The following is a 144,179-nucleotide window of genomic DNA, read 5'->3' on the forward strand; positions in this document are numbered from 1 at the left end:
TGATTTTTTCTGTTCTTCAAGATATCTTATAGGAAAAAAGCAATCTTTTCTCTTTCTCAAAATTCTGATAGGAATTTTCTTTAAAACAATTATAATCACATTTTCTATTTTTAGTTTAAGTTTAGCATGGCAATCCAATGTAATTTCTCTTTTGTTGTTGTTGTTAAGCTCAAGAATTGTTTGCAGAAAAAAAAAATTGTCTCTTGGCTAATCTTCTAGGGGGGAACTTACTAGAAGGCAAGATGGCTAAATACTCTGGATTGCAACTCTGACTAGTTGATAACTGATTCCTGAATAAAGTATTGTGTGGTAAAGATGAACATATTATTTCTAAGGTTAATAAATTGTTATTGAAATTGAACTTGGAAAATGAGTATGTGAAGCAATATATGATTCAGGTAAGGTATTTTTCATATAATATATGAACAACAGGAAAAATTGTGGATGAAAGATTTAAAATTTACATTAAAAATTTTATAAGATGATGTACCATTGGTATCTAACACCAGATAAATGGTTAAGAATGTTATAAAGATACTTCAAATGAATTTGGAAATATAAATATAACAAAGGAACTTTTTACCATTTATGATGGACTTGGGATAAAGCAAAGAAATACTGGAGTAGCATTCACATCTTAATAAAGAAGATTTTAAAAGTGACTATAAAGATAAAACCAGAGACTTTCCTTTTGTTCTTAATGGATAAAGAACTTGAAAAAAAAATGGAACTTTGTTATATATGCTGACAGCAGCAAGGATTCTGCACAAAAATGGAAGGATACTTGATTCACACAATGGCTGCAAAAGCTGATGGACTTAGCAGAGATGGTGAAATTGACTGCTTTGATTAAAACAAAGAATACAATTAATTTTATTTCTACTTGGCAATGCTTTTTGACATTGTGATTGAGGTGGAAAAATGAAATGTTGATTTTGGGTTTTGTGATTAATAGGTTTGTTGTTATAGAAATGGTTAGTATATATTATTATGTAAAAGTAAAAAGTTGAGATTGTATATTATTTTATTGCACCAAAAAGATTTGTAAGACAATGTTTTTCTCTTTTTCTTTCCTCTATACATTTTCCTCTTCCTCTTCCCTATTTTCCTATTATTTTCATTTCTCTTTGTATTTCTGTATTTTGATAAACTAATAAAATTTGAACCGTTTAGGGCCAGGTGCTTCTGTTTGTTGAAGGAAAAGTCTTCATCATGATTCATCCAAGCTGGGAATAAACAACATGGTGACTGCTTGAGGAAGAAGGTTGCAGTTTATTGAAGAAAAAAGCCAGACAGGAAGAAGGGTCTGGAAGAAAGAGGGGAAAAAAAAGAGCTGAGCACATATAGTAAGTGGGTTTTTAGACCCTCTTGAACCTTTTGGTCGGAGTGAATTCCTGTTTGAGGCTATTTCCTGTGTCATGTATTCTGAATTGAGTCTGGGTTTGCCCTTTGTGGGTTAATCCTATTATGTCCTGTTTTAGAGTTTGGGTGGGGTATGTAGATTTTAGGTGTCTTTGTCTTCCTAAACTTCTAGCTCCAACCTTCCGGGATTTACATCTGCATCTCTATAGAGCTGGTCCCTGCTTGGAAGAGGGAGACCTGGGGCTATTAAGAAAACTGGGCATGCTTTCCTGCCTCTTCAAAATCCTTTGAGGAAATATATCCTTTTCTATAGAAATATAACCTATATCCTTTTAATATTTTCTTCTCTGGGTGGCTGACTTCCCACATGTTTTTAATCCAATTTTTGTCCACGTTGTCCATCTCTCTTTCTCCGCCCACTTCTTCAACGTCAAGGATTAAACTACTTTGTGCCAAACTATTGTATTAAAATGACGCCTCAGCATTGACGCGTCATAAAGCAGGAACTTTCGCCTTGGCAGACAAGGGCCTGTACGGACCAATCTTGGCGTAACACGCCTTCCCCTTTTTTCACGCGAGGAATCTCTGACAAAAGCAAGCGAAAGGGAATCGCGGAAGCATACGTCATTCTTTGCCACGGCGTGGATGAAAACTAGGGGGCGCTGTCGAGGAGTTTGGAAAACGACCAATGGAAGGGAGGAAGAGGCGAAGCTCAGCGCGCAAAGCAACAAGGCTGCCTCAAGTTAATGCTCGCGCCGCGGCGGCGGACCAGAAAGCCGAAAACCACGAGCCGGGAAGGGAGGGCGGGAACGAGCAGCTGCCTGGTATAAGCGGCGGCGCTGGCTGAGCGGCGCCGGATCCTATCTTGAGCGAGGAAGGCACCTATAAAGAGGTAGGCAGAAGCCGAAGCGTAAGTGCGATACTCGAGGTCCTTTTCGTTTCTTGGAATGCGAATAGTCGGTGCCCGCCATCCTTTGGCTCGGCTAGACATTTCATCGACGGCTTTTCCCTTCGCCCGTCCCACCGCAGCCACGAAGCAGAATAGCTTGGCCAATTCCGTTCCAGCTGAGCGCAAAGGCAGCCGCTCTGTTTGGGCTCCAGCGTGGCGGCAGTTCCTTCTTTCCCACGCCTCCGGAGGCAGCCGCTTTCTGTCCGCTGTGCCAAGTTGCGGCTACGCGTTCCCTTGCTTCCGATCTGTTTCATTGTTTTCTGACTAGGAGACTGGTATGCTCTATTATGCGAAATCCAAACCGCCTGTTTCTTTTCTGCAGATCCATCTTTCCCACGTAGCTCATCTTTATCTCTTACCCGGTGAGGATCTCCTTCCACAGGTACTACGGGTTGGGTGGAGAAAAAGCACCAAGAAAAGCGCATCCTTCCGCACTTCTAGTGATACTTCGTAGACTATCGGATCACTGCGGGTGGACTTTATCGTTGCCTGCACTGAACCCTCTTTGTCTGCCACCCTTTGCATATCCCAAATTGCCTTACTATGGTATAAAAGCCTTCATGAAATATATTCATATTTTACTACAATTGACTCAAGAAATGTAAGTTACATTCAGTTTGGGTATAGGTAACCCAAGTGAATATAAAATAATCAAATTAGTATTTAATTGACATACTCTGCAGCGGTGTCATGTCCAGGTTATTGTGAATTTCCTGATGTAGCATTAAGATTTGTATTAATTATTAAGTATTAAGATTTGCCAAGCGGGAAATTATGCAATGAGTATCTGATAGGGAGCAAATATTTATTCAGAATCCCATCAATGCCATGGTTGCAGGATACTTTGTCTCTTGCAGGAAAATCATTTAAGCTATAAACTATAGCGTAATAGTTTATTTTTAATGTTTATTTTTTAATAAATACTTCATTATTGATGGTATCCAAAAGCTTTTTGTTTTAACTGGGTTAAGTAATTTCATGATAAGGACTCATGTTCTATAGCTTAGTTGTGTTTTTATTCCTCAGTTTACTCATTGAGGTGATTGATATTCTTGGGTCTGAAGTTTCAGAATATAAGTAATTTCTATTACCATCTATCACACCTAAATTGTTTCTATATAAAAATGAGTTTTATTTAAATATATAAAAATATGTATGTCACCCATTCTGAATGGTTCTGGGCAGCTTATGAAGGATAGTAAAGGTATCACTCATATAAAATAAGAGATATAAAACAAGAAAACTGAAACAGTGGTATTGAAGTTATGGCAAAATTTGAATCTTTAAGGCTTCTTGCTTTAATTCCAGGGGTAATTTATTTCATGATATATCACTGGCACAGAGAAAATTATGTTTTTTAAAATATCAAATTATTCAAATCAACCTTCATTAATACCTGAGATATAGATTGATAGATAAAATAGAAAAAAAATGATGTGGAAAGAAAGATAACACAAATCACCCATTTCCTTATTAACAAAGAAATGTTTGGATGGATGGATTATTATTGTTATTTTGTTATTTTGAACCATACAAAGATTTCCTCAATCAGGATGACTGAGTTTCACTAAAGTCCAAAGTATAAACTCTCTAGAAGCCCAGACATGCATTTGGTAGTAGCTATGTTAAGACTCAGGGACAAAACTAGACTAGATACGAATCTAAAATTAGGAAATAAAGTTACTATAAGAGCTAGGAATTAAACTATATTTTTATCAGATCCAGAGATTTAAAGTCTTTTGGCCTTGTGCATTGAAGGCACATGTACAGTAGTTTGATCATGACACTGTCTGCCTAGGCTCCTTGCTTCCAAGCTACAGTCCTCAAGTTACAATCCATTACCAGTGACACCTTTCATATATATGTGGACTTGGTGCAAAAGTCCAAAAAAGCTGTTGGAAGTACTTAAAAGTGAGTGACACAGTTCAGGTTGTGCTACTCTTTCAAAAAGAGATTGTATGGCTCCTGCTTTTAGCTTTGCTTCATGTTTCAAAACCTTTATTGGTCTTAGAAGAAATCAATGGACTCAGTAGATGTAGTAATGAAAGTAAACAGCCTTGCAATTGATAAAAATTATTGTGCTGAACATATGACTAACACTTTCTGTCTGGCAGTGCTTCTAAGAACTATTATATATATTTATGCTGAACAAGAACGATGGGATTATGGATTGTGTTATTTTTTACTACAGGGAATGGTCTAGACCACGGGTGTCAAACTTGTGACGTCACATGACGTGTCGCAACATATCACGACTTTTTTCCCATTGCCAGCAATGGGGTTGGCGCAGTTTTGGCATGACGCATCCGGCCTATGGGCCGGCAGTTTGACACGCCTGGACTAGACTATATCTGTTCTGATTTAACATTTGTCTTTATGATATGGGCTCTATATAGAAGATGTTATATGGAATAGCATTCAGAAATAGTTTCCTCTCAAAACAGAATGTGCTGTTTTTTGTTTTTTAAAGATCCCTGGAAACATTTTTAAAAATATGATATCACTATGGTACTATAATTTGAAGTAATTCAGACCATATTATCATCTAATTTTCTTTCTTGTTCTGTTTCATGCCTACAAATTCATGTCTACAATAGAATTGATAAATGTCTTTATTCTGAATGTCTCATTCAGTAACAGAAAGGAGGATTAGGGTAAAAAGTAGGTAGGTTTTACTGGATAGCAAGTCAAGCCTTAATCATTATAATTTTTCAAAGCAGTTGGAAGCCACTACTGGAGAACATATTTCACATATTCTCTGTTTAAATAGTCTAATGTGATTTCCTATTTATTTACCTTTATTCATTGTGATACAGTGTGAATTCTGTAATAAATCACGTTTACCCGAGGAAATTACTTAATTATAACCAATTAAGACACTTATTGTTCAGTCACCCTTCTTTATTCCTTATTCATAGATATCAATATCAGTTTCAGGCAATGTCCCCCATTTATATTCTTTTCATATTTCCTCATGAAAGAAAAAACAGAATTTCTTCACAATGCTTTTTGAACAGTAATGCTAGAAGATTCTCCTGGAAGTATCCTAATACTCTCAAGGATATGTACAGTATGTATAACTATGCATAGTTATTAGACCTTTGAAGTTGTTGAGCATACTTGTGAATATATGCTTAAAATGATTTACAAAGCAGATTCTTAGAAATGCATTGCAATAGCAATTTAGCTGTGGTAATTCCTTTTACAAACTCTAAACATAGTTGTTTCATTTATTTGAGACTATCATTCAGCTAATTTTAAAATTTTTAATAATTTAAAATGCTTGTTTTTGTGCTATTTTCATGAAACATTTAAATGCCAGTCCTTTATTAAACACTGGAAAAGGGCCTAATGCTGGGAAAGATTGAGGGCAATAGAAGAAGGGGACAACAGAGAATGAGATGGCTGGATGGAGTCACTGAAGCAGTAGGTGTGAACTTAAATGGACTCCAGAAGATGGTACAGGAAGACCTGGAGGAACGTTGTCCATGGGGTCGCGATGGGTCGGACACGACTTCGCAATTAACAACAACCTTTATTAAAGCTGACTTTCTTAAATCAGCATCAAGTTATTTGGTATCTTACAATGCATATAACAAAAAAATAATAATACAGTATCATTTAGACGTTAACTACTACCTATACAATTCCTTTCCTTTAATCATGATAGCAGGTGCTTGTAGGAAATGAACTTCAAGAAACCTGAAAGGCACTGGATAGTAAACCAAGAACTAGATTTACATTTTTATTTCTTCATTTGGCTTTCCCTTTGTAAATAAAATGATTTTGGATCTTGGCTGATTGATTAATTTCCATGTTAGCTCTTTTTATTATTATAATTGTATTTATTGTTTTAGGAAGGAGCATTCTATGACAGCCTTGATTGGGCTTGTGTCAAGCGTAGGCCCAAAGACTACCTAGTGCAATCCATATGAGTCTAGTTATTTATTTGCTTATACCTAATGGATAGAATCTTGTTACAGTGCAGATATAACTTTCTAACCCAATAGGTAACCCCTGGGAGATGTATAGGATATGACTCCCTGAACTACTTCCTCCCTCCCCAATACACACTGCTCAGTTTTTTAATTTGGGCTTTTCTCTGGATTGTGCTGCCTCCCTGAAAAACCTTCATTGTCCTGCTGGAATCCCCCCCCCCCGGTGTATGTTCCATCACAATTTGTAAGGTAATCTGTGTTGAGATTGGTTGTTTCTTGGATGGGAAACCACTAGGAATTCCATTGGCTGTATTGGAAAGAAAATGGTAGAAAGCCATGGTAAATCTCTTCTGTATTGTTGCCAAGCAAATTACATGGATATGTCCATGAACTCACCAGGAATTAAAATTAAGAATTAAAATAAGAAAATGGTAAGAGAACACCTATCCAACCTTAACGAATATAAATCACCAGGACCTGACAGATTGCATCCCAGAAGGAGCTGGCAGATGTTATCTCAGAACCATTGCACCATATCTTTCAAAAATCCTGGAGCACCGGGGAAATACCCAAGGACTGGAAAAGGACTGATATGGTTCCCATCTTCAAGAAAGGAAAAAAACAGGACCCAGGAAACTACAGACCAATCCGTCTAACATCAATACCTGGAAAAGATAATAATAATAAAAAAACAGATCTGCAAACAGCTAGAAGCAAACAAAGTTATAACTAGTAGCCAGCACTGGCTTGTCAAAAACAGATCATGCCAATTCTTTGATAAAGTGATTAAACTAATAGACCAGTGAAATACTGTGGACGTAGTATACTTAGACTTCAGTAAGGCATTTGGTAAGGTAAACCACAACCTACTCCTTTGTAAGCTAGAAAAAGGTGGCATAGACAACATTACCACCAGATGGATCTGTAGCTGGCTGGCAAACCGTATTCAATGAATAGTCCTCAATGGTATTACATCCACATGGAGAGAAGTAAGCAGTGGAATACCACAAGGTTCCGTCTTAGGCCCAGTACTCTTCAATATCTTCATAAATGACTTAAGACGAGGGAGTTGAAGGGGAACTCATCAAATTTGCAGATGACACCAAACTGGCAGGAGTAGCCCATACCCCAGAAGACAAACTCAGGATCCAAAAAGATCTTGACAAATGTGAACAATGGGCCCTGTCCAAAATGAGTTTCAATGTGGAGAAAACCAAAGTTTTGCATTTAGACAGAAAAAATCAAAAGTTTAAGTACAGATTAGGTGAGACCTGGCTCAAAAACAATTGTGAGAGGGACCTTGGAGTCCTAGTGGACAATCACTTAACCCTGAGCCAGCAGTGTGCAGCAGCAGCCAAAAAAGCTAATATAATCCTGGGTTGTATAAACAGAGGCATAGAATCAAGATCACACAAAGTATCAGTATCACTTTATAAAACCCTAGTAAGACCATACCTGGAATATTCCAGCCAGTTTTGGTCACCATATCACAAAAAAGATGTTGAGAGTTTGGAAAAAATTCAGAGAAGAGTAACTAAGATTAAAGGCCTGGAGACAAAGATATGAAGAACGATTGCAGGAATTGGGTTTGGCTAGTCTAAAGAAAAGAAGAAACGGGCAACATGATAGCAGTATTCCAGTATTTGATTTATTTATTTGATTTATTTATTTTTATGAGACTTATATACCGCTTTAAGTGCAAGCACTCTCTAAGTGGTGTACACCAGTAAGCAATGTATATATATTTACATTGCCCCCAACAATCTGGGTCCTCATTTTACCTATCCCGGAAGGGTGGAAGGCTGAGTCAACCTTGAGCCGGTGAGATTTGAACCGCTGACCTGCTGAACACAGTCAGCTAAAGTGGCCTGCAGTACTACACTCTAACTGCTGCGCCACCTGGGCTGCCACAAAGAAGAGGGGGGTTATGTTACTCTCCAAAGCACCAGAGGGCAGAACAAGAAACAATGGTTGGAAACTGAAAAAAAGAGAAGCAACCTAGAATTAAGGAGAAACTTCCTGACAGTGAGGACAATTAACTAGTGGAACAGCTTGCCTCCAGAAATTGTGGGTGCTCCATCACTGGAGATTTTTAAGAAGTGGCTAGACCACAGGTCAGCAACCTGCGGTTCCGGAGCCGCATGCGGCTCTTTGAGCCTTCCCCTGTGGCTCCCAGCCTCTGCCATTTGCAAAGAGAGACAGAGACAGAGAGAGGCGCTTCCCTGCTTCTCTCTCTCTCTCTCTCTCTCTGTGTGTGTGTGTGTGGGGGGTTTGTGTGTGTATGTGTAAAAGAGAGTGCACTCACAGTGTTCTCCGAGGAGCTGAAAAGCTTATCGGGCGGAGCTCCTCCCTTTGCTGCGCCTCTGCAGGAAGCAGGAAGGGCAGGAGAGAGCTAGCTAGCCCAGCTAGGCTGACTCAAGAATTCTGGGATTTGAAGTCCATGAGTCATAAAAGAGCCAAGGTTGCCTACTCCTGAGCTTGTTGGAGAACAGCTTGAAGCCAGCTTGCCAGGTGAGAAGCAGATAGGAGAGGGGGGGGGAGAGAAAGAGAGAGAGAAAGAAAGAGAGTGGGGGAAGAGGAGTGACAGACCAAGGGCAGATACAGAGGGAGGGAGAGAGACACACACACACACACAGAGACCCTTTTGACATCTAAAATGAAGATAACACTGCATATATCCTTTTTTTATCTCTCTCTGTGTGTGTGTGTATATGTATGTAGGTAGGTAGGTAGGTAGGTCGGTCTTTGGTTATTCAGGTTTTCTCCCACGTAAAATTGGAAGTGTCTTGGCGACGTTTTGACGAAGTCCCATTCGTCTTCAGGCTGGTGTTTTCAGCTTCGTGCTCCTCAAAGCACGAAGCTGAAAACACCAGCCTAAAGACGACGAATGGGACTTCATCAAAACGTCGCCAAGATACTTCCAATTTTATGTGGGAGAAAACCCGAATAACCAAAGACCTACATGCAAACACCCGCGAAAACCTCAGAAAACACACACATATATATATATACACACGCACCCACACACACACAGACACACACACAGACACCTATAATAAAGGTAAAAAGGGATATACGCAGTGTTATCTTCATTTTAGATATTAAAAGGGTTTTGCGGCTCCTGGTGTTTTGTTTTTAGTGGGAAATGGGTCCAATTGGCTCTTTGAGTCTTTTGGGTTGCCTACCCCTGGGCTAGACAGTCTGATATGGTATAGGTTCTCCTGTTTAAGCAGGGGGCTGGACTAGAAGATCTCCAAGATCCCTTCCAGCTTCTATTCTATTCTATTCTATTCTATTCTATTCTATTCTATTCTATTCTATTCTATTCTATTCTATTCTATTCTATTCTATTCTATTCTATTCTATTCAGATCAACTTGAAGGAAGCTTTACTTTGAATTACTTAACTCTTTCTTACCAGTTTCACCTGAAGAGCAAAAACTAGACCCTTGATTAATACCTTGTTTCCTGAGATTGCGTTTGTCTTGGAAAAGAGACAAAGAAAAAAAACATTCTATCTCAGATATATTTTGAGTGATATTAACAGCTGCAATGGAAAATCGATCTTATGCTGTGCATTCTTTTTTCACAGACTGCTGCTTTGACGAACATTTAATTAGTATAAGGTTCCAAATCAAACATAGACTGACAAGTTGTTTTACTACAATTATAATGGACATAATTCTCTTTGCCATTTTATTGATCAATTTTTGCTTGATCTCTATCAAACTTTCCATTCTTTTCCTTCCCTCTTGGATTAATTTGTTCAGGCATTCTCCTTCAGTTTGGGTAATTTTTCAACCTTGAAGTGGGTCAGGTAATGCAGGTAGAATTTGTTAAATTTCTGTTGTGTGATATAAAATGATTTGCATTACTATACATTATTTTTGTTCAACAGTGATAGTGGATTATGTTAGTAACCTATTTGGAGGAAAAAAAATTCTGAAGTTACAGTTTACAATAGCATAACTGTTTTTCTCATTTTAATCATAAAAAGATGAAATGGTTTTTCAAAGCTTGAAAAAGGAATCACCTCATCATTTTCTGTGTCTCATTTCTTGGCTAATATGTTTATTATGTTTTATCAAAGTAGCAGAAAAAACATAGCGTGTTCTCATTTTTTATCTTTTTTCCTAATCATTTTCTTGATTCTGAAGCCTCTTATTACTGAATTATACAAAAACAAAATCTCTTAAATTTTATACTTGTGATCTCTTCAGGATTTAAAATAAAGCTGAATTACATTAACCTTTCACTTATTCTACTGTAGGCAAAAACTGCAAATATTTTTTATTACAGAAAATGGCCAACTCCCAACTTTTTTCCTTAATCGTCCAACTTTTTCCCCAATAATTTGCGCTCTCCATAGTGCAAATGAAACAATGGACTTTATTCAGTAGCTTATAAAACAAAGATGAAAGGAAATCACAGAGGAGCCTTTGGAAATGAACATTTAAAATATGTTTCACTAGATTTTAAAAGCAGCTTTTCAGGAGATTTATGATATGTTTATATTTCATATATAGGAATTCAGGATTCTGAATTTCAGGTATAGAATCATAAGATGAGAAGGCCAGCTTGAACAAGTTACTTGATCATAGACATGACTCTATTGTCAGCTGAAAAAAAAAAACAGAAATTCTTAGAAAAAGATTTAAAGCTTGGTATTTTCGGAATCCAGTTACTAAATAATACTTTCAAATTATTATATAATCCTTATGTTGCTTTGCCATTATAAGAAATATGGCTACTCTTCAGCTATATTAAAACACCACACATTTTACGTGTATTTACCATAAGAAATTTCCCTCTACTTGTGTATTGAATCTTTTCTCAAAATTGGAAATATAATTTGCATTAGGCTAATCTTCAAAGAACCCTGAAATTTTGATTCCAGAACTGTAGAGGATGTACTATGAAAAAATATAACATGGTCCTAAGAATGTTCTTTAGGTTGCTTTGTTATTGTTATTTTAGTCCTTTGTATCATAACTTTTGAATTTTTATCTGCAAAAAAAAAAAAAAAGCTTTTTGTCCTTTTGCAACTGGGTATTTTATTATTTTTCTTACACAAAGAGATAATCATAATAAACATAATATCTTATTATGATAAATCATTATATTCTTAATGACTCTAGATAGCTCACAACAAAGAAGAAAATATATTTAAAAAAGATACATTGTAAGCACAATGAAGTGCGATGTCTACCTTATATCCCATGGAAAGTCTGGATGAAAAGATTTCCACAGCACAATGGGCACTGCCTGGATCTCAGAGTGAACCTAATTTCAGAGGGGACTGCTACAGAGAAAGTGTTTTGGGGTCCAGAGAGATGATATTGTTTAATTGAAGGTGCCTGGTGCATACAAGGTATTTTATAGGGTTTTGAATCTATAGGAGATTTATTTATGGGACATCGTGACTAAAGATGAGAAATGCAAATACAGATAATAGTGTGAGAAAGGAAAATGGAATCATGAGGAAGAGGAATACCTTTAAATATATGAGTTTGTGCTGGAAGTGCTCTGAGATATTAAGGATACAAAACAACCTATAGTACATTACAGGTAGTCCTCAACTTACAACCATTCATTTAGTGACCATTTGAAGTTATAACGACACTGATAAAATTGACTTAAGAATATTTTTTCACACATATGACTGTTGCACCATCCCCATGGTCATGTGATTAGTGTCCCAGGGTCATGTTATCATCTTTTGTGACCATCTGACAACCAAAGTCAATGGGGAAGCCAGATTCACTTAACCATGTTTCTAACTTAAAACTGCAGTGATTCACTTAACAACTGCCCAGAAGAGTTGTAAAATGAGGTAGAACTCACTTAACAACTGTCTTGCATAGCAATAGAAATTTTGGGCTCAATTGTGGTTTTAAGTCAAGGACTATCTGTGCATGCAGCTTACTGATACTGACATTTCAGGTAGCTCAGAACTGAAATTTAGAATGTATAATCTGCATATGACAACTTCTAAATGGCATCTCTATAGTATTTAGCCATTAAAAAGAATGTGAAAGGAATGCGATTCTAGACTTAATCTTAAATGGCAATCTCACTTATTGTATGATATGAATATGCGAGAATTAATGAAAAATGTTGTTCAGATTGCTACAAAGTTACTTTATTATGAAAGTGGAAGATTGGTAACAAATTTGAAAATAATGATATTTTACTTCAAAGGAGGAACTTCTTCTTTCCATTTACATTGTTTGTGTTTCTTTTTCTCAAATCATACTAGAAACATGAATCCATATAATATGGTGCTTATTACCTTTTTTAATAACTCCACTTTCTTAGAACAAGCTTATAACTGTTTTTAAGTTGAATTTATTAACCTGAGATATTATTATAGTTTTGGAATATAATGTCTGATGTACTTGATTTAACTGTATTTATTCCCTGAGATATGCTTTTTTTCTTAATCATGTTGATGAATCATGAATATGAATTATAGAGTGATATTTATAAGGATCCTCCTTTGATAGTATGCATCAATAGAAACAACTGGAATGAAATACATTTTTGACTATAGGTGTCCTAAATTCTGTTTTAAGATGAGTATGCAATATTGGCATAGAACCAGAATGATGACATAGAACACAATGTCTAAGTTCTGTTGCAGTAGGAAAAAATTAAACTGTTAATGTCTAACTAGAAAAATTTGTAAATTTTCTTTTCTTTTTTGCCTGCAAATCAAACTCCTGGCAACTACAAGGATCATGTACTTTTCTAGGTAGCATTTTCAGAAATAGTCTACCATTGCTTTCTTCCTAAATGAAAAGTGGCAACTGGCCCAAAGTCCTGCAGTTGTTTTCATGGGACTAGAATTAGGGCTTTCCCCTTTCTAATTCAGTACCTTATTTACTGGACCAAACTGACTTTTATTTCCTTGATCTATAATCATTAATATTTTCTTCGCAATCAATTGGCCTTCTGTATGAATATAGAAATAATAATGATCTTATTTTGACTTGATTCATACATCTACAGTCATCTATGTACGACAATTATGTGGTCTGTCGGCAATTATAAGTAGGATGCCTTTAGTAGATTAATTGTCTCTCTCTAAATATGACTATTAAAAGAAAATAATATGGATGGATATAGTGTATTTCTGAAACAGTCAATGATACTCTGGGGAACAGTTCTAATAAATGCATTGGAACCAAAAGGATAGCCTTTAAAAGCAATAACAGTATACTGATGATATAGGACAAATTATTATGGGATATTAATATTTAAGAGTTAATCCTATCCAGATAAGTTTTTCCAGAAGCTAGTGAGTCTAAACTAAGCCTGCCTCCTGCGTGATGTAATTACTGCTGCAACTACCTATATTGATGAATAGTTCATCTAGCATTCCCCCCTAATCTTAGTTTATGAGAAATATACTGTAGGAATTCTACATTATATACTGGCTTTCTGGCAAATCAAGCATAAAACAGGAAAAATAATTTCTATAATGCAGTTCCAGTTCTTATAGTGTAAATATATGTGACTGGGCATTACCCCTACTTTGACAGTCAAAGTGGGAATAAAATAAAACTTTAATAAATAAATTCAAAATGTATATGAAGCCTATTATATAAGATATGTGCAGACTAAAAGATAATGATACTTTGTTATAATTAGCAACTTCGGAGAGATAGAACTTTTAAGTTATATATCATCTTCCCAAAAAAAGAAAAGTAAATCTTGAACTCAGCCTGAAATCACACAGAATGCCCTACATGTGCAAAAAAATCAGAATCAGAATAATGTTGCACACAGAGATGAAAAAATTAAAAAATGGATGCAACATGTAGCAATAACAATAGCAATAGCACTTAGACATATACTTATTCATAGAGCTTTATAGCGCTTTACAGTGTCAGCATATTGCCCCCAACAATCTGGGTCCTCAGAAGGATGGAAGATTAAGTCAACCTTGAGCTGGTCAATATCGAACTCCTGGCTGTGGCAGAGTTAGTCTCAATACTGTTTTTTAATCACTGTGCCATCTAAATTTTAAAGGTAGCCTAAATCCCAAATTAAAGTTCTCTGCTTCTTTGTCTCCTGACTCCTCTAGTTTCTTGGAATAATTATATTTATTCAATACAGCTGATGGAGAGATAGTACTCACATTTGCTTTCTCAAGTCAGGTACCAAAAGGCTCTTGCACTCTTTCTCCAGAATTTTGCTTTGGTCCTTTAAAGAAATAAATCTGTTTTTCTGTCTTTAAAAGGGTAAGGATTGAGGATATGTGCTAAAATCCATGCTTGAGACAAGACCTCTGTTCAAATTCAGATTCTGCGGGCATCTAGATTGGCAAGGAGGCTGCAGTTTATGTATCCTGACTATCGCTTCACATTTCACATTCTACTACATTTTCCCATTTAGTAATCAGGCTAGTACATATGAGAATATTCTGGAAAAAATGTTCTCTGGTCATCCTTCACATTTTTTCCCTAGCTCCACTACATAAGCTTATGAAATAAAACAGTCCTACTGTGTCAGCAAAAGATTACTACACAATGGTTATCATACTTGCTGTCCTGATGGTGGAGAATTCAGGAGCTGTCAGAATCTTTCCTAAAGTTTTTTAAAGATATTTTTAGATGCCGTGCATATACACTAAACTGTGTGTAGTTTCCAATAAGAGTTTCAGTATGGCTTCCGGTTCTGGGTTGCAGTGTGTGCAGTTGTACGGAGAGACTCTTCTCTTCGCTGGCTGCTTTTCTTCTGCCGGTAGACCCTTAATCGGGTTGAAAAGTCGCCCTGGAGGGGCGACTATTGATGAGGAGGACTCTTGTCAATCGCGGGGGGAGGCGGCAGCTCCTTCTCTGGTCCGAGGCAGCTCCTCAGGGCCGACGGAGAAAAGATCGGCCATTAACATGGCCGATCATTTAGCTACACCAGCCGAAAGTCAAAAGAACACCTAAGCATTAAGAAACCACTGTGGATGATCCAGGTGAGACTTTTCCCTCTCTCCTTTTGCCCTAATTACTCTCCTGTTAAAAGTCTTCTGGAACTATTTCCCTGCTTTGAAAGAGCTGCCTTTGTTTATCCGGGAAAGAGAGCTTTAGCAAAAGAACAAAAGAAAAAAAAAGTTAACTTCCTATTGACTATTTTTATTTTTGGTCACTGGAAAAAGCCCTATCAAAGAACTTTATTGTTATATCTATTGTCTAAGCTGGAGAATATTGTTTTCCTATTTCTTGGATTTATTTTTTTAAAGGGATAAATCTTTATTGTTTGAAAAAAAAAACTTTATTGGAAGCTGAAAAAGAGATTTCACAGCTTACTGAGGGCATCTTGTGGTGAAAACTATTACTGCAACTATATTTCCTCTTTGATTTTTGAGGTTGGGTTCGACCTTCAAATGATGATAAAAGCGAAAAGATAAATGATATGAAACAGCTGGGTGGTGAAGTTGCTCCACTAGTAATGTGGAGATGGATAAATCCTAACTGTTTGTATGTGTTGATTGTTAGTAAATATAGCCTCTTCTAAAAAAGTAAAAGACTATCTCACCACTGAAATGGAGAAATTTCATCCACAGCTTGATTTGAACTTAGAAGCAATTTTGGAAGCAACAGTATATATGAAATCTTGGAGAAACATTAAAGATGACATCTCTGAACCACAAATTGAATCTCAAATCCTAATGGATCAATCTACAGGTCAAGGAACTAGCTCTAGAGAGGCCTATATGCAGCAATATACACAACTTACAGAGACAGAGGAAAAAGTCACTGAGCAAATGGATGTTAATCTACACTTTATGGAGAATTTGAAGATCAAAGAATGACTCTAACTGAGACACTTGCAGTGTTAAAAGTATCAGGAACTGACTTTCAGATATGAATTACTGAGAATAGTGAAATTGTGGATAATCAACTTCTGACTATAACACGGAAACAAACTGTCTACACTACACTACAGATGATATTGGAAGAAGGGAAAGAGAACTTGGTCCAGATAGAAGTATTGATAAGTACCCTCACTCAAATATTGAGACTCGACGATATAGAAGCTCTATTACGGAAACTGGACTGACACAGAAAGAAAGCCAGAGTTAGATTTAAAAATGTGATTTAAAACTTTACTTGATGGGTAAATAAGGCTTTAGAGATCTTGATTGAATAAAGATTAATCAAATATGTGAACTTAGTAAGAATAAGAAGATGCTTTTCTGTATGAATATGCTTGTTGTGGATATAACAATTATTTGGATCGGATTTAAACTTTATTGAGTGGGTTAAAAGAATTTTTCATAGATATAGATTGATTGATAGATTGTAGATTTAAAATAGAGTAGAAATGTATTTTTTGAAGTAATATTCTTATTTCTAGGAAGGATAGCTATTTGGTAATGGAAGGAGAATAAGAGGGATTTCTGATAAAAGAAGAAATGGTATTAATAAATGAGTTACTAGATTAAAAAATAGAATACTTGTAGAAAATATAAGAATGATATGATTGAAATAGTATGTGTATTTTATAGATAAGGAGTATGCTAAGGAAAAAGGGAAAGGAGGGACACCTAAAGTGTTAATAATATGTTTATTTAAAAGCTAATTGGAATATGGTAATTGTAAATAGTGAAAAACAGGATTTGGATTTATACAGATGAAATGTTATTGATGATTGTTCTGATTGATTGCATTTTATTGAAAAATACATTAATTTGAATATATTGTATTATTTGAGGGAAATAGAGAGGGAATTTCTAATGATTTAACGAGTTATATATGTATGATTTTGTTTTTGGATGATTGATTACCCTATCACCACGTTTCTCAAGCACCTAGTTGTAAAAATAAAAAAATCAATAAAACTTGTTTTAATAAAAAAAAGTTTCAGTATATCCTAGTGGGCTACCATTATCTTTTTACATTCCAATAAAACTGGACAAACATTTTGAGCTCTCATCCCTGATAAGTACAATTATTTCAGAAGGTAGACTGAAAAAAGGATTATTTTGGAACTAAGCCAATATATTACAGTTATTGCAATGATTCATTGTAATAATACGTTTAACTTTTGTTTTGAGACCAGCAGTTGATTATAAAGTGGTTGTACAATGAATGGGCTCTTTGGAAATGTCAAATACTGTTTTTACATGAAGAGTGAAAGTGGGAGTTGTTACCTACTTCCTTAACATAGTAATTTTCCATGCCTGTGTGCTTCAGTCCAGGAGAACATAGTTATGACATCTTTGATATGATTAGATCAACCACAGATCTGGCAATTATTTAAATATACAAAGTTATGTGACTAAAATATTCTCCCTTCAATACAGAGTGCTCTATATCAGCGGTTCTCAACCTGTGGGTCGCGACCCCTTTGGAGGTTGAATGACCCTTTCACAGGGGTCGCCTAAGACCATTGGAAAATACATATTTCTGATGGTCTTAGGAACCGAGACAACACTCCGCATCCGTCTCCGCATGGCCTCCTCCACCATTTGCAGAGAGAGAGAGACAGAGAGGCACTTTTGCTTCCCTTCTCTCTCTCTTAGGTGGACTTACCTCCTGCAGGGCTCCTGATTGGCCCTGCGCCCGGGGGCCCCACCCCCTGGGAGAAGTGCGGCCAGGGCCTCGTGGCCTTGGAGCCGCCTGGGGAAGCAGCCATGCCACTGCTGCCGCCACAGGAGCCACTGCCTCCCATCCTGCTCCCCCTCCCCGCCTGTTCGGCTGAGGAGGCAGTGGAGGCCAGGCCGGGGGCGACGGAGACCCCCAATGATGCTGCCGTGAGAGAAAGAGAGAGAAGAAAGAGAGAGAGACAGAGGAAAGAAGAAAAGAAAGAGAGAAAGAGGGAGGAAACAGAAAGAGAAAGAAAGAGAGAAACAGGAAAAGAGAGAGGAAAGAGAAAGAAAGGTAGGAAACAGAAAGAGAGAGAAAGAGAGGAAAGAGAAAGAGAAAAAGGAAAGAAAGAAAGAGGAAAGAGAAAGAGGAAAGAAAAAGAAAGGGGAGAGGAAAGAGAAAAAGAAAAAAGGGAAAGAGGGAGAAAGAGAGGAAAGAAGAGAGGGAGGAAAGAAAAGAGGGAAGAAAGAGGAAAGAAATAGAGGAAAGAGAAACAGGAAAAGAGAAAGAGAAAGAGGGAGGAAAGAGAGAGAAAGAGGAAAGAGAGAGAAGAGAGAGAGAGGAAAGAGAAAGAGGGAGAGGAATGGCGCTTCTCCAACCAGGCTGGGAAGACCCGGCGGAGCGGCCTTCCTGCCCCCCTCCCCGCCAGCTGGATGGGGGGTTGGGGGTCACCACAACATGAGGAACTGTATTAAAGGGTCGCGGCATTAGGAAGGCTGAGAACCACTGCTCTATATGATCTAGGCCAGGGGTAGGCAACCTTGGCTCTTTTATGACTTGTGGACTTCAACTCCCAGAATTCCTGAGTCAGCAAGGCTGCTTCAGGAATTCTGGGTATTGAAGTCCACAAGTCATAAAAGAGCCAAGGTTGCCTACCCCTGATCTAGTCTGTTGTTTCAATTAAAAAGTGTTAAAAGTAGCAACTTGGGGACTTTGTAAAACAGATGAAGTATCTTTCATTAAAGCAGCCATGTATTCTAGAAGGCATTCCTGACTGTATTGAGGGAAGAAGTGTTTGCATGTGAGTTCAGTTTTCTTGTGGTATTAGCTGATGAGTAGTTTGTGCATACACATACATTTGAAAGCAGCAAAAGACAACCTTTGTTAGGGCCACCCACTTAGTTTCATGAGACCAGATCGCTTGAAGAAGTGTCTCCCTCCCTTATGAGTTCCTTTTTATACCTCCAGTTTACAATTGCTAGGCTGGGATAGAGGAAGCTTCTAATTACAAGTGATGGGGACAACGAGCATTCTGGTCTTGGCATATGTATCTAACAATCATAGAGCTGCATTCATAATATTCATATTTCCTCATTTTTTTCCACAATATGCTTGAAAAAATAACCACTCATCTTTATGTAATTTAGTGTTTTCCAAATTGTTGCTGTTAGTATGTATTAAATTTAAAAATCTATAGTATCAGTTAATATATATTAGAACAGGCATCCCCAAACCCTGGTCCACAGCATGCCAGAACCCAGGCTGTACAAACAAGCAACGCCCCATCTGCAGGATGCAGGTAGCACACAAAACCACGCCCCCTTCAGTTCGTGGAAAAAGCTCTTTTCATGGAACCAAACCCTGGTGCCCAAGATGTTGGGGGCACTGTATTAGAAGGTACCCAGTTGAAAAACGTGTGTATAAACTGTTCAATCATATAATTGAATTTCTCTAATAATCTGTTATATATCTACTTTAAATTTATACGTCTGAATAATTAGATAATCTGCTTTTGTATGTTTTTCTCTTCTGAAAAATTTCCTTATCATATATATAGATTCTTAAATAAGAGTTTCTCCTTCGTGTTTTAACATTATTTAACAAAAATGTATGTTTTGCACTCAGTTTATAGTTGTTAATGTTCAGGTTCATGTAGTTAGAATGCTTTGGAAAAATGTTGAATGAATTCATTAATAGTTCAATATTTATATTTGTAAATATTTATACTCCTACTTGCAGTTCTCATTGTGTTGTCTTTAAAATTTAGGCACCTGAGATTACCGCAGAACTGATAAAAAAAACAGTCCCTAAATTTGGAGACTTCAGGAAGCATAAGTCTTTACATAGGATACAGAAACAAACAATACATACATTCAATATATATGATATTATAACACCACCACCACCACCAACAACAACAACAACAACAATAATAATGTTGGAAGGGACCTTGTAGGTCATCTAGTACAAACCCATGCTGCTCAGGCAGGAAACTCTATACCATTTCAGACAAATGGCTGTCCAGTCTTTTCTTAAAAATTTCCAGTGTTGGAGAATTCACAGCTTCTGAAGGAAGGTTGTTCCATTGATTAATTGTTCTAACTGTCAGGAAATTTCTCTTTAGTTCTAGGTTGCTTCACTCTTTGGTGCTTTGGAGAATAGCTTGACTCCCTCTTCTTTGTGGCAACCCCTGAGAAATTGAAACACTACTATTATGTCGTCCTGATCCTTCTCTTCATTAAACTAGACATACCCAATTCCAGCAAACGTTCCTTATATGTTTTAGCCTCCAATCCCCTAATCATCTTTGTTGCTCTTCTCTGTACTCTTTCTAGAGTCTCAACATCTTTTTACATCCTGGTGACCAAAACTGGATGCAGTATTCCAAGTGTGGCCTTACCAAGGCGACTTGATTCTATCCCTCTGTTAATGCAGCCTAGCACTTGTGTTGGCGTTTTAGGCAGCTGCAGCACACTGCTGGCTCATATTTAAATGATTGTCCACTAGGACTCTGAGATCCCTCTTACATTTACTACTATTGAGCAATAATAATGATGATAAAGTTGGAAGGGACCTTGGATGTCATCTAGTCCAACCCCCTGCTCAGGCAGGAAACTCTTTATCATTTCGGACAAATGGCTGTCCAGTTTCTTCTTAAAAACATCCAGTGTTAGCACATTCACCGTTTCTGGAGGCAGATTGTTCCACTGGTTAATTGTTCTAACTGTCAGGAAGTTTCTCCTTAGTTCTAGGTTGCTTCTCTCTTTGGTTAGCTTACACCTGTTGCTCCTTGTCCTGCCTTCAGGCGTTTTAGAAAATAGCTTGACTCCCTCTTCTTTGTGGCAGCCCCTGAGATATTGGAACACTGCTATCATGTCCCCCCTCGTCCTTCTCTTTGTTAAATTAGACATACCCAATTACAGCAACTGTTCCTTATATGTTTTAGCCTCCAGTCCCCTAATCATCTTTGTTGCTCTTCTGTGTATTCTTTCTAGAGTCTCAACATCTTTTTTACATCGTGGTGACCAAAACTGGATGCAGTATTCCAAGTGTGGCCTTATCAAGGCATTGTAAAGTGGTATTAATACTTCACGTGATCTTAATTCTATCCCTCTGTTAATGCAGCCTAGCATTGTGTTGGCAGCTGCAGCACACTGCTGGCTCATATTTAAATGGTTGTCCACTAAGACTCCGAGATCCCTCTCACAGTTACTACTATTGAGCAAGGTACCCCCTATACTATACCTGTAGATTTGGTTTTTCTTGCCTAAATGTAGAACCTTACTTTTTTCACCATTGAATTTCATTTTTTTAGATAAGGTCCAGTTTTCAAGTCTGCCCAGATCCTCCTGTATCCTAACCCTGTCTTCTGGAGTGTTGGCTATTCCTGCCAGCTTGGTGTCATCTGCAAATTTGATGAGTTCCCCATCTATCCCCTCGTCCAAATCGTTGATAAAGATGTTGAAGAGCACTGGGCCCAGAACAGAGGCCTGTGGCACCCCACTACACACTTCCCTCCATGTAGATACGGTTCCATTGAGGACCACACGCTGAGTACGGCCGGTCAGCCAGCTACAGATCCATCTGGTGGTGATGCTATCTAATCACATTTTTCTATCTTCTCAAGTAGTAGGTTGTGGTCTACTTTATCAAATGCCTTACTGAAGTCCAAGTAAATTATATCCACAGCAGTCCTCTGGTCCACTAATTTTGTCACTTGGTCAGAGAATGCAATAAGAGTTGTCAGGCATGATCTGGTTTTGACAAACCCGTGTTGGCTTTTAGTAATGACTTTGTTTGCCTGTAGGTGTTCGCTGATTCATTGTTTGATTATCTTTTCCAGAATCTTCCCAGGAATTGAGGTCAGGCTGATAGGTCTGTAATTTCCTGGGTCCCCAGTGCTCCAGGATCTCTGAAAAATATAGTTCAGTGGTTCTGAGATCACGTTTGCCAGTTCCTTAAGAACCTTGGGGTGTAATCCATCTGGTCCTGGTGTTTTGAACTCGTCTAGGCTGGACAAGTGTTCACTTATCATTTTCTTGCCTATCTTAACTTGTATTTCTATTTTGTTTTTTATGGCACTATTTTTTTCCCTTTGTGTAAAGACAGATGCGAAAAACAAGTTAAATAGTTCTGCTTTCTCCCTGTTGCTTGTCACCTTGGCATTTTCACCCACTAATGTTTCCTTCACTTTTTTCTTGTTTTTTACATGTTGAAAAAAGCTTTTTTTTTGTTGTTTTTGACTTTGGTTGCAAGCCTTAGTTCATTTTGAGCCTTAGCTTTCCTCACTTCATCTTTGCAGGCTCAGGCTATTTGCTGATATTCTGACTTAGTTATGTGTCCCTTTTTCCACTTTTTATACTTGTCCTTTTTATCTTTCAATTTATCAGATAGTTCTTTATGCAGCCATGCTGGTTTCTTTTGAGAGCTGTTATTTTTCCTCTTTGTTGGTATTGTGCTAGACAGGGCCTTTATTATCTCACTTTTCAGAATTTCCCAAGCCTCTTGAGTTGTTTTCCCCTGGAGGATTCTCATCCATGGAATCCTTCCCAAACCCTCTCTAAGTTTATTGAAATTAGCTCTCTTGAAGTCCAAGACTCTAGTTTGACTGTGTTCTATTGCTTGTGCTTCCATAATGTTGAATTCCAATATTGCATGATCACTTCCTCCCAAGGTTCCTATGGCTTCAACATCTTCTATCATTTCATCTCTGTTAGTGAGAATTAGATCCAAAATGGCTAATCCCCTAGTTCCCTTCTCTACGTTTTGGGAGACAAAGTTGTCTGCTAGGTTTGCCAGGAACCTGCTTGATCTTCCACTTGGTGCGGAGTTTGTCTCCCAGTTGACGTCAGGGTAGTTAAAGTCCCCTGTTATAGTTAAAGTCATAGTATACTACCTATACTATACCTGTGCATTTGGTTTTTCTTGCCTAAATATAGAACCTTACTTTTTTCACCACTGAATTTCATTTTTTTAGATAGAGCCCAATGTTCAAATCTGTCAAGATCCCTCTGTATCTTAAGCATATCTTCTGGAGTGTTGGCTATTCCTGCCAGCTTGGTGTTGTCTGCAAATTTGATGAGTTGTCCATCTATCCCTTCATCCAAATCATTGATGAAGATGTTGAAGAGCACTGGGCCCAGAATAAGACCCCTATGGCACCCCACTACAAACTTCCCTCCATGTAGATGCAATTCCATTGAGGACCACACACTGAGTATGGCCGGTCAGCCAGCTACGAATCCATCTGGTGGTGATGCTGTCTAAGCCACATTTTTCTATCTTATCAAGTAGTAGGTTGTGATCTACTTTATCAAATGCCTTATTGAAGTCCAAGTAAATTATATCTACAATTTTGTCACTTGGTCAAAGAATACAATAAGATTTGTCTGGCATGATCTGTTTTTGACAAACCCATGTTGGCTTTTGGTAATAACTTTGTTTGCCTTTAGATATTCGCTGATTCATTGTTTGATTATCTTTTCCAGAATTTTCCAAGGTATTGAGGTCAGGCTGATAGGTCTGTAGTTTCCTGGATTCCCCCCCCCCTTTTGAAGATGGGAACTACATCAGCTCTTTTCCAGTCCTCTGGTAGTTCCCCTGTGTTCCAGGATCTTTGAAAGATATAGTTCAGTGGTTCTGAGATCACATCTGCCAGTTCCTTCAGAACCTTAAATAGTAGTAGTAGTAGTAGTAGTAGTAATGATGATAATAATAATAATAATAATAATAATAATAATAATAATAATAATAATAAGCAAAAGGGGCAACACCAGGGAACTACAGGCCAATTACCTGCTTACCAACAACTTTTAAATTACTAACTGGTGTGGTAGCTGATACAGTACAACAGCATCTAGTTGAAAACAATCTCTTTCCACCTGAGCAGAAAGGAAACCATCCCAATAGCAGAGGAACAAAAGATCAACTCCTAATAGACAAAATGAACTTGGAAAACTGCAAGAAAAGGAAGACCAACCTGAATGTGGCATGGATTGACTACAAAAGGCATTTGACTCTCTGCCACATGACTGGATAATCAAGTGCCTAGAAATAACAGGAGTCAGTAGAAACATCACAGAATTTGTGCAAAGATCGATGGCACAATGGAAGATACAGTTACAGATCAATGGTGAGAGACTGGGAGAGGTTAATATCAAGAGAGGAATATTTCAAGGAGATTCATTGTCACCATTACTATTTGTTATTGCACTGTTTCCTCTGTCAACAATACTGAATAACTCAGGACATGGCTATCAAACATCAAAAACATCACCAGACTATCCCATCCTCTACATGGATGATCTGAAGCTGTATGGAAATTCACTGAATAGAATCGCTGCTCAACACTGTCCATATATATAGCCAAGATCATTCACTGGAGTTTGGCTGGGAGAGGTTAATATCAAGAGACAAGGAGATGTGCCCACACTGTACTATCATCAACAAGGAATGCTGAAGCTGTATGGAAAAACATCATCTGAAAAATCACTGCTCAACAATAGCCAAGATATTGCCAAATGTGCCACGGAAAATAAAAACTGAAGGAATTGGAAAATAACATTAAGAGTCTGGATGAGGAAGATTACTACAAATACTTGGGTATCCTTCAAGCTGACAACATCAAGCACACTGAAGTCAAGAAAAAGATTAGAGGTGAATACATCAAGAGAGTGAAGAAGATCTTAAAGTCCAAACTCAATGGAGGAAATACCATAAAGGCAATCAACACCTGGGCAATCCCAGTCATTAGGTACACAGCTGGAATAGTGGACTGGACTCAAGCAGAACTAAAAGCAATGGATAGGCAGACCAGAAAAATAATGACAATGAATCATGCCCTTCATCCACGCAGTGACATTGATAGACTTTATCTACCAAGGCAAATAGGTGGGCGTGGAATGCTACAAGTACATCAGATGGTTGAAGAAGAAAAAATGGCTTTGGAAGAATATCTGAAGAACAATGATGAAGATGCACTGAAATTAGTATATCAGGAAGGCTTACTGACTACTGGAGAGACCAAACTGGCCTACAAGAAAGACCAAATGAAGAACAGAATAGAGGCATGGGAAGACAAAGCACTACATGGCCAATACATTAAAAAAATAGCTGGGAAAGCAGATAATAATAAAACCTGGCAATGGCTAAGAGCAGGAAAATTGAAGAAAGAGACCGAGGGACTAATTCTGGCTGCACAAGACCAAGCCTTAAGGACAAATGCATATAAAGTCAAAATTGAGAAGACAGCAACAGACAGTAAGTGCCGCCTATGCAAAGAAGCTGAAGAAACAGTGGACCACCTGGTAAGCTGTTGCAAGAAGATTGCACAGACTGACTACAAGCAGCGGCATGACAAAGTAGCAACAATGGTGCATTGGAAGATCTGCAAAAAATATCATTTGCCTGTAAGCAAAAACTGGTGGGATCATAAAATAGAGAAAGTCATAGAAAATGATAAAATTAAACTGCTCTGGGACTTCAGAATTCAAACAGACAAGCACCTGCAACATAACACCCCAGACTTAACAATTGTCGATAAGAAAGACAAAAAAGTCTGGATAGTGGATGTGGCAGTGCCTGGAGACAGCAGAATAGACGAGAAAGAATAGTACCGTATAAGTGGCCCTACAAATTAGAATAGACGGAATAGAAAAAAGCAGCAAGAAAAACCAATACAAATGGGTGCTCCTGTTGGTGCAATCAGACAACTTGGAGCATTGTCCACTATTGGACATTGCACCCATCGCTCGATTTCAACCACTGCCACACCTTACACACAACAATGCTTGTGTGCCTGTATTCACCAATGTCCGTATATATAGCCAAGATATTGTAATGGAGTTTGGCTTGGACAAATGTGCCACACTTACTATCAAACAAGCCTAACATCCTGGATGAGGAAGAGTACTACAAATACTTGGGTATCCTTCAAGCTGACAACATCAAGCACACTGAAGTCAAGAAAAAGATTAGAGGTGAATACATCAAGAGAGTGAAGAAGATCTTAAAGTCCAAACTCAATGGAGGAAATACCATAAAGGCAATCAACACCTGGGCAATCCCAGTCATTAGGTACACAGCTGGAATAGTGGACTGAACTCAAGCAGAACTAAAAGCAATGGATAGGAAGACCAGAAAAATAATGACAATGAATCATGCCCTTCATCCACGCAGTGACTTTATCTACAAGGCAAATAGGTGGGCGTGGAATGCTACAAGTACATCAGATGGTTGGCTTTGGAAGAATATCTGAAGAACAATGATGAAGATGCCAGGAAGGCTTACTGACTACTGGAGAGACCAAACTGGCCTACAAGAAAGACCAAATGAAGAACAGAATAGAGGCATGGGAAGACAAAGCACTACATGGCCAATACATTAAAAAAATAGCTGGGAAAGCAGATAATAACAAGACCTGGCAATGGCTAAGAGCAGGAAAATTGAAGAAAGAGACCGAGGGACTAATTCTGGCTGCACAAGACCAAGCCTTAAGGACAAATGCACAAAATTGAGAAGACAGCAACAGACAGTAAGTGCCGCCTATGCAAAGAAGCTGAAGAAACAGTGGACCACCTGGTAAGCTGTTGCAAGAAGATTGCACAGACTGACTACAAGCCAAAGTAGCAACAATGGTGCATTGGAAGATCTGCAAAAAATATTTGCCTGTAAGCAAAAACTGGTGGGATCATAAAATAGAGAAAGTCATAGAAAATGATAAAATTAAACTGCTCTGGGACTTCAGAATTCAAACAGACAAGCACCTGCAACATAACACCCAGACTTAACAATTGTCGATAAGAAAGACAAAAAAGTCTGGATAGTGGACGTGGCAGTGCTGGAGACAGCAGAATAGACGAGAAAGAACTGGAGAAGATAACAAAATACAAAGACCTACAAATAGAAATAGAAAGACTGTGGCAAAAGCAAGCAAGGGTAGTACCAATAGTATAGGCTCCTTGGGTGCAATCCCAAAACAACTGGAGCACCACTTGAACACCATTGGCATTGACAAATTCGCTATTAGTCAATTGCAAAAGGCGGCCTTACTAGGAACTGCTTCCATCCTGCGACGATACCTGTAATACCATCAAACATCCACATCTGCCTATCCCAGGTCCTGGGTAAGGACTCGATAGGTCAGTGGTTCTCAACCTTTCTAATGCCGCGACCCCATAATACAGTTCCCATGTTGTGGTGACCCCAACCACTTATACATCACCGGGTGCCAGGGGCGTGGCCAAAGAAAAGGGGGAAAAATGGCGGACAGCCTTGTTTGGCGACCCCCGTGAAATGGTCGTTCGACCCCAAATGGGGTCCCGACCCACAGGTTGAGAACCACTGCAATAGGTAGACAAAATGCCAAATCCAGTCTGAACATCTGGCTGACTGTGCAATGATCCATAATAATAATAACTCTCTTAAAGTCCAAGACTCTAGTTTGACTATGTTCTACTGCTTGTGCTTGCATAATGTTGAATTCCAATATTGCATGATCACTCCTCCCCCCCAAGGTTCCTGTGGCTTCAACACCTTCTATCGTTTCATCTCTGTTAGTGTGAATTAAGTCCAATATGGCTGATTCCCTAGTTCCCTTCTCTACGTTTTGGGAGACAAAGTTGTCTGCCATGTTTGTTAGGAATCTCTTGGTGCAGAGTTTGTGTCCCAGTTGATGTCAGGGTAATTAAAGTCTCCCATTACTATTGTGATGTGCTTCCTACATACCTTATTTAGCTGAAGCAAAACATTCATCTATTTCCTCTGGTTGGGTGGGTGGCCTATAATATACACTTATGGCAATGTCATTTTTTCCCCTTTTATATTGACCCAAATGCATTCAAGACAGTTTTCATCATTGTGCTCTTTTTGTAGAAAAGTAATAAATAAAGCAATTAGATGTTAAAAACTAATAAATAAAGCAATTAGATGTTAGAAGAAGACAATAGAAAACATTGATCCTCGATAATATTCCACAGATGGCAAATTTATGGGTTACATCATCCCCTTTTCCAGTTGAGTTTGCATCATTATATTTGCAACTGTTTTAAGTTCTTCCAGAATACAACCCTATTGTTTATTTTATGATTTAAGCTAGTTTTTGCAAGTAAAAAAGAAATATTTTTGCACAAAAAGAAAACTCAAGTGTCCCGAACTTCAAAAGAAAGCATGGATACCATACTAAAATGCTAACGTCACCTTTATTAAATTTTAATTTTTAATAATGCTTTAATTTTTAATGTGCTTTAATAAATCATTATATTTATTAATAATGAAGCATAACATTCCACATAACAATGATACCTTGCAAACATTCTTAAGAAAATTATCAACCATAGCAAGATGGACAGAGATAATGTACTATAAAATTTTCCTGAAGAATTCTTAAGTTTTTAATATATTTCTCGTAAGTATAAGTAGTATGTTAGAACTATTTTTAATTAATATTTTATATTTATGTTTGCAGGGAGTATGCTGGAGGTAAAACCATGAAGAAGTAGTGGAAAGAAGAATAATGTTTTTCCGAAATCGTTTTCTGTTTCTGTTGGCTTTAGCTGCCTTATTAGCATTTTTGAGCCTTAGCCTCCAATTCTGTAAGTATAATATTATGTCATAGCTGAGATTTGTAAATATCATGTTCTTTTTATTGTATTTTTAATGCATGTGTACGTAAAATCAAATTAATGTCAAAATGATTATGTGTACAACATGAGGAATCATTTTCTGCTTTATAATTTTGAACATATTCTAAACCAACCGATATTAATTATGATTGTGCGGGCTGAAAATGATTGATCTGTTTGACATGTTACGACAAACGGGGAAAGAGAATTCTTTCCCCCCCTCACTTTCTGCAAAATATTTGGTTTATTTCATATGTATAGATTTGAATAACAAATGCATATTAACTGTTACTTCTCTCATGTTAGAATTCTTGAATAATTATATAATTAAAGCATGAGCATCATACAAATTCTCAAATACATGAACATGAAGATGACTTTAAAAAAGTTAAGAGATAAGGCATAATTAGACTTGCAAGATTCTGCTACTATATCCAATCTTAATATACTTTTTGATGTAGAGTTGATTTCCTGGTCTGATCTACCTCTTGAGGCTAATATTGTTTTATGCTTTATCTACTCCTTTTCTTCTATTAACATGAAGGGGTTTGTATAAGTGTGTCTATCTATGATGTTTGCACATAACTTAATTCCTTTTTCATTGTTTGAGCTTAAGAAGTGTTTTTCTCCTCAATGCTTTGGTAACAGGTACCTCAATGCCATCCTCTTTATGTTCCACAAAATGTCACCACATCAGAATTAGTGATGGGAGATCACTACATATGACTAGCCCTCAATCACAGCCACTCAATTTTGTCAGAATCTATAGCCAAAACCTGTTCTTCCCCATCTAGACCCATACATCCTCCAAGCACTGGGAAAATATCTTGATGGCAACTCCTGGATAGTCTGAGGCAAAAATGTATACCTATCATAAGCATACTAGTAATACTTGACCCCATGCTGATAGATGATCTCACTAATGCTTTCATGTAGCTCTTAAATAGAAGTTTAAAGACAAAAAGTCTTGAAAACTATCCATACTTTTACAGGGAATGACTCTTGGCCACCCCACTAATATTTCCACCCATCCTCTTCACATAATAACACTATTTAACCTTTCTCCAACATAATAATCTTATAATATCAATAAACAACTGGAGTTCTAACACAAACATATGGTCTTGCTTTCAGGTTCAGGAAAAAAATGTATTGATGGGGTAGAAAGTTACATATCTAAAATCTGATCGTAGTACTTGTAGCTATAGTTCCTTCAGTCCATTCAGCATATTAATAGACAGTACCAGGAAAGCTTGCCTTTTCTATTAAGGTTGTGGTCTTTTCTTCATAAATTTTGATGTCAACTAATGAGGAACACTTCTGAGATAATGAATGTTGTTGTTGTTTAAAATTATTAATGCTAAATGATTGGTCAAATAAACTTTTGTTTATATTTCTATAATGTAAATAAATCAAGCAAATATTACAGTACTTTAACTGATTAGTCATTGTTCTTGATAAGACTTTTCTAGATTGAAATTTAAACCACAAACTTTTGAAGGATTAGGTTCCCACTTCCCTAATCTATGGAATAACAGTGAAATATTCTAAGTCTATTACAATTTTGCTAAATAGTATATGCAGATAGCCCTTGACTTATTACTGCAATTGGGACCAGAAATCTGATCATAAGTTGTTATGGTTATTAGTCGAGGCACACACATGACTGGAAGTGCTGTGGTTGTTAAACGAACATGGTGGTCATTAAACAAATATGATCATTAAGCAGATCCATTTATTTGAATGCCAGAAACTGGCAAAAAAAGTCTCAAACTGTAGCCACATGACTGCAGAATGTTGCAACCAGTCATAAAGGTGACCAGTTGAAAGTTCCCAACATGACAATGGGAGGGCTGCTGCAACCATTTATGGTGGCTGGAGGTGGTGGTGGTCGTGATGCTTTTCAGGCCCTAAGTTAAATTTGAGGACTTAAATACCAAAAGACAACTGTTGGAAAACCAACTCGGCCCACACTGCATGGTCCCAAACATTTCTCAGTGTTCTTTCAGACTATTTTATTTTCCTAATCCTAATCAATCTGGTGGACCATATTGAAGAGGTAAAACAGTTGGAAACTTAGGAAGAATCTCACATATTGTGCTTCAAAGTACATAAAATGGAAAATTGAAACCAAATCAAAATAGAGATCTAATTTCAATGTGCAAGGTACATACAAAATTCTACATATAAAAACTGATAGCCAGTATCTGTAGAAAGTTGGGAAAACCGAAGCTCAACAAAAGAAAATAAATGCAAAAAAAGAGTTTCTTTTGGCTATGCCATTAATAATGAGGGATGGGTGGGACAACTGATCTATTTCTGAGTACTTAAAGAGAGTGTTTGCTACTTGGAAAAGATGATAACATGGAAAAGGTCAGTTGATAGAAAGAGGGAATGGTGACCCAAAGGACAGTCTTACTACCATAATAAATGTAAGCATTCAGAAATAGATAAGTTATGTCTGAAAAACTTGAAGAACGTAGTAGATACCATTGTGGATTGATTTGAGAAACCATATAGTGCCAAATGGTTGGTGTAGGGTGCATGTTCCTATCTTCAAAAAGAGAAGAATAAAAAAGACCTGAATAAAAACTGGTTGTCAGCTTAATATCAGTCCTTTGCAAACTTTTGGTACAGGCTATTAAGTATTTAGAAAAAAATGCATTGTTTGGCAGAAGCCAGAATGAATTTATCAAGAAAAAGTTGTACAAAATATTTGGGTCTCCTTTTTTTTGATAAAGTGGTGATCAGCGGACCAAGTATATAGTGAAGATGGTAAAATGTGGATTGTATACACAATATGCAACTATTATATGGGTATCCTCCTGATTTTACCATTGTACCCAACAAATATACTTCAGTGGCTTGTATTAAACTGGATTAAAGTGTCAAGTGGCATATTGCAGAGCTCTGTTCAAGGCAAGAGAAAAATAGTGTTTCAGAATAACCAGCAATAACTATTACCCATAGCAAAATACTCTTATATAACATGGGCTATTCTTTTGGGAATGTGACTCTATGAATTAGTTTAGCAGATGAAACATTCTGCTTCCAAAGTCTTGTGTTTAAATGTCTGTTAATATTAATGTTAAGTAGCCCATATTAGATTAGATACCATGATTGAATTCTATTGTATATATGTGCTTTTTATTTAAGTTATTGTAGATGTATTTAAAATACACACCATCCTTGCAAACAGAAGAGTTATGCATAAAATAAGTATAAACTTGAGTTTATACTATGACTTCTATGACTTCTGTGTGTGTGTTCATCCGTGTGTGTTGTGTATGTGTGAAAGAGAGAGGGAATGGGAGAGGAAAAGAGAGAGTGAGAGAATGGTTGGATTTTTTAAATACCTATGTCGATTTTTTTTTGTCCACAAAGAATGGAATTATTTAACATGTGTACTTTTGAATAAATGTTTAGATTTCTTCATGTATACTATCATGCATTCCTCATAATATAAAGCATCTGTTCAGGACAAAATTAAGCTCTTGACAAAGGGCGACTTTTAAATGTTTTATAAAGAAAGGAGCTCTTTGTCATTATACAGACGATAGATTATATACTGTTTTAGGTTTGTAATCCTTCTAGGTGGTATATATGATGATTTTCATAGAGGAAAAAATAAATCTGAAGAAACATTATTGATACTGAAACAGACACTTTGTTACTATAAATTTTTTTTTGGATTTTCTGAAATAAACTTGGCTTTCACAGCATTGGGGTACTTTGATTATATAGAGAAAATTAATGCGGACAAATCTCAAAACCAATACATAAGAGTGAATAAGTCTAAACCAACCTAGAAAGTTGTGATTTGATAGATATTCAATCCTAAAAGAGAAAGGTGAGAATTTTAAAGAACACAAAGCAGTTTATGAAATATATGGGATGTAGAGGAAGTAAAGATTTTCAAGGCAAGAAAGTTATATTATAGAAAGATATTAATAGGGTGATTGTAAGCTAGATTTAGCTATGTTTCCTTTTCTTTGATTTACTATTTTTTATTTCTTTTTGTGCTCTACCTAACATTTCTTATTCTGGAAGGAGTGTGGAGTGTATGCACGTACAGTGTGCATATTCTCTTGAGGGGTACACAGTGACAAGCACCTCCCTTGAGGGGGAAAGATCACCCTAAGACAACATTGCAGCTGACAAGGTTGCAGGTATTGTTTCTTTGGAAACACTGCCAAATATGTTATAGTTGAAGGTCTTTAAAAATCAAACCTAATGCTGTTTACCTTAGGCCATTTCAGACACCTCTGTTCTCAGACAAAAATCAATATTATGAACTTACTGTTGTATTCATAAATGAAACACAGCTGTGGTCCAATAGGTAATAATTCACTCTTAAAAGCCAGTGTTTTGGAGGGTTTTTAAATCCAATTCAATCAAGAACTAGTACTCTTTTCTTGCACTAGGCTAGGGTAAGCAGGAAAATAATATTAGCTCTCAAAGTACAAAATATTACAATTTATAATGTTACAGTAGATTCATTATTCTTAAGTTTTTTCAAATATTTAATGAGAGTCTTAGACTTAGTTAAAGCTATATAATTATTTTTCCATCTTCTTACTGGTCAGTTTCATTTGTACATACATAAGATTATTGAAAAGGACAATTTGAAGTATGGAAACCCTGTGATTGTTAACTTGTGTCATTGTACAATGTACAATCAGTGTAGACCCTTGGACAAATATAGAGGTAATTAAAAGGAATAGCTGGAGTGGCAGTTTCCTGTTGTTGTTTTTCTTGTTACTACATGTTGAGGACTGAGATGCCTGCTTCTGGATTGTTATATTTTCATGAATAGACTTAATATGAAATATAACACTACCTGACTTTAATTTTGTGGAGAAGAACTCTTGTTCTTGAGTAACACCTCAAGAAACACATATTAAAATAAACAACAATAGATTTCCTGGATATTTACTGTAAGAAAAATCTGTGAAATTTGAGTGCAGATGTTAGAATGCATAAATCTACCATATATTTACCTGCCTCTGGTATATTTCCAAAGCTTTTTCTTCTCACTCCTATATCGTTGTTACATTGTTGTTCCTTATCTCTTCTGTTGTACTTAGCATATTCTTTCTGTGGAATATTTTCTTATTTATAGGACAATGCTAGTAACAGAAATTTGACATGTACTTTAAAAAACAACTCAGTAACAATTTAGGTAGTTTTTAAGATATTGTCCCCCTACTAGAAACAATGCTACTTTTCTCCAGCATGATGAGTGTAGAATTCAGCGGATGGGTAATTTCAGCCTTTCTGCTCAGAAGAGACTAGGTTAGAATTTTGGCCACGCCTCCCTCTGGGTGTGTCTTCCCAGTTTTGACTTAGTAGGGCGCAGAAATTTTGGCTCAACTAGTCTAGGTTAATTGACCATCTATTTTAATCTGATTGAGCTAGTCCTTTTTTAGTTATCTAAAGTGTAGTTTTTCTTTTTGTTTTTTTGCAATTGGAACTCGAATTGGCATAGAATTAGTTGGAAATTTGAAAAGGGCCTTCTGGCTTCGAGCCTAACAGGCTCCTGTGAAGAAGGCTGCAGGCTGTTCTTTCTCCGAGTGAGGGTTTTTCACCTCCAATCAAGCGAATCAGCGGAGCGCGGACCAGCTGACCAGCTGGCTTTTGGAGATTGGAGTCTTTCGAGACTCAGGCTGTTTGGAAGCTTCCGTTTCTGGCTTCGTCGCAATGAGGCTCCTCTGGCCGCAGGACTCGGATCGCAGCGGAGGCTACGCAACTAATAGCAAGTGCCTTTCTATAACAGGGGGAGAATACTTATTTAAATTGACTGTTCTTTAAAGTTATTGAGCTAGCAGGGAGGTTGCTTCCCTTCTATTCCCCTCCTTTAGCGTTTTTCGCTTTTCCTTGGAGGCACTGAACGGGCGCGGCCGCCATTTTGGAAGTATTATTGGGAGTGGCCACCATTTTGAGTGTGTCTTTAGGCGCGGAAGCCAATTTGTGGGGACCTCGGTTCCTCTTCAAGACATTGAGGCCTGCTTATTTACCACTGGCCTGCGTTGTCAGGCCTTTAACCAGGGGGAAGTTTATCAGCTTGTTTTCAGGAGAATCACAGATTGATTTCTTGTCTGTATTGGAGTTATTGTTCCAATTACTCATTGGTGGTTTTGTCAGATATACTTATTTCTGGTGTGAGTTGAGTGAAGGGGAAATTATTTTAGACCACCTGTTCCAATTAGAGAGTGGCATTTGTCACTGGCCTAGACAGGCAGTTCTAGGGACCTGTCTGGCTGTCCTTGCCATTGCTGTTGTGCAGAGCAAGGATTGTTTTTCATCTCTGTCAACTAGATCTGCGTGTTTGGGTTTTCCCCACTTCTGGATATCTCCTACCCCGATTATCTAGACTGCAATGGCAGACAATTCCTCGCCCCAGGCATCACAGGGCTCTGGTATTCCCCCCGCATAAACAAAGCGCTGATCTACTGATTTGGACGCAGAGGGAAAGAAAAAGGCCAAGACAAAACACATTTCTACCAAAGAGCCCTCCAAGTCAGCCGAGCAAGAGGCCTCGAGGAGACATCTGGCGCTGGAAAGGAAATTCTCCAAAGCCCAAAGGCTCATGTCCAGTGAAGCTGAAGTGGTTCTCCCCGTGCCATTGGACACTTCTCCATTTGAGCCTCCATTTGTACCTTCTCACAATGCCCCTAGGGCTTGGTCTCCTCAAGGGGAAACTGAGCAGGTTGGTCCCCCTCGCTCCTCATCTTCATCTACTCATCAAGGCCCTGAGGCCACGTTTATTCCAGCTGAGGCTGGTGCTAGTTCTATGGAACAAAGGGATATGTGGTCAGATCAGTTTCAGTCTTTCATGCATGATACGTTTATGCAATTCATGTCTTCTAGGGGACAACAACCCTTGCAACCACCACCACCTCTTTCTATACCTCCTTCTCGAGCGGGACGTACTACAATCCCCGGTTCAGGCGTTTCTGAGACTTCTTCCCAGCTAGGGGAGGAGGGATCTGTTAACCTGGAGATAACTGACATGCCCATGTCAGAGGATGAGAAGGCAGCGCCCGAATAGGCGCCAACTTCGGGGCTTTTTGAACTTTCTCTTTTCAGGTCTCTACTGATAAAGGCCATTACCACCGCCAACCTCACTTCGGTACAGGAGGAGAAACCTTCTACCTCCACCAGTCAGGAGTCTAACCCATTGTTCGCTGAACAGGTCGTGGAGGACAAGCAGATTCCTTGTCCACAGGTTTTCTGTACTACAGTGGAGAAACAGTGGTCATCCCTGGCTACTCTGCCTTCTCCTAATAGTACAGAGAAGAAATGTTTCTTCTTCATTTGCTTCCCTCTTGGAGGTGCCTTCTGTAGATACTCCCCTGATGTCTTTGTTTTCCACATCTGCTATTCCAGGGGATATGGCTGAGGCCCTGAAAGCGGAGGACAAGAAGTCTGAACTTTCTCTCCGCTGAGCACACCAGGTTTCAGCATGGGTGATCAAGGCCGCAACTTCATCCTCTTTCTTCGCCAGGGCATCAATCATGTAGCTTCGTGAACTGCAGGCAATTGTTCCACCGGATGAGGTTCGGACACATCAGACACTAGGGAAGCTAGTGGCCGCTTCAGAGTACGTGGCAGACGCTTCTCTTCATTCGACCAGGTACTCTGCCAGATCCATTGCAGCCACGATTGCCTCTCGTAGGTTACTATGGCTGAAACTGTGGAGAATGGACTTGAAGTCAAAGTGGCGTCTGTCCATATCCAAATATAGCGGTACACAGTTGTTCGGGTCAATCCTCGAACCGCACATTATTGAGAGCAAGCATAAACGCAAGATTCTGGCTCACCCCTCCAAACGGTCGGATAGGCGGCCCCAGCAGGAGTTCTGTAGGCAGGCCTCCCGTCCCAGTGGGTCCTGGGAGTGGAGGCAGCCCTTTCGGGCAGGGCAGTCCTGGGATTGATCAAGAGGCTCGTGATCTTTTCCCCCCAGGCAAGATTGTACACAGGACTGCCAAAACATGGGAGCCAAGGGCCAATTCCAATCCAAATGTCCCTTCCGGGGCTCGGGTGTCTGCCCATACAGGCGGTCCAAGTGATGCCAAGGAGGACTCTCCTATTGGGGGTTGCCTGGCGCTGTTCAGCGACATTTGGGAGGAGACCACCACTGACTCTTGGGTCAAGGAAACCGTCAAGTACGGTCTCACCCTAGAGTTCTACTCTCTTCCCCCAGACGGTTTCATACAGTGTCCGGTGTCACGAAATGCAACCAAGGCAAAATTGGTAGCCACGGTCATCTCCCATGTGACAGTAATCAAAGCCATAGAACCAGTACCACTGGATCAAGAAGGAAAGGGGTTTTACTCCATTCTGTTTGTGGTCCTCAAAGTGTCAGGAGGATGGAGGGTGATACTGGACTTAAAGGGTCTGAACTACTTCTTAACCTACAGAAGGTTCAAAAAGTCCTAAAGTCCATTCTCGCCAGTGTCAGGAAAGGGGATTTCCTCTCCTCCATAGATCTGACAGAGGCGTACTTACATATCCCGATACTTCTAGAACACCGCAGGTTCCTCCGGTTTTGTTATGCACATTGGCATTACCAATAAAGAGCCCTTCCCTTTGGTCTATCTTCAGCTCCAAGGGTTTTCACAAAAATTTTGGCAGTCTTGGCGGCTCACCTCAGGATGATGCCGGTGCACGTGCAATGCTATCTAGATGACATTCTAGTGCAGTCCAGCTCCTTTCAGTCGACCCAGTCAAACCTGGAAGTCACGATACATACCCTTCAGGTTCACGGGTTCTCAGTGAACTTCAAAAAGGGCCACACAATCCCCACAAAGCGCCTCCTACATCTTGGGGCGATCATAGATTCAGACCTTTGCAAGGTCTATCTTTCACAGGAATGTCAGGTCATCATCTGAAAGCTGGTCCATCAGGTTCGGAGGGACAAAGCAGTGCCCCTGGTACAGCTGTCTCAACTCTTGGGAAAGATGGTTTCTTGCATGGGGATCATTCCGTGAGCCAGGCTTCACTCAAGAAGCCTCCAATGGTTCCTCCTTCCCTTTCAGAAACAGAACCTCAGTTCTTCCAACAGAAAGGTCAGGGTTCCCCACCATACTTTGTTATCCCTCCTATGGTGGGCTTCATCCACAATGACCAAGGGGACCATCTTCAAGGAGCCCCTCAGGCTCACCTTGACTACAGACACCAGTCTGTTCAGTTGTGGTGCCCATCTTCAGACTCATCTGGCCCAGGGACAGTGGTCCCGGTCGGACCTAGTTTATAATATAAATTGGCTTGAACTCAGGGCCATACACTTAGCACTCCGGCAGTTTTCCTCCCTAGTGACGGGACAGCACATCCTGATTCTGATGGACAATGTGGTGGCCAAGGCTCACATCAACAAACAGGGAGGGACCCGGTCCTGGTCGCTCATGCAGGAGGCCTTGGATCTAGGTCTGTGGGCAGAGTCCAACCTGGGGTCCATCAGGGCGGAACACATTTCGGGGGAGGTGAATCGACAAGCAGATTCCCTGAGCAGGGTCACAGTGGACCACTTGGAGTGGCGACTGGACCAGGCACCGTTCAGGGACATCTTGATAAGTTTTGGTCATCCACATTTGGACCTCTTTGCCTCCCTGTCGAACACTCAACTTCGCAGGTTCTTCTCCAGGTTCCCGACATGGGGAGTGGAGGGAACGGGCCTGCTTTATGCCTTTCCTCCCCTTCCATTGTTACAGGCAACCATCCGCAAGCTGATTCAGGAAAGGGCAGAGATAATCTTGATTGCTCCACATTGGCCAAGGCGTCCGTGGTTTGCCAACTTTGTGGATCTATCGCTCTCACCGCCGTGGAGGAGTCCCCCGGAACGAGTGGGTCTCAGCCAAGGGAATCTTCAGCACCCAGATCCACAGTGGCTCCAGCTAGCCGCCTGGCACTTGAGTGGGAAGGTTTAGCTAGGCAATCCTATTTGTCTGGGGTGATCTCGATGATTCAGGCCTCAAGGTGCCCCTCGACTAATAGAATTTATGACGCCATGTGGAGGAACTTCTGCACATGGTGCACTAAGCAAAATCTCAGGCCGCTCTCGGTCACAATTCCCAATATTTTGGACTATCTGCTGGAAGGTATGAACAAGGGTTTATCACCTAGTACCATCCGCAGGCAGGTCGCGGCCCTGTCAACGATCCTTACTTGCGACAACTTGGTTTCTTTGTCGCAACATCCAGCAGTTAGTGCTTTCCTAAAGGGGCGGTTAACGCTAGACTGCCTGTGGTACATCGCTATCCATCTTGGGACCTACCTAGGATGTTACAGGCCCTGACCTCTCCTCCATTTGAACCTCTCAGTTCTTGTTCTCTTCATTTTCTGTCTTTGAAAGTGGCATTTCTAGTAGCCATAACATCAGCTACAAGGATTTTGGAATTGGCCGCACTTTCGGTTAGGAGTGATTTGTGCATCTTTTTTGAGGATAGGGTGGTCCTCAAATTGGGCCCTTCCTTCATTCCAAAGGTAAATACCTTGTTTCACAGGTCCCAAGACTTAGTTCTTCCAAATTTCTGTCCGAATCCTTCACATAGTCTAGAACGATATTGGCATAAATTGGATGTGCGCAGGACTCTGCATCATTATGTCAAGCGAACCTCGGCCTTTCGCAAGTTGGAGACCTTGTTCGTGTCCTTTCAACCCTCTGCCATGGGTCAGAAGGTTTCATCTTCGACCATTGGTAGGTGGATAAGGGCATGCACTGCTTGGGCCTATCTTTCTCAGTCACTTCCAGTTCCTGCACACATCATGGCTCACTCGATGCGCAGCGCAGCTGCGTCAGCAGCTTGGTCCACGCAAGCTTCAGTCAAGGAGATTTGTAGGGCAGCAATGTGGTCCTGCCCTTCAGTATTTTTCAGGCATTATAGGATAGATAGGTTTGCAGCGGCGGACGCCGCGTTTGGCAGACGGGTGCTACAACAGGTTTTTTCTTCTCAGGGGACACAAGACTAGACTTCCCCCCTCCCGTAGGGACATGAGCGGCTTTGGTATGTCCCATCCGGTGGATTCTACACTCATCATGCTGGAGAAAGGGGCGTTGTCTTACCTGAACGCCTTTTCTCAGCATGATGATGTAGAATCCATACCCTCCCATTAGGGTAGTCTAGGCAGGTGTCACGATGATTGGAGCCATTGCGCCAGACTTCGTCAGGGATGCTTTGCCTCGTCAAAACTGGGAAGACACACCCAGAGGGAGGCGTGGCCAAAGTTCTGACCTAGTCTCTTCTGAGCAGGAAGGCTGAAATAACCCATCCGGTGGATTCTACATCATCATGCTGAGAAAAGGCGTTCAGGTAAGACAAGGCCCCTTCTAAAAACCCATATTTCAGTTCTATCAGTTTTATGGAAAGAATATGAGCAATGATTCAGTGAGGTGAGTAGTCAATAAAGGGAGCGAAGCTTTTTTTAGCCCTCCGTTCCCCAACTTTACACCTTTCAAACATGAAAAGTACCAATTTGGGGAAAAGCTGATTTATTCCAATCAAATAAATCTAAATTATGATGCCAGATTGGCATACTTCCACAAAGTCCATTCCAGAAAATTTTCCTATTCTCTTTTATCATGTTCAGTATGACAGTCTCAATATGCCTTTCTGTGATATTACTCAGTTTCATAGATTAGTAAAAAAGGGAGTCTGGAATCAGAGCTCTTTTCTCTGAGAAATAATCTTGCTAGAAAATATTTTAGCATCACCTTTTCTAAATAATTATTGATGAATGAAGAGTTAAAATTTCCATCTCCATTCTTGGCAGAACTTTATGTCTATTTTATGTTTAAAGCCAATGAAAATTTACCAAGTTTGCTGTGTGGTTTCTCAAGTTTATAAAAGTGCTCTGAAATAGTTCGGTTGCACAAAACTGAAGGAACCTCCTGTGTTTAAGGCTAGTATTCAGAAAAAAAAATCTATTAAAAGTTTTAAAGTCGAAAGAAAAAAAGGAATGGATTTGCTTCTATGTCAGATATTTTTTGGTAAATATTAATGATTTTTCTTCTGTATCTTCCTTTTAGTTACTTTAGTATTAATTGTATTGTTTGCTATTCTAATAACCTTGTTCTTAATTAAAACAAAAAAAATTAGAGCCTTCTGAATGAATAAAAAAGAGATGGACACATATAGCACAACTCAAGAGATTCTACCTTTATTTTATATTGTTTCTTTTATTTTTCAGAAGTGATTATGCTGAAAGCAGTAGTGCATATATTGTATCCATAATGTAAGGTGGGGCAAAACTAGGATAAATATAAAATCTGTGACAAAATGCTGTTTTCAGTAGTAATAGTTTTAAAATTTAAAGAGAAATATTTATTATGCTAAACTGTAGTAGATAGGCATGTTTATTTTTTCTTGTCTCTTACTTCATATTATGTTGTATATAGAATACGCTGTATGTATTTAAAATAATCCTGGAAAAATATTTATTTCAAAGGAGTTTCTTTTGTAGGCAGAATGGAATTTAAACATATTTATAGAAGTTGAGATGCATTCTCATTGAAAACTATATTTTTTAAGAAAACAATTCACTATACATAAAATAGCAATGTTAGTGCCTTATAAATTATTTATTGATTATGCATTTAATTGAAATCTTGTGATTTTATTTTAGGGGTTCCTTTATCAATAGAATTTTGTTTAGGTACTATTTATCTTACATTGTCTGCACTTAAACCAAATCTGTTATGAAGATCAAAAGCAATGCATAATAAAAAGGAAGAAATTGTTTTGCTGATGAATACTACTCCATCAGCAAAATTATATCATTGTATTACATACCACTTACTTAGAAATCACTAATGAATGTGATGTAGAAATAGATTTTATACTATTTCCTGTTTCCATATTTATTTATGTATTTTGAATTATGCAAATAAATAATTTAGCCTTAGACTAATCAGTATCAACTCACAATGCATGTTGGTTATTTATATCGTATGTTTAGTACATTTGATTCCTGTTAAGCCAATTAAAGATGATGGTCTGCATTCCAAGAATCGAAAGAGAATAATGCCTAATCCACTAACAGAGCCACCTGCTATCGATCCTATTTATGAAGCCCAGTTTTATTGTAATGTTCCCAGCATCCCTGAACGCAGTATGGAAGGTAATTATGTGATTGTGTTGTTGACTGCTCTTTTATTTTTATTTGCTTAATTCTATTGCCATTCTGAAACATTGCTAATCGAATGCTCTCAAATTCCAAATAGAAAGCAGCATTTAATATAAAAATAAGGCAACCCTCAGACATTACCTACTAGCTTAGCTTAACTGAAACAGCTGTTCAAATATAGTTTTCTCCCTCCCCCACAGGACTGATCTAGTCATGCCTTGCATTTAAAATCCATAGAAGCTATAGCTAGAATTAATGGTTTTTATAGAAAAGCATGCAGCTTCTGAATCTGACCATGAATTAGAAAATGGATTTTAAAAAAATAGTGCTACTATTTTTATGTAGTGCAGCAGTAGTCTCTGTATATCTGTATTTCATACAGAAGTAGTTTAATATTTAATATTCATGGGAAATAGGTTCTTTGATTACCCCAAACCTTTTTCATTGTGGTTTCCTAAATTCAAATCAGGGTTCTTCCTCCCTAAATCAGTTAAAATGTCAGGCCCACTAGAAAAGTAAAATGAGTTTTTCTGTCCCGTCATGAGTATAAATTGCCTCAGTTTTTGGCTTACAGCCAGAGGACCTTCTCAACATCACCAGGCAACCAATCAATAGCTCTATCCATTGGCTTGTTAGAATTCCCCCCTTCCTCCCTTCACCCAACCCCCTCTTTTTTCCTGGGCACCAGCTGCCTGGTGCAAAAGACAGAAGATGGCAGGGGAAAAGAGCTTTTCATCCAGAGCAATGACCTGCATCAGCCCAAATTATTGACACCCTGAAGCGCAGCTGACATAGAATATGGGGAAGTAGGGTTTGCATGAGGTGTGTGCCATTTCAGTCACAGTCCCCTTATTAGCTGCTTTTTATACGATAATCAAAGTTGATGAAGCTGAAAGGCATCCTGGAGTCATTGTGCTTGAAACCACAGAGAAAAAGTTGTCTCTCTCCTACTTCACCATATACAGTACCACCATAGATACATTTTTAAAATAGTTTGTATTGTTTTTAAAATAATAACAGAAAAAAAGCAAAAGAATTCAAGCATTATCCCAAAACCCCCATAACAGATGTTTAAAGAAATAAATGAAAATAAATGCAACAGAAAAACTTAAAGTATAAATATGCTGTTAGAACAATGAACAGTTCCAACTCTATACATAATCATCTAATACAGATCATTATTCTTATATATAAATAAAATTCTAATGTCTTCTCACCACAAATACTTGTCAGCTGTATTTGGGATCAGCTTAGAGACCTTACCATTTTAGGAGGAGAATCTGGTTTGAAATAACTCTCTTGTACTCTAAGCTGAATGGCCCTTGTCATGGTTTGTTGGCTGCCTTAGGAGGAAAAATACTAAATAAAACTGAGGAATAGGTTGGGAAAAAGATGAAGGCAATTATATGGGGACTTGACAGCAAAAGAAAGATGCCAGTTCATGTTCACATAATGGCTAAAAACAAGTAAGGAAAAGTCCCAAATCCTACTGACTGAATTTAGAAGGAATTATTTCCAGTAAGTGGGTATAAGACTGCAGCAGTCATTTCTTTATCATACTGTTAAACCTACTCAGAAGAGTTTAATTGGAGAGTTCTTGATCTAGCTAAATACCTACTGGGTCACTTCATTTTTTGTGTGTGCCATCTGTGTCTCAAACAAAGAGTTTTATAATTCACCTTTAGTCATCTTTAGTGGAAAACTATCTGAACTGTTACAATAGTCTATGGAAATTCTTAGTCATTCAGATCATGGTTGTCCCAAAGGTGCTTTTTCAAGAGACACCTGGACTTTTCTTGTTTTTCTTTGAACAAATTGAACAATCCTCTCTCAACTGAGGGGGAGGGATAAGACATCATCTATCTCCAGTATATACCAGAGTCCTTTCAGCAGTTCCAAGAAGGCTTCACACCTATTTGCACTACTCAGGTGACTCTGAGGACACAAATAAACCCTCAACTGGTCTCAAAGACTCTAAAAGAATGCAAATGACCAGCTGTATGTAAGGAATATAAATCTTTCCATTCTCCATCATCCAATCAGAGTTGAAGAAACTTCTTGGATGAGAAGTGGAACGTCTTCAAAGAAAAACAAGGAAGTTCAGTTGCCTCTTGAAAAAGCATCTTTCAGACAACTGTTAAAATTGTTCAGTGCCAATGTTGTATGTTTAACTAAAGGTGTAAATGTATTATAAATTGTTAGAGTTCATCTGGAATTCTAAAGGGGATTCCCACTATGATTCTATTCTCGCTCTTTTTCTTATAGGTCATGCACCTCACTATTTTAAACTGATATCTGTTCATGTACTAATTCGCCATGGAGACCGATATCCTCTGTATGTCATTCCCAGAACAAAACGGCCAGACATTGACTGTACATTAATGCCTAACAGGTAACATTACTGCATTATACTAATGCTTTGTATATTTTACTTCTGCACAAATAATGTTAGTGCCTGATCAAAATTCATAATCGTTTTGGAGTAGATTGTCATCAGTTTAAGCACACACCCACAAACTTTCTCTAAAAGGATTCTTTCATGCTTTACTTCTATAGTGCTCTGCATATTCATTCACACAATATTGATAAGCTTATATTCCTGATATTACATTCTCTTTCTGTCTTTAATGTCATTTCTTCCACTTCCTCCTAAATTGGTAGAATTGTCAACAGAGGTGACTCACAGCTGTAGAAAGCTGCCTTTATGGTCTTCCTCCAATCAGTGCTAAAAGTATATGTTGATGAATGGGTGGATTTATTAGTACTTAACTGTTTTATACTGATTTTATATTCTGGTTATCTTATACATAAGTAGAGACAATCTTACCATTAGACTTACAATTTAAAGATGCAGTGCTCAAGAGGAAAAGAAAATAGTATCAATATTATCAATTCTAAATCTTAGATTTTCATAAATGGTGAAAAGGGTGTTGCATTGTCACACTGAATATAAGTGAAGTTTGATAGATGAATAGTTGCCAAAATAATAACACATTAAAGAGTAAAGATTGATTTAATATTATTTTAAGATGACAGAAGCCAATCATTTACTAATTAGTTTACTCATTTCATTCATTCTACTAGGCTTTTTATTTTTAAGATAGTATAGTATGCCAATTCTGTAGAAAATATTCATTTCAGTGGATGTTTTAATTTGAAGTTATAAAGAAGCTGGATAAAAGGATAAAGGGCAAGAACAGGAAGATTCTTATCTGATTGTATAATATCTTTAGAAGCTTTTATTTATGTCAAAGGAGATACCAAGTACTGATTGAAAGAAAATCCAAACATTGCACATGGCCTATTTATACTGTTTTCTTATTATGAATCTGTAAATAACTTTTCATAAATAGAATGCATTGAAATTTGAAGTATGTTGTGTTTAATGCTGTAACATGTAAATATTGTGTTAGTTTCTGTCTCTTCTGTCCCAGTCAATGAATCAGTATTCAGAAGTATCTCAACTTTTTCATACAATTGTAAAGTAAAATCATTTAAGAGAGAACTCAGTAACCTTTTGTGATAAACACATTTTCTCAAATAGAATGCTACTGTGCTGAAGTGAGCTGTGCATAATAAATTTTTTGAGAATAGCCTTACTGAATAGAAGTAAATTGAATTGGCTCTAGTAAGCAATTACATTTTGTAATAAGATAAGTGATGAATAAGTTGTTAATTGCACTGATTGGATTTTTAATGAACTTACTCTAGGGAATGAAATAATAATTGAAGAGAGATAATTCAAAGCCAGTTGGACATTTTATAAGACATGACAACCACAGTTCTAAAAATATCTGGTACAATAGCACTAGAAAAATGTCCAAAGTTGTTGAAGGTATTCTGTGATAATATTAATTAAATCACTATTTTATTTCTTCTATAAAGTTGAAAAGTAACAAAGCCAAAGTCAGCAAACCACATTGTAGAGACTTACAGTGTAACTGTTATTTGTACAAAGTTTTTTTGTCGTAGTTGAAATTAGTTTTTCAATGAGTATGAAACAATATTGAGTTTATATCTCCTAATTTAGCTGTTATCCCTATGCAGTTGCTATTCTCACAGTGCAATTGTGTAAGATTAGATAAATGCTGTCCATATAACTTACAGTTTATGAAACATTTAACCATTCTAAAAGTATTGTATATGAAGTGAGTTTGAATATTCATAAATAGTAGCATTTTCTTTGATCATTCATGAACATTTTTTCATACATACTTTCTCATTTGTTTGGCACCACTCCTACTTCTCCAAACATTAGCAATGATAAAGGAAGTTGCTTTCTTCTTCCAGTTTCCTTAAAATAAAATGCCTAGAGTTATGGATTGGATTCAGTGGTAGAGTATGTGGAAATTTCTTCACTTTTTTGAGTTCAATCCACTACCACCAATAATTGATTATACAATAGTTAGTAATTTCCAAGATTCTGGGAAAGGATTTTTTTTTTTTACAAAGTGGAGAACCTGGCACATATGATAAACATTGACAGTCTTGGAGATGCATTCTAGAAATTACAGGATAGCAAGGATTTAAATGATAGGCAGAGAATGAGGAAATGGAGAAAGCTTAACTCCATGCTAGAATGAGAGCAGGTTTTGTGGGAGAAAGATTACTGGGTGGAGATTTCCTGATTTCGTGGTGGAAGATGTGCTCCTAATGGATACTGATGAAGGGGTTTAGTTGGTTAGCAGAACAGAATTGGTTGGATAATTTATATCAACTTTTAATTAATGCATGTTGTAGCAGAAGGACAGGGTAGATAGCAGGGATTACAGCTCCAGGTCTGGTACATGTGGTGGATAGACTATTTAAGACATTTGTGGGGAGATGCATTTTGAGACCACCTGGTGGAGGAATGAGAAAGATCTGACATGACCTTGGATTGGTTATTATATTCTTTTACTTTGGTAAGGGAGAGAAAGACCCATTGTTTTATTTCATTCAGTCTGTTGTTCTTGTCATATTTTATCCTTTTTTTCTTTTTAAATGTATATTGTAATTACCACTTTTTGATTGTTATGGGTTGCCTAGAATTGTTGGGAGTTTCAAGGTTACATATAGCTCATATAGACCAAAGATGTTCAAGCATGCAAACATCTGTGGAATTTCCAAATTAGAACGAGATTCTCAATTAGTAAGGATGCTAAATACCACGGATAACAATTGAATTGATGAAGTGAATTGAAATAATATATAGTTTTGTTTTCTTGTCCTCAAAAAAAAATGAAGATGCATAGTGTGATAGAGAAGTAAAAAGTTTAATTCTAGGGAGGAAAATAATACTGAACTTAGACAAGATCATGTTATCTATTTCTATGACAACATAGCCAGAAGAGTTGAAACACTGTTTTTGCCAGTAATGAATGGCTTTAAGAACTGAACAGTGAATAAAAGAGAGAGAGAAAGAGAGAAGATAGCTGCCTTTGAATTATGACCTTGGAAATAATGACTAAAATACAGTGGACTTCAAGAGGCATCAGTCAATCCATCTTGGTTTAAATAAAGACTGGAAATTGATTTCATCAAAAAGCAGAATTTCACATACTATAGGCATGTAATGCAAAGAATTATGTACCAGAAAAGCAAAATTTTATGTTTGGCAAAGAAATAGAAAGAAGGTTAGCTAGTGAATAAAAGGATCAAAATGATAAATGGAATGACTCCAGATTTCTGCTGGAGATATATCAGGATGGAAATTATTTATCTACATAGATGTCAGGAGTCAGATTCAATTTAGGGGCTCTTAAGTAGGTAACCCTGGTTACCTATCAAGTTATATATTTATGAAAGAAAGGGTCAGATTGCATATTTAATAACTTCCACCTTATCTTTCAAATTTATGGAATTTAAAATTGAAGAGTCTTTCTGGAGGCTCAAGCATACTAACAAAATACTTCTTTCATTGTACGTAGTATAATCAATCTCCACACTGTTGCCTGGATACTGTAAATTGGCCATTCAAAAGAAAGATTCTTAATATGATTCTTTTTTTTAAAAAAGGAAATGTAATTAACCAATGTATGTACTTTCAGCTGCTTTGCATTTCTTTCTCACCTTCACCTCCATTCTGTTCTTGTGAATAATAACACACCTAATGAAACTTCTAGAATGTAGAAGTGCAGGATTTTTTTCTTGAAATACAAATGCTTTTACATATTGCCTAGGTGTATGTTAGCATTGCTTAGATACTATTTACTAAGATAATCAGGTTGATTTTTGACAAAAGCAGTACTGGCTTTTCATGAGGTTAATTGTAAATGCTGGTGTTTACAATATAATAGTGAATAGTGAGTTGTGCTTCTTAAAAGAGCTTCAGGTTTCTATAGGTTCTAATATATTTTAATGTAATATTTAATGCGAAATTGAAAACGCTTTTCAGTGTTCTTATATTTTTTTACAAAGTTTATTGTAAATTCTTAAGTTGTTTTATTGTATTTCTTACAAAAGTATACAGATTATGCAGTATGTGCTAAACTGATCGTGTGAACATACAGATATTTCATAGAAGAACTGAGAGTGTTGAAGAATATTCTTAAAGATGCAATGAATTATACTCAAATGCATAATAAATTCAGAAGTGTGTATAAGCAACGACAAGAAAAGAATGGTTGTTAGATTCCTATTTGTTCCAAATTATCTCTTTGCCATTTTTATGGGTAAGAATGCAGGTACAACTTTACTTGCAAGGATTGAGCTTGATATGAAGTGCAAAATGTTTCTTGATTCTTAAACCTGGTTTGGAGTCAAAATGAAATTTGATTGTATGTATGGATCACTTTTTAAGAGATAGGAGATAATGTGACTCTTAATCTTGCTGGATTTGTCAGCAGCTTTTGATATTTCTGACTGCACTATGGACCTGGTTTATACCTGTGGACTACTGCATTACTTTGGTTCCATTCCTACTTGGGGGAATGGTATATAGTCAACCAATCAGAAAAGTCATTTATTTCAAATATAAGTCAGAGGTCTTTCAGGCCATAAGAAAAAGTAAGCAATTAAACTATGTTTTCTTTATAACTGCAAAAATTGTGACAGATTTTTTTCCAGATTGCATTGAAAAAAAGGAAGGAACTATATTCCTACTGCAATTAAAACTTTTTGCTTCAAATTTCCTCAACTTTTTATGAGGTGAAATTAGGGCCCTTTTCCAACAGCCTGACAAAACAAGTTAGTCTTTAAAGAGCCTTTTCCTAGATATCCAGATGTGTTCTCCACTGTATTCCTGAGATTAGAAGCTGCTCTCCTTGGAAATAAGCCGAAGTCTGGCAAATAATATTTTTCACTGGCTAACTCTCAGCTTGGTGACCATGAGACTTTTCTTAATAATGGTTTCAGACAGGTATACTATAGATTCAAGTGGTGGAGAAATATTATAAACAAACTGCACACCTGTGGCCTTTCCGGTGAATAGTTTCCATGATCCTTACATCAACAGTACAATTGTAGTGGTGACTAAGTAGTAAATTGGGGATATAGAATTACAAAGTAAATTCAGTCAAACTATCAGGTTCTATTGGTCTGTTAGAAATCATTCAAGATGCTACCCTGCAAATTATCTAAAGCCACATGCTACTCTAAATACAGGTAGTCTTTGACTTACAATCACAATTAGAACTGAATTTCTATTGCCATGGAAGGCAGTTGTTAAATGAATCACACCCAATCTTATGACTTTTTATCATGGTCATTTAAGTGAATCGCTAAGATAGTTAAGTGACTCATGAAGTCATTAAGTGAATCCAGCCTCCCCCATTGACTTTGCTTATCAGAAGCTGTCGGTATAAGGGAAGCTTTTAGTTACCCAAATGTAATTAATTATGAGAAAAATGATACTTGATAAAGTTATTTTGAATATTGATAATTGAAAAAAATTATTCAATATTAAAATTGGAAAAAAGAGGAAAAAAAGGATATGGATTGAATAAGGGAACTCTGATTGCAAATACATTTGAAATATATTTTGGCTAGAGAAGATATTATAAACTGATATTATTGACACTATGTATAACATTAGAAACGTGATGAAGATGTTTATATTTAATTGTATAGATATTAATAGCAGTAAAAATTATACTTGCATAGTGGGGAAAATGATTATTATTGGAAGAAGAGAGGATCGGGGAAATATTGGATGATGTAGTATTGGATATTTTGAATGATAAAGGAACCTAGACACCGAATTGTTTATTAAGTACTTATGATTGTAAAACTTGAAATTAATAAAATATTTACAAAAAAAGCTGCCTGAGAAAATCCTAAATAGTGATTATCTGACCCTAGGATACTGTCATAAATACATGAGAATTGCCAAGCACCTGAATTTTGATCACATGGCCATTGGAACGGTCATAAGCCACGTTTTCAGTGCTGTTGTAACTTTGGTTGATCACTAAATTAATGGTTACAAACTGAGGATTACCTGCGTCATTGGGCCTTCTTCAGCCTACTTGAATGCAGGGGTCCCCAACCCCCGGTCCATGGACCAGCACTGGGCTGTAGCATGCCAGAAACCGGTCCACGCAAACAAGCAAAGCCCCATTAGCGGGAGGCAGGCAGTCCATGAATCCATGCCCTCTCCGGTCTGCAGAAAAACCTCTCCCCATAGACCAGTTCCTGGTGCTCAAAAGGTTGGGGACCTCTGTCTTAGACAACACATTAAGCAATTGTTCAGCCATAGAGAAGTTTTGCCTAGGGAGGTGAATCATTAGAGCATATGTTCAATGCATATTTCATTGTATTTTTATAGGTTAGGGTTTTTTTTAGTTGTAAAACTAAAGTGACGTATAAAAGTTGGATGGCTTATAAATGAAATGAATATACAATATGTTAAATAAGGTTACTGCAATCTGTAATAGTGGAAATTCCTGGCAACTCTGACACATTTTATAAGTATTAATTTTTAATTGCCAGGAGCCCAAAATGTCATATATGATTGCAAAATAATGTTCTTTTAGCATCTAGGATCCATTGTAATAAGACTAACATACTGTATGTGTTTATTCGAGTATTAAAAACACGTGTTTTTATGGTTATATTTTATGGATGTTCAATATGCATGAGTTCTTGGCTTATGGTAATAAAGAAAAATTAAAACCACTTTTCAGTTAAGTAAATAATTTGTTTTAAATTCTTTGTAATTATGTGATAATAGTATCTGAAGTGAAATGAAAGCAGTTTGGCACCACCTTGTGGTGTAAGTAATTTTAAAAGATCAGACAAGATGATAAACACTGGACTGACTTATTCTAAATGCTTCTTGTAATTTCAAAATTTTAACATAACATCACATGGAAATTAAATTCATTTTAAAATTATCAGATAAACTTTTGGAATGTTAGATATAGCACTAAGATATAGTGCTAGAACTATATCGCTGTTCCTATTTTAAAACAATGTTTACTTTTCCTTTTTAAAATATTTTTAAAATTCCCTACAGAACAGAACAGAATAGAATAACAAAGTTCGAAGGGGCCTTGGAGGTCTTTTAGTCCAACCCTCTGCTTAGGCAGAAAACCCTATACCATTTGAGACAAATGGTCCAGTCTCTTCTTAAAAACTTCCAGCATTGGAGCATTCACAGCTTCTGGAGGCAAGTTACTCCACTGAGTAATTGTTCTAACTGTCAGGAAATTTCTTCTTCGTTCTAGGTTGCTTCTCTCTTTGGTTAGTTTCCATCCATTGCTTCTTGTCCTGCCTTCGGGCACTTTGGAGAATAGCTTGACTCCCTCTTATTTGTGGAAATCCCTGAGATATTGGAACACTGCTATCATGTCACCCCTAGTCCTTTTTTTCATTAAATGAGACACACCCAATTCCAGCAACCGTTCTTTATATGTTTTAGCCTCTAGTCCCCTAATCATTTTGTTGCTTTTCTTTAATTAATAGATTAAAAAATACGTTCACCAAAGTTTTTATAGTCAGTAACCTCAAATAAGTGATACTTCATTACATAAAATGTTCAAAACCTAAAAAATGTTATTAAAGTTATTTATAGTATCAATAAAGTTATGTCTATATTAGATTAATGAGATAATGAAAATTACTGTATTTCTGTGTGTGTGTGTGTGTGTGTGTGTGTGTGAGAGAGAGAGAGAAGGATGGCTCAGCAGTTAAAAATGCTGAGCTTGTCAGCTGGAAAGCTGACAGCACAGATTTGAGACCTCAGTGCCATGCGACAGTGTGAGCTCCTGTTCTGTGCCCCAGCTCCTGCCAAGCTAGCAGTTCAACAGCATGCAAATGTGAGTAGATAAATAGTAAATAAACTAAAAAGATGGAAGGAATTTATTGAAGAACTTTTTGAGGACACTAGGGATGATATAGATATGGGAAGTATAACAATTGGACCAAATATCACTATGGAAGAGGTTGAACATGCAATAAAAATAGCAAAAACAAGAAAAGCCACAGGACCTGATGATATCCCAGTAGAAATTTTAAAATTGTTGGAAGACAATGGGAAGAATTTTTTACTGCAGCTCTTCAATCAGATATATGAAACAGGAAAGATAACAAATGATTGGCTAAAATCAACCTTTGTGACAATCCCCCCAAAAATAAATGCAAAGAAGTGTATCAAATACAGAACTATAAGCTTAATGAGTCATGCTCTGAAAATATTCCTGAGAATAATTCACACAAGAATATACAACAAAATTGAAGAGCGTCTAGGTAACACACAATTTGATTTCAGAAACAAACTTGGTACGAGATGCGCTGTTCAGCATTCAGGTTCTTGTACAGCATTGTAGAGATGTCAATCACAGTGTTTACATGTGCTTCATTGATTTCAAAAAAGCTTTTGATAAAATAAGACACAGCAAACTATTAGAAATCCTGAAACAAGGGGGACTAGATGACAAAGACATCCAAATAATAAAGAATCTGTATTGGCATCAGGTAGCAAATGTGAGACTAGACCAAAAATACTCAGTTGATGCAGAAATAAGAAGAGGGGTCAGACAGGGATGTATTCTGTCTCCACTGTTGTTCAATATCTACTCTGAGTCAATCTTCAATGAGGCACTGGAGAACATCGATGGCATCAAAGTAAACGGTGTTTGGATCAACAACTTAAGATATGCTGACGATACAGTTCTGCTTGCCAGTAAGCATGAAGACCTTCAGCTCCTCATCAACAGTCACAGAAATATCTAGGGTGGGATTTAATGTATGGTTGGCATGCATATTTAATTTTTAATAAGAAAGTGGACCGGGCTTTCAAATCACATATTTTGAGGAGTGCCTTACTTCGAGTTTGGAAAAAGTATTATTATAGGTTAAACTATAAAATACATATCGGGGGGATTCCTAGACATGCAATTGAGGGGATTTCTAAGGGGATGAATTTTGATAAAATTTCGTATAAAGAATTATTAACTTGGTCAGGTTCGGATTGGCATTTAAAATCTTTAGATGTATTAAGGCAAGAAAATATTCTACAGTCATGGTTTCAATATTTACAAATAGTGGACAGGTGGACTGTAGATAAAAAAGAAGGAATAACACTAGAAGATGGAAATCTGGTTATTCAGATTAAAGATCAGAGTCAGGCCCATATAAAAAGAATTTACAATGCTTTAATAGAATTAGACTCTGAAACAGAATTGGTTAAAGACTGTATGATTAAATGGGCTCAGAATATCCAGGATCCGATCCCATTGGACTTATGGGAGACAATTTGGATTAGAAATGTTAGATTTACACAAGCTCAAAATTTGAGGGAAAATTTTTATAAAATGTTTTACAGATGGCATTTAGATCCTAAAAAATTATCTTGTATGTGTCCAAATTTACAACCCAAATGTTGGAGATGTGGTAATACGGATGCGACATATTTTCATGTTTGGTGGAATTTTAAAAAGGTAAAGGCTTTTTGGATTATGATTTGGTGGAACATTCAAAAGATTTTTAAAAGGAAGATAAAGTTCACCCCTCAATTATTCTCATTGGATATCTTTGTGGATTTAAATGACAAAGAAACTACTTTAATGTTGAATTTATTAACTGCAGCAAGGTTATTAGTAGGCTCGTATTGGAAGAAGGACTCGTTGCCTACTTTAGAAGAATGGATATTTAAAGTTTCTAACTTTGCAGAAATGGCAAAAATTTCTGCTTATTTGAAGGATCATACACAAAGATATATTATTGTATGGAGAAGATGGATAGATTATATTCAGAAAAAATATGGGACTATAAATTTTCATTTATTTTATGAGTAAATTTTATAGTAACTGTTGTAGAGATTTGTTTATATGACTTAATTTAAGGGGAGTTAAAGGTTAAGTATGATTTTTTTTCTCTCTTTTATTTTCTTTTTTTCTTTTTTCTTTTTCATTATTGTTAACTTTCTTAATAATAACCATGTATTCTGCTCTGGGAAGCGAGGTGGGGAGGGTTGAGGGTGGGTGGGTGGGTGGGTAATGATAATATAGACATGGTAAACGCTTGGGCATTTCCCCTATGCTGCGTTCATGTGTGTGAGAGGGATGAGAGGGGAGGAAGGCGTAGGGAGAAGTAGGATGGTTAGAGGAGAAGGGGAGGGGAAGAGAGTAGGAGGGGAGGAGAGAAAGAGGAGGGAAGTGGGGAAGGATTAGAGAGGGTGGACGCAGCCTGGGGGGAATGGGCAGGCAGTACCAATGGTTAGGAATTTAATTGTATTTTGTATGAATAAATGGAACATAAAAACTTTTTTAATAAAAAAAAAACAGTCACAGAAATATCTGAAAAATACGGCTTGAAGCATAACACCTCAAAAACCAAGATCATGGTCGTCAGTAAACAACCCGTTAATTTACCACCAATAAATTCAGAAGGAATACCACTAGAAAAAGTTGAAAGGATCACGCACCTCAGTTTCAATCTACATAAAAGCTGGGACATGGCCGTTTAAGTAAAGACAAGGATAGAAAAAGCCCGAACAGCATTCTTCAAAATGAAAAAGATATTCTGCAGTCACGACATAAGCCTAAGACTGAAAATCAGGCTTGTCAAATGCTATATTTTTTTCTATCCTGCTCTATGGAGTAGAGAGTTGGTCTCTGACAGAAGGCCACCTGAAGAGACTAGAAGCATTTGAAATGTGGATTTACAGGTGGCTGTTACGTATAAGCTGGGTTGACAAGATCAGAAATGAGGAGGTGATAAGCCGCCTGGGAAAGCCAAAGGAAATCATCAAAACAATTAAAAAACAAAAATTAGAAATTTCGGACATGTGATGCGACACCCAGAAAAATATGGCATACTCCATTTAATCCTCCAGGGAAAGATTGAAGGCAAACGAGGTCCAGGCAGAAGAAGAACATTGTGGCTTCAAAATCTAAGGGATTGGTTTGGACAAAACTCAGCAGTACTTTTTTGTGCGGCTGCTGATAAAAACAGGATCACCAACATGATCGCCAACGTCCGATAACAGATATGGCACAAGAAGAAGAGGAAGAAATAGGAACCACTTTGGTGGAAAGGTAACCATATTCCATGTACCTCGGCGTATAGTCATGCTGGCCACATCACCACGGAAATGTTTTCAGACAACGCTTACTCCCTTGGCTAAAAAACAGAGATGAATATTGCCCTCTAGAGTCAGACAAGTTTGGACAAGGGAAGTCTTTTATTTTTACAAATAATTCAAGGGTGTAAACATATCAAACATGTTCCTCCTACTATTTTCCTCACAATAATACCCTGTGAAGTGGCTGGGCTGAAAAAGAGTGACTGACCCAAAGACACCCAGCTAGCTTTCATAGCTACGATAGGATTGGAACTTACAGTCTCCTTGTTTCTAGCCTGGTGCCTTAACCACTGGATCAAATATATATAAATATATAAAACTTTCCAAGAAAGATACATAGAAATTGTTTGTGTTTTCTTGTTATAAAATCAAGACCAGTCTGCATATCAGCAACCCACATATATTTTATTTACATAAAAAATAGTAGTAACTGTGAGAGGGACCTCAGAGTCCTAGTGGACAATCACCTAAATATGAGCTAGCAGTGTGCTGCAGCTACTAAAAAGGCCAACACAGTGCTAGGCTGCATTAACAGAGGGACAGAATCAAGATCACGTTAAGTGTTAATACCACTTTACAATGCCTTGGTAAGGCCACACTTGGAATATTGCATCCAGTTTTGCTCACCGCGATGTAAAAAAGATGTTGAGACTCTAGAAAGAGTACAGAGAAGAGCAACAAAGATGATTAGGGGACTGGAGGCTAAAGCATATAAGGAACAGCTACTGGAATTGGGTATGTCTAGTTTAATGAAGAGAAGGACGAGGGGGGACATGATAGCAGTATTCCAATATCTCAGGGGCTGCCACAAAGAAGAGGGAGTCAAGCTATTTTCCAAGGCGCCTGAAGGCAGAACAAGAAGCAACGGGTGGAAATTAAGCAAGGAGAGAAGCAACCTAGAACTAAGGAGAAACTTCCTGACAGTTAGAACAATTAACCAGTGGAACAACCTGTCTCCAGAAGCAGTAAATGCTCCAACACTGGAGGTTTTTAAGAAGAGACTGGACAGCCATTTGTCCGAAATGGTATAGGATTTCCTGCCTGAGCAGGAGGTTGGACTAGATGACCTCCAAGGTCCCTTCCAACTTTACTACTACTACTACTACTACTACTACTACTATTATTATTATTATTATTATTATTATTATTATTTAGTGTTTTATTGTTGTAAGCAATAATTAAATCTACTTAAATTTATAACGTGCTATTCACAATGCCAACATAGTTGTCTAAGAGGCTGTCAGTTGAGGAGACCAAGAAATCAATGCCATGTACAACAGTACTACTTTTATTATAACAGATATAATAGCAGAATCTTACAAGTTTGAATGAGTTTACCTTCTCCATACATTTATCCTTGTGTGAACTAGGGATGACCTTGTTTGAGATGTTTTCTCAACTTACTTTTGTGGTCCTCGCTCAGGCCCTTCTTATGAGTATTGCTTTGCTAGATATTTTTACTTCTGTCTTGTAAAATCACTCTCTCTGCCTTCTATAAAAACAGTATAGGTAGTCCTTGACCTGCGACCATTCATTTACGGCAGCACTGAATGAATAGTTACAACCAGTCTTCAGAATTCCAGGTGTCTCAGGACCCCTATGGTCATGTGGTCCCAATCTGAGTGCTTGGCAACCAGCTTGCATTTACAACCAGTTGCAAAACCCTGCAATCGGATAATCATCATTTGCAACCTTTCCTGCTGGCTTCCCTAGAAAGTCAGTGGAGAAGCCAGCAGGGAAGGACATAAGTTGCTGGTATAAGACTCGCCAAGTCCTTCTGCAGTCATGCCTCCTTGCACTCTTGTGCAGCCTCTAATACACACAAACCAGGCCTTGCCCCACTTTAAGTTGTTTTGCCTTGTTAATTTTTTTTAAAAAAGAAAGGCAGTATTCCAAGGGTCTCCAACCCCCAGTCCGTGAACTGGTGCCAGGCTGCAGCATGCCAGAACCAAGCCGCACAAACAAGCAAAGCCCCATCCATGGGATGCAGGCACCACACAAAACCACGCACTTTCTGGTCTGTGGAAAAACCTTTCTCCAGGGAACTGGTCCCTGGTGCCCAAAAGATTGAGGACCTCTGCAGTATTCCACCCCCCCCCCTTTGAAAGATAAAGGCTAATAGAAGTATTCTTTTGAACCGTTTATAATATATGCATATTAATGAAGAATTAATATTTTAACCTCATTCCCTGCACACCTTATTCCCTTCCTCCCCGATCTTTTTACCATCTTATAATTTTATTGCTATATATATTTGTATTGTTTTATTCCTTTTAACTTTTGTGAGCTGCCCAGATTTGCCTTGTGGCGAGATGACTGCCAAACAAACTATCCAATTCTACAATGTAGGCACATCAACATTATTTGAAGAAACACTTATTTGAGGTCACATACTGCATTAATTCAAAACAAAATACTGTATACCTTAGGGCTAATTCTATATACAAACCAAGGTGAATTGTGATATATAAATAATCCTAATAGTTTTGTGTGCTATTTATGTGTGTTAATTACAAAAGGCTATGTAAACACATTTATAGGGTTGACCTTTTGACTTTTACTGTCAAGCCTTTTTTACTCTTAGAGTATTTCTCAGAAAAATATATGTTTTTCAGGCAGAGGTGTTCATCTACCTAGCTCTGTATTTCATTTTCATACAGAGTATTTTTTTTCTGAGTAGGAAGTATCCTTTTGTCATAAGATTCCATGAAGACTCTTAATTAGAACACATTAATCTTTACATTTTTTTCATACCCTTAAATAGTGGTTTTGGTTAATCTCTTTTAGAAAGCCTTCCCATCCTTTGCTTGAAGCTTTTATTAGCCATATGTCTAAAGGATCAGAAGCCCAAATGGATGGATCTTTGAGCAGCCTACCTCGTTACCCAAGCCACACACTGTGTGAAATGGGAGAGCTTACACAGACAGGTAACTACGTATAACTGGTTTATTTTCATTTCTAATTAAAATCAGTATACTGATGATGCTTTGATTTTTTTTTCTTAATTAGAGTTTCTCAAAAGACTTCATAAATATTTTGAATGCCTTTTCAAGGGGCATAATGACTCTATCCACAGCATAATATAGTTTCTGTAAGAAATTATTATTTTTTCCTCCCTTGTCTGAATAACTCTTTAAAACTAGCATGATTCCCATTTGTAAGACATTTTATATGTGGCTCATCATTTGAAAAAGTTCCTGTTGTAGTTACAAATTAAAAAAGGCAAACCTGACATTTGGTTTGTAATCTAAAAATACAACACTAAAGGAAAAAGGGACTTAAGAGGAAAGAAAACAGTATCAATTTTACATGATTTAAAAATATTAGACTTTGGTGAGAGTCCCTTAATTTTGAATGCAATTATAGTCTTCTTAGCAAAGTACTTTAAAATAATAATCTGTTTCTATTGCACTATAGTTTACAAATAGTCAGTATTAGCTCTTTCCTTTCTCCTAGGTGCACTTGGTATAAATATAAATAAATAATAAACAGGAAGCACTAGTATGGCCTCCTTTGTAATATGCTGTTTTGGCCTGATTTATTATCAGAAAAAAATGGATTGATCTTAAAACCTGGGTTTCCATCAGTAATTTATATCATATTTTTATAAATGTATTCATATTATTACTTTGATTAATATATTGTGGGTTTGGTGAGCCTTTTAGTTTCTCTAGATTATATTTTTTAACCTGAATTGCCTTTAGAGCTGAGAACTGAAGTAATTTGTGAAGAAATAAGATAATTGAATTTTATTTTCATAGTTTGTCAAATTAAATTAGTCTTTCAATTTTTCCTAAAATATTATTTATGTCTAAGTGCTGATTATATGGTTATGCAAGCAGCAGGTCCATTTTGTTATTCTTCAGAATAATAAATTATGGGTTTGGTGCTTGTTAATTAGTGTTGCACTAATTTCAAAGGAGTTTTTACCTCTGAAGGTGGCTCATGCAAAGCATCCTATGTTGAAATGATACATTACTTGCATTCTATTAAAGTCTACATAAATGTTAATTGCACCCTTTGTTATAAAGGAGGCAGAAATAAATGTAGAAATGTAAAAAAAATTAAAGGAAGATTAACAAGAGCAGATAGTAGGACAAATTAAAAAGAGAGAAAGGAAAAGAAAACAATGTTGCTATATAAAACAGAAGAAAAAAGAAACAGTGCTGGATATTTTGATAATCATTCTATGTAGGAATTTTGTTGATAAATCTGCAAACAGAAACATATCAGGATAGTCTATGCCCTAGGATTTTACAAAAACTACATGGGCTTAAGGGGTGGGTAGGTTCATTCATATGCAGCCGAGAGGGCCCATAGCAATTTTTGTAAAGTATAAAGGAAAAGGCAAAAATGATGGCCACAATCATGAAGGCATTCTCTGGCAAATGTGACATTCTCCATCAAAAAACCCACCATGACCATTTTGATCCATGCCTGCCATTCTGCCAAGCAAAGTCAGACAGTTTCAGAAGAACTTCCTTTTGAGCAGCAGTGCCTAATCAGTCTTTTTGTTATGGAAAGGCTTCCTTTAGCTCAAAGTTTGTTATGGTGTTAATTTTCTATTTCCAGAGCTTTGGGAATTTCTCAGTTTTCTGTGAAAATTTTCAAAAACATGGGTCTACGTTATGTTTTTATACATTATTTAGAAGTTGTGATAGGTCATGGTCATTTGATGGGAAACAACTTCTGTCTAATAATTTTCATGGGTTTTGGGGGAGAAATGGGGGGATATTGACAGGAAAATAATATATTTATTTATCCTAAAAGAAAGAAAGAAATTATGACATTGCTGATTAAATAAATCTTATTTTGCCACACAGCCATATTTATTTATTAGATTTTTATTTACTTTTTAAGTATCCAAGCGTGGCAAACATATCTAATACTCCTTCCTCCTCCTGTTTTCTCTACAACAGCCCCATGTGCTAGGTGGGGCTGAGAAAGAGTGACTGTCAATGTTTCTTTTGTAAAAAAAAAAAAAAAGGTGCCAGAACTCACACACGTCATACAACCCACCTTGCCTACCCTACAAGGTTCCATCCCAAAAAGGTGCCGGAACTCCATTCTGGGCATTCTATGACAAAAAAAAAAAGCCCTGGTGACTGTCAACAAAATCACTCAGCTGGCTTTTATGCCTAAGATGGGACTAGACAGTTTCTTGATTTTCTGGTTTCTAGCACCTTAAATACTATGCCACACTGGTTGTGTGATTTAAAATCTCCTCATAAATTTGTGCTGGGTACCACCTTTTATAAAAGAAGTATCTGCACTGCTTTGCCTTATCTAACACCTCTAATAATTTAAAGAGACTTCTGGTTTTCATTTTATATCTCTTTAGGACATTATTATATAAATTATTAACTTTATATTATGCTGCTTTACATAAGAGGGAACAAATGTAAATAAATGTACATGGCTAGCCTCTCCTAGATTTTACTTGGAAGAAAGCTTATCTTGTTTCTTTCTTTTTAAAGGAATTGTACAACACCTACAAAACGGACAACTGTTGCGTGATACATATATAAAGAAGCATAACTTACTGCCAACTGATTGGACAAATAAACATTTGTATTTGGAGACCACCGGAAAGAGTCGAACTCTACAAAGTGGACTAGCATTACTCTATTCTTTTCTACCAGACTTTGATTGGAAGAAAATTAATTTTAGGAACCAATGGAGCACAATTTTTTGTTCTGGACACTGTGAATGCCAGAGAAAAAACCATTACTTGGAAGAAGAGCAACGTCGCCAGTATAGCCTCCGTGTGAAAAAAATAGATTTGGAAAAGGCATATGCAGATATGGCCAGAATAGTTGGCATTCCCACCCGACAGTTAAGAGCTTCTAATCCCATTGATTCTATGTTGTGCCACTTCTGCCATAATGCCAGCTTTCCCTGTACTAAGAATGGTTGCATAGACATTGAGCACTTTAAAGTAATCAAGAAACATCAACTTGAAGATGAAAAGGAGAGGCAGAAAAAGAAATATTATTATTTGTATGCGCTACTAGCCACACATCCAATCCTTAACCAAACAATCAATCGGATGCTAAGGATTGCAGAAGGCAAGAAAGAAGAATTATTTGTTCTTTACTCTGCTCATGATGTTACCTTGTCACCTGTTCTTAGTGCCTTAGGCATCACTGGGGCCAAGTTTCCAAGGTTTGCTGCTAGACTAGTCTTTGAGTTATGGAAAGATGAAAAGAAATATAACAAAAACTTTATTCGTATCCTTTACAATGGGGTTGATGTTACATTCCAAACTTCCTTCTGCCAGGATTTTAACAAGCATTTTGGAAAGATGATGTGTCCTTTAGAGAAATTTGTCCATTTTGTTAAACAGGACATGTTTTTACCTTTTAATACCACTAGTTACTATGATGCATGTCGTAGAAGACCATTCTAAACAGAGGAGGAATAAAGTATTTCATTTTGCATTGTTAAAAGTCTGTCTTTGAGGACATTTGATATTGTCGAAGTCTTGTGTGCTGAAGTGCAAGTGAATATAGCTTGAAATTATTTTACTTTTGACAAGATTCATTCTAGATTAATTTAAAATGCCATATCCCACCACTAACCCAGCAATATAAAAGCTGTTTTCTTTATGGTCAACATGATTAGCTGCATAATTGATGTAAAACATATATTGCTTGAGTAACTGAATGCATATATTCTGATTACTTAACATTCTAGTGAAAAGGTTGAAACATGAAAGCAAATACTAACATCTCAGTCAATGTCATAGCAGAAAGCATTTCTTCATTACACAAATCCATTCTTATAATCAGTTATTTTTAAAGAGTAAAAAAAAGCAGCTATTAGAAAAAAGAAAAAGATGTTTGATTCAAATGTTTTTTGCACATCAGGTTCTGGATACACTTTATCTCAAGCTATGTGTTTCATTTATACTATAGATTGAGTAAAAATTGTTCAAAATAGGGCAGTATTATTTTAAAGCTACTCATTGGAACATGTGGACAATCTCCATGCCTGTAATCAGTGACTTGTTGAGGAGCACCAGCATTTTAAAAAGTATCTTGTACATGACCAGTGTGGATCAACCTATACAGAAGCTACATAAGACTCCATTTACAATATTGCAGCAGTATTCTAGAATCCCAAGCATATGGAAGCAATTTTTGTTAAAAGTCATCATGCCATATGCAAAACAACCCATAGATTATATTGAAAGAAAAACTCTGTTTTTGCACTTTTAGCACTTTATGTGTACTTTGAATACTAATTACAAATTGTGCCAGATGCTAGAAAAGGATTCAAAAGAAAATATAGAAGAGATAGACATGAAGAAAAAAGGTTTTACATCTTTATTCCACTTGATTAGCATCTATCTGTTGAAATAATTTGTGCTGTAAAAAAACAACAACCAGTGTGTTTACTGTTTGGCTGCATATGACCAAAAGACAATTTAAAATAATGCTTAATTTTGTAGTCCCGTTAGTACTTTTATAGACTAGGGAATACATTTTATAAAGTGAAACTTCTTTTTTACATTATAGTGACATTAACTGTTTTCTATTTTCTTTCTAAAGAGATAACAAAAGTTGTGTTTCAAACAATAATCTTTTAATCTTGGTACTTAGATTCATGGGGGGAAAATCTTATGAATAATCTAACTTGATAAATTCATAATGCAAAAATGAACAGTTTCATTTCAAAATGCTTTCATCATACAGTACAATATTTTTTAAAACTCTGGTAATGCTATATTTTGTAATTTAAGTAGCTTGTATATATCCAGAAACCATAATTTAGTGTATGTTTTAAGATAAAATGGTGCTAGGAATTAAAAATAGCTGTGATTTCTATTCAGTCTTTACTGGCATTTCAGCATCATTTTGACAATACTACAATTAGATGTTTCTATAAATAAAATTTTGAAGAATTTTTAGCAGTAGTCGTTCTTTAATGCTAATCTTTCTTTATGTACTGTGTTTTTTTAAGTAAAAATGCTGATTCTTTTGCAGGAATATTACAGGTTCATTCTATCCCTGTGGATATGCAACCTAATCCATTTGTACTAAACTTAATATGCATTTTAAGAAAAATGTGGTTATTATCAGATTTGTGGCAGTTAGGTAACTAACAGCATTCAGAAAATAACCCATCAAACTATAATTCATTTATTATAACATTAAACATAGCTAGAAAGTTAGTTTGATCTAATGGTTAAAGGTTTTGGAGTAGAAGCTGGAAGGTAGATTTGCAGTTCTACCTTAGCCATCTCTGTGACTGGACTAGTTATGTTCTGTCAGCATTGAGAAGAAGGCAATGTCAAACCACTTCTCAAACTGTTGCCATGAAAACTGCAAAGACTTGTTTAGGCAGTTGCCAGGAGTCAAGAGTGACTCAAAGATAGAAAAATAGGAAAAAACCCACATTTCATAGAATTTATAATTTACATTTCATAAAATTTATATCATTCATGCCATATAAACCTTTTCAAGCAAATTACATAAAATTGAAAATTCCTCCTTTCCAAGCCCTGTTTCACTAGTGGCAAACATGTCTGCATGTTTCCTGCTTTAAATTCTCATAATGCATAAAATGCTGCAAATTAACAGTTCTGACAGTTAAAAAGTTGAAGCTATTCATAATTCATCTAAAGGAGTAACAGACAGAAATTTCACTTGGCTTTTTCAAAAGTAGTTGTGAGGAATGTACATGTCCTTTAGAAATTATAGAGAAATTATTCTCTATTCCCACAAAATTCCTCAAATTGAGGGGGAGGATCTGTATTTCCTTTATAAACTTCTATTTTTTTTATTGAAAGTTTTTTAAATTTTACAAGACAAATCCCCTCCCCAAACCCACCCTCCCATACCCTCCCCCAACTCCCCAAACCTCCCTAACCCTCCCCTAGCCCTCCCAGAGTTGATTACAGGCTTGTCCAAAATGCTTCAAAAAAAAAAAAAAAAAAAGAAAAGAAAAAAAAACTTAAAACACATATAAATCCTAAACAAATCTAAATACCTTAAATTAAATAAATTATCTTCTCTAAAAAAAATAGTAATTGGAATCATTAAACAAATTATAATATACTCTAAACATCTTCTAATCATACTTATAATATTATCCATCATTCTATATAAACTCCTTCCAGAACACAATTTTAAACACTACTTTCTTTGAACATCTATACCTACAATATAAAATCTAATATAAATCATAAACAAATCTGAATACATTTAGTTAAACAAGTTATACTCCCTCCGAAACACAAATTTAAACATTACTTAAAACTTAAAACATTAGAATAAACAAGTTATACTCCCTCCAAAACACAAATTTAAACATTACTTAAAACTTAAAACATTAAAATCCCCTTATACACATTTAATCAAATTCCATCTTAAAAATAGTAATAATAATAATTAAAAAAAACCCAAACACTAAACACATTATTCCATCTTAAAAGTAGTAATAATAATAATTAAAAAAAACCCAAACACTAAACACATTGTAGTATACTCCAAACCTTTTGATATCATACTGATATTATTATCATTCTTTATAAACTCCCTCCAAAACACAAATTTATCAATAACAAATTTCATCCATAATAAACACATTAAACATTTAAATCTTCCTTATCAGTCTCAATTGTCCATTTTCATTCTCCATCCTTATCATACTGATATTATTATCAGTCTCAATTGTCCATCTTCATTCTCCATCCTTATCAATCTCTAATTTTCATTCTCTGTCCTTATCTTTATCAAGCTCGAGAGAAATGCTTTGAAATCTGCCTTTAAAAATTGCTCCAAAATTCCTGAGTCTCCCAACGACTCCGAAGCCAATACATGTGAGGATTCCTTAAACTCCTTGTTCTGTTGGTCTTTACAATTATATGTTACATGAGTTGTCCTCTGCCCCTTCCTCTCAGCTTGTTGAGACCCCTCAAGCTGAGATTTCCCATTTTCCACTTCTTCAGACAACAAATCCACCCTTGAAGATTGCTCCAAAGGCTTTATAAGTCTTGCTTCTCCCGCGGATTCAGAAACCACTAGATGTGAGGCTTCCTTAGCCTTCTTCTGTTGCTGCTTTTATTTACAGTTATATGCTACACAAGTTGTCTTCTGCTCCTCAATCTGAACTTGTTGAGACCTCTCAAGCAAAGGTTCCCCAATTTTAGGCTCTTCAAACTGTAATTCTACATTCTTTTCTTCGAAAGCTTTAAACTTAATAAATGGCGATGAACATACTCCCAGGACCGTAGTATAAAAATCTTTTGCTTGAGAAACAATATTAAGTCTGTAACATATCCCCGGGTAATTCACCACCATTCCAATCGGAACATCCCATCTGAACGAGATTCGTCTCTTTTTAAGTTCATCTGCTAAAAAAGCAAACTCCTTTCTTCTTCTTAAGATTTTAGATGGGATCTCCTTTAAGATTATGACATCTTGTAAAGCAATTTGAAATCTCTTCTTATAAAAAGCTTGTATAATTTCATTGCGTAGAGATCTTTTCCCAAAGTAAATTACCACATCTCTTGGCAAGTTCTTTTGCACTGCCACCATGGAATTAACTCTAAATAATTTTTCAATTTCACTAAGTATTTCCTCTTTTTCTTTATTCAAAATCACAGCAAAGTCCTTTGCAACCATCTCTTTCAGATCTCTTTGCAAGGACTCTCCCAAGCCTCTAATTCTTAAGGCATATTCCATTTGTCCGTATTGAAGCATAAGAATCTCATTGTCCATTTCTTTTTCCATACTTTCAATTTTTCCCTCCATTAATTCCACTTTTTCATCTACCTCTTCCACACGGGAATTCAACTTTTCAAGAACAGAAGCAACTCCTTTTAAAGCCAAAACTATATCTTGCCTCAAAATCTTATTATTTTCCTCTAAAATCTTTTTCATTTCTGCCCTAATTTGAATTGTAACATTTCCCATCATATCTTGCAAATCCTTCACAATTGTTGGCTGGACCACAGAAGAGGGTGGAACTATTGATTTAGGAACTGTAGAAGTCCCTGGACGCTTTGGAGACATCTTAAAAAAAACTTTCTTGACAATTACAAAAATTCCTTCAAAAAAAAAAATCATAACTCCCTCAAAAGAAGATCATTGTAATAGAAAAAAAAGGGAGTTAAAAAAAAGAAAGAAGAAAAAAGGAATTAAAATATCCATTCCAATCATTAAAAAGAAAAAGAAAGAAGGGGGAGAAAAAAACACCAAAAAGCCTGCCTTTTAAAAGCACAAAAGACAAAGCGAAAAAGTCAAACAAAAACAATAATGCTTAAACACCAAGGAGCCTGACTGTTAAAAATACAAAAAACAAAACTAAAAAGTTAAACAACAAAAATAATAATGCTTCTAAAATCCATCCAATCATTAAAAAGAAAAGAAAAGAGAAAGTAAAAGAAACCGATCGGCATTCTAGCTTCCCAATTTTAAAAACAAAACAAAACGCCGGAACGTCTGCCGATCGCCATTTTACTTTCCCTTTCAGCAAAAAGTAAAAAGTAAAAGGAGAGAATATAAACGTGAAAATAAGTCTTTAAACTTAAAATACATATAAAGTCAAAGAAAGCAAAAAGTAAATCCTCTAATCAACTCTGTCCGCTTCTGAAAAAAACTCACCAGTTCCCTTTAAATGCGGAGGTGGTTGCAATGGCTTGTTTTGTCCCTAGGGACAAAAGCAGCTGGGAAGCGGAGACAGTCTGAACTCCGTGGGAGCACTCTGTCACCCCCCCAAAAAAAGAATTGGGGGTACATAAGAGGCTCTACCACTATTCAGACAACCCTCTTCCCCCCCCCCTTTGCCCGGGAGGGGGATTTTGAACTGCTGAACAGCTGATGTCCGCTGTTCATAGCGATTCATTACATTTACCCAGGAGGACGGCTACAAAGTAGCCGCCATCGCCCGCGCAGATCCACCGGAAGTCCTTTATGAACTTCTATTTTGAACTTCTATGCAGGACTTCCAGAGCACTAAGATTCCTGAGAAGATATTTGAAAGTACGTTGACTCAAATGCAGACAGATGTCATGAAGTTGAATTGAACTAGAATAACTTTCAAAATATAAGCCAACCCAAATGACAGTGGGGTACCATTAAAGAGAAAACATTAGCTATTGAAGCAATTCAAAGGTGGTGAATAATTCTATGTGACCCAGTAATGTATAAAAATACCTGGAGAATGAAACAGTGACATGATTAGTTATGATATAATCAATTAGCCAAAAATCTATAGCCTGGATTAGAGTAAATTATATACTTTATCTGATTTCAATTTTGAATGATATATAAATCGGAGATTCATAACTTATCTTGTTATATTATCCTAATTCTTACCTTATCTTACCTTAACTCTTGTTGCACTAGGCCACAGGTCGGCAACCTGCGGCTCTGGAGCCGCATGTGGCTCTTTGAGCCTTCCCCTATGGCTCCCAGCCGCCTCTGCCATTTGCAGAGAGAGACAGAGAAAGGCAATTGCGCTTCCCTGCTTCTTTCTCTCTCTCTCTCTCTCTCTCTCTCTCTCTCTCTCTCTCTGTGTGTGTTTGTGTGTGTGTGTGTAAAAGAGAGTGGACTCACAGTGTTCTCTGAGGAGCTGAAAAGCTTATTGGACGGAGCTCCTCCCTTTGCTGCGTCTCTGCAGGAAACAGGAAGGGCAGGAGAGAGCTAGCTAGCCCAGCTATGCTGACTCAGGAATTCTGGGAGTTGAAGTCCATGAGTCATAAAAGAGCCGAGGTTGCCTACCCCTGATCTTGTTGGAAAACAGCTTGAAGCCAGCTTGCCAGGTGAGCAGCAGATAGGAGAGAGGGGAGGAGAGAAAGACAGAGAGAGAGGAAAGAGAGAGAGAAAGAAAGAGTGGGGGAAGAGGACTGGAAGACCAAGGGCAGATAGGGAGAGAGACAGAGAGAGACCCTTTTGACATCTAAAATGAAGATAACACTGCATATATCCTTTTTTACCTGTGTGTGTATGTATGTGTGTGTGTGTATGTGTGTGTATACACACACACACACATACATACACACAAACACAGACACACACACACACCCCTATAATAAAGGTAAAAAAAGGATATATGCAGTGTTATCTTCATTTTAGATATCAAAAGGGTTTTGTGGATCCCGGTGTTTTGTTTTCGGTGGGAAACAGGTCCAAGTGGCTCTTTGAGTGTTTTGGGTTGCCTACCTCTGCACTAGGCATACCCCACCCATGTCTAGTGCAACAAGATCCCCTAGTCAAATGACACTCTTATGTTTATATCTGCATTATGATAAACTGCAATGCCACAAAACAAACCAATATTCCACCGCAAAAGCCTCATTGACAAGCCTATTCCTGATTGAATAAGAGAAGGGAATCCTAAAGGGAGAACTTTGCTGTCTAACAAAACTTTATAACAGGAAATAAAGCCTATTCGGAATTAAGTTAGTCTAGCCCAAGGATTCCCAACCGGGAGTGTGAGATGATATTCCAGGGATACAAAAACTTGGGTTTTTAAAATTATAGTGCATATGCATAATTCGCTGCCATTATTTCAAACTTTTATAAGGGATACGAGAATATATCAGAAACGTTCTAGGGGTGCAGGGTATAGAAAAGGTTGGGAACTGCTGGTCTAGCCCTATTTAGGTATATGAAAATGGCATTCAGCACATAGTAACAATTAGCAGCCTCTTTGTATCAGAGTTTGTGGTTTGATGTCACTGAAAAGTCATTTATTCATGTTCAAGACAATTGTCTACACATGATGGAGGTTTTTTGTTTTAAAGCCTATCAAGCTATAGAAAAAAATGGGATGGAATTAGCAATTTCCATACTGTCCCAAACAGAGAAAGTTCTTTTCTACTTAGAAGACTGAATATCAACCTCCCCAAAATTTTAATTTGCACTTCTTATATATGATATAACATATTTTGCTTTTAATGTTCACAGTTCCCAAAGATTCCAATAAACTTTATATTGGTGAAAATAATTTAAATTCAGTTAATATCTATAACAATGTATTTCTAAAATGTATGATTTAGGAGAAATGCATATTAAAAACAACAGTATATTTGTGAATGTTGGTGCTAGATGTATACAGGAGTTTTTATGTAGACTTAAAAAAAATGCAAACTACAGCAGAAATAATGTTAACAATACAAAAATTACAGACCAGGGAAAGTCATGACTAGTTTGACTTTTTATGTTAAGTATATTTCAATTTTACTTAACACTTTCTGGCTCAAATGCATTGTATAAAAAAGGTTTCTATGTTTTAAAAAAAGGAAGATTTTTTTTTTAAATGGTAAAGGTAACTTGCTGAAGTATACTGAATATTCATTCTGAAACTGCAAAGGCTAAGATTCCCCTCTAGTGGCCAACCACTATAAACTATTATTATAAAGAACATCTCTTTACTTTAAAGACTAACCAAATTTACTATTACATAAGCTTTTATATGGCAAAAGATGGGTTAAAACATAAGATGCCATGGGACTCTTTCTTTCCTGCTTTTAATATCTTACTTTTTGCTTTTTCATGTCTTATTTCAAAAGACTAACATACACAAATAAATTGGAAATGTTTACAATTATTACATAGTTCTAAATTATTATTTTTTAATTCCACTATTTCTTTTTGGAAGAAGAAAGACAAATTAAAAGTAGACAATTAAAACAAAATCTAAGTCTAGTTTACAAAAAAAAAAAAAAAAAAAAAAAAAACCCAAACCCACTCTTCACTATACCTTTCTGTTGTTTAAAACCACCCTTGCTTCCATCCCACTTATATATAGCTTCATTTATTGCCTTTGGTTATTTAAAATTTTCAGGTCCATCTCAGTATTTCAGGATCTCATTCTATGCTATACATGTCTTGATCTTCCCTTCTCCCTCTCAGCTCATCCAATCAACATTCACTAAACAGGCAAAAATTATACAAATGAAAGCCAACAGAAAAACTAGTTTAAATCAACAACTTTTAAAAAGTATTTTTTAATTTTCTTAATTCTATTGAATTATGTGCTAACAAAACAATCTGGATGAAAATACATTGTATTTTACTTTATTCATTCATAATTAAATCTATACTTTCATTTTCCTATACCTGAAGAGAAAGGTTTTCGATTAGTGTATGCTATCTGCTCTAACATATGCTGGTGAAAATGGACACTAAACACACAATGGATACAAAAGCTATGAATAGTGCAAAGAGCCATGGAAAGATACACGTTCAGCAATACAAGACAAGACAGAAATATCTGGACATGGATTAGAGAACAAACTAAAGTATACAATATCATCAAGAGAGTAAAAGAATTGAAATGGAAATGAGCTGGTCACATAACAAGAAGAACTGATGGCAGGTGGACCAAGGCAGTTGTACAATGGATCCCACTTGATAAAAAGCACCCATGAAGATGAAACAAGATGGATCGATGACATTAGAAATTATTGTGGGCCCAATTGGTAAAAGAAAGCTCAGGACTGTATAGTTGGAAACATGCGGAAGAGGCCTTCATCCTGCAGTGGATAGACAATTACTAAAATGATGATGATAATTAGCTAAATCCATTCCTCAAGTTCAGCTCACCTTCAGTCAGACCTGTACTTTCCATTTCATTTCTCTTAATTTCACAAATTCACAACATGATAAAACAAGAAATGAAAAATGAACATAATAAACTTACCTGCTGACTACTCAGCCCCAAACTTCCTTGACCACAATATTTACTCTTCTAGATTTAAGGTACCATCTGACGGCCCAAATCTCTATACCTAGCAGCTGGTACCAACTTTAAGGATGCTTCTGACTTGTTTCCAGTATCCCCTTAATCAGCAATACTGACTAAACAGTCTCTCCAATCCCCTGAACACATCCAACCTCTACCACCCATCCCCTAACTATCCTGCTTTCACTCAGATAGCAGGGGAGAAGGGGGGTTTATGATGGCTCCTATATAGTAAGGTGGTCAAGGAGCATCCTCACAACCCTGTCTGTCAGACCCCAAAGTAATGAATCCTCAGTTATTTTAGTTTTGTAGCTTTCTTTGTTACCTGCCATTCTGTTGGGAGGGGGGAACCTTTGGGGATGCTTTCAATTGTCTGCTTTGTTGCGTTGTTGCCCTTCCCCCAGGGGATAGAATATCTCACCCTTATCTGAGAGATGGTTTGTGCTTGGAGTCAGAAGAAATCGAAAGAGAGAGATACCTTGAAGAGCCCGCTGAAAAGACCGATTACCAAAACAAGATGCCACCTGTGGATTGGCTGGGATTCAAATGAACACTGGGACACTGGGAGGAGGAGTATTAAATGCTACTTTGTGGGGTTTTTTTTCTCAGATCTCGCCTTGATTCCCTGTTGTCACTAGCCCCTAATAAAAGTTTCCTTTTGAGACAGTGCTTGTTTCAAGAGTTCTGCTTTCTTGGGTGGCTTAGCTGAGGTAGGTCCTTACATAAGGCAAGATCTGCATAGTGCCAAGCCCGGAGAGGCAGCTGCCTTACCGAGATGGGTCACAACCGACATGCCCCTTCCTACCAGAGATATGGAAGAGGGTACACTGGACAGCTGGAGCAGAGATATTGCCCTGGCAGACCTCGGGGAAGGAACTTCCAGGGACCTGAGAGTGGCAGAACCCATGGCAGAAGGCGACTGAGCCAGGTGGTCTCTTGGAGTTGGAACGAAAGAGGACTGGGAAGGAAAAACTCCGAAGGTAACTTTCACACGAGTGGAGGAAAGAAGAAGGTAAAAAAGAAAGCTCCAGAGCTGGCCCCTCCTGAAAGAGGACTGGTGGATCCGAATTCTGAGAAGATGAAAACCACGTGCAAGAATTCTTCAAGGAACTGAAAGCCCAGCTAAAAGAGCCATTGGAATCGGAGGGAGTAGTAGAAGAGGAAGCAGAGGAAGAAGAGTTGGCAGTGCCTGAGGTGGCGGTGTAGCGAAGCACCTTGCAACAGTGGCACGATGGGCCAGACCACCCCAAAGACCTAGAGCAGCCACACTCCAACCAGCAGAGGTGAAGCCAATTCCACTGGGAGGTGAAATTCGATGGAAATCCCAAAAGATTGGGGTTCTTCTTGGCTCAAGTGTTCACATACATGCAGATACAGTATATGGAAGAACACTGCCCACAGATGGAGAGAAAGTCAGAGTGGTCACCCTCGCAATGGAAGATGCAGCAGCTGACTGGATGGTGACCCTCTACAACTTCAATGCTCCAGAGCTGAGAAATTTTAACTGCTTCATGGCAGCCCTCCAATGTCATTTGGAAGACCACTTGGCAGACAAGAAAGCTCGTGAGCACATGAAGACAGTCAAGCAAGGGTGTCTACCAATAGCCGAATACACCAAGGTATTTCGGGAGTTGGCCAGCCATCTAAACTGGCCAGAGGACATCCTGGTGAGTTGCTTCCAGGATGGCCTAAATGAAGACTTGTACAACACCTGTGTGACCTGTGGGATCCCAGGGCACTTGTACGATTGGTGCCTCTTAGCAGAAGAGGTAGAAATAGATCAATGCAAGCACCAACACTGCCCAGTGAAACCCACTTTCAAACCAACACTAGAGAAGAGAGCTGAGATTGTCCAGTCACCAACCATACCCCAATCCACTGCATGCTTCAAGTGTGGGAAAGAGGGGACCAGCAATCCACCGGCAGATCTATGAAAGCTACACCACGACCAAGAGAGCTGGCAATGGCGTTCAAAGAGACTGTGGAACTCCCCCAAGCCCAGAAGTCTGAGGGTTGAGTTCTGGTTCCTGCAAATGATGACTCTGAGGCGGCTGAGAGTAACTACCAGGACGACCACTTGGTAAGTGGCTCAATTGACCCTATTACTGTGCCCCTAGAACTGTCCATACCAGGTACTGGGAATAGAGTAAAACTAGCAGCTTTACTGGACTTAGGCTGTACTCACTTCATAGTGAGCCCAGAATTAGTGGGGAAGATGGGAATATCCGTCAGGAGATTAAAGACCCAATCATTTTCTGCCAGATTGATGGGTCCATCGCAGGGGAAGTCCCTGCCAGTTTTGTTACCAGACCCTTGCACATTGACATGGGAGACCACTCAGAAACGTTAGCATTTGTTGTGGTACCTAGCATGGAGTGGCCATTAGAATTAGGCTTGGTGTGGCTAAAGAAATGGAACCCCATAGTGGATTGGAGAGAAGGGCATTTGAAATTCCTGAAGGAGGTAGCCCCTCTCCTATCCAGAAGAAAAGGCAGGAGGCATGGACTACATCGTGAATTAGCCTCCGCTATCAGCGAACAGGAATTACAGAGCCTCCCACCGGAATACCAAGACCTGGCCGAAGTGTTCAGTGAACAGAAGTTGAATGAGCTTCTGCCCCATTGACCCACAGACTGTGCCACTGAAGTTATCCGGGGGGGGGCAAGATTCCCAAATCAAAGTTGTACTCCATGACCCCAAGAAAACTTAATGAGCTTCATAAGTTTATTGAAAAGAACTTAGTGCAGGGTTTTATCCAGCCTGCAAAACCCCGGGTGGCAGCCCCCATGCTATTCAGAGAAAAGAAGGATGGGTCACTTCATCTCTGGATAGATTATAAAGGCCTGAATGCTGTATGCATGGAGAACCTGTCCCCCTTCCCCTCATAAAGGACATGTTAGCACACCTGTCAAAAGGAAAATTTTCTCCAAACTGGATTTGCAGGAGGCATATTACCACAGAAGAATAAGGGAGGAGGGTGAATGGAAGACTGCGTTTAATTGCTCCATGGGTTGTTTCCAATTTAAGGTACTATCTTTTCTACTGCAAGGGGCCCCTGCTGTGTTTATGCAATTAATTAATGAAGTTCTGTCTGAGCACCTCTACAAAGGGGTTTTAGTTTACCTTGATGACATCTTGATCTACGCGTAAACCAAGGCAGAACACGTTAAATTAGTTAGAACAGTACTGAATAAACTGCACTCTGCTAAATTATATGCCAAACTCTCTAAATGTGAATTCCATAAGGATGATATTGACTATGTGGGTTACCGCATTTCCAGTAAGGGGGTTGAAATGGACCTGGAAAAAGTATGAGTTGTGCTAGAGTGGGCTCCTCTTCGTACTAGAAAGCAGCTGCAAAGTGTTTTAGGTTTCGCAAATTTTTACCGGCAGTTTATTTCCTCATTTGCACAAATTGCATTCCCCATAATGAATCTATTAAAGACTAAGGGAGCAGACAAACTGAAACCCAGCCAGCTGCTGAAGTGGACGGGGGAGTGCCAAGCTGTATTTGAGAAGTTAAAGAGATTGTTCTCTATGGAGCCAATTTTAATGCACCCAGACCCAGAGAAAGCTTTTGTCATTCAGGCCGATACTAGCAATGTGGCTGTAAGAGCAGCCTTACTTCAAAGGAATGAGGAAGGCCAGCTGCAACAGTGGGCAGGTTGGGAGAAGAAAGCCTATGCTGTGCGATGGGCCCTTCTAACCTGGAGATATTTCCTAGAGGGGAGCAAAATACCGTCCCAAGTGTGGATTGATCATAAGAACCTGGAAGCAATGAAAACTCCTAGGAAATTGTTCCCTAAACAAGCACGGTGGTCCCAACATTTCCATCGATTTAACTTTACAATCCATTACCTCCCTGGGGGGAGGAACTTCTTAGCAGATGGTTTATCTAGAATGCTGCAATATAACTGTTAAATTGGAAGTAATTGAACCATTTATGCCTCCTAAGCAATTTGTAGTGTCTGTCACTACTCAAGCACAGAGCAAAACAATGGATCCAATAAATTGAACAGTGTGCCAGGAATTCAAAAAAGCACTAGAGACTGATAAGTGGTTTATGCTTAATCAAAGATGACCTGATCTGGGTTGTAGAGAAACTATACATGCCAGAAAGCGTAAGACTGAGAATAATGCAAGCTGGGCACAATTCTAAGATTGTGGGACATTTTGGATTTGTTAAAACTCTACATCTACTAAAAAGATAATTTTGGTGGCCTTCTTTTAAAAAGGACATAGAGAACTATGTGGCAAGCTGCCCCACATGTGCTGCAGCTAAGCGATGGCAAGGGAAGACACTGGGACTTTTACAGCCAATGGGGTGCCCTTCAGCACCCTGGAAAGAGATCTTTATGGATTTTATTGTAGAGCTCCTTGAAAGCTTTGGAAATACAGTTATTTGGGTGGTTATGGACCTGTACTCTAGACTAGCTCATTTCATCCCTTGCCCAAAAATTTCTAACAGCCAAAATGCTAGCTAAACTGTTTGTGCAAAATATGTATCGCTTCCATGGGGCCCCACAACGCATTGTATCAGATAAGGGGGTCCAATTCACTTCTAAGTTCTGGAGAGCTTTTCTAGATCTTTTGAGTTCTAGTTAAGGATTCTCATCTAGTCATCATCCTCAAATGAATGGGGAGAGAGAATGACTGAACTCAGTTCTAGAACAGTATCTTAGATCGGGGTGTCAAACTGCTGGCCCACGGGCCGGACGTGTTATCCAGAAGCCGTGGCCATCCCATTGCCGGTAATGGCAAAATTATCCCGATACGTTTCGCGAGGTCATGTGACCTCGTGAGTTTGACATGCCTGCCTTAGATGGTTTATCAACTATCAGCAAGGTAATTGGACTGATCTGTTGCCTTTTGCAGAAATGGCGTATAATAATGCTGTGCATTCAAGTGCTTTTCAGGTTGCCAATGAGCAGACATTTGTCCCCATTCCGGAGTTATCTTCCAAAGGACTTGAAATCCCCTCTTTGCAAGAATGATCAAACAATTACAAAACACCTGGCCAGTAGTATGTAAAGCAGTAGATGAGGCCAGAAACGCCTATAAAGGCCATGCTGATAAAAAGAAAGTAGAGCAAAAACCTTTTAGGATTGGAGATAAGGTTTATATGTCTACAAAATACTTACAATCCTTGCAGCCCTCTAAGAAATTGGGGCCTAAATTTGTAGGACCTTTTCCTATTAAACACATTATTAACCCAGTGATGGTGGAACTAGAGCTCCGTAAGCTCCATCCTGTCTTTCATTGTAGTTTACTCAAACTGGAGATTACTTCTACCCTTAGGCCTCCGGCCCCTCCTGTACCTGTGCTGATGTGGGTAGAAGGAGAACATTTCAAATTACATGAAATTTTCAACTCTCGAAAGCACCATGGTTCCAATACTTAGTAGCTTGGAAAAACCTCCCTTTTGCACAAAACAAATGGGTGTACAACAAGCATGTTAAAGCTCCTAAACTACTTAAATGATTTCATGCAAAGTATCCTGACAAACCTGACTGATGTGACTGTTTTATTTATTTTCTTTCCTTTCTCTTTTTGTTTTACAGGTGGATTTCCCATTTTTCTAGGGGGTCCATATGTCAGGCTCCAAAGTAATGTATTCTTATTTTAGCTTTCTTTGTTGCCTGCCATTCTATTTAGAGGGGGGAGCCTTTGGGGATGCTTTGTACTGTCTGCTTTGTTGCCTTGTTGCCCTTCCCCCAGGGGATGGAATGTCTCATCCTTATCTGAGAGATGGTTTGTGCTTGTAGCCAGAAGAAACTGAAAGTGAGAGAGACCTTGAAGAGCCCGCAGAAAAGACCAGTTACCAAAACACAATGCCACCCATGGATTGGCTGGGAGTCAAATGAACACTGGGGGAAGGAGTATTAAATGCTACTTTTAATATATCACTTTGTGGATTTTTATCTCAGATCTTGCCTTGATTCCCTGCTGTCACTAGCCCCTAATAAAAGTTTTCTTTTGAGACAATGCTTGTTTCAAGAGTTCTGCTTTGTTGGGTAGCTTAATTGTCTCTTACCCTTACATCCCTGTGTTTCACCCAGGGGAAAATAAATAATAATACCCCACTTGACATCTATCCACCACCTATTCAAAAGCTCAAAACTTGCAGATTTGAGCTCTTTAAATAGAGAGGGGCCAAACAGCAGATTAAATTGAGAAGATGGCTGTTGCTTCACATAGTCAATCCAACAGTAATCAACAGCAGGATGGCCCTCTCTCAAGACACTTCTCCTCTGAGACTAGATTAAGCTTGGCACAGGGTTACTTGCCATCTTCTACCAAGCTGCAAAGCAGAAACAGACAGATAAGTCTGTTGCTTCAAATGATCTAACATTAGCAATGGATTGTAAATTTCTTCTGGTCAGCTGCTGTGAAGATGCTTCTCAAAAGAGCATGTATTGAGTAGTCTCTGATGCACATAAAATGGCAACTGAATAATTATGCAGCTGTATATTTATTTCTCATGAAAATTTTTAAGAAATCTGGTGTCCCTTATGCACAGAATTACAGCACATGCAAAACTGATTCTTTCATAAGATTTAGTTCACAAAATGCACCAATTAGAAACAGTATCAATCCATAGCAAGGAGAACAATGAGCTGTATGCAGAGATGCCTAGGGCTAACATCTGTCACAGTGAATATTTGCAAATAAACAAACCTATTAAGTCAAAATCTCCTTGTGGATAATTTGCAAATGTCAAACATGGATTAACTCATTTGAAAAATGTTCTGCTTAAAATAGTTGTCCTTGAAGTAAAATATGTTAATTGTTATCTTTCTTTCTTTTAGAGCACCACTGAAGAAACAAATTTTACCATAAAACAAGTCAAACTTGAAATATTCTCATAGCTTTATATGAAGATTAATTGAGAAAGAGAAACAGTAAGAGAGACAGAAATCTTTCTTGGATGAAAGTGAATAAAAAAATAACAGATGTACACCAAGCTTTCAGTATGGACGGCAAACATGTGTATAAATTCTATATCCTTCTATATGCATGTTGCATATAAATAACCTTTTCTACTTTTGAATCTAAAGTATATCTTTTCCCCTCAATTAACCTGAGAAAATGTATTGTCTTCACTGTCATATCCTTCAAGAACAAGGTTAAATATTCAATATGATCAAGTCTATCCCAATAGCAACCTTTAGCATTCCAGATGTTGGTGATAATAACAATATGTACACATGTTTCTTTCAGAAAAAAATATGCAATTGTTATGCAAAATCCAGAAAAGTGAAAGTAGAAAATAGGAAATAAATTAAAGGCAGGGTGTAAGGAAAAAAAAATCTCATAACACATTTTCTTTCAGAATAGGCAACATTATGCAAAGCTAGAAAAGAGTTAAGAAATAGTAAGACAAAAAAATTAAAGACATGAGAAAAAAGAAGGAAAATAACTAGGTTTAATTTGCACTAGTACCATTCACTATGCTTGTTATATTTCTAGTGTTGGAAGCTTCCATCACATACTGTCTTTGTTTCTTTATTTTTTTCAGACTAAGACAGAAAAACGTAAGATCCCTTTCAGAGGGAGTATGCTCTTGGAAACTCAAAAATAGTTTGAAGTATAATATTTCAAAAATACTCAGTGTTGCTCTCAGTGAAACTGATTCTTCATGAATAAACCTAGAATTTGGAATTGGCTTACTTCTATTGTTTTCATACATCACCAGAACTGCCTCTTTACTTTTAATCTTAATTGCAGAATTTTTTTTCCTATGGATATTCACCATTCTCTCACTTTCCCATCTTTTTCACAATGTTCTTTCTAGAGTCTAGACAATAGCTGTTGTGTTCTCCGTTCGCTTGCGAATGTTGAAGAGACATGGTTGCAATAATCAATGCTTTCTTCTCCTACTCCAACTCCAAGCAAAAAACAAAAGGCACACAGGCCTTTTATAGGGCTTGAAACCCGGACAGCATGAACCAATAAGATGTCTTCTTTCTTTGCACCTTGCGCATGCGCACAAGGCTGGCTCCTCTTTGTCTGGTCCCAGGCAGCTTTTAGAATGCCCGGGACCATTTGCAACAATTCTGAGCCTGCTGAGTTTCCTCATCAGGCCCAGGACACAACACCCCTCCTCCCTGGATAGAACACAAACAATTCCAATTTCTTACAATCATAATAAAATAAATCAAAAGGAAATAATAGTCTGTTCACATGCAGACACTCTTCTTCTGCTAACAAAGTTAGCCAACCCACCACTCTCTAATGTGGACTTCGCGTGTCTATCTTCTACCCCACAAAGTTCCCATCTCCTCAACCTAGACCTGTAAAGTACTGACAAGAACCTCACATATTCGCCTAGATGCTTAGGAAGGGCCTTAGCCCATTGAGACCTACGTAAGGCTAGGGAGGGTGCCTGGTCTGTCAGTTCACCTGCCCGGCTAGGCAGACCAGGACTTGTTCTTAAGGGCACCTGGCCTATCGGCTCGTCTGTTGGGCTCGCTAGACCAGGACTTTTATGCACAAGTTTTGCAGGTGACCCCTGGTGAGGCGTGCCAGCAGAATTGCCAGAGCTCTCCCCAGGCTCCGTGAGAGCAGCTGAAATTCCCCAACCCTCTGAATTGGCTGAGGATGCCCTGACTACTCTGGATGGAGTTCCAGGGAACTTAGTCCCTTGAGCCTGCGACCAGTCTCGGACGTGACCTGTGTTGCAGGTGTGCCCCAATACTCCTACTCCCCTGTGGCCGAGGTGCCAGCATCAGGAGTCGCCTCATTAGCAAACCCCGCCTCAGGTAAATTCCTGTTTGGAGCTCTTGTGGATATGCATGACTCCCTGTTCGGCGCAATAGCTGAACTCTGAGGATGTCCTTGCACGTCCCCTGGGAGACCCCTAGTGACCTGCGGTACATCCCAGGAACAGTGAGATCATGTCTCATAAGGTTGACCTGAATTGTGAGATTGTGTCTCAGGATGTTGACCTGAAGTCCGACTTAATTCCTGGTCCCCCTTCCCCCCAAGAGCAGAGGCAGGAGCGGAATCCACAGGGGACAACTGCCAGAACAGTTGATCGATGTGATGCCGCAAGACGTGGCCATCTCCCAAGGTCACTTCGTATGATAGAGGTCCAGAGATCTTACAGATGACAGCAGGAACCCACAGATGACCAGGAGTGTAGTTCCTAGCCCAGACCGGATCACCCAACTGTAGTCTCCTTGGTGCCCGTGGATGTGACACCTGTGAAGCTACCCGGTCTGGGTGCAGCCTGTCCAATTTAGTAATGAGTCTGCGACCCCAGCAAAGTTCAGCTGGGCTCTTCCCTATGGACGTGCAAGGTGTGGTGTGGTGTGCAAGAGGAAAGTCAGCTAACCTGTGATGCCAGTTACCGTAAGTCAATTTCTTGAGGGCATCTTTGGTGGTACGCACCATCCTTTCAGCCATTCCATTGGAAGGATGGATGGAAAGGAACTGAAGTTGCATGGTGGATCAGGTTAGCCTAAATAAAAGCCTGGAAGAGGTAAATTGGGGTCCATTATCTGAAACCAGAACATCTGGAAGAGCGTGTGAAACAAAAATCCCTTTCAACACCTGGATTGTCTTGGAGGAAAAGGAACAACCTCTAACCACTTAGAATGGCTATCAACAACAACCAGGAAGAATTGCCCCTGAAAGGGCCCAGCGTAATCTATATGCACCCTAGACCATGGGGTTTGAGTTTCCTCCCACCTATGAACTGGTGCCTGAGGCATTTCAGGCCATGACTGTTGGCACACTTGGCACCCGTGCACCTGGGCCTCGATGGCTTTATCGAGCCCAGGCCATCAAAGATGGCTGCGCGCAAGCGCTTTCATCCTGACTATCCCAGGATGTCCCTCATGCAGAGAGATCAAGATTCTAGACCTCAATGAGGCTGGGATGACTACCCTGCTACCCCATAAAAGGCACCCCTTAAAGGTAGACAGTGCATGTCTCCTTTGCCAAAAACTTTGAAATGTCGCATCTGGACACGTGTCAGACCATCCTGACAACACCCATGTCAGCACGCATGTAAGTGTGTGATCAGTGGCAGTTTCAGCAGCCATGTCTCTAGCATTGAGGGGAGATTGAGGCAGCTCCTGAATGGAAAGAATATTTATGGCAGGAGCAGGGTCTCCTTCTACCTGAATTAAAGGCAATCTGCTTAGGCCATCTGCATGGCCCATTTCTTTTCCGGGTTTGTGAACTAGGGTGTAGTCATATGCTGACAGGAAAATGGACCATCTCAGCATACAAGGAGAAATGATATGTGGAGTCTGTTTGTTAGTAATAAACAACCCTAACAGAGGCTTATGGTCTGTATAGGCTGTGAAATGGCAGCCATATAAGAAATCATGAAATTTCTTTATGCCAGCTACTATGGCCATGGCTTCTCTTTCAAACTGAGCGTAATTCCGTTCTGCAGATAACAGAGTCCTTGAATAATAGGCCACAGGGACTTGTGTCCCATCAGCTTTCAGATGGCTAAGTACTGCTCCCACCCCATAAAGAGATGCATCACATGCGATGCAAACAGACAGTTGCTCATTGAAATGTGCTAAAACAGCATTAGAAGTGAGCAAGGCCTTAACCTCATTGAAGCTCTTGTCATGGACTTTAGTCCACTGCCAAGGAGCCTGCTTGTCTAAGAGCCTATGTAATGGCTCTGCCACTGCAGTTTTGTGTGGAAGAAATGCATGGTAAAAATTTAAGAGCCCCAAGAAGGCTTGCAGCTCACTCTTGGACTTGGGGCTTGGGGCCTGTTGAATAGCTTGTAGTTTAGCTTCAGTAGGATGAATGCCTTGGGCATCAATCCTGAAACCTAAGAAGTCAGTGGAAGTGACTCCTATCTTGCATTTATCCTGCTTTAGCTTAAGGCCTGCTTTTCTAAAACGAAGCAAGACAGCTCTTAATCTTTCTGCTAAATTTTGAGATGACTCCCCAGCAATGAGGACGTCATCAAAGTAGAGACAGACCCCAGAATACCTTGAAATGTGCTCTCCATGACACTTTGGAATATGCCAGGGGCTACATTTACCCCAAAATGCAGTCTCTTGACCTTGAATGCCCCTCTGTGAGTTACAATAGTCTGAGCCTCTGCAGCTGCCTCATCAACAGGTAGCTGTTGATAGGCCTGTGCCAGGTCAAGTTTCGCAAAAATGCGCCCCCCCCTTGAGGGAGACCAGGATGTGGCTTACAACAGGGACTGGATAAGTGTGCTGTTGCAATGCCTTATTCAGTGTACACTTGTAGTCTGCACATATACGTATTTCCCCATTAGCCTTTAGAGGCGTTACTATGGGAGTTTCCCATGGACTAGAATCCACAGGTTCTAAAATGCCCTGCTGGAGCAATTTGTCCAGTTCAGCATCTATTTTGTCCTTGAGGGCAAAAGGTACCCTCCTAGGCTTAACCCTGATCGGCGTGATGTTTGGGTCTAACCGTAGTGAACTTGGGGGCCTCTTGTAGCATCCTAACTCAGAGCTAAACACATCTGCAAATTCCTTGCAGACTTCTGCAAGACTTAACATTTGCAAATGGTGCAGCCCCGTGACTTGGATTCCCAGGGCCTTGAATCAATCGAGTCCAATAAGACTTGTGCGTTCACCCCCAACAACCACCACATCCAGGGGACTTTCAAAATCCTTATGTTGTACCCTAAGGGTGGCCTCCCCCTTAATACACACCATAGAATTCTGAAAATCTGTAAGAATGAGGTTGGATGGTCTAAGTTTAATTAGAAGGCCACCTCTGCTGCATATCCTTTTAAAGGTATTAATTGAAATAATGGAAAGAACGGACCCTGTGTCCAACTCCATCAATAAGGGAACCCCTTACATTAATGGAAAGTTTCTTCTTAAGGGGCTTGTGTGTCCCTGTTCTCAAAATACTCCTGCGCAATGCGCAGAACCCCATCCTATGCTGGCTGGGGACCCTGGTACCTTTCAGATGCAATTCTTCACGAGGTTGGACCTTCTGGTGCCCCAAACAGACGGATGCGATGTGACCTTGCTTGCCACACACTCTGCAAATGACGGAGCGAAACCTGCAGTCAGCTTGCTTGTGGCGTCCTCCGCACCCAAAGCATTGAAAAGATGCTGGGACCTTGTCCGAACGTTCCTTCTGCCTCTTTCCAGTTGACTGGTGAAGCTTATCCACCTCTTCTTCAGGATCCACTTCCAATTCTTCTCGAGCATCCTCTTGATGGACTGTAGCTGTTTCTGGATGGTTCCTGGTGGGCCGTAAGGCCTCCACAGCCCCACCTGCTGCTTCCTCAGCTGTCACCTCTCACAGGGCATCTTGGAAAGAGACATCTTCCTTTGCGAAAATCTTCTGCTGTAAGTCTCTGCTCATCAAACCACATACACAGCGATCTCACAGCCTCTCTTCCAGATCCTTGAACTCACAAGGTCTGGCTGCTTGCCTTAAGGCCACAATAAAGTCTGTAGCAGATTCACCCGGCCACTGGTCTCTCTGTTCGAACGCGTGCCTTCAAGCAATGACGGATAACTTTGGCTAGAAGTGTTCCTTCAGCATTTTCTTTAAGTCAGCGTATGTTACTGACTCCAGCGTTGCAGGGGCCACCAGATTCTCTGCGATGTCAAAAGCTTCTTGTCCACAGGCACACAAAAGAGTTGCTGCCTTCAGGCCGTCTTCTCTTATCTGATTTACTCTGAAGTAATTCTCAACCCGTGCTATGTATGAAGTCCATCTCTCAGGGTGTGAGACATCAAATTCAGATAAGTGGCCAATCTTCGCCATCCTCTAGTTCACCACTCGCTCCTCTGCAAACTTCTGTTGGGGAAAGGGTCGTGTAGCTGAGCTCACCCTCCAGCGATGCTATACTGACAGGCTGGGACGCTGATTCAGACGCCGTTTCCCCCTCTTCAGGACTTTCTGGGTGAGTCCTTAAAACTTTTTTTTCTTCAGCTTACAAAGAATCCCATCCTCGTCGCCAGTGTTGTGTTCTCCGTTCACTTGTGAATGATGAAGAGACATGGTTGCAATAATCAATGTTTTATTCTCCTACTCCAACTCCATGCAAAAAGCAAAAGGCACGCAGGCCTTTTATAGTGCTTGAAACCCGGACAGCGTGAACCAATAAGATGTCTTCTTTCTTCGAGCCTTGCGCATGCGCACAAGGCTGGCTCTGCTTTGTCTGGTCCGGGGCAGCTTTTAGAATGCCCGGGACCATTTGCAACAATTCTGGGCCTGCTGAGTTTCTTCATCAGGCCCAGGACACAACAATAGCCATAATGAAAAAGCCACAAAGATGCAATTAGATAATAAGAGAAGTTACTTTTGTTTGGCAATTAGCTGTTTAAAGTATTTTCCTTAATGTTATTAAGGAAATTCCTTATTCCTTAATGTTATTGCATCTTGATGTTTAATCTAAGAATGCTTTAATTATGATCTCTTGTCAGTGGATATGTTATGATATAGTAATAGTAATAGTAATAGTAGTAAAGTTGGAAGGGACCTTGGAGGTCATCTAGTCCAACCCCCTGCTCGGGCAGGAAACCCTACACCATTTCGGACAAATGGCTGTCCAGTCTCTTCTTAAAAACTTCCAGTGTTGGAGCATTTACTGCTTCTGGAGGCAAGCTGTTCCACTGATTAATTGTTCTCACTGTCAGGAAGTTTCTCCTTAGTTCTAGGTTGCTTCTCTCCTTGATTAGTTTCCACCCGTTGCTTCTTGTCCTGCCTTCAGGTGCTTTGGAAAATAGCTTAATTCCCTCTTCTTTATGGCAGCCCCTGAGATATTGGAATACTGCTATCATGTCCCCCCTTGTCCTTCTCTTCGTTAAACTAGACATACCCAATTCTCGCAACCGTTCCTTATATGTTTTAGCCTCCAGTCCCCTAATCATCTTTGTTGCTCTTCTCTGTACTCTTTCTAGAGTCTCAACATCTTTTTTACATCGTGGTGACCAAAACTGGATGCAGTATTCCAAGTGTGGCCTTACCAAGGCATTGAAGAGTGGTATTAATACTTCACGTGATCTTGATTCTATCCCTCTGTTAATGCAGCCTAGCACTGTGTTGGCCTTTTTGGCAGCTGCAGCACACTGCTGGCTCATATTTAAGGTGATTGTCTACTAGGACTCCGAGGTCCCTCTCACAGTTACTACTATTGAGCATGGTGCCACCTATGCTGTACTTGTGCATTTGGTTTTTCTTGCCTAAATGTAGAACCTTGCTTTTTTCACCATTGAATTTCATTTTGTTAGTTAGTGCCCAGTGTTCAAGTCTGTCCAGATCCTTCTGTATCTTAAGCCTGTCTTCTGGAGTGTTGGCTATTCCTGCCAGCTTGGTGTCATCTGCAAATTTGATGAGTTCCCCATCTATCCCTTCATCCAAATCGTTGATGAAGATGTTGAAGAGTACTGGGCCCAGAACAGAGCCCTGGGGCACCCCACTACACACTTCCCTCCATATAGATGCAGTTCCATTGAGGACCACTCGCTGAGTACGGCCGGTCAGCCAGCTACGGATCCATCTGGTGGTGGTTCTGTCTACCCCACATTTTTCTATCTTGTCAAGTAGTAGGTTGTGATCTATTTTATTTTATTTTATAAGGTTAAATTTATTTTAAAACAAAAGTAGCATAAAACATAGTATGTTCTCCAGTAATATGCTATTAGATTTTTGGTAACATAATGAGATATTTTTTGTCCTTCATAATTTTCCTTCTTACCATAGTTTAGCTAAGATTCCTTTGTGTCAGCCTATTGCCAAGACATATATTCATTTTCTTCAATGTTTCCTAAAGGGATGAAAAGCAAGTCATAGATTGCTGTATTCAAACTGTTCATCTGTCAAAACTGAAACACAGAATTAGGCAATCTTCACATTTCTTTCCAGCCTAACTGTCCTCAAAGGGGTTCAGGTCTGCATTTTTCTTCACAGTTTCCTGCTATAAATCTCTTTTGGGAGAAATCAAAGGAATCTAAATTTGTTATTTTTCATTCTTTCTTTTCCTGTTTCCCAAAAAGTTTGAGATAGATTTTCTGTACACTGGTAACTGTGGTAAGTTAGTAAAACTCATTAAAAGGAATGTTTCGATATAAATTTGAGTTGCATTTAACACATTCAGGAGTGATCAAAGTCAATTACATCTATTGAGAAGATTTATGATTGTTAAAAAAGGTGAGGGGAGATTTGTACTGTGATAACCATAATCAAAGCAGCATTAAATACTTACTTGGTAATTTTCACAATGAATGCACATTCTGAAATAATCTTAATTGAAATCTCTATTGAATTACCCTGGACACTGTTTATTTCAGCAATGGTTTAAGGCAGTGGTTCTCAACCTTTCTAATGCCGCGACCCCATAATACAGTTCCCCATGTTGTGGTGACCCCCAACCACTTATACATCAGCGGGTGCCAGGGGCGTGGCCAAAGAAAAGGGGGAAAAAATGGCGGCCAGCCTTGTTTGGCGATCCCCGTGAAATGGTCGTTCGACCCCAAATGGGGTCCCGACCCACAGGTTGAGAACCACTGGTTTAAGGTTATATAAAAGTTACAATAATCCTATGGCCATTTTGTCTATCTGAGGTTAAAAGAAACACACATACATACACTCAAACAACTGACACATTAAAATAAGATAATGGAACACTCTTTAACTCATGAAAAAAAAATACACAACATTTACAGATAGCCTATACAGATGTTATATCTAGTTCATATAAAGAACAAAAAGTGTTTTAATCAAACCATTTCAATGCCAAACTAGATGTTTTGCAAGTTTGTAATGATTGGTACATAAAAATTGGAAAAATTGGAATTACAAGAAGACATGGATTGGGAGATAAGAGTTTTGAGAAGCAAATGATTTGTTCAGTGCACAACTGCTTCATGCAGCAAAAACACAGACGCAACACCAGGGCATGGACAATAGTGCAATCAAATCAATAATGTAATGTCAGTCAGTGCATGGAGATGTATAATCCAGTCAATCAGGACATTTCCAACTATAGATTGAAACATATCATATTAAATATACAATTTAAATTTAGAAAGTCAAACTGAGCAGGTCTGTCAGAAAATTTGAGCTAGAGTGCAAACAATCAATTATAACTTTAATTTATCAATGGAAGTAACAGATTTGGTATACTGAACTTATGTGAAAGACAAAGAGAACATATGGAAATATAGGAGAAAGTAAGAGATATTGTGACAACCACAGCAGGAAAAATTTTCAACTATTTCAGAGAAAAAGATTTAAGCTTACAGAGCAAATTATTATAATAGTCAAAACTAGATGGAGATGAACATTTTGGGTAACAATGACTTTGGGAAACTGAATTCAAAATTTCAATGTTAAGCAAGAAAGTATAAAGTAGGATATTACAATCAAGAATCTAAAAAACAGAGCAAAATAAGAAGAAAAGGAAAATAAGCATTGTTTTTAAGATCAGAGAAATCATTGAGAAACATATACCTAAATTCCTATGGGAATACTCCAGAGAAAAGATCTGTCAGAGGTACATGAAGTTGGAAAGACTATAGCAAAACCCTTTCTTAGAATTATAGAATGATAGAAACATTTTCACAAAGAAAATATGTTTATAAATTGACAGTGCTATAAAGTAAGATACAACAAGCAATAGACCATCTGTCAAGTAGGAAAATATTAAGCATTGATGAAATACTGGAACTGTGCAGCAATTCAGATGCCAAAGGAAAAGGTGCTTTGGAGCATAAATAAGAAGACCTAGCACACAGGTCGCTGTGGCTCCGGAGCCGCATGCGGCTCTTTGAGCCTTCCCCTGTGGCTCCCGGCCTCCTCTGCCATTTGCAGAGAGAGACAGAGAGAGGCAATTGCACTTCCCTGCTTCTCTCTCTGTCTCTCTCTGTCTCTCTGTCTTTCTCTCTCTCTCTCTCTCTCTCTCTGGGAGTTGAAGTCCATGAGTTGCCTACCCCTGAGCTTGTTGGAGAACAGCTTGAAGACAGCTTGCCAGGTGTGCAGCAGATAGGAGAGAGGGAGAGAGAGGGAGACAGAGAGAGAGAGAGGGAGGGAGAGAGGGGGGGAAAGAGAGACAGAGAAAGAAAGAGAGTGGGGGAAGAGGACTGGTAGACCAAGGGCAGATAGAGAGAGAGGAAGGGAGAGAGAGAGGGGGAGAGAGAGAGAGACCCTTTTGACATCTAAAATGAAGATAACATTTCATATATTCTTTTTTACCTGTGCGCGCACACACACACACACACACACACACACACACACACACCTATAATAAAGGTAAAAAAGGATATATGCAGTGTTATCTTTATTTTAGATATCAAAAGGGTTTTGCGGCTCCTGGAGTTTTGTTTTCAATGGGAAACGGGTCCAAGTGGCTCTTTGAGTGTTTTGGGTTGCCTACCCTGACCTAGCACCTGTCAGGAAGTATGTCGTTTAAACCAAACATTTCTTTTTATGGCATTGCATTCCAGCTATGGAGAGCAACTATATGAAAGTAAAGATAGCTCTGTGCCTTTAAGGAATGATTTGCCAACAGTACATTAATACCCAACGAAGCATTGAAGTAACTTTTATATTTGAATTCAAAGAACTGCACAAACCTAAAAGTATTCATTGAGCTATTTAAAACTGCAAGAGAAGAGGCAACTCTATGTCAACAAAGATGTAACAAATTTGTGCCCTAAAGATTTTAAAAGATCTATGTATACAGATTAAATACATGAGAGGAGAAATTGCATGGAATGAGAGTCAAAAAATAATGCTGCTTTTTCTTCTCACTGTATTTTTAAACCTGAAGCAATCTTCCGAAGCCATCTAAATTATTTTGCATATTGCCATTTGTTTTTAATGATAAAAAAAACCCTTGATCTGCTAAAATACAGATACTGTTTGACACAGGAGTAGGAAACTTGTTGGCTGTTAGGATATTTAAAAGAGGGTACAATATTGTACCCAGTGGCAACTATTCAGTGCAAGTATTCACATGTGCAGAATCTACCTTCATATGATAGGATTGTCCATGTGTAAGATAGTAAACAAAGATCTTCAACTCCTTTTCTTGTCTTTCTTTATACACCATTTGGCAATGCCATGTAAGTAGCATATATAGAGATCATGTTGCTTAGATACTTAGATTTATTACTATGATTGGTGATATAGTAAGCCAGATGTTTAGACTGGATTTGTCAATGCTGATGGTGTTCAAGTGTTACTCCAGAAGTTTTGAAATTGCACCCAAGGCACCTATTACTATTGGCTCTATCTTTGCTTTGTTTTGCCTTTTGTAAATGTCATATGGAAACTTTGTCAGTGCATATTTTCTAAGTATCATGAAAGGTTTTTTGATGGCACCCAGTGTGATGATAACAAGCACAGCTGGTTTATGCTATAATTTTCAGTTTGATTTTCATATCTTGATTATCAATCCAACTCTAATTCTTCTTCTAGGTATTCAGATTTTGCTTATCTAGGTGGTACCATAAGTTTAAAGCTGCAGGGGAAAGGGGGAACAAAACAGTTAATTAGGATGCCATGGCTAAATAATGGCTTAATAAAGTCATTCCTTAGCTCAGTCAATTAAGGTTGGCTGATAGTCTAATTACAAAGATGAAGGTTGTTAGCAATCACATGCATGCAGTAGGAACACCCTAAAGGTAAGGGATCCTGCTATGAACACCTGCTCTGGCCTGGGATGTGATTCACTGGGCTATTATTAATGACATGGATATACCAGAACAAAAGAGGCTACATTGTCATACTAATAATATAAGTCACCCTTTTTAGAAAGCAGCTGTACATCTGGCATCTTCCTCCATTTCCTCTTTTTGAGTAAGGAATAAAATATTATATTAACAGTGTTTTACCCTATGATCCATTATTGGCAAGGGCTAAACTGCAGTTCTTAATCATCTAGTGTTTTCCAGCACTGGATAAACTGTTTCTGGATTCTCCAAGCCTTGTAACCTTTTGCCTCAATATGTTACTATTGTCAGTATTATCCTGTTTAGTGACTGTGGACATATTATTATTATTCATAATGTTTTATATATAATTTTAAAATGTTGTCTCCTGCAGTAAGCTGAGCAGTATTTCTACTGAAATAGACCTACTAGTAATTGTAGAAACCAACAGCCAAAAATGGATTAAACAATACCTAAATAATTAAGTTCTGTCAGCAGGACTACAACATATGGCGGTGTTTGTTTGTGAGCACAGTTGATCCCTAGGCAATGAATTAGGCTATGGCTGGAGAGGAAGATGATAACTTTTTCCCTCTAGCAATGCAAACAATGTTCAGATAAAGAGTTACTTCCTACAGCAGCTGACAGCACTGTGTCCCTTCCTTTCTTTTCTATCTATGCCTGAAGGTACACAGAGAGCAAAGATTAGTTAAGCCTCTAAGGAACCTAATGCTTTTGATCAGAAGGAAGCATGAGTCTGTGCTTTGCTCCTTTTAGTAGCTACCTGACCTGCATAATTGTAAGTTTAACTGCATGTTGAGTGAAGTCCCTCAAGACTGACCATTTATTTCGAAGCAGAAACCTAACATCAATAATGAAAGTCCTGGTTAATAAGGACATTCTAAAATGGTAGAAATATACTTGTGCTATCAAATGAAATTTAACTCTAAGCATGTTAATATGAGATTCATTTCTTTTCCATAATCAGAAATTATTATCCAGGGCAGAAATAAATATTAGTCTTTGTGTGCTGCTGTCAGACAAAAGGGGCAGTAGCTTAAACTGGCTGCTATAAACAGTTAAATTTCCAGCAAGTGAAAAGTTTTCTTTCAATATTATAATTTTCTTTTACATTCTGTATGTTCTGTGTTATTTAGCTAAAAACGGTGCAATAAATAGATATTGTCTTTCTCTCTCTTTTCCCCTTTCTTCCTTTTAATTGTATGGTTCTTACATTGAAGCAGTCATATGTTCCTGCTGAATCAAACAGAAAGCTTACATACGATGTATATGGGACAGTAAACATTAATTCACATTCTTAGAAGAAACTTTTTTTTCTCTTATGTAGAAGAAGGATGGTCTTTTCTAGAGGATAAATACATACATTTTCTAAAACATCTTTCCTAAAAAATTCTTAACTTCTTAAAAATTCTCAACTTTTAAAAAAATTCTTAAAGATTAACATTTATCTAGTCTATTTGTTATCAATTAATATTCATCTTCAATTGCAGTTAAACACTCCACCCTTTATTCTGGATGAGCTATATCATCCAAAATGAGATGTGGTGGCTCAGAGGCTTAATGACGCTGAAAGTGGGTCTCTGATCCAGCAGTTCAAGTCCTAGCATTGCGTGGAGGAGTGAGCTCCCATCACTTGCCTCAGCTTCTGCCCACCTAGCAGTTCGAAAGCATGTTTCATGCAAGCAGATAAATAGCTACTGTTTTGGTGGGGAGACAAGCCGGTGCGTCATACAGCAGTTAGAATCCTGTTGGCACTGAACCTACTTGGTTGCAATTCCTATTTGCAAGACGGCTTCAAGGGAGAAAGAGGGCCTTGGGTGCTATTGCAAGAAAAAGCCCCTTGCCTTTCTTTCTGGTGCAAAGCTAGTTCACCCTCCTGTGGTGCCACTTGAGAAGTGCTCAAGCATGTACCTAGCAAAACTGGTAAACAGGCAGCCAAACTAACACTCTGCATTAGCATTGTAGTTTCCTGGGTAATGCAACAAAGCCATGCGCTAAATAAATAAACATCATCCAAAAAATAACAAAGAGTTATCTGAAGTTTCCATGGAATCATTATAATTGATATATTGAAAAGAATGAATTGATGAGCTAAACATAATATATTCAAAGATTATCAATAAAATTCTTAGTATAGAGAGAAGTAAAGCACAGAAGTATTGAGCAAATACTATAATTTGCAGTTACAACCTACAATCTGTTTGGGAAGAAGTTAAGAATATTTAGTTTGATAATGTGAGAAGGTTGGGGACACTATGAAAAAGAACATTGGATGTATGTGTCCATGTCACTTACCCATTTTTAGAATGGAGTATAGTCCCTGTATAGGACTAACCTCATTTTGTTTTGGCATAAAGCAAATGGTTCTAATTCAACTAGACCTGACATCAAAGAAACCCATCTCGACCTTCTGATCAGAAGGGCTGCAATAATGGAAGATAGTAACATTTCTCACCCTGCATAGCTATTGACATCCTGTCTATTACAGTAATTCAAAATTCTATTCATGGTTAAAATACACCCATAAATTATAAGTCAGTTCTTTAAAAAACAAAAAAATAAACTCTGTCCACGCTGACTGGCTTTGGCATAATCATTGTATATGGATCATAAGCTCTGTTGAATAGAATAATTTCTGTTTGTGTGGTTGGCAGGTCAGATGAAAGTTCATCAGTCTATTCATTACTGTAGTGATAATGCTGTCTTTTATGAAGAGCAGTTTGCACTCATTCAGCCCAACCTCCTGTCCCTGAATGTAATGGTGTATTATGTGGAGTGTATGGTAATGTTCTCTCAGATGCATCCGTTGACCTTCAACAGTAGTGATTCATCTGTATATAAAAACCCCAGTGACTGCTTTTCTGTTTTATTTTATACACACATTATAATACTAATAACGCTTGCTCTACAGGAAAAAGTGTACTTTTGATTTCTCCCTCCGTAAAAAAATATCTGAAAAAAATATGATGTTAGAAGGCTCACTGATTTTCAAAATTATACTGCTGCTGGTGCCAAATCAGAGGCACAAATTTCTAGCTGTTCCAGCAACCTTGAAATAAATAAGAAGAGGCATTTATGAAGACTTCTGATTTTAAATAAAATGTTTTTCTTTCTTGATTACCTTCCTGTCCCCAACAGTCACTCTCCGGGATTTGGCATAAAAGAAGGCTGTTTACCTCATTACAAATTCTCAAAACATCATATACAAAAAAAATTAAGCAATCAAGCTATAGAGACATACATTTAAAGAATTTGAACTCATCTACCAACAACAACAACAAAATCCCAACAATTTTGATTACGTCTATTAAGTTCAGGATTGAATGCTATTGACTGGTAGAAGAGTCAAAAGTACAATTGAAATATAATTTTCTCTGTATCAGTTGCCCCATTATATAAGTCTTTCATTTTAAAGGAGTTGTCTGTATTTCCATATTTTGTGTGCCTGAGTGTATATATTCTTTATAAAACATTTGTTCTAATATAATAATCTATTACAGTGGTTCTCAACCTTTTTAATGCCGTGATCTCCAACCGGTTGTAAGCCGAGGACTACCCAACTAGTCGTAAGTTGAGGACTACCCAACTGGTCGTAAGTCAAGGACTTTCCCTGCCCGGGAACGCTGCGCATACGTGGTGCCGCCCCCTGCGCTGGCCGAGGTGTAGCTGGCAAGTGGCAGAGACGGCACAGGCTGACCACCGGCTGGGCCACCAGCTGGCCCAGCCCAAAGGAGGTAAGGCACCCGCCGGGCCCCACGCGTGCCAGAAACCCTCCCTGCACCCACCGGCCTCCCACCTCCCACCCCCGGCCCTCTTTTACTTACATTTTTAGTAGTTGCTCAGCAGGGAGGGGTGGAAACTTCCAGACAGCTCGCCTTCGCTGCAGACAACTTGCAGCACCGTTTGCAGAATGGGACTTTTGGCAGGCTCAGCAGGGCAGAGATAGCCTGGACAATTCCTATTGGCTTTTGAAAGCCAACAGAATTAGACTCTATTCAAGAGAGTCTATTCTATTGGCTTTCAAAAGCCAATAGAAAAAAAGGGAGTAGCACAGCTAAGGAAAAGGGGAAAAAATGGCGGACTGCGTTGTTTGGCGACCCCTGTGAAATGGTTGTTTGACCCCAAATGGGGTCCCGACCCACAGGTTGAGAACCGCTGATCTATTATGATATAATAATATTATGCTGGATTTCAGATGCAAGAAGAGGTCTTGATCTCATGTAAAAGCACTAAAATTATTTTAATAGTTAAGAAAGAAATCCTTAAAAAAAATAAATAACTCTCAATGATCTTATGAAGAATGGTGATTTCTCACCATTGGTATCTCTCTCTGCTTTTTAAGTATAATTATTTTTTGTCATTCTCATATTGTGAAGCATAAAATAGTCCTTTTGTCAAATAAGTTTTCTTTGGGCACGTACAGAAAAGGAAAGATTCTCCCACTAGGCACAACTTTTAGGTGCAGATGGCTAGTATAAATCAGATTCTAACTCCCTGCTCAGTATGGATGCACAAATTGAATCAATACCATACAATTCTCATGAATAAATTCTGACACAGATATAGAAGTGCATATTAAAAATCCCTAGTGATCCTAGCAGAGTTGTTTTCTCCCCTTAGATTATAGTTTAAATTATATTGTCCTATTGTTCACTCACTCTGATCTGTTCTTGTTTTGTGATTTCTCTAGCTTAATGTACATCTAACTATCAGACACTAGGTACTAAACAAAGGGGAAAACTACCATGGTAGGTATAGTTATTGGCATATTATAGGCCAATAATACACTGTCATCTATGAAGAAAATGGTTTCTTCTTTTTGCCTAATTATTTGATAACTAAAGAGAGTTAGCCAGTTTTTATCATATCCTGAGAATTACTAAAATCACACAGCCCTTTTTATTGGTAGATATATTTGTAATTTGAAAGCATGCCAAGGAAAGGAATTTACCCTTTCACAAAATGGATGCTATGGAGGGACAGGAAGCCTGGAGATGATTGTAGGCAGAATAAATCTATATATGGGGAAGCATGCTCAATCTAACATATGGAAATCATTCAGTTGGAGAAAGTCATTCTCTCTGTAGTATAATGTCATTTAAACATTTTTCTGGTTTAGATGGATCAAAGAGAAATAGGCCTTTTTTAATTCTAGTATCCTAATTCTGAAATTCTATTCTAAGGAAGCTTGTGTGTCATTGAGCTAAAGGTTTTTTAATCACTTTGGCATCTTAAGTAATATTTTTTTATTTTTTAGTTAGAGTTGTACACCAATTAATTATCGTTGCTGTTATTGTGGTCCATCTTGTAGTCAGCCAGATGTTCAGACTGGATTTGACATTTTTGTCCACCTATTGAATCCTTCCCAAGGACCTGGGAAGGCAGATGTGGATGTTTGATGGTGATACACATATTATCACAGGATATAAGCTGCTCTGGGTAAAACTGCCTTTTGCAATTGACTGATGGTGATTTATCAATGCTGATGATGTTCAAGTAGAATTCCAGTTGTTTTGGGATTGCACTCAAGCTGCCTATGATTATTGGTAATACCTTTGCTTTCTGTTGTTACAATCATTCTATTTCTATTTGCAAGTCTTTGTATTTTGTTATCTTATCCAGTTGTTTCTCTTCAGGTACTGCCATGTCCACTATCCAGAATTTTGTCTTTTTTATTGACAATTGTTAAGTCTGAGATGTCTACATGTCCAGATGTTATGTGGTATGTCCTCTCCATTTGGAAGGCTAAAGTCCCAGAGCAGGTCTACTTTTTCATTTTCTATGAGTTTCTCTATTTTATGGTCCTACCAGTTCTTACTTGCAGGCAAATGGTATTTCTTGCAGATCTTTCAATGCAAGGCAGAGCTAATGTTGGCTGCTATTTTGTTTGTAGTCAGTCTGTGCAATCTTCTTGTAGTCCAGAGGTCCCCAACCTATGGACAGCAGCCCATTACCGGGCTGTGGCCTCTTGGCCACTGGGCTCCATGAACAGCTGGACAGTGCACATGCATGTGTGCGTGTACTCCCCCCCCCTTGTGCCATTGTTACCACAAGTGTTGCATGGGCGATGGCAGTACTGCTAGTATTGTGCTGGCTGTGGCGTTACCATGAATCTTGCATGGGTGGCAGCAGTACTGTGAGCGACAGGTGGCGGTGGCACACCACACACAGGTGGCGGCATTGCCATGAACCTTGCGCGGGTGGTGGCAGTGCTGCAAACAGCAGGTGGGCTGTAGTGTGAACCTCACACAGGGGCCGTGGCGTGATCCTTGCACCGATTTCCGTGAGCCTGGCTGAGGCAGTGCCACAAGCCTCCAACAGGCACTGGCATCACTGAGAGGCTCGCATTCATGCTCGTGGTCCCATGTGTATGGTGTGCATGCTCACAGTCTGTTTATATGTGTGTGCGCATATGTGGCCCCATTCACGTTTGTGCATGCATGCGTAAGGTGCCTCTCCCACTGCCAACCCAAAAAGGTTGGAGATCCCTGTTGTAGTCCACTGTTTCTTCAGCTTCTTTGCAGAGGCCGAATTTGCTATTTGTTGTTGTATTCTCAATTCTGGCTTTATATGCATTTGTTCTTAAGGCTTGATCTTGTGCAGCCAGCATTAGCCCCTCTGTCTCTTTTTTCAACTTTCCTGCTCTTAGCCATTGTTAGGTCTTGTTATTATCTGCTTTCTCTACTATTTTTTTTAATGTAATGCCTTGTCTTCCCAAGCCTCTTTTATTATTTCTTTTCTCCCGTGACTCCATTTGGTAGTTTTTAAAACTTCTATAAATTTCCCCTTGCAACTGTGTGAGAAAGACTGGGCTGAGAGTGACTAGCTCACCATCATCCAATGAACTATTTGTACTTTTTGAGGGTAGGTTAATTTAAACAATATTCCAGATTATGATGCACAATGTTTCCTTGCTTGTTACTATAAAATCTGTCAAGCTAGAACAGATAAGAATTACATTATACACTAAATCCATATTAATTTTGTCTGCCTACAGATGCTTTGTTCTACCTAACTTTTCCTAAAGGTTGAAGTTACTCTGAAAGTTTTTGTTTTGTTTTCCTTTTTAAAATAAACGTCTTCATTCAAAAAAACTCTTACAAGTCAATACTTTCCTTTTTTTAATCAATAGTTTAGCAATGGGAATTGCCAATCTATTAAAAGTTGATAGGCAAAAGCATACTGGTTTTGCCCTACTTCCTCACTTGTGTGCCAAAATATTCTTCTAGATGTATCTTTATTGTTTCAGAGTGCATCAAGATATGGCAGTAGACTTTACTTTCCATATGTTGCATCTCTCCCCCTCTCATTCTCTCTCTCACTCTCTCTCATTCTCATTCTCTCATTCTCATACTCTCTCTTATTTTCTCTCCCCCTCTCTCATTCTCTCTCTTCATTCTCTCTCTCTCATTCTCATTCTCTCATTTCTGTCTCTCATTCCCATTCTCTCTCATTCTCTCTCTCATTCTCATTCTCTCTCTCATTCATTCTCTTTTATTCTCTCACTCATTCTCTCTCTCTCTCTCTCTCTCTCTCATTCTCTCTCTCTCTAATTCTCTCTCATTCTCATTCTCTCTCTCTCTTTCATTCACTATCTCTCTCATTCTCATTCTCTCTCTCTCATTCTCTCCCATTCTCATTCTCTCTCTTTCTCTCTCATTCTCTCTCTCTCATTCTCTTTCTCTCTCTTTCTCTCTCATTCTCTCTCTTTCATTCTCTCTCTCATTCTCTCTCTCATTCTTTCTCATTCTCTCTTCTCTCTCATTCTCTTTCTCATTCTCTCTCTCTCATTCTCTTTCTCTCTGTGTCATTCTCTCTCTCATTCCCTCTCTCTCTCATTCTCTCTCTCATTCTCATTCTCTCTCTCATTCTCTCTCTAATTCTCTCTGTCTTTCATTGTCTCTCTCTCATTCTCTCTTTCTCTCATTCTCTCTCACTCATTCTCGCTCTCATTCTCATTCTTACATTCTGTCTCTCTCTCATTCTCTTTCTCTCATTCTCATTCTCTCTCTCATTCTCTCTCTCATTCTCTCTCTCATTCTTATTCTCTCATTTCTCTCTGTCATTCTCTCTGTCATTCTCTCTCCTTCATTCTCTCTCTCATTCTCTCTCTCATTCTCTCTCTTTCATTCTCTCTCTCTCATTCTCCCTCTTTCATTCTCATTCTCTCATTATTTCTCTCATTCTCATTCTCTCTCATTCTCTCTCTCTCATTTTCTTTCTCTCTCTCTCTCTCATTCTTATTTTCTCATTTCTGTCTCTCATTCTCTCTCTTTCTCATTCTGTCTCTCATTCTCTCTCTCTCATTCTCTCTCATTCTCTCTCTGTCATTCTCTATTTCTCTCTCTGTCATTCTCTTTCTCATTCTCTCATTCTCTCTCTCATTCTCATTCTCATTCTCTCTCTCATTCTCATTCTCTCTCTCTTTCTCTCTCTCTTTCATTCTCTCTCACTCATTCTCGTTCTCTCTCTCTCTCATTCTCATTCTCATATTCTCTCTCTCTCATTCTGTCTCATTCTCTCTCTCTCTTTCATTCTCTCTCTCTCACTCTCTCATTCTCATTCTCTCTCATTCTCTCTCTCATTCTCATACCCTCTCTTATTCTCTCTCATTCTCAATCTCTTATTCTTATTCTCTCATTCTTTGTCGCTCTCTCTCTCATTCTCTCTCTTTCATTCTCTCTCTCTCATTCTCCCTCTCTTGTTCTCATTCTCTCTCTCATTCTCATTCTCTCTCATTCTCTCTCTCTTTCTCTCTCTTTCATTCTCTCTCTCTCTCTCTCTCTCTCATTCTCTCTTATTCTCATTCTCATTCTCTCTCTCATTCTCTTTCTTTCTCTCTCTCATTCTCTTCTTTCATTTCTCTCTCTCATTCTCTCTCTTTCTCATTCTCATATTCTCTCTCTCATTCTCTCTCTCTCATTCTCTCTTTCTCTCTTTCTCTCTCATTCTCATTCTCTCTCATACTCTCTCTTATTCTCTCTCTCATTCTCATTCTCTCTTATTCTCATTCTCTCGCATTCTCTCTCTCTCTCTCATTCTCTCTTATTCTCATTCCCTCTCATTCTCTCTCTCTCATTCTCTCTCTTTCATTCTCTTCATTCTCTCTCTCTCATTCTCTCTCTATTCTCTCTCTCATTCTCTCTCTCATTCTCACTCTCTCTTATTCTTTCTCTCTCGTTCTCTCTCTCTCTCTCTCTCTCATTCTCTTTCTCATTCTGATTCTTTCTCTATCTATCTATCTATCTATCTATCTATCTATCTATCTATCTATCTATCTATCTATCTACATACACACACACACACATACATCACAGAAAAAGGATGATTTTGAAATCAGGTTATGGAATAGTCAATCTTCAATTCCCAAGAAATAGAGTTAAATAAAAATATTACAGTGTCAACACATAAAATACCTCTCTTTCTCTGTACTTACTTCCCACTAAACGGTAGGGTCACCTATCATTTCTTTCTAGTAATCTATTGCAGACTTACAAAGGGAACTGAAATAATGAATCAATAGCATATGGATTCTTAGATAACTAGAAAAATAGATACATTATTACATGTAGCTCATTTTAAGAGCCCATATGTCTACAGATTGTTTTTGTAATGTTTCTTGATTCAGAGTGTCCAAATGGCAATTTAGACTCACTTTATGCTTCATTGCACTTTATGCAACTTTTTGTCCCTAACATCAGGGCACCTTCCTTTTTAAAATGCTTGTGATTCTTATAATGTAGATAGGTAACATCCTCCATCTCCCCTTTTCTAATGTAGTGCTGTTGCATATGACTAAAAGAATCTGTTGCGGTCTCCATCACAGAGTCAGCAGAGGAAAAACCTTCTCACAGTTTATGCTTCATGTTTCATTTAGCACAGCAGTCAAGAGAACAGAAAGCTATATTACATTTCATTATTCAAAATAATCCACTTTCTTCTAGATTCAGAACTTCAACTTAAAAAAAGAACTATTGAAAGATAGGTTGATGATGTCATCAACCTGTCTTTCAATGGTTCTTTTTTTTTAAGTTGAAGCCCTGAATCTAGAAGAAAGTGGATTATTTTGAATAATGAAATGTAATATAGCTTTCTGTTCTGCTGACTGCTGTGCTGATGATTGATTACTTCCTCATAATTGAAGCCACTTGATATATGATAAACACATATTATCATGCATTTCATTATTTATGTCCAAAGGACCCATGATAACTTGGCATGAAGTAAACTCAGTACGAGCAACATCATAATTCTACAGGAAAAATAAGATGAATGATAAGCATACATTGATGTCATTCTATCATTTATATGCGATGCATTTTGTTAGGCAAATGATTTTTTTTCTAATTCCAAAGCTATTGTGTTTTCTTGCTGGAATGCTCTCACTAATCAATAATATCAAAAATAAGGACACAGAATCCCATAAGTGATCACTCATAATGTTTAGAGAGTGATTTTCACCAAAAACAGCTTCTACTATTGCAGTAATAACAATTTAATGGCAGTAGTTAAAGTGCCACTAAATTTTCTCCCAGTTATTACCATTGCCTCCTATGGGAAAAGCATGGCATTGTTTTAAAAGAAGCTACCTATTGCAAAGATACCCCCATTATATGTTACAAATAATAACAAAGAATTACAGCTTTTTTCCATATCAAAAAAGGAACTTCATTATATAGAACATTGGAAGAGGCAGCTGAATATTAAAATTCCCATATAGTATCTAATGATAAGAGAAATTTGACATAGAAGAGGACCATCTTAAGCTTTTTTTCCGTGCCAATACCTTTTTTTAAAAAACATGCACTTGTTTGCAATTCATGGAGTTTTCTAAAAGATATAAGTTCTCATTAACTTTTCTTAGTGCCAGCTCAAAGTTTTAGATGGGATCAGGATTTTTGTTAATGTGTAGTCAACATACTACAGAAACTTTTAAGCAAGGAGCTATTTTCCTCAAAGTTCTCTTAAGCAGGATCTCATTCAGATCTTGTGTAATTTATTTCAAAAAGCCACATACCAAATCTTCTGGGAGCAGGGGTGTATCCGCTCTGGGACAGTCAATACTAAACCTCTGTATGAAAAACCTGGAACTTCACTCCTGGCATTAGAGAAAAATAACCATTCAGATATATAGACAGTAGGAGACTGGAAAGGGGGTAATTTTAAGTGATGTAAGCTATTAAACTCAATGACATGAATCTCTCTGTATCCTGCAGAGAAGCCTGCTGAGAACTATGGCCTTTTCTCTCCCTCATACAATAGAGCAATCTCCTTAAAGATACAATGCCCCTTTAAGCCCAGATACTTAAACCAACTCTCTCCTCTTTGGCAAAGTGCTTTCTGCAAAGTCTGGATGTCTTTGCAAATTTTCATGGAGCTTTTTCTAACCCTGATCTTTCTTCTGGGTTGTGTTTCCAATTTGCTTCTCTTCTTTTCAGCTGTTTAACCCTTAATCTCCCTCCAGATAATTAACTGGGAAATTACCAGATTGGTGAACCTTGCCTCCACTCTTTCTTCATGTTGTTTGAATTTATTCACTAATTTCTAGAATCCTTTCTATCCCCCATTCTTCCAACAGTTCTTCCTCCTTGTGAGCTGTAAAGAATGGAATGCCAGCTGGGCAGAGTGTTTCAGGAAAAAAACACCTCATGTTTTCTTTGTTCTTCTTCCTCCTTACTGATAAGCAATCTTTGGATCATCAAATTGATAACTGCTATCAGCAGTTCCAAACATCTTCCTCTCTTCTCCTCTGCTCTGCTCCACTCCAGCCAAACAACAATACAAATCAATCAAATTTTAACATTTTATTTTTATTTTAAAAAAGCCCTGACAGAACAAGGACAGAACTTTTTAGTAATCTGCATGTTTTGACAAATGAACAGCCAGAAGAGTGCAGGAAAGCATACTTTTTATATATAATGTAATGACTTAAAAAATACACATTTGAAGCAATGGAAAGGACAAGGATTATTCCATTCTGAGCTACATATTGGCTTGAGAAAATTGAAGCAGGTCTGCATGTTTAAAAATAAAAAATAGATGAAATCCTATAGTGTTCCTACAGTAGATACTAGATAGCAACATGTGATTAATAGAAGAGTAGAATGAGAAATGATGAGCAAAATGCAAAACTCACATATTGCAAATCATATTTTTGAAGAATTTTCATAGAATAGAATAGAGCTGGAAGGGACCTTGGAGGTTTTCTAGTCCAGCCCTTTGCTCGAGCAGGAGAATCTATACCATTTCAGACAAGTGACTATCCAGTCTCCTCTTAAAAATCTCCAGTGATGGAGCACCACAATTTCTGAAGGCAAGTTGTTCCACTGCTTAATTGTCTTCACTCTTAGGAAGTTTCTCCTTAATTCTAGGTTGCTTCTCTCTTTGGTCAGTTTCCAACCATTGTTTCTCGTCTTGCCCTCTGATGCTTTGGAGAATAGTTTGACGCCCTCTTCTTTGTGGCAGCCCCTCAAATACTGGAATACTGCTATCATGTCGCCTCTGTTTCTTCTTTTCTTTAGACTAGCCAAATCCAAGTCCTGTAGCCGTTCTTCATATGTTTTAGTCTCCAGGCCTTTGATCATTTTAGTTGCTTTTCTCTGAACTTTTTCCAAGGTCTCAACATCTTTTTTGTAGTATGGTGACAGAATTGGTTGCAGTACTCCAGGTGTGGTCTTACTAGGGTTTTATAAAACAGTACTAATACTTCATGTGATCTTGATTCTATGCCTCTGTTTATACAACCCAGGATTGTATTAGTTTTTTTGGCTGCTGCTGAATACTGCTGGCTCATAGTCAAGTGATTGTCCACTAAGACTCCACGGTCCCTCTCACAATTGTTTTTGAGCCAGGTCTCACCTAATCTGTACTTAAACTTTTGATTTTTTCTGTCTAAATGCAAAACTTTGGTTTTCTCCACATTAAAACTCATTTTGTTAGATAGGGCCTATTGTTCAAGTTTGTCAAGATCTTTTTGGATCCTGAGCTTATCTTCTGGGGTGTTGGCTATTCCTGCCAGTTTGGTGTCATCTGCAAATTTGATGAGGTACCCTTCTATTCCCTCATCTAAGTCATTAATGAAGATATTGAAGAGTACTGGGCCTCAGATGGAGCCTTGTAGTACCCCACTGCTTACTTTTCTCCATGTGGATGGAGTACCATTGAGGACTACTTGCTGAGTAAGGTTTGTCAGCCAGCTACAGATCCATTTGATGGTGGTGTTGTCTATTCCACCTTTTTCTAGCTTACTAAGCAGCAGGTTGTGATCTACTTTGTCAAATGCCTTACTGAAGTCTAAGTATACTATGTCCACTATGTTTTGCTGGTCTACTAATTTATTAATTTACTACTAATTAGTAATCACTACAAGTCACTTTGTCAAAGAATGAAATAAGATTTGTTTGGTTTGATCTGTTTTTGACAAACTCATGCTGGCTACTGGTTATAACTTTATTTACTTCTAATTGTTTGCAGACCCGTTTTTTGATCATCTTTTCCAAGATCTTCTAAGATATTGAGTCAGACTGATTGATCAGTTCAGAGTTTTCAGTCAGGACCAAAACAATCAGGTTCAAATTATATTTTGTGCACTTTTTATACTGATTTTGCACTAGTTACTTTAATATTATCTCTTCCTCTTTTTATGTTATATTGCTGATTTTGATTTGCAGGTAAGATGAATTTTCTTATCAAAATATTGAATTAGATTTAAAAATAATTGACATCAAGACAATATTTCTTGATTAATCAAGTTACACTGAAATGATTGCAAAATTGTGAGTGGAATAAGTTAGGTAAACCTATTATGCTACTCAGGAAAAATCTTTCTGAGACTCATAGTTGAGTAGTTAGTATTCATTTACAGCCACTTAATTAAAATGAAATTACAAACCTGTGATGGAAAATACTATATCCATTTTAATTCATCATACATGTGCAAAAGAAACTAAGCTATGACACATTTTCTTCTAGAATGCAATAACAGAACTTTATGTCATTTAAAGATAATATGTGTATAGCCTAAGTTTGAGTTATGTACACCTGCAATAAATTAGAAATATTTTTTCTAGGTCAGCCTTCATTATATAATTAGGTAATGATACAATTACATAAGCCAGACCTTTGGTCTCTCCCAGACACTTAGAACATAGAACAGTGATGGCGAACCTTTTAGAGATCGAGTACCCAAAACCCAGTCTCTCCCCGTCCTGCCTGCTCTGCCCTTCCCCCACTGTGCCACTCATTCCTCACTCTCCCACCCACAGGGCCACTCACTGCCTCCACAACCCATTGCAGACCTCCCAGGGAGCCCAGCAGTGCCTTTTGGCTATACCCTCCACCCGCACTCTGCAGCATCAACTGCATGCAACGGGGGTCTTGTCCCCGCTGCCCAGCTGCCATGTCCTTGCTGCACTGCTCTGCTCAGGCCACGCCTAGGGGTGACTTTCCTCCAGGGGGGCTGCTGGTGAAGAGGGGGCCACAAGGGGAGGTGGGCTCTGAGTGCTGCCTCTGGCATGCGTGCCATAGGTTTGCCACCACCGACATAGAATATATATTATCAATCAGAAGAAAAATCCAGTGTATTTTGTCATATCATATTATTCATCTACATTCTTAATAAATTCACAGCATAATAGCATCCCTTTCACTGTAATATATATACCAATTGTGATGACATATTCTCATGGCATATTTTTTTGTGTAATCTTTGGCTTTTACTGTAGCTTCTCACACTCTGTTTGGGTGCCTCCGAGGAAAACAACACTGTTTGTTGAACTATAATCCATTTTCCCTGACCATTAATCAAATTAGGTCTGATGAGAATTGATTGATTATGTGTCATCAGGTCACTGTTGACTTCTAGTGACTACGTATATTTTCTTTATGACAATCTGACCCTAATCTGGTCCAGGTCTTCCAATGGTATACCCATTGAAATTGTAATTGACTCTGATCGCCCTGCTGTTGCTCTTCCTCTTATTTTTCCTTTACTTTCCCAGAATTGCATCTTTCTTCAGATTATTTTTGCAGAATAAGCCCTAAGCATGAGGCACTAAATTTGAGTCTAGTTATTTTGCCTCACAGTTTAACATATAGTATATTATCCAAATACCCCAGAAGGAAACATATTATTAAAATATATACATTAATTAAAATGTCCACTACTTTCTTGTGTTGTTTTGAGAAGTAGTTCTCTCTGATGCCTACTATAGTGCTCATGTTGATCAGAGAACTGTACAACTACCTGGGCTTTAGCTTAATCTACACACTTGCACAATACTCTGAGAAAAAATATATTTCGTAGCAAAATATGATGAATAGCAATAATTATAAATTAATAATACATAGAAAATAGAAAGCACTGCAAAGAATTTCCTGCCATGTACATTTAGTAGGCATCTGGATTACATCTGGTTAATTTATTTTTAAGGACTACACACATTCAAAGACACATTATTATGCTATCATAGACAATGATATAAAACTATAATTTGACCAAGGAAAAAGATGCAGAAGGAGAAAAAACCCTGTGTTAGTTTTTGTGTAACAAGATTAAGTGAATTAATTGACAATAGCGTTTTGGATAGGTCTCAGGCTAAATAATTTAAAACAAATGATAAATATCTGAAAGAATGGAAAAAAGCATTAATTTTAACATTATCAAAAGAAGAAAGTTTTCATTTTGATTAGAAAATTAGATTAAATTGTAAATGGAACTCAGATATTTACTGAGTAAATGGTTATGAAGAAATTGGCAGACTAAGCAGAGAAATCAGGAAAATGTTTATTTTCCTTAACATTTTGGGTTTTATTCTTACAGCATGCTTGATATCTGCAAAAATAATTAAACTAATAAAAACTTGTTAAGTTATAGCAATAGGTAGCCATCTACTGGACTAAATTATTTCAAATTGTTTTAAGTTTGTAGAACTTTTCTAAAAAATGAAATGATATGGATAAAAGCAGACAAAAATAAAAAAAAACCTAAATTCACACAGAGGAAAATAGCACAATATAACAAAATACTTGTTTATATGTTTGTTTATGTTGTGTATGTTGCCCATCTGCCTAATAAGGCAACTCTGTTCATATATTCATAAAATAACAGGGTTAGAAAAGACTGTGGAGGTCTTCTCGTCCAGATTATTCCAGACAAATGACTATTCTGCCTGAAAATATCTAGTGATAACTCATCATCTAGTGACTCATGACTGCAAGGAGCAGGCTGATCCACTATTTAATAACTCATAGTCAAGAAATTCCTCCTTCTTTTAAGTTTTGATTTTCTTCTGTAAAATTTTCATCTATTGGTTCTTGTTTATCCTCAGGCTATGGAGAATAAATCCATATCCTGTGACAAGCCTTCAAGTATCAGAAAACTGCTATAATGTCTCCCGTTGGCTTTTGTTTCTTTAGTCTCAGCATAGCCAGTTCTTAACTGCTTTTGGTAAGCTTTAGTTGCCAAGCTCCTTAACCTCTTTGTTGCTCTTCCATGAAGCTCTACCATTTCTTTAAATCATACTTGCATGGTGGCAACCAGAAATGTATACACCATATTCCAGATACTGTCTGACAAAGGCAAGATAAAGCAGAATTATTACTTCTTATGATCTTCACACTATACGTCTGTGATGCAGTTCCAGATTTCATTAGCTTTTTTTGACTGCTGCAGCACTCATACATAATTGGTGGTCTACTGGGACACCCAGATCCTGCTCAAAAACATTGCTGCCAATCCAGATGCCATATATCTTATGCCAGTGCATTTGGTTTTGCCTTAAGTGTAGAACCTTGATTTTTCACAATTGAACCTCATATTGCTGGGTAGAACCTGGTTTCTAAGTGTATCCTTTTGAACATTGAACCTATCTTCTGAGATGTTACCATCTGCCTCTACAAATTTGGCACCTACAAAGGATAATTTCTATCCTCTCATCTAAGTCATTTATGAAATGTGAAAGGCACTGAGCCTAGGACAGAACTTAGGGTTACCCTCCTGCTCTGTAAACATAGATCCATTAAGGATGATAGACGGGGACAGTTGTTCAGTTAACGATGAATTCATCTGGCAATTACATCATCAACTCCATTTTTGAAGAAGGCAGCTATGGCTATATTTATCAAATGCCTCACTAAAGTCTATACTACTTCCACATCATTCTATTATTCTGCTAATCTAAACAAAACATAAGATATGTTCAGCAGAATTGTGTCTTGTCTGCCATGACACTAGCCTTCAATTTTTCAGTAATATGTTGCCTTGTCACAAGAGATATTTCTAATATGTTACCATATTGTACATTGTCAAAATACACAACACTGTGTTGTGACTAAATAGTTTCCACAGTGGCCATTTATCTAGAAAGCATTGACTGGTTTCATATCTTGAAAGATAAAAGCTTTCTCTACCTATACAATATTGGTTATGTTTAATGATTAGGTATCATAAAAAGTAGTTTGAATATTTGGTTAGCAAACATTTGGTCATCAATTGCATTATTAGATATATATGAAACATTAGAATATGTCTGAATTGAATCTGTATGCAGTACTAAGTATCTTCAAAACATAGTTTTGCCTACAAAAATGTCTTTCTTACTTTCACCATACTATTTTAATGTCAGGTTTTCTTTCAGTTCTAGCCTTTACAAAACTCAGTTTTATCAATATACTCTTGACTGTATTATTAACCTCTTCTGTCTCAAGAGGTGGCAAAGAAATAGTAGGGCACCAAGAATTTGTTACAGAACAGAAATATAAGGAAGCTGATCTAAAGCAACAATAATTTTACAAAGAACTGACATCTCCCAAGAGTTTTCTAGGTTTGAAGATGTATAACAGCACTGAACTTAAATGGGCTGACTGTATGTGATCAGGGACATCCCAGTTGAAAAATAACCTGAAAAATAGAAAGGAATAAGATATTTCAAATGAAGGCAGGAAAGAAAAATCATTTAGAGGATAGGCGGAATATTTCAGTCTGTAATGCTATCTTCACTGGGGAAAGAGTCTATCTTAAAAGAATATATGGAATTGTCCTATAATTCTGAAAGGAAGATTACTTGGCCTCAATAAAAATAATGGCTTTTAATCATGGGACATGCAAGAATTAACTTAACAAAAATAGAGGTATTTGTTTCCTTCAACATTGTTAACGCTAAGTCATTCTATATTTGGTTGATCCATTGTAAGGTGATGGCATAGAGCCATTAAGAGGGAAATTGGTAGAAGAAAAAGCCTCAAATTCATTTCATGAGTATGTAGCTAAGACACAAAAATACAATTTTAATGTTATTTCATAGCTATAATGACATGACTTTCCAATTTATTGTTTTAATCGGGGGTGGGGTGGGGTGGGGTGGGGTGATTGCCTTCTTTCTGTTCTCTTGTTCTTTCTACTGAATGTAAACATGGTAATTTAATTCAGACTTCTGCTTCAGTCTTAAGCCAAAGAAACTGATCAAAATAATTTGTTTGGAGAAATACACAATTCTTTGGTAAAATAGATGCAAAACATTCAGTACTGCTTGATTTAGTCATGAGTTATTCAGCAATTCCGTAATTAAAGATATCAAAGTGGAATGGGGATTTTCATTTTAAGAGATAGTAGATAAATCTGAATCTGAAACAGATCTCTCTATTTCCAATTCTGAGTCTCCATTAACCACAGTTTCACTAGATCTGGTATGCTACAAAAATATTATTAGAAAAATGATATAGCTTATTATTTAATGATAGTAGTTCTGTCTCAATGAGCATTAATCAGTTCCTCCAGATTCATAAATAAGAAACATGATTTCTTACAGAGGTTCCTCCTTTTTGCACTAATCCCTTTCGATCTGCTGAAAAATTTGGCATAGAAGGTTCACACTGTAAATTTTGTTCTAAAACAATAAAGTTAAAGAAATGTATTTGAAAAACCAAAGTATAGTTCTAAAATCAATACTGTCATTTCATTGTAATTCAGTACTCTTTGTCTTCATATACTCATCTAGTTTTCTTAGAAATTGCATTCTAATCTAGCAGGCAGGTAGGCAGGCAGGCAAACAAGCAATCAAAAGACAAATAAATTGCTATTAGTAGTCAATCTATGGGGCTACAGAGTCTATTCTATTCATTGATAGAATATATTCATATGTCTATGAACATAGATTCATTGATAGAATATATTCATATGTCTATGAATATAGATTTGGAACAAGGTATCAAGTGCTTGGATTACTTCTAGTGTATCTTGAGTAGATTATTTATTTATTTATTTATTTATTTATGAGACTTATATACCGCTTTAAGTGCAAGCACTCTCTAAGCAGTGTACACCAGTAAGCAATGTATATATATATTTACATTGCCCCCAACAATCTGGGTCCTCATTTTACCTACCTCGGAAGGATGGAAGGCTGAGCCAACCTTGAGCCGGTGAGATTTGAACCGCTGACCTGCTGAACACAGTCAGCTAAAGATTAAGCTATCTCTACATCAGAGTCTTGAATTAGATGGATAAACCACAACTTATTGACAAAGGCTTGTCAGTTATCTTATCTATCACCTCCTAAAAATGACCTTACATTTGTAGACATATAGCCTATATTTCTACAACAAAACAAAAACAAATAATGCTGAAGACTCAGGCTGTTATCACTGAAAGTTACTGTTTAGATCTAGGATTCATATTTTATCATTTTATCATTTATAAGAAGTAATGTAATGTTAAAATAATAAAAAGATATCAAGAACAGTAAAAACACTAAATTATGATTCTTTCTGCCATGGTGAAAAATATACTTTTATCAATACTCTTTAAAGTCAATAGCTGTCACTATAGTCATTTGTAATATAATTCCACAACAATAATTCTATTATTCAATTATATTTACCTTCTTAGTTTTCTTGAATTTCACTGACACTGCAGTCGAGGTTACTAGAAATAACTCTCATGAATTCCAAAGGAGACAGTGATGAAAAGTTATTAGCTACTGCTGTGTACCTAATCTCCCATATTTGAACAAGCTGATTTAGAGTCTGGAGATATATGAGCTTTGTGTCTTTCTCAACTGAATAGAATATTTGGATTCATTTAGATTAGTTGATGGCCTTGTTCTGAAATTGAAATATATAGTGTCATGGCAATTTTGAAGGCTAGGAAGAATATATTATTTATCAAGAGGTAAATATAAAACAAGTGCCTTCTGAACATTTCATTGATAGAATTAAATTTAATAAAATGTTTAATATCCAAGAGGAGCTGTTGTAGGACACTGTTTAAAATCTTTCTTGAGAGTTAATTCTAGAACTACGGTACAGTGCGTTTCATCATGTCTCCATGGAATGAAACTATTAGATAAATTTTCTTGAAAGTCTGTACTAAATTTGGAATGTACTGGCAGATATCTTTGAATTCTATAGTTAGTTCTTCATATCCAATCCCAGATGGATTGTTAACATTTCAAATTGGTGCAAATTAGGGATTAGTTTGGAGAAGAATGACATAAATTGATTTATTTAAATTATTCTGTACATATTTAATGAATTAGTAAATATAAAAAACAAGCATTTGTGACTGGATTTTGAGCAATTTCTTCCACATGGGGTTGCCAATGAAAATCATTCAGAAACTCCAGCTGATGTGGAAGGGCAGTGCTTTGTATAGTCACAGATTAGTCTTGGTATTAATAAATTACACAGTTGGTTTAGGAAAGACTTTTTACTGGGGTATTTTTGAGCATAGTTGAAGGGGCTGGTCATGTTTAACTCTACTACTACTACTACTACTACTACTACTACTACTACTACTACTACTAATAATAATAATAATAATAATAATAATAAAAAGTTGGACGGGATCTTGGAGGTCATCTAGTCCAACCCCCTGCTCAGGCAGGAACCCTATACCATTTCAGACAAATGGCTGTCCAGTCTCTTCTTAAAAACTTCCAGTGTTGGAGCATTCACCACTTCTGGAGGCAGATTGTTCCACTGGTTAATTGTTCTGTCAGGAAGTTTCTCCTTAGTTCTAGGTAGCTTCTCTCCTTGGTCAGATTCCATTCTTGCTTCTTGTCCTGCCTTCAGGCGGGTTGGAGAATAGCTTGCCTCCCTCTTCTTTGTGGCAGCCCCTTTTCTCAGGGTTTTTTTATGCCAGGTAGCCAGGCTGCACATACTAATGGTCTCCATATACCATTGGGAAGGGCTGATAGTGGGCATTTTCTATGGGAGAGCCTTTCCTATGGAATAGCCTGTCTCCCATTGCAAGAATGGCCTTGACTCTCAGGCCTTCCACAAGCTGGCAAAATTCTTCCATTTCTGGAAACTGAACTCACAGTACATATTTAATATATTGAAGAAATTGTATGTTATTTATTATTATGTATTTATTTTTTTATTTCACATTTATTATTTTATGCATAATTCAAGGCATTCACAATACTCCTTTTTAGTCCTATTTTCCCCACAGCAACCCTGTGAGGTGGGTTGGGTGGCCCAAAGTTACCTAGTTGGCTTTCAGGTCTAAGATGGGACTATAACTCCCAGTCTCCCAGTTTATAGCTGATTCCTTAAGTCCTAGGCCAAACTGTTACTATTATATGGTTAGGTTTTTTAAGGCATAATAATAGCATCTAAGAAAGAATTTTAGCATTATGGTGAGAAAAGTGGACAAATATTTCATGCGCACATAGTGCATGCCCAAATAAATAAAGTTGGGACAGGCTAGTTGGCTTATAAGTTTGCACCCCATGCAAAATGTTTGGGCAAGCATTTTAAGGGGAGGTCCTTTAAGGGAGACTGTTGGGTGGCTGGTTTGAATGAGCAGCTTCAGGGATTGGGGCACAAAGGCAGTTATAGCAGGCAATCAACACAGAGCTTTCAGTTCAGCCTGATGAGACAAAGGAAACAAACATCCTTGCTTGTTGTAGTTCCATGCTTTTACTGCATTCAAACTTTTCACAAGTTTATAATAAGATTTTTCCAGCTATTCTTCTGAATGGGAACAAAGGCATGGCAATTATTAGCATACTTTTGATTATGGTAACAATAAAAAGTATGGCATGCAGACCTTGTTAGACAACAGCTATAGCCAGAAGAGCTAAAGAACCTAGAAGAGAACACGGAGAAGTTTTATTATCAGTAGATACTTAAGAACAAGAAATTATTTACTGTAGTCTCTATGAAAATTAGTCATGCCCATGCCCAACAGAGTCAGTTTCAATAAATCATAACTATTGGGTCAGATCGAATTGGGTAAGTTCTAGTTTGTCCTTTCCAAACTACTGGATCAGATCTAAGTCTTCCCAAATTTGCCTAAAACATCATTGTCTTGTTTTGTTTTTTGGCTGGTGCATAGCCTTGCAAAAATGAAGACTTTTAACAGCGACATGATTTTATAGGAGTGGGCATTCTCCAAAACAGGTTGCCATGATATGTAAATGAAAAAAGAAAAAAGATGAAATTTCTTTTAAAAAAGAAAGCGATGAAATGCTGTCTGCTTGATTCATACTTACTCAAAGTCCAACAAAGAAAATCCTCTTTTTTTTAACATTGGACATTTAATTATAGTCTTTCTAATAAAAAATGGGACATTCATTTAAGCATCTTGTTATTTTTTTGCACAACAGTAGATGGCAGAGTGAGATCATCATCTGAGAATAGAAGTTAACCCAGAAATGAACATTCCTATAAATCCTGGAAATGAAATAAATAACATACTTCATTAAAATTAACCTTATTAGTCTGTTTAAAAAAACAGAATGGGAAAGGTGAAATAGTAAATAACATTAACTGTCTTTAGCAGCATTAACACATTTGAAATCCGGAAATACCATGGAATTTAGAAAAGGAATAGGATAATGTAAATTTACAAAACATACAAGTATCCTAGTATCTGAGATATTTCTTAGACTGGAACTCAAAAAGCTCATTTTTTAACAGAATAGAAAAGACCTAACTTTAGATTGTCACCAAAATCTCTTAAGCAATATTGTTTCTTTAATTTTAATAATTTAGTGTCTTTATATCACATAGGTAAAACACACTGCAAAAGATAAGGTTGGGGGGGGGGGCAGTAAAGCAGCTGCCAGAATCCCAGCATTTATCTCTTATCTCAGCTAATGGAAGCTGAAGATTGCTGAGTTTATTCTGCAGTGTGCCACTGAGCTTTATTTCTACACATGGTTTCCATAGTACATCTTTATTTTAGTGTAGTCTGAGATGATTTTTCAGTATTCTTAGAAATTTTTTTTCTTCCATTTGCCCTAAAGGAAAACACCAAATAATTCTTACTGTAAAAATTGACTTCAGGTTCATTTAAGAGGAAGAAAGGTCAGGAGATTTTGGGGGGGGGGGCGGGAACCAAACAAAATGCAGTCACTATGATAGAATTTCAGAACTGAAGGTCTGATCCCACATTGAGTCCGTTCTTCCATGCCCAAGTTGTTCTGTATTGTACTGCTAATCTGAATCCAGTTGGAGAGGATTGGAAATCAGCTTTTTGGACCAATAAAAATATGCCACAGAATTCATAGACCAATGGAAGAATTTGAGGCAAGATAGATTCTGTAGAGAAGGAACATCACTTTTCTCTTTTATTATGTATAGTCAATAAAAAGCCAAGACTAAAAATTCAGAAGAGGAAGGACATGAAGCTTAGACATGGTTCAACTCACACATTCTAATCTATTTCTTAGGAATTAGGTAGGAGTTATTTTGTTATAGCCCTTAGACTTACAAAATCAAATAATTCATTTTTTTTAAATTGCAATTTTAAAAGTGGGATAGAATCATCAGCTAGAAAAAAATAGTAATGAGTTTATCACGCTGTTACTGAGTCTTTTCATAAAGCCCCCAAAGTGCCATTGATTAAAGGTGTTATCCTTATCTTTCTGTATTTTTGGGGGGGAACTAAGAAACATAATTTAGTACTATTGTACATTGCTTTACCTGGAGAAGATCCTACTTTCACCCTAGCCCAGAGGGAAAGACTGGGAAAGACCATGACTACAAGAGTTTAATTTGATTTCCAGTGCTGAGTTAAGATGGATCCCTGGTCTGTTCTGCCTGTAGGAGCTTCTTTTTTCCTTCTTCTTTTTTAAAGAGCTGCCCACAGTCACATACAGAAATGAATTAAACTATTTCTCACTGAAGCTGAAGCTAAGCCACTCTGTTAGATTGGCATAGATTGCATATAACTGACTTCTGGGAGAAAAAAACCTACATTTATGCAGGGCATGGCTTTTGGTACAATAGTATTTTTTTCTTTTTAAGCAAAAAAACCAAAAACAAACCCCTAGCATGTTTTTATATTTCTCTCAATAACAGTTAACTCTGCCCAGATCTAGGCATCTTTATCTGGCAGAAAAGTACTTTTCTGAATCTGAGTTCAGGCTCAATGAAACCAATCTCCATCTAACAAGAATAGGTGTTTAATGCTTGCATTTACCTACCAGCAATCTTTCCTGAAACTCCTTAGAGATAGAGGTTTGGCATATGGTCAGGGAGGATAAGACAGAATTAGCCCTTCCATAAGGTGGGGTGAAACATTTTCTTTTCACTCAGCTGATGTTGAAAGTCTAGAAGTAGGGATGACACCTGGAAAATAAAACTATCACTTGGACCACATGGACTGCAACTGCGTCTCCTAAACTGACATTACAGAGGGCCAGATGCTGAAATTCATACTCCCAATCTTATGAAGAACTGCAGGGAAGCCTAGTCAGGTGCATTGTAATGACACCAGAAAAGCATGACTAGAGCATGACTGGGAGGTTTTGGATGATCTACTGCATGTCTTTTTGTGTTGCGAAGGTTAGGGTTGAGAATGGAAGAAGGAAGGCCTCTAAGAGATAAGCAATTCAAATTCCAAAGTTTAAAATGACATTAAAAATTTGACAATTTTGCAGTTGAATTTTGGCTGCATGGTCTTAAGATGTTGAAACACAACAATTTCCTAAATCAATATCCCATGAAGAACTTGATTAAGATTCATTCACTCTATCTACCATAATATCTGCTTAGCTAATTCAATCTGGCAGGATTACTGTACTCTGAGTTCCTAAATAAAGCCATCCCATCTATCAGGACCCTGCAAGCAGGCCTCCTCTGTATCACCATCTATCTTATGGAGTGAAGTTTTACTCTAAGATTCAGAGGAATCTCTCCCTCCTACTGGTGTTCCAGAGTACTTGAATATCTGGTTCTTTTCTCAGGACTTTAACAACATTGAGTTGAACTCTTTTGGATTGTGTAGGTTCATTTCTTTTTTTCCATTCCTCTCCAAGTTCTGTCATTTTTGTTATCTTTTATTCTTCATATTTGTTTCTTATTTATTATATTTTTTTAAAAAAGGTTTTACTGAAGTTGCTGGGAGTTGAACTGCACAAAAAGAAAGAAAGAAAGAAAAAGAAAGAAAGAAAGAAAGAAAGAAAGAAAGAAAGAAAGAAAGAAAGAAAGTGATTAGTTTCAATGCATTTAAAGAGAGGATTGCCACTTATTCTTCACCTTGGGTAATAAATTGTCTTATTCTGAACTTGGCATCAAACTAGCAATATCATCACAGAATCCAAAGGTAAGTGAAGATATGTTGAAATACTAAATTAAAAAAAAGACACCAATTTCCTGGACAGATCAGCTTTCTTCGGGCATTTAAAATTCTATTCCAAAGGAAAGATTGTAAAACACTGAATCTGTCTCTTGCCAAATGTTATTACAGTTTATTAGACTTTTGCTGTTAACAAGATTGGAAGGAACATATGTCTTCATCTCCTTTTATCAGTAGAATTTCTTTAAACAAGAGCAAAGCTACTAGTGATCTAGGTGTGTGGTGAAACTGATGACAATATGAAATATAATTGTCTCTGTTATAGTATGTAGTATGGTCATTTGATTCAACTCTGTGATTTAGTATTTGACTCTTGTAAGATAGGCTCACAATGTTGGTTTGGCACAAGCCACAGCAACCTCCTCTGAATAGTTATGTTAGGTGTAGATCAGTCTTTTCAACATGGTGTCTGTGTATGTTGAGAGTAAAACTCCAGAATATCTAAATGGAGCAACCTTCTCCATTTGAAGTTGAACAGTACAGAAATAATAAATTTGCACATAAATAATTATTTTTCAATCCCACCTTTCATTTGAACTCATTCCAAGCAGAAATTTTTAGACCAATGCATCCCATTTTTTTCCTTCATTACCTAAAACTACTTATTAGAAAGTCCTTATTTCAATGGCGCTATTGTGATTGACTAATGGGTTCATGTATCATTACCCAAAGAAAAATATCTTTTACCAAATTATGGATAATTTATCCAGGTTTGGGAAGCACTGCATTAGATACTGAAAATATGAAAGGAAATATTTCAATACAAAAATCTATAGAGAAAATTGATTAGACAAATATAATCATTAAAATAAGTCCAAACTGAATAGTTTTATATATGTGTGTGTGTTTGTGTACACATATTAGTCTATGTGTACTATGAAATTGCATACATTACTCAAAAGAATATACCACTGAGTTAAATTATTTCATTTCCAAAAATCAATACAGTATCTACAACAATAATTTTCACACACAACCAGTAAAATCAGAGTGTGGAATTGTAACTCGGAGTTGGTAAGGATTCTGACAGTCAACATATATCTTCTCCCAATGAAGGAGAATATTTGTAGCTAAGGGTTGAAATGAGGGTTCTTGATGCTTTCTGAGCTTGCTTGTTTTCTTCCAGATGTTTCATTACCCTAATTAGGTAACATCATCAGTGCTACCACTGTTCATATATCTTTTCATTACCTTCTATGACTAGAAACCCCACTTAAATTTTCTTTTTTAAAAAAACAACAACACTGAAATTTAATTACTGTTTGGTAAAGGTTAAAGGCTTCCTATTTTCTATTCTTTAAATGTTATTGTAGCATTATAAAATTATCATATTATCATGATCCAAATAATTATCATAGTAAAAGTAATAAAGTCAATGCTTTATAAACATTTTGGGGTCTGGAAATTGATGGTATAATTTGATGTTCTTTAAGGAATGTTCGTGTGTTGCTTTCTAGAGATGTAGTGTATTGTAATATGGTGATTTATAATTTGACTGAATCCACAATGACTCAAAGGAGGCTCAAAAGCAAGCTTTCATAAATCAGGAAATAAATTTTGAGAGAACAAAAAACACAGTGGATTGATTGTGATTAATATGAATTTAGCACACAAAATAATTATTTTACAAAATAATACTGTATATCATCTATCTATCTCTATTTCAATGTATACCTAGCAATTTGAAACAGAAATATTGGGGAAATTACTCTGTATATCTGCATAAATCTCTGCAATATTTTCAAATAAGGGGGTCCAATTGAACTCAAAGTATTTCTGTATAGAGTGATAAGAGCAGATTCAGCACTGTGGCTGAGATGAACAGAAGCAATGCAGCTTGCCACTCATCATACTTTTATCAGAACATCTGCTTCTGTGGTGAAGTGGAAGCCATTTATTGAGAATGTGAGTTTTCTATGTCATCACTAGATGGAATTTATGGATGGTATTTTAGGTTCTATTGAACTATCAGATTTGCATTAAATTATGCATTTCCTTATCATGGAAGGAAGACCTAATAATAGAAATGATGAGTCTTATGGGCGTCAAATTATTTTAATTATCCTGTGATACTTTTTTTTCTTTTTTGGAGTGATGTCTTACAATGAGTTGTCCTCTACCATTTCAAAACAACCATTCAAAACCTTTTTCAGTTTATAGCTTCCTAAAACACTGCTTCGTTCTTGTTCTTTGTTCAAGGCCAATGATTCTTGTGACTATATGGGCTAAGTTCTGATGTAAATATTTTCTAAAATATGAGTATTTGCAAGAGTGGGCAAGGGTGAGCAAATGACATCATTACACAAATAACAATATCTACATGGTGTCATAATGATGTATACTATACCATTGTGGTTTATATCAGATATTGGTGCTAAAGTTATTTCATATGCAAAGAGCGCTAAAATGCTGAGAGTACAGTAAATCATTGCTGCTAATTTTGGTTGAGCCATTTTAAGACTAGCCAAATTGAAATAATGTCTGCAACAACTATGAAGCAAATCTTCATTCTTTTTCTGTATGTGATTTTTGCAGCCATTTAATATTAGCACTTTACTATCATTATTCCTCTTTCTCTGTTTATACTTTGAAGTTAACCTAGTATTCCAGCTGCTGCAGTATTTTATACAGTGGAATAGCACATGGCAAGTGATGGTTTGCTTAGCTATTTCCCCACAGCATTATGGTCACATTTGAATTTCTGCCCTTTTCTCTCTCAAAGAACTAATCAGCATCTTACTTCTTTCTGAACAAATCAAAGCAACTGCAGTATAAATAGGGTTGGGTAATTCAGATTTGTAACACTGCAAGTGGCCCCAAATCCTTTCTGTGGCCTCTGAAGTCCCTCTGAGTACTTTTATTGAAAGAGTTTCCCACTCTTTTGAGATGGAAAGATGTGACAATAACACTATAAGCCCTAAAACAGGTTTATTATAATTAAAAAAAATAAGGTCCCAAATCTTGTGTTTTCATTCTGATGAAATTGTTAGTTCCTGTGGATGATTGTGTCCATAGTGAATTTAATTTTCAAAGCAGTGCATATTAACATTAATTTCTGTTCCACCATTATATCTTTTTGATATTCTCCCCATATTGATGCTTCCTGACACTCTATGTAATGACTCCCTCATAATTAAACCTCTGGTTAGTGTACTTAAATAGCAATAGCAATGGCACTTAGACTTATATACTGCTCCATATGTCTATGGAGATTCTCAGTTGATCATAGTTGTCCCAAAGATGCTTTTTCATGAGGCAACTGGACTTGCTTGGTTTTTTTTTGGGGGGGGGGGAAAGATGTTTCGCTTCTCATCAAGAAGCTGAAGATGAATGAGAAGCGAAACGTCTTCAAAGAAAAACTAGGAAGTACAATTGCCTCTTTGGGACATACTGCTCCATAGTGCTTTACAGCACTCTCTGAACAGTTTACAAATGTCAGCATATTTCCCTCAACAATCTGGATTTTCATTTTACCAACTTTAGAAGGATGCAAGCTGAGTGAAACTGGTTAGGATCAAAGTGCTGGCAGACTTCCGTGAACATGGCCGATGATTGGCATGCCCAGAGATGTTTTTCTCTATGGACTGTCTTTGTTCAGCTTATTAACAGAAGAAACCTTCCTTTTCTTCTTCAACCTCACACTCTTTCCTTTTCCCCTTTCCTTCCTGTTTCCCATTATTTTTATTTTCTTTGTATTTTTATTATGATAAACTAATAAAATTTTCAAATAATAAAAAAGGATCAAACTCCTGGCAGTGGGCAGAGTTAGCCTGCAATACTGCATTCTAATAATTGAGCCACCATGGTTCCTACTTGCTTTTTTGTCTCTTGTATGTTTGCCATTTGAATACCATGGTAGTCCATGATAGCTCAGTGGTAAAATAACCACTAAGGTGTGTATATGATCTAGAAAATGATTGGGAGTTTATATTTGTAAGTGTGTTCTGGAAATCTGAGATACAGTAAGAATTATCCTACTTATTGTCTTTGGTCTGAGAGAAACAAGAAAGATGCCAAGAATTTTTTTCTGTCTTTCTTATTGCTATCTAGTCAGTTTAGCAAAAAATCCCATTCTGACTGGTACAGGGTAACATAGCATCATAAATAGAGCTATCAAACTTCTCAAGGAGCTTCTGTGTCTGTCAGAGCAGTGATGTTAAAAGAAAGAAAAAAAATCCTTCAGAATAGCATTCCCCCCCCCCCAAAGCTATCAAGCAAGTAACTGTTGAAACATAGCATTTTAGAGCATGGTTTTTAAAATCAGTTTAAGTAATAAATATTGCAAAATAATTACCTGTAAAAATGACAACTCAATTTCTCTTGGTACTGGTATATATATATACCCACCCCCCCGGTGTCCTGGATGCTCCGAATATTCCTCCCCTTCCCCTTTCCCCTCCTCAGTATTGCGTCCGATCCCCTGAACGGTATAGGGCGCTCCTCGCCCCCACCCTTGGTGTGAAGCAAGACAGCCCTTCTCATGGCGACCTCGGTGCTCACGTTCCAGAGAATCTGCCTATTGTGTCTGGCCTGGACGCCTATTTGAAGATTGGACCCCCTGGAGTAGATAGTGACTGCAGCCGCCCCATTGAGGGTGCCATTACACGTTCCCATGTAGCACGATGGACGCGGGAGAGCGCATGGGCGAAGATCAGACTTGGGGTTTCCTTGGAGGGGAGAGTTGAGTCAGACACCGAACTGACAGGAATGAAGATCATGGCGAACTGCTGTGCACCCCATGCGCGGAAGCGCGGCGGGTTGGGGGTTGCAGGGGGGATGGGAGCAATGATACGGATGTGATGGTATGCCCCCGGAGAGTGGTGCAGCGTACACAGGGGAGGGAGGTGGTCAGGTTCGGGATTCCATTGGAGGATCAGTTTGACATCACACAGGTTACTTTGGTGCAAGGGGACGTGGAATGTTCTCCTCTCAGCCACGCGTAATAGGGAAGTAACCAGCCGCAGGAACTTAGAACTCAGAAATACATCTGATATGAGTGATGTGAGGATCAATCGACCGGGCCCCATAATGAGGTCTATGAGCCGTATGCAGGCGCATTTGCGCTCATAAGCAAGCTCCCCCATCCTCTGGCTTTTTACACCCTGACGATGATGGCAGCAATACAGCCATCAAAAGCTAGGTTATCTATTTATTAAACATTTGATTGTTTTATTTCCTGGTGTTCGTCTTTTATCTTTTGAATATGTATACACCCAGGAAACTACGTTCTTCAATTTTTAGTCTAATTCTTAATATATATATATATATATATATATATATATATATATATATATATATATATATATATGTAGGTCTTTGTTTGTTCGGGTTTTCTCCCACGTAAAATTGGAAGTGTCTTGGCGACGTTTCGACGAAGTCCCATTCGTCATCTTCAGGCTGGTGCTTTCAGCTTCTTGAAGATGACGAAGACGAATGGGACTTCGGCGAAACGTCGCCAAGACACTTCCAATTTGACGCGGGAGAAAACCCGAATAACCAAAGACCTACATATATATATATATATATATATATATATATATATATATATATATATATATATATATATATAGTATGTATGTATGTGTATGTATATACACATATATACATACATACATACATATATACATACATACATATACATCCAATGGATTCCAAAGAAATAAGATTACTACCCCTTTATGGATTACTGCCTTGTCGTGGCGAAGGGGCTTGCGTAACTCAATGAAGCTATAAGCTATGCCGTGCAGGGCCACCCAAGACGGACAGGTTATAACAGAGAGTTCTGACAAAATGTGATCCACTGGAGAAGGAAATGGCCAAAACCCATCCATATCTTGGCAATGAAAACCCCATGGACAGTACTAAAAAGGAAAAAAGATAGACGCTGGAGATGAGACCCTCATGGTGGAAGGTCCAATATGTAGGGGAAGAGCAGAGGGCTAGTAATAGTAGGCGCCAGAAAGAATGATGAAGCGACTGGGCCAAAGCGAAGGAACGCTCAGCTGTGGAATATCTGTGGTGAAAGGAAAGTCGTTGAAGTTTAGCTCTCGTCGTCAGATGATGATATATGCTGTAAAGATTTTTTCTCCATAGGAACTGGAATGTAAGATCCATGAATCAAGGCAAGCTAGACGTAGTCAAAAAAGAGATGACAAGACTGAACATCGACATCTTAGGAATCAGCGAACTAAAATGGATAGGAATGGGTGAATTTAACTCAGATGACCATCAGGTATACTACTGTGGGCAAGAATCCCTCAGAAGAAATGGAGTAGCCTTCATAGTCAATAAAAGAATAGGAAAAGCAATACTGGGATACAATCCCCAAAATTACAGAATGATCTCAATTCGAATCCAAGGCAAACCATTCAATATCACAATAGTCCAAATCTATGCCCCAACCACTGGTGCTGAAGAGGATGAAATTGACCAGGTTTTATGAAGCCCTACAGCACCTTATAGAATTAACACCAAAAAATGATGTCCTTATCATCATGGGGGATTGGAATGCTAAGGTAGGAAGCCAAAAGATAACCGGAATAACAGGCAAGTTTGGCCTTGGAGTACAAAATGAAGCAGGGCACAGGCTAATAGAATTTTGTCAAGAGAATACGATGGTCATAAAAAACACTCTTTTCCAACAACCCAAGAGACGGCTCTACACATGGACATCACCAGACGGTCAACATAGAAATCAGATTGACTATGTACTCTGCAGCCAAGATGGAGAAGCTCTATACCGTCGTAAAAACAAGACCAGGAGCTGACGTGGCTCAGATCATGAGCTTCTCGTTGCAATTTAGGCTTAAATGAAAAAGTAGGGAAAGCACTAGGCCACTACAGGTATGAAACTAAATCATATTCCTGATGAATATACAGTAGACGGTGACAAATGATTTAATGGAACGTGGATCTGATAGACAGAATGACTGCAAGACCTAATGGTATGGAAGTTCGCACATTGTCAAGATGTAGCAACTAAAACCATCCCAAAGAAAAAGAAATGCAAGAAAGCAAAATGGCTGTCTGAGGAAGCTTGCAAATAGCTGAGGAAAGAAGGGAAGCGAAAGGCAAAGGAGAAAGAGAAAGATACACCCAATTGAATGCAGAATTCCAGAGAGTAGCTAGAAGAGATAAGAATGCCTTCTTAAATGAACAGTGCAAAGAAATAGAAGAAAACAACAGAATAGGGAGGACCAGAGATCTCTTCAAGAAAATTGGAGATATGAAGGGAATGTTTCATGCAAAGATGGGCATGATAAAGGACCAAAATGGCAGAGACCTAACAGAGGCAGAAGAGATTAAGAAGAGATGGCAAAACTACACAGAAGAACTATACAAGAATGAGCTTAACATCCCAGATAACCACAATGAGATGGTCACTGACCTCGAACCAGACATCCTAGAATGTGAAGTGAAATGGGCCTTAGAAAATCTGAGCAACAACAAAGCTAGTGGAGGTGACAGTATTCCAGCTGAGCTATTCAAAATCTTAAAAGACGATGCAGTAAAAGTGCTACACTCAATTTGCCAGCAAATTTGGAAAACTCAACAGTGGCCACAGGATTGGAAAAGGTCAGTTTACATTCCAATTCCAAAGAAAGGCAATGCCAAAGAATGTTCAAACTATCGCACCATTGCACTCATTTCACATGCTAGTAAAGTTATGCTTAAAATCCTACAAGCTAGACTCCAGCAGTATGTGGATCGAGAACTACCAGAAGTACAGGCAGGATTTCGAAGAGGCAGAGGAACTAGAGATCAAATTGCCAACATACGCTGGATCATGGAGAAAGCTAGGGAGTTCCAGAAAAACATCTACTTCTGCTTCATTGACTATGCAAAAGCCTTTGATTGTGTGGATCACAACAAATTGTGGCAAGTTCTTAAAGAGATGGGAGTACCAGACCATCTCATTTGTCTCTTGAGAAACCTATATGCGGGTCAAGAAGCAACAGTGAGAACCGAACACGGAACCACTGATTGGTTCAAAATTGGAAAAGGAGTCCGGCAAGGCTGTATACTGTCGCCCTGCCTATTTAACTTATATGCAGAGCACATCATGAGAAAGGCAGGGCTAGATGAATCAAAAGTTGGAATTAAGATTGCCGGGAGAAATATCAACAACCTAAGATATGCAGATGATACCACTCTAATGGCAGAAAGTGAAGAGGAACTAAAGAGCCTCTTGATGCGGGTGAAGAAGGAGAGTGCAAAAGTTGGCTTGAAACTCAACATTAAGAAAACCAAAATCATGGCATCCGGCCCTCTCAATTCCTGGCAAATAGATGGGGAAGAAATGGAGGTAGTGACAGATTTTATTTTTCTGGGCTCCAAGATCACCTCAGATGGGGACTGCAGCCAAGAAATTAAAAGACGCTTGCTCCTGGGGAGGAAAGCTATGGCAAATCTAGACAGCATTCTAAAAAGCAGAGACATCACCCTGCCAACAAAAGTGCGTATAGTCCAGGCCATGGTTTTCCCAGTTGCAATGTATGGCTGTGAAAGTTGGACCATAAGAAAGGCTGAGCGCAAAAGAATTGAGGCCTTTGAACTATGGTGCTGGAGAAGACTCCTGCGAGTCCCTTGGACTGCAAGGCGTTCAAACCGGTCAGTCCTAGAAGAGATCAACCCCGACTGCTCTTTAGAAGGCCAGATCCTGAAGTTGAAACTCAAATACTTTGGCCACCTAATGAGAAGGAAGGACTCACTGGAGAAGGGCCTAATGCTGGGAAAGATTGAGGGCAATAGAAGAAGGGGACGACAGAGAATGAGATGGCTGGATGGAGTCACTGAAGCAGTAGGTGTGAACTTAAATGGACTCCAGAAGATGGTAGAGGACAGGAAGACCTGGAGGAATGTTGTCCATGGGGTCGCGATGGGTCGGACACGACTTCGCAATTAACAACAACAAGATTACCAAACTAATCCAAAAAGAAACCCCCACTAAAATCCAAGACAGAGAACAAGAAAACGGATATTCCCAAGAGTCATATTTTTACTTTTATTTTTAATATCTATCTATCTATCTATCTATCTATCTATCTATCTATCTATCTATCTATCTTTGGTTATTCAGGTTTTCTCCCGCGTCAAATTGGAAGTGTCTTCGACGAAGCAAGAAGCCGAAAACACCAGCCTGAAGATGACGGATGGGACTTCGTCGAAACATTGCCAAGACACTTCCAATTTGACACAGGAGAAAACCCGAATAACCAAAGACCTACATACAAACACCCGCGAAAACCTCAGAATAATGAATGAATATATATATATATATATATATATATATATATATATATATATATATATATGTGTGTGTGTGTGTGTGTGTGTGTGTGTGTGTGTGTGTGTATGTTTGTATGTCTGTGTATATACAGTATACACACACACACACACACACACACATTCTTCAGAACAGCTTTTGAAAACTTGAGAAAATAATTACAGCTAGGGTAAGAGCAGAAATTTCATATCAGGACATGAGGGGAAAATACCTGCAGGTATCCCAATCTGCATGGTTACCTGAAAATCCCTGCAGAGTCAACCTTTGATGCTGCAGCTAATTACCTGGAAAAAGGTGTGATGTGGATGACTCACCTCTCATCTCAGTAGCATTCAGTCTCACTGCTGTCAAATTAAAAAAGAAACAAACACAGTTGTGCCAAAGAAATAGAGATAAAGTCAGAGTCTCAAGATGGTTGAAATCTCCTCTGCACCTCTCTAGGAGCTGTATTAATTTACAGTGCTGTGCTACTGGCTAAAAGAATTGTGAAATAATAAAAGTTGCTTCTTTATACTTAGGACATCTAGGCACTACAAAACTGGTAAATTTCCTGAGCTGTGGACAACACCTAGTTCATTTATCTAATAATAATATGGTGTCATAAACTAACATAGAGAATAAATTACAGAACTCTATGACTCAGTTTAGGAAACTGTAAAGGATATAAGAAATATGATTACACATTACACAACACTACTGCTGTTGTACTTAAAATATCTTTATTTATTGATGTCTTATTGTTTCTGGATCCAAAAGAACCAATTACCTGGGCACTTGATCACTGCCCTGACACTTGGCAAAACAACTGACTAGTTACTGGATCAATCCATTTCTATACATTTGTGAAGTAAGCTGAAATATGAAAAGCAACCAAAAATAAAAGCATTTCAAAGTTAAACCTAATCAAGTTTAACATGTTATGTGAAGGTAACCACTAGAACTTTAACTTATTTAGCTAAGAATAAGTTTCCATCATCTTGTTCTGTTCTTTAAAACACAGCATTCTGTGAACTAGCTAGTGGCTGGATATTTTGGCTCTTGAGTATCTGTAGTCCCTAAATTAGTGAAATACCACTGTTGGAAGGTAAAAAGCTCTATGACGTGCCCCTCACCAGCAATTTCAAAATAAAGATACAAAGAAACCATTTAAACTTTTTCTGATATCTGGACTGCAAATGATTAAGTGTCTCTCTCCATAGAATTGCAGTTATTAATAATAATAATAAAACACACAGATGAAGAAGATGAAATGTGGAAGGAAAAATAATGATTTTTAAGAAAGTTTTTCTGAGATTTTGAACCAGCAATAATGGACTTAAAGGATAATATATTGATAGTGCTAGTGCAACAGTCTAAGTAAAGCAAAGATTTAAGAAGAACAAGGACTAATAGTAAACAAGCAATGAATGGTTAAAAGGGCAGTTTTTCCCTGGAAAGTAGCAAATATGTTGCCAAGCAACAAACTGGAATACTCTAGTCCAAATGGACAGAAGTGCTCAAGGCAATCTAACACTTTAGAAGTACAGCTGAGAACTGTGCCCGAGGTCACTTGGAAATGAGTGGGGATTAACACAGGACAAAATTATCTGTTGCCACCTCCAGAAACCATTGCTTGCCTGTTCTGCTGAAGGGCAACCAGACAGTGTAGATAAGCCTATACTCTAGCATGAGCTCATGTTCAAAACTTATCTGCAGGGGATGTACACACGTCTAACAAGGAACACTACAATAAAGTAGCTGCATTATTAGCTTTCATTTCCTTTCTCCTCCTTATTGTGTAGTAGGTATTACCAAATTCAAGTGTTCTTGTATTTCTGGAGTTGATACAGCTTAGTATTAAAATTAGTCTACTCATGCACTCTCTGTAAATATCTCATCCTTCCTCCAGCTGTATTTCCCTTCTTATCAACATCCTCTACAGATGCTGTAGCTCATTTAGCTATCTTGTCCCAAATTCAGGAATTTTTGCTGGATTATCTGTTTAATTATTTCCTATAAATCATCCTCAGGGATAATTTGTACTGTTTAGCTTTGCTCTTTGTGGATTGTAATTTCTTCTGGCCAATACCCAATTAACTGCTTGCGCGGGCTTTCTAATGGAAGCTTTAGCCCACCAAAATGCAACCAGCAATGACCTTGGTTCCCATAGAACAATTTATTGTTTTGACTAAGCTAAAAAACATTAATTCCCCCCCTTACAATTCTGTAGCAACTGAAAACAAAGGAAAAATGGCTTCAGACAAATTCGTTTGTAGAGTTGACAGACACCATAACACAGCGGTTCTCAACCTTTGTGTGACGGCGACCCCCGTCACACGGACGCGCCTCACATGCGTGACGTGGCGTGCAGGCACAGCGCCGCCCCCATGCATGGCGCGCAGGCATGGCGCCGCCCCCATGCGCAGCGCGCAGGCACGGCGCCGCCCCCTGAGGGGGAAAAATGGCAGATCGTGTTGTTTGGTGACCCCCGTAAAATGGTCGTTCGACCCCAAATGGGGTCGCGACCCATAGGTTGAGAACCGCTGCCATAACAGGTGTGGATTTGAACCAGAGAGTTTCCAAAGCAAAATAATTTATTCATATGGACTACATAAGACGTTGGGGGTTTGGCTAGAAAAATTATTGTTTAAGTCTATGATTTGTTGTTGGAACCTCAGAGTTAGTTTTGCTTCGACAATACCATACAGTATATTCAATAAACAATAAGTTTTTCGGAAATGGAATGAACCTGGAATTTTATTTGAATTCTCGAGCTAGATGTTGACAGTTATATTGTTACTGTTAGTGCAGGGTTCTTATCAGTAAGATTTAGTTGGCATTCAAAGATGAATTAAAATTAAAGGGAAAATATATTTATCTGATCAGCAACATTACATAGCGTATGTGGAAGGAAATTATTTCAATGCATGTCCCTGAAGGATATTGACTGTAGAAAGTTATTGTAAGAATGGGCAGCAGAATACAGTTCTTTTTCCTCTAAAAGTGCCAGCAGAGTCTCCCTTTTATCCTCCCTCCCTCATTAATATGAATGAGCAGGAAATTAATTTTATTTATTTACTGGAAATATATATGATTGCCTTCTTGCAAGAGACTCTGCACAGTTAAAACATTAACTTACAAGTAATAGTAATTTTAAAAAGTAAAGAAATATGACATAGAAGAACATCAAAAACCTGTAACATCAGGGTCAAAATTCCTTGTACACATATTGCTCTCAAGCAGCATCCTGGTTCAATGTCCAAAGTAAGAGACAAATCTTCAGGGATTTTCTAAAGGCCAAAAGAGTCAGAGCCATCCAAGGCTTGGAGATAATGCTCTTTCATGGGGAAGCAAAGTAACAAAGAAATCATGTTTCCTGTGTCTTGCCAGATAAATGGGATGTAAAGCATATTATCATTCAATAAATGTTACTGTTGAATCAGTTGATGTCAAATATTCTGGCCTTGAAGAGCTTTGTAGGTGATAACCAGCACTTTGAATTGCATTTTGAATCCTACAGTTAACCAGTATAGCTTCTGCAGCAATGATGTTACAAGACTGTACTGAGGTCTGGAATAGCTGCAGCTTCAAGAAGTCTTCAAAGTTATTGGATCTTGCAAAATAGAGTACATGTCAATATTTGGTAATAAGAGATTACCAAATCATGAGTAACTTGATCAGGACCGTCCAACACAGAAAAAAAGGCAACAGTAGCACACAGGATAGATTTGTGCAAAAGCCCTCATACCTTTGCACATTTGTGCCTCAAACAGGATCCCTGATTGTGTATTGCTTTTGAAGGGGCAGTACACCCTGTTCCAACTAAGGATGGAAAATCTTTATTATCTATATGAGCCCAAACAAGACTTCAGTCTTGTTACGATTGAACATGGGCCTCCCCATCATACCACTAGAAAAATGGCTATTGGATATGATGTACAGCTAAGTATCACTAGCATAATAATAATACCTAACCTCATGCTATCAGGTGACCTCTCCTAGTGGTTTCATGTAATTGTCTATTACCTACTGCAACTTGTAACACTTGTAACAACACAGGAAGAAAAAACCTCTTACTCCAATCTGAACCCGCTGTATAGGAAGAAAGAGAACCATTTCTCATTTCTACCCCTGAAGTATATCCAGAAGACTATAATGATCAATAGTATTAAAAGAAACTGAGAAATCAATAAAGGCTAGGACAGATTTACTTCCTGCATCTTGGTCCATCATAGGTTTTTCACAAGTGTGTTGAATGCCTCTCATTAGTCATAGCCAGTTAAAAGCTGACTAGACCACACACACACACACACACACTTCCCCAAACTTCCTCTGAGAACCAGTTTGGTCCATCAGATAGCTTAATAGATACAGCCTCCCTACACTGGTGAGTAGCATGAAAAAATTCCACACCAATCAGACTGATGTGACAAGGGACAGATGTCAGTATTCTCCAAAACCAATTCATGCCACCACTGCTGTGAGACAAAAACCAGATCTAATATGTAATCTTTGCTGTGCCAATTCTTTCTGCTATGTCTGCTAAATTGCATGTAAGATGAGAGCATTGCAAGTAAGTTACAATCCTGATATGATTAAATCATATCCATAAAATATTAAGCTTTGCTAATATGTCTTGCACATTCTGATATTCCCTCAAAGCCCACATTAAGGTCTTCTTTCCCAGGAAGGGCCAGCTAATTACACCAACTTTCCTGGGTCCCCATGAAATCCAGTGATCAGAGATCACCTCAAAATGAACCTTCTTCATTTTGGGCAAAGCCTGGTACTGCAGAAAAGCAAGTAGAAAAGTAAGACATATTTTTAACATAGCTTTTGAAAGTTTTTCTTTTTATGTTGAAGTAGGTCATTTCTGTAATTTAGATTCTTTGCCAGACAATTTGAAAGCTGCTGTACTGTCCTTTCTTCATCCCTGCTGCTATCTTTACCTTAAATGAGGTGCAGGGGAATATCTATTGTAGCAAAACTCCTGAAAGTTTATGATTAAAACTTCACCAGGGTTAATGTATTCTAAAGGGGCTACCATTTCTACCATTTTGACCCATTTTGCTCCAAACTGAAGCAGCCACAGGCATTCCCCATTGTAGGCAATGGCTGATTCTGTTTCTTTTTTTCCCAAATTGAATTTGAAGCAGAGTAAATTGATTTGTGGTCAGATGTCAGATTGTTAATTTGAAATGAATAAAATCTTGAATAAATACACACACATACACACATGTAGTGTACAAATCATTGATGAGGCCAGATATAAATCAGCAGTATAACAAGGAATAACCTTGTAAGACTCTGTGTTACTAACCTTTCAGCAAGGAGATGTCTATTACAGGATCTCATTGTCTGCATTCTCTGCTTTCTTGTGATCAGAAATAGTCATCTGACCAATTTGTGCAATACAGCTACTGAAAAATAAACTTGAAATGGGAGAGTTTGCAATGCTATCACTAATACTAAAATTATTGTGATATTAAGATCAAATGCTTTTGTATGTTTCTCTTCATTATGATGTTCAACTTGGTAATTTCAGCAGGAGTTCCTAACTGTTATCTTCGCTTTCCTCTCCATTTTTAATCTTAATAGACATTCATCATTTGCAGAGAAACAGGTGAGAAAGAGTCCCATTTTTCATCTATAAGCATTTATCATCAAAACCAACCCTACATCAGATCATATAGAGGATAGAAGCAACAAAGTTGAAGAGATAACAAAGCAATAGCTGTCCACCAATGGCACTAGGCTTACACTATGTTAATATAAAGATGTTATAGAATAGCAACAGCGCGTAGATTTATATACCACTTCACAGTGCTTTACAGCCCACTATAAGTGATTTACAGACTCAGCATATTGCCCTAACAATCTGGGCCCTCATTTTACCGACCTTGGAAGAATGGAAGGCTGAGTCAACCTTGAGCCAGTCAGTATCAAACTGGTGGCAGTCAGCAGAATTAGCCTGCAATACTGCATTCTAACCACTGCACCATGATACTTATACTGTTATTCAAAACTTTGTCATAGAAATTCAAAGAGTGTTTATTTACCTAAAATGTTTACAGCCTACCCACTCTTAAAAGCTGGTTCTGGTAGGTTCCCAGTTCAACTTTATTTTTATTATTTCTTTTCTACCCATATTTTAAGTCTAGTGGTTTTGCTTGTCCCAGTAAGTCCAAGGCAGCTCACTTATCACAAGATGAATAGTGCATCCACCTGAAAAGGAATCATAGGCTAAGGCCATTACTGAAGATGAATAGTGACTTAACAAAATGCTTTGCTTAATATCATGCTTTGCTTAATATCATGCCTCTTGAAATAATCTAACACTCTCAGTGAAAATAATTTAATTTGGGGGAAGAGGTGCATTACTAGACTAAAGTGTCTTCTGATATTTTTAGCTTCTCTCTTTCAGCTTTTACTGAGGCTATCTTGCTGTAATTTAGGATAATGTACATGAATGGAAGCATTAAAGTATAAAGGCTTCCTTTGCTTTCATGTAACTTCCTTCATGCCAAGGTCAATAAAGCACAATAAAGCTATGATAATGACACAGAAATGCCAAAGTAAAAAAGAAAACTGCAATACATATTTTGGCGGTCCATGACCAATTAAATACAAGAAACATTGTAATAGAAGAGGATGAATACAAAAGAAAATGCTTTGGAAATTATCTAAATGGTCCAGTGCTGCTCTTTACTCAGTTTAGCTAAATCAACATTTCATTTCATTAACCATTGATATTAGAGACAATTGCTCCGATTATCCTAAAGTTACTTATGGAAATATTATCATAGATGGTTGATAGTGTTAAACTTCTCTTTTTAAATAGCATATCAAATTAAAATTAAACAATAGACTGAATGGAGTCAGAAAAATCAGTCCTTTCACTGGCCTTTTCACTAAAAGCAAAATACACATGATTGTTATGAGCCATGAAGTTCTGCTAAGTCAAGTAAAAGTTTTTTTTTCCTGTTTCTATATAGGCTACTAGCTGATTGTTTTCTTGATGGTAATTGGTCAGGAGGATGTTTTTTCTTTTTCTTTTTTCTTTAAAAAACAGGATAAATTGTATAAATTGTTTTAGCTGTCACACCTAGGCATCTGAAAATTGAGAGGAATATCTTTAACTGAGAAGTAAACAAAGGCACTTTTAAAACTTAAGAAATTGCAGTCTTGAATTCTATATCTTAAAGTAGACTTGCATGAAAATACTTGATATCATACACACTACAGAATCTGGAATGAAGTAGTTGCATGAACTGAATTGGATCACAGATTTACTGGCCAATTGGCTGTAAGATATTCATACAATTTCCAGCTTTTCTTTTCTTTTTTCTTCCCCTCTCTTCTTCAAAGCCAATTCCTTAGCTCTTGAAAAAAATATATAGACATGAAGCCCAATGTCTACAAACTAGTTATGTTTCAAGAAGTAAGCTTGCATTGCTTTTTTAGATTTTAAATTAATACTGTATGTATTAGCCCAGACTCACTTGATAGTGAGATGGGTGGCATATGCATTGAATAAATCAGGGGCCCTCAATCTTTGCAACTTTAAGACTTATGGACTTCAAGTCCTAGAATTCCTCAGCCAGCTTTGCTGAGTTGAAGTCCACAAGTCTAAAGTTGAAGTCCACAAGTCTTAAAGTTGTCAAGGTTGAGGACCCCTGGAATAAATAAATAAAATGTACACTGTTTTGCAATTTCTGAAAGCATTTTTTTTTTTGCTGCAGAAAAAGCTTCTGGTTTGTTTTTAGTTCTTTTGAGAATTTTTTAAAAAATACTTTGGGACCTATTCTCTTAGAAACATTCCTAAGTGTTGTTTTCTATTTCTTTCCATGATTCTAAATCTCCCTAGCAGACCATACCTCCCAGTTTGAAAAAAACATTTAACTGGAACAAGAAAAGGCATGGATTCTATGGTCCAATGGAGACACGGCTGAACCACACAGGGCATTTATGAACATTGGTCACCTTATCAATAAATAAATACAATGCCATACTCTAACCAAGAGAATTAAAGAAGCATTATTTAATTTGAAAGTTTTAAAAACAAAAAAATGTTATCATATTGAATTATCACTAGTAAACTAAAAGGTCCGTTTATTCATCACAAGATACTCTTTTAACCTTTAAATGAAGTCACAGCTACCATTGGTGTTAGAGCTAAAAAAGTTTGAAATAGATAAAAATAATCTGAGTTGGGGGTTACATCAGTAAGTTGATTGCAACAGCAGTGTGAGTTTAAAAAGCAGAATGGTGAATTTCTTTCTAACTGAATGGAAAAAAAATAATAGAAGTTTCAGGGTTCAGTGGATTTTTATTTTATTTTTTTAAACTTGAAGGACAAGTAATAATCACCTTACAACACAGTATTTCTTTCTTCAATCAACATCACAACCTTTTCTTCTACATTTCCGTAAAATACAGACAGCTCAGAAACTGCCATGAGTATTCTGAAGTTTCTTTTTTTGAAGATTGGTTTCAAAGGTGACTGGAGAAGTTATACCTGCACCACTCCACTGAATCATTTTATCTTAATTAGTTATTTGGATTTCCAGCCAAAAGTACATTCCAAAAAACCTTTTATTTAGTTACAGAAAAGGTCAAATGAACTCACATTTCCTGATGAAATAAAGCATTCAGCTGCAAGGAAAGGTTCAAGTTCTATTGGTCTAGTCATACTGCACTTTTGCTCAGAAAACATTGTATGAAAAACTACATAATGGTTTCTGGTTACCTTTTCTTATTTTGTGGATGATAATCTGTTAAATTTTGTTAGAAGCCAGTTCAACCAGTTCAATTGTAGAAAGTGTGAAATCTGCATTAAATCATTTCACATTTTCCCTTGGGGACAAAAAGCAAATGTAATGAGGCACTTTGTGAAAGTCTTTGTTAAGGTCCAGGTACATTATGTCTATGGCATCCCCATGATGTACAAGCCTAGTAATTCTATCAAAGGAGATCAATTTTTTCTAACATGATTTGTTAAAGTTAAACCCACACTGGCTCCTGTTAATTGTATGCATACTCACAAACTTTCTTTTTGGCAATCTGTTAAAGATCTTGTATTGTGTAGTCTTCAAGAAAACAGGATTGCAGTTTCCATGTCCTTTTCCCCTTTCTGAAGATTGGGTTGACATTTACTATTCTTCAGTCTTTTGGATCTTCCTAAGTCATTCAGGCATGATTAAATATTGCTGAGTTCTAAGATTACTGTAGTTCCTTTGATACCCAGATATAAATCTTATGACCCTGTAATGGTTCCTTTAAACTAGATAAGTTCTCTCTTACTGTTTCATTGTATATGCTAAGGTGCATTGTGTCATTTTTTCAATAACAGAATGATGACCAGGTAGGGCTCAATTTCTCTTCTTGGAAAAGACAACATATATTAGAAAGTCAAGCTTTACCATGTTTAATAATATGTATTACATATTATTTATCTTCCTTAATTTTGTTTGTTTCTGATACATTCACACTAGTTTAAAAACATCAGTGATTCTGCCTATCATCTATTCACATATTTATTGTACTGTCCTGTAATGGCCTGTAATGTCCCTATTCTTCTTCCTTCCACTTTGTTTTTTTGGCATAGTTCTTGATTACGTATTCAGTTCTGTCACCCTCTCACTTTTTTTCTAATGTAATGTCTTCCTGATGAGAGTGGCAGGGTTTTTGGAAGATATTTTTCATATGTTTGTCTCTTCAGAGATTTTCCCCTGGGCTTCTTGATAATCTCCTCATTTTTTTTTTTTTTTTGGTCTCTTTCAGAGAACTTGAACAATCCTAATCAGGATGTTTTTCTTCCCTGATGCATTTTATAGTAACAACTTTCTCTTCTCAAGGGAAAATCAGCTTGTTCTTGAAGCAGGTGGTGTTTGGATCCTCTTCAGATAGAAAGACAAATATTGTATACATTTGCTGTAATGATTTGTCTTTTGCTATTCATGCTGTTTGAACCTTCTCTGCCAACTCCCCCAACTAAACCCCCTTGCAATTCTTTCCTGTTTGCTCGCTCTGGTTGTGAGGTTCTAGAAGGTCTATCACTGGATGTCTAGCCTGAGCTGAAAAAGAGATAAGAAAAAAGAAGAGAAAAAACTAGAGAAAAAACTAGGAGGGAATCTCTACCTTGCCAAAATCTTGTTTGCATTATTGAACTTGGATCAACATTGCTAGTTCACTTAATGTAACTAACATTTGGATTCCTTACCTTAGTTTGCAAAACTGTGCTTAGGCTTTTATTCCCTTGACCTACTACCATGTTTCCCAAAAATAAGACCCGTTCTTATTTTTTTTTTTTTGCCTCCAAAAGAAGCACCAGATCTTTTATTTGGGGAGTGTCTTTTCCACTCACCTCATGATGGTAGCACCAAAAGCCCCGCCCAACTGGCCTACTTCTTCTGCAGTGGAAGGAGCAACTTCATTGAATCCATAGCTTGGTTCTCAGCTTCAGAAGCCTTCCAGAAAGGCCTCTAACTGCAAAATGTGGCCCAGAGCTCCATTCTCAGCTGCAGAATGAAGCTGCTCTTTTGGCCGCAGAAGAAATGGGCCGGCGAGGCATATGTTGATCCATGGGAGGTCTGGCTGCAATGATAAGCTCCATTTTTAGGCATACACCTCACCCCCAAATTAAGGCTTACTTTGGGAGGTGGGCTTATATTAGGCCCACCCCCAAAAATCAATCTAGGGCTTCTTTTCGGGGTAGGTCTTATTTTTGGGGAAACATGGTACTGGTTCATGATAGGTCATGTATTGAACTGGGAGCTTCATGTATCTTCCTTTTAGCTGCAAGACCTATACACTATATTAATGAAGGAGAATATTTGTAGCTCAGGGCTGAAATGAGGGGTCCTTGTCAGTGGTGGGATTCAAATATGTGAATAACCAGTTCTCTGTGTGAATGCTGCTTCCAGAAGTCCATTCTGGGCCTGGGCAACAAAAAATTAGCTACCGGTTCTGCTCAAGTGGTACGAACTGGCTGAATCCCACCACTGTCTTTGATGTTCTCTGAGCTTGCTTGTTTTTTTGCAGACGTTTCATTACCCTAACTAGGTAACATCATCAGTGCTAGTAAGGAATGCTGTTTGCTGTCAGTTTATATTCTCACATCAAACAGCACTCCTTACTAGCACTGATGATGTTACCTAGTTAAAATAATGAAATGTCTGCAAGAAAACAAGCAAGCTCAGAGAGCACTAAGGATCGCTCATACGGTACAATATATTGTTTTTAAGAGTGTGTACTAAGTCCTATTTGTAAATAGGATTGTACAACATAATTGACAAGCTTTTTAAAAAAAATGGGGGGCAAAGTAAAAAGAACCCACACTTACCTTCTGATGTGCTAAATAGGGAAACACATATCACTACTGTTTGATGTAATTTCTTCTATTCCTTAGTCTAATGTAAGGTACAGCAGAGGTCCCCAACCTTTTGGGCACCAGGGACCAGTTCCGTGGAGAGAGGTTTTTCCACAGACAGGAGGGTGCGTGGCTTTGTGTGCTACCTGCATCCCACAGATGGAGCTTTGCTTGTTTGTGGAGACCAGTTGCTAGCATGCCGTAGCCTGGTACTGGTCCATTGATTGGGAGTTGGGGACTCCTGAGATAAAGGATAAAAATAGCCACATAGATATTCTTGGAAAACTAAATACTGCATTCAAGTGTTTTATTTAGAATTGAATCTAATCCTGATGGATTAAAAAGGAGAAATCTTACCAGTTTGCCTCTGGGAGTTATGACTGACACATTCACCACAACAGGGGGAAGCCTCCTCCACACTATCCTTTTTTCATAAGAATTGATGATATGCCCCTAAGAGTTAAATATACCTACTTCTCCAAAAATATAGCCCATCCCTCCCCAAATATCATAATTAGTGTGCACTTAGTTAGGAGTGGATGAATAATAATAGCGACCAACCAGTGCAGTCTCAAAGCAAAAGTCACACCATAAAAGGACAATTGCCATGATATTTAGGTTTTTTGTGTAGATGTTTAGGCTAGGATAGAGATATTGTATGAATGTACTGATGTTGTACAGATTTAGATTTTTCTGTTTTTATTGCTCAACTCAAAAATAAACTAAATTCTTTGTGTTTTCCTAATTATTATGGCTGAATAAAGCAGTTGAATGACATGCTTAGCAAATAGAATAGCATGACTGAATCACTGCATGCAGAAATTTGAAAGCCCCAGTGTCTTTTGCAATTGTCATATGGCTGCTTGAAAGCTGCCCCCAGCTGTTTCCATATGCATACATTGTACTTCACTTGTAGTTGTAGCACAGGTGTTATGTATGCACGCACACATGTGCAAACAAACCAGGATAGCTTTCAAACAGCACACGAGGTCTGCGCAATAATCTGGAGAGTCAATTAACTTAAGGTTTTCAAAGCACTCTTTTCAGATTCGTTGCACAGCCTTTTATAATTATCTTACAGACATTTCCAGGAATCCTGGTTTACATTTTTTATTAATAATATATACAGTAATGCTTCTGTAACAATTTTTCATTCAACATAATACACTAAATACACTCAGTGCTGATTTTAACAGCTTCATTATGACAGTTCCTTATCTTCTTCTTATATCATCAATAAAGCCAAATACCTATATGGAAAGATAATATTTAAACGTTCAAAGACTGTTGCAGTTAGAAACAACTGCTACAGGATGGTCAGTGCAGTGCTTTTTTTTAAAGAAAAAAAAAGGTGCCAGAACTCACACATGTCATACAACCCGCCTTACCTACCCTACAAGGTTCCATCCAAAAAAGGTGCCGGAACTCTGTTCTGGGCGTTCTATGACAAAAAAAGCCCTGGGTCAATGCAATTTATATTTAGATGGAAGAAAACATTAGAAATAATCACCAGGTTAAAAAACAAACAGTCTAATTTCCAGACACTACAGTATCATTTTCTAAATTAGGTCCTCTATCTTAAGCTAAAACATCCTGCATTGTCTTTCTAAGTTAAGAAATATTGTCTTTATCAAGTCCTCTGTAAAGAACCTTAATTAAAATTGTGTTCTAGGGTGAAACATGAGATTTTATTATCTAGTCTCTAAAAGGTTTCACTAATCCTGTCATTTTAGACTTAAGTTAAATATAGAAACTGGAATTCCAATGAAGCAAGCTTATTTACTAATTGTTAAACAATGCAGTGCCGTATCTTCCATCACTTACTAAGGTCAAATGTCATATTGGATTCTTGCATGCAGTCAAAAACTGCCTTTGCAATTTTATAGTTCCTAATGGCAGAGATGTAGCTTGTTATGTGACAACAAAACCTTAGATCTTCAAGAGGAAAATAACATTGTCATTTGATAAACCATTTATTATAAAAAATATTGGACATGAAAAAGGCAATGAAGAAGCAGATTGAGGTTATGTATGCTACAATTTCAGTCCATTGCTAAATAGTTTCAATATATGTAAGTATCCCCCCCACTCCAGTCCTCTAAAGTGATTTGGAATAACTGTATTTCTAAATCCAAGGGGCAGGTACAAAAATCTAATAACAATGGTAAAATTATCAAGCATATCAGAGTGGGTTTGGGGAATTCCTAAATCTGGGGATATTTTATCCTTGGTTCAGGATGGGATTGAACTATCCTAGACAGCACCAGTACAACTTAGGGCATCCTCCTGGGTGTCTAGATCTTGCTTGAGGAACAGGTGGCAGTCATGAAGGGAGAGCTTTTGTACATTTTGTTCACCAATTGTGCCCTTTTTCAGATGGGGAGCCACTGCTCAAATTATCCATGGTTTGGTCACTTGAGTGATTTCTGAAATGTGCTGTACATGGGGCTGTTTTCAGAGAACACATGAAGCTGCAACAGAATACCAGTTAGGCAGTTAGGAGCATAGTATTCTCATAGTTACACCTAGTATTCTCATGTTACAATTTTGTTCTGAAGCAGCATTTGCTCTAGCTTTATTTCATTTGTTTGTCAAATTTCTATATCTCCCATTTACTTGCATGAATCTTGTGGTTTAAAAATAAAAATCATATTGTATATAAAAAGAAACAGCATTCAAACAGAAAGAACATGATGTTAAAAAGTTTAAAAAGCAGAGGAAGTGACTCAAGCCACCAACCATCAACTCTTGGAGACCTATAAACCCCTTCACAGCATAGGGTCATTTGTTAGGCTGTTTCTCTCCAATTGTTTCTACTGATTCAGCTAGGTCTAAGAATAGGAGCATGCTTCAGGTATCATTTGTTAAAGAATTTCATTTGGTGGGCCCAGAATGTAAGCCTTTTCCATTGCAGTGCCTGATCTTTGGAACAAAATACCCCACAAGATTAGATTGGCCTTGACTTTGCTGGCTTTTCAGAAACATTAAAGCTCTGATTGTTTTCCTGGATATGGACATAGAGAGGTTAATTGGAGCCCATATGATGTTGTTAAGTTGTTGATTGGTTCTGTCCTTGGCTGCAATTATAATTTTTTAAAATACTGTTTTTTATTTTATAATTGAACTTTTTATTTGAGGTTGGCTGCCCAGCGTTACTATGAGGGCCATATAAATCAAATATATGTAGATATATAGACACATAGGTAGGTCTTTGGTTATTCGGGTTTTCTCCCGTGTCAAATTGGAAGTGTCTTAGTGACGTTTCGACGAAGTCTCATTCGTCATCTTCAGGCTGGTGTTTTCGGCTTCGTGCTTCTAGGAGCACGAAGCCAAAAACACCAGCCTGAAGATGATGAATGAGACTTCGTCAAAATGTCGCCAAGACACTTCCAATTTGACGCGGGAGAAAACCCGAATAACCAAAGACCTACATACAAACACCCGCGAAAACCTCAGAAAACAAATAGACACAAACATATATATTCTTATTCTTATTATTCTTATTCTGAAAATTCTTTTATTTTACATCATTAAACTGAACAATTGCTCTTTAATCCTATTGTCCTACTAAACACTACAGAATATATATTTTCTAATTCACATTTGACAAAACACCAGAAACAAATGTCAAACTAACTTATTCAGTAGTACCAAAGTATTTGGTTACCTGTCCTCTTTTCAAAGTAACTCTAGGACAATGTTTTTAATAGCTCCTTTAAGTTTCACAAATTTGGATGTAAACATGTCCTTGCTAACAACATGGTGAATATTGGCCTATTAAAGCAATTCTTATTAATTCATTATTGTAATTTACAAATGTACCCTTTAGAGGTTCACAATAATTCCAGAGAATCATACAATTGTTTCATTATAATAATATACTACTGGAAAACACTAATTAAAATAAAAACACAATGAAAGCAACAATAAAATAGTTAACAAATATAATATAAAAAGCATGGGAAAGAAAAATGAATGCACATATTTTATATGAACCCCCAAAATAAACAGGCTGCATCAAGTAATTCTTCCTAGGCAGAGCTCTTTAATAGGGATGACTTCATTTCAGAAAAAAAAAATAGTTTCATTAAGGAGAAAAAATGTTTTGTGAACTTGGTGAATTGTTCCCTGGGTAAGGTCCTAGTTATTTTACTTGGCAGGCCTACCAGAGCAGGGAAAAGAGATCAAAGATCTCTGTTATGCATCCAGAAAAGTGATACAATTTAAGTGAGTTGATTTTTGAAATCTCCTGTGCCCAATTATCAAATGCCAGCCAAATGTCTTCCATATTTTGGGGTTAAATGCACCTGTTTAGTATACAAATATTTTAGTTAGCCAAATGAAATATTGTCATACTTTATAAAAGTAATTGTGTAAAATAGCTAATGTTACTATGACAATTCTAGAAACTATTTTTGCATCTCATTCAAGGCATATAAGGAGCAAACCATATTGTTGGAGGACCATAGTCTTTTCATGCTTTAAGCGTAACATCAGTGATCAAGCTAGCTATCTCATTTGGAACAGATGAATAATGAAAATGATGTTCAATATGCTAATGAGAACATTGTCTGAATGGGAATATGAAAACTGTGGAAATAGGACTTGTGTCTTTTTGTTTTGTTTTTGTGTCTCTTGAAAAATGTACTGCCCTACTCATCTTCCCCCAGAAGTAAATCTTTCTATTATTAGCCATAGCAGCCTTCTTGTATAGCCATGTAAAAGCAGAAGAGACAGAAATCTTGAAATATAATGGGTTGTCCACTTTTAAATTAAGCATTAAATTTGGGAAATTTGGATATCAAGGTCAGCTTCGCAAACCAGAATGTATATTTTTAGCCAGACACTAAAGGGAGCCCTGAAACTTTTCCTTTGTAATTTTATAAAATTGGCTACTTCTAGGATTCAAATTCTCAGCTCCTGTTTTAATATGTAGGGTTATCCCAAAGATGCTTTTTCATGAGGCAACTGGACTTTCTTGTTTTTCTTTGAAAAGGCTCATAAAAAAGCATCTTTGGGATAACGTGGATGACTGAGAATCTCCATAGACAATATGTAGCGTTATTTATTATTCATTTAAAAGGGTTTTGTTTTGCAATTCTTCTGTTGCAATCTCAGCTACACATGCTGATTTCAACAGACTCAATCTTGCTTTTTTAAAATAATTTTATTCATCATTACTTTTATATACCACTATTGCTTTTATGATTGATACTTTTTAGCTTTATTGCTGTTCTTTATTGTTACATATATATTTTAAATGTATTCTGAATAATTCAGTAATTCTCTTTGTAATTTTTTGGGAATGTCATTTTGTAAAATGGAATGTTAATTACAAGAACAACCTCTTGAAGATTCTGATAATTTTGTTTCTTAAGCAAGGGGGATTTGGGATACAAGGTTAATTCAGCCTTCCATCCTTCTGAGCTTGGTAAAATGAAGACCTAAATTGTTGGGAGTAATATATTGACAATGTAAAATGCTCAGAGAGTGCTATAAAGCACTATGGGGCAGTATATAGTCTACAGCTTCTCCCCTTATATCTGATAATTTTCAGCAATTGCCTTCTATATTGTGCAAACCAGAGCACACATTTTTTTTTTATCAGAAGGAAGTCGAATAATCCCCTTTAAAGGACCAAAAGTAAGTAAAAAAAATAAAGAAAGAAAGTAAAAGGATTCTCAGTAGTTGCCCAGAAATCCAAACAATAGTGAGTGGAAATAGATGTTTGTGGCTGATTTTAGAAAAATGTAAAGCTCAGATTTTAAAAGTTCTTAAATGAACCCTAGCTGTTGAAACAACACATGCTCTGAATCTAGTGACCTGCTGTAGATATTGTTTCTTGAACTATGCCTTTTCTCAGATGTGTTCACAATGCTTTGACCACAAACTTACTCAGGGCCCTGTTTAATGAATTGCCCTGTTACCCATAGCTGTGCTGTATTTCTGACTTGAGCTAATATTAATCTTGTTGCACTCAGTAGATTCATACTCTGTTTATGTACTCAATCTAGCCTAAGTATTCTTCTGTCAGCATGTAAGGTTTTATTTGGACAACCAGTGACCTATTAGTAATTGCATGAAAAAATTGTGCATGTCTTCTGTTTAGGTATTAATACATTTTACAATCACATACTTTGTCGTTGTTGTTGCCAGCCCACATTAACATAAATCTTAGCCCCCATGTGATGGCAGTTACATCAAATGAGTGGATCGCGCAGGCAGAAAGCCAAAAACTTCAGCAAACCCAAGGTGCTATGAAAAGCCAGATGACTAAGATGTGGTTGATTGATACAGTATTTCACTCAAACTTTCAGAAGTTACTTCAATAGAGGGTGGCATTAATGGAAAGACCTGCACAAAGCTCCAAGAATTAAGCTCAGCTAACAACAAATTTGAGAAATAAATAAACTTATTATTCACTGATACCACTTTCAATCTTTATGTTTGCATAGTTCTCTTTGTGAACCCTTCAATCCATCTTCCAAAAATTGTCTAAAAATAGAGCCACATATCCTGGGGATCCTTATTTAGCCAAGACTTTCCTTTTTTCATACTAGTCCTCTACCCAACTTAATTTTTAATGAGAACCATACTCATGAAAGCTTAAATCTGCAGTCAATACAAGATTAGCCAAAACAACTTCATCTGCTGCTGCTTGGGAGGGCCTTATTACACGGTAGGGAAAGTGATGTGGTCTATATCAGTGAAAGTCACTTGGTAGCAATTAGAATGATACCTTTTAGACTGGGAGCTGAGCAGGCCATTTATTTAAACCTTAGCAATGCGTATTCACTTGGATTTACCGGAAGCTGCACATGACATTTCATTAGTATCACAGTGAATTAACTTTATAGCAATGTAATGCTTAATCCAATTTTGGCTTAGTGTTATTAATGATATTGCTAGGGAAATAGTTTTAAGGCTATTAAACAGATGTATCTACTGTTGCCAAGCCCCACTACTAATATCTAATGGCATCACAAAAATAGTATTGCAAAAATAGTATTGCAGAATTAAAAATGGAAGGTTCGCCCTTCCGGCTAACTTAATCTTTTACATTTGGAAGACCATCAAACCACATTATAAATTTTCCTGTAGAATTTTTTTTTAAATGTATTTTGGGAGAAAAATGTAGTTTTTTTTCATCCAGCTACAAGACTAATACTCTTGCATGCTATGTGGAAATTGTGCCATGGAAATGATGAAACCTCTTTGTTCTCTTCTTTCCAGTTACAGAACAAGAGTAATAAAAGATTTTCAAGTAGAACATTCCAAACCTTAGAAATACGCAGCCTGGTGCTTGAATTTTAAGCAAAGTCATTTCTATAAGGATTTTGGATTATTTTACACCACCCTTTAAGTTGTAATATAGTAGAAAATGCAAAAGTTATTTCAGTGCAATGACTTGCCAACTTCCCTACTCCCGAACTTGTTGCTATGTGGTAATATTCCCAATATTGACTACCCTGTGGTTAATTGTTTCCTTTATTAGCACAAATAAGTAACTTAGTTATTTAAAATATTATTATTTAGTTATTAAATATTATTTATATATTTAAAATAGAGCTACTAGAATAATCTCCCAAATGGAGATGGAAAATGGAAATGGAAACAAATGTTTTCTGGATCATTGACTGAACTTTCTTCTGTACTAATGAAATATTATTTGTTTTATTCTTATACTTGAATGAAATGCTGGTCTTGGGGCACCTACTATTTTATTTCTGCAAATATATTTTAGACCAATTCAGGCCAGGAAATAATTTTTAGAAGGAAAGATGGTGGAAACCAGAACTTCAGTTGAAAGCAGTCTTGATCACTTACTGTCTCCATATTTTCTTTCTCTTTAATGACCAACAATGAGTTAGGATTGCAGAAATCAACAGGAGGAACTGATAGAGAAAAGTGTGAGAAAACAAATTTTAGTAGTGACATGTGAATATGTGCAGTATAAAATATGTAGGAAAGAGAATGCTATTGAGGAAGCATTACAAGTTTAGAACACTTGCCCATTTTTATTACTGTGAAAACTGACAATCTGTTCCCCTGTCAACTGAAGTGTTATCAACACCAGAATAAAGAAATGTCCACCTACTGAACTCAAATCACTACTAAAATGAAAATATCCAGTGGTCAAAATTTCTGTAACATAATCTCTTTTCCTTTTCAATGAAACTGATTAAAGAAGTCTCTGAGAGAATTTTATGGTTTAATTAACTATCATGACTAAGGTTAAACAGAAAACAAAGAGGAAGTGTTGGGTGAAGATAAGAAAAAGTAGGAGTGAT

General features: G+C 37.6%; 1 protein-coding gene across 2 annotated transcripts; it reads left to right on the forward strand.

The window, feature by feature from the left end:
- The first annotated feature begins 2,026 nt into the window (after positions 1–2,026).
- PXYLP1 (2-phosphoxylose phosphatase 1) lies at positions 2,027–63,218 on the forward strand. 2 transcript variants are annotated; one of them, XM_039342468.1, is made up of 7 exons: positions 2,027–2,254; positions 2,634–2,693; positions 28,521–28,647; positions 41,635–41,796; positions 44,068–44,194; positions 58,097–58,236; positions 60,787–63,218. In XM_039342468.1, the coding sequence occupies exons 3-7, from the start codon at positions 28,569–28,571 to the stop codon at positions 61,716–61,718; spliced, it is 1,440 nt and encodes a 479-aa protein (XP_039198402.1). In that variant the 5' UTR covers positions 2,027–2,254; positions 2,634–2,693; positions 28,521–28,568; the 3' UTR covers positions 61,719–63,218. The 2 variants fall into 2 exon arrangements, with proteins under 2 accessions (XP_039198402.1, XP_039198401.1); XM_039342467.1 differs by lacking the exon at positions 2,634–2,693.
- Positions 63,219–144,179: the final 80,961 nt, after the last annotated feature.

Source organism: Crotalus tigris, unplaced genomic scaffold (genome assembly GCF_016545835.1).
Source record: "Crotalus tigris isolate CLP2741 ecotype Arizona unplaced genomic scaffold, ASM1654583v1 scf7180000017792.2578787, whole genome shotgun sequence".
Lineage (NCBI taxonomy): Eukaryota > Metazoa > Chordata > Lepidosauria > Squamata > Viperidae > Crotalus > Crotalus tigris.

Coding starts and splice junctions, on each gene's coding strand:
- PXYLP1 (XM_039342468.1), top strand. CDS start 28,569: ATGTTTTTCCGAAATCGTTTTCTGTTTCTGTTGGCTTTAGCTGCCTTA. Junction 41,797..44,067: donor CCCTGAACGCAGTATGGAAG/GTAATTATGTGA, acceptor TTTTTCTTATAG/GTCATGCACCTCACTATTTT. Junction 58,237..60,786: donor GGGAGAGCTTACACAGACAG/GTAACTACGTAT, acceptor TTCTTTTTAAAG/GAATTGTACAACACCTACAA.